This window comes from Ambystoma mexicanum, chromosome 1q (genome assembly GCF_040938575.1).
Source record: "Ambystoma mexicanum isolate Mex_15411 chromosome 1q, UKY_AmexF1_1, whole genome shotgun sequence".
Taxonomy (NCBI): domain Eukaryota; kingdom Metazoa; phylum Chordata; class Amphibia; order Caudata; family Ambystomatidae; genus Ambystoma; species Ambystoma mexicanum.
The window spans coordinates 507,828,431-507,972,609 of record NC_090922.1 but is presented as its reverse complement, the minus strand read 5'-3'; the positions used below and the strand labels follow the sequence as shown (position 1 = coordinate 507,972,609).

Sequence of the window (144,179 nt, the reverse complement as noted above, 5' to 3'; positions counted from 1 at the left end):
AGCTATTAACATATACGTTCAAAGACAACCAATTTAACCACATTAAATATGAAAATTGATAAAAAACAAAATCATGATTACCTTAGTATTACTTGCAGTTGCAATGACCATTATATAAATACTGCAAAAATCCACGTATAAAAAGGAAATGTTACCCGTAGATTACACCACACAACCAGTTCAGAACGAGTCACGAATCCATTGTCAATGGGTGATTGGCAATTAACATGCGAATATTTAACCATTAGGTAAGATTACAAATGTTATGCATAACAAGGAAATATGCTAACACCACGTTAACTTTCATTCTTAAATGAATTTACTGCCTGTTTTTCTCAAGATTGAACCTAATATTGCACCAAATATTATTTTTGTGATACAAATATTGTTTCTTTGCTTTCACATTGCTAGAGATGCACATTAGTTATATATATAATCTTTTTTCGTTTTCTTTTGGGCATGTTTATATCTAATCAATGAATTTGAATTGAATTTTCTGTTCTAAATCCCTCCTGATGGGCCAATAGATTTGGTGAAACACGTGTATAGGGCACTACTATTGAAGAATAATTTTTGGAGGATCATTTTTGGAATAAAAAAGCCTCATGATAAAACAAACATGATTTTTGGAACATCATTTAACCTATAGTTAGCGTTAACTTCAGGTGTGCTAGAAGGTGACTTGAAAATTCTGTTCTTCATAAATCTGAGATTATTGGCAAGACTCTTAGGGAATAACTCCTCCTCTGCCACGCTTTTTAGCCAATCATGAGTACCTGTGCCAGAGAATTCAGTTTCAAAATGAAGCCCTAGTCTCTTTGCTCATTCCAGCCTACAGGATTGCCAACACACGGACATGTCTGCAAGCAGTGCGACCACTAAAACTATATTTGCCTCAAACATTTCAATTGGGGAGTCTCCATGTGAATCCACATTCACCTCTGCAAGCTGGGGTACCGCACCCTTTCCTTTATTCATGGCGGTTTATGAAACAATGCGTAGTCAGCACTCACAACTTCAAGCATTTACTCACCTCCACCATCTGACATCTGGCTTTTTTCTTCTGCCACTGGCAATGGCTAGTGGCGAGTGCCAATTTTGCCCTCTGCCCTACTGTCTAATTCTACGTTCAACTAGATGTGAGGACCTAAATGCATAACACCTTTTCTACATACGCTTCCTCTGGGACTTGCTTCAGGGTACCCAAGGATTCTTGCAACACCAGGAACAATGCCCCTTTCAACCACAGTGTTTGCATTCTTAACTCTAGCACACTGTTTCCCAGTTGCCAAGTGGTAGGTGCGCCTACATTGATAACGTTACACTCAGTTTTTACACCATGTCCGCATCCTCGTCTGTCACCCCGATTCCTCTTTGCTTATCCTTTCCGACTTTGTTCTTTACTACCTGGCCTTCCTTCTTATAATCCTTGTTTTCCGCCATACTACCTGGCCTTCCTTCTTATAATCCTTGTTTTCAGCCATACACAACTATTTCAATAATTTTAATGTGCTTAGTTCTTTTGGCAATATCAACAACCTCATCTAATGTGGGATCATCCTTCTGCCATATTTCCTCTTATTCTGATGTTCCTCGCCTTCAGCATAATTTAATCACATTTAAGGTTGTTATAGGTAACTCACACAAATCCATCACACATTTCTCAATCGATTTCTCACAAATGCCATAGGAGTACCTTCGAGGATTATAATCACTTCTGATATATAGCAACCGTCCTTCTTCTGATACACATATCAAATTCATAAAGTGCTTTGTCGTCATCTTCAACTTCCCACCTTTCCTCAGCGTGACATTGAAGAAACCACCTCACTTAAAAACTTAAACAATGCAATAATAAAGATCTTTAACATTTAGGATGATGCACAGAGGCTTCCTGCAAAACACTCAGCAGGATGGGCGCCACAGGGGAGGTCAGAAATAGCGTAGGCCTGAAATATTTTACACCACCATTCTGTGTGCAAGTCTTTTTCTTTGTGTTTGGTGACTCCATTAAATTCCTTCTTCGTATGGCTAGGGCAATAAAACCCGATCAGGCAGGCCAGAATGGGTGGTAACAGCCCGGGGTCCAAGTTATAGGCCCGAGCACAGCTTCTCCCCTCCACCCCCCCAAAACCTAGCTCTACCATGTACTCCTTATGTTCCTTTCTCCTATGCTCTAAATGCCACCTCTTCCTGCCCGCTTGCTAACCCATTTGCCCAACAATCCTGACAACTATTCACCTGTATCTAGACTAAAATCCTTAAACATCTCATCTACAATAGGATCTCCTGATACCTGGACAGTAACAACCATCAGGGCCTTCTGGATTTCACAGCATTCTAATGAAACAGAACTCCTCCACACTCTACCTTATTGACTTCTGCTAACCAATGTAAACAATTCTCGATTCAAATTCTAGTGCACCACATGACCACCTTGGATATGGTGGATCCCTCCTCTCTCCTTCATATCCTTCCTGATCTTGGAATCTAGAATACTGCCTGGATTGGCTTCTACCTTTCTCATCATCCTTCCCCAGCTCCTGAAATTCTGTGATTTCTGAGCAAATCTCCATCCATGTAGGTAACCCCAATGATACCTTGCTTGTTCACTTACTATTTACACTCTATACCTGCTGCCCTGCTCAAGTGAACTCCTTCTTTGAATCTTGGCTGACGACATGAAATTCTTCCTCTCCTTCACTATCATTTCTCCTGACCTCTCCCTTTGCACTCAATGAATGTCACTTTGTTTACTTATGCTTAATTTCTCAAGGACCAAAGTAATCCACCTTCCCTTCCTTCCTCCACTGCCCTCCCTCTCTTTCCTTCACCAGTCTAATTTTTGCACCGACGTACTCCCCTCCCCCTTACCTGTGGCGTGGCGTGGCGCGTAACCATAGCAGTAATTTGAGTAAATTCCATTTATATTAGTTTCCATTCTTCATATGAACATCAATTGAAGTAGAACTACACAAGGTACTAGGAGTACTGGATAAATCCAACACTAATCTGTTAGAAAGAAATCATGAAGTTCAATTACACCATGTGACGAATCGAGGGAATTTGTCCCTTCTCCCGAAGGGGGAGCCTCCCCTTTGAGGGTCGAGAGGTGAGCCCGCAATGCCCCTCCTTAGGGGTCTGAGCACGTGGAACCTCACTGGGAGGGACTCCCCCTTAAGGGGACAAGGACTCCTGTTCCAGTGAGGAACTCCCTAAGCCATTTCCCATCATGGAATATATGGGGCTGTCAGACATGACGAGCACTGTGGAAGCCAGGTACCTGGCAGAAGACAAAACAAAAATATACCTTTGCAAACAATAAAAAGGATCAATCGCTTTAATGAGAGACCGCCATAAAACTGTGACGAGTAGACTGAAGCGGGGGCAACACATGCCGAGGAGTGATAAAGCCAAGGGAGAGCAGAGAGCCTAAGCAGGGGAAGCCCCCTTGCAGCATCACATCTGTGAGTGGTGGGGTCGAGGATAGCCGCTGAGCCCGAAACTTTCACAGGTGGCTTGAGCGTCAGAGCAAAACGCTGGAAGCCAAGCATTTACACGCAGTGAGAAGCCGAGGAAGGAGAAGGGAATCCAAATCCCGGTGGTGGCGTGACCACAACCCTTTCGTGGTGGGCAGATCATCCATCCAATGACATTGAAACCACAACACGGAGGAAACTGTGAGACATCCTCTTACCCACAGCCATACCCGATCCCGGGGAAAAAGAAACAAGTGCTAGACGCCAACGGATTTAAGAAGATGGAGAAGCCGAGTAACTGAAGAGTACCTGAGCCAGAACAAGCCCCAGTGACGTTCCCCTACAGAATCAAAGGTAACATGGAGAATGGGAGAAATGGGAGGCTGTCAGCAAATCATTATAAAGCAGGAGAAACGTGTTCCAATAGAATTGACAAGACCTTGAGTTTAAAGTTGATAAAGTTAAACTGTATTAACGGGAAAGAAAGATCTCTACGACCAGGGTACAAACACCCTGGGAAGAGAGGCAAATAGCCCATAAGTAAAGAGAATATCAGAGAGAGAATTCTATGAATGTGAAGAAAAGCTAAGTGAACCAATTATGGGAAAATATACTTAGAGTAAACCACCTGAGGAGAGAGTGAACCCTTAGAGCCAAGAAAGCATTTCACAGCCAAGAAGGTATATGTTACCGAACAGAAGGGGATAGCAATCCAAATCAGAGAACAATAAAGACACCAAAAAGAGACTATTGAAGAACTATCCCAAATGGGGAAGAAAGACTCAAAGATATTGTGAAAGAGTGGCAAGAACTGATCCAGGACGTGACAAGAGACTATTTAAGAATAGACTACGAAAAGAAAATTGTGAAGAGAAGACGAGACATTGCCATAATACAATCAGGAGAAAGCAGACATTCTCCTGATCTTATTTAAGTTGGTTGGAATGGTGGTAGGGTTAGTTACATCTTGTTTTTGGAGAGTGGACTGATTCATTTGAGACTGACGACTGACGAGAATCTTAGTTATTTAAATAGGCAGGGAACACCCAAATAGCAAGAGGGAAAGATGGGACTTATCTTTAGTATTTAATACATAAACCCGTAGAAACATCAAGTGTCTGCGTCCTTTTGACCCACCAAAACTACCAGTTTAACAACACAGCAAAAACTAAGAGTAAGTTTCCCAAAACCAGTTTGTATAGCCTGCTCATTTACAGTTCAGTTCTAATATAGAATACACTCTTTTAGGTGAGCACATGGGAATGAGTTTACCTAAATTAATACTGCTACCATTTCTTCACCTCCATTTGCACCCCCTCACTACTGGACAACCAACCATGAATGTATTACAAACCATGGCAATAAAAAGAATATGCATAATGAGGGTTATCCCCACATGAAGCATTCTCTCAAGCGAGGTGGTCCCTCTCAGGTGTGATCTTTCCAGCTTCAGTTAATCTCTTCCCCTTTCCGCCACAGTGGTGGACATCGGCTCTTGGGGTCATACATGTGAAGCACCATACTTTAATAAGAGTGGGACAAGTCAATTTCCATGTCATCTGGCCTTTTGTTAATCCAGAAAATCTGTCTCTAAGTGTGAGATCATTTTCACAACGTTCGCAGACACTCCCCTTTAGTGGGTGGTCTTGCTCTTTTCCAGCTCCAAGCTAGACAGGCCATGGCTGCCAGAAGCATATGATGTACTATATGAGGGAGGGTCCATTTACTTTCTTCTTTTGGTGGGAGACCAAACAATAGCTCACTCGCGCAAACATTCTTCATAATGTAGCTGGGGGAGTTGCCACCTATGTAGAGGTCTTATGCCATGGAGCTTACACTGATTACCCACTTAGCCTTTGTAAGCTCTTTCACAGAGTGACGCAAAGAGATCTTCCAAGAAAGCATCAACATTTTCTTTGATTTCTCTAGGCTTTTCCCTACAATCGGGTCCCTGTAAAACATTGAGATCAAGCCCTTGTTATTACAATGCAAATCTAAAAGTTGTTGAAACTAAGTCAACATTCTGGAAAGCATGGATCGCCACTTATCCTGACAAGAGAACTCTCTTGAAATGGGAGGTATAAAAACAAATAGTTTGTCTATCCCGAATCCCCCTTTAAGACTATGCAGCAATGAATTTGTCCCTCCCTCCACAGCTGCCCCTATCCCGCAACAAACTAACAACTAAAGCACCTTGCACAACTAATACTGGCTAAGAAAGGTGGCGCTGTGAGGCAGATCAACAGGGATAGCCATGTGGTTTTCGTATCTGTGATTTACAAATCTCAACTTTTATTTCCATAGAGTTTTGAGAATAGGATGTTGCTTATTCGAATTAGCGATATTTGACCTACAAAACCACAACCATTCCCCATCATGGTCATTGGCCGTAGCAGTATTTCCCAGGGCTACACAATCCTTTGATGCCCACAAGTGATCCTTTCGTACTCTTAAGTTGGGTAGCCACGTTGTACCATCCTCTATTTCTGGAAAACCCATGCCTTCCACTGCAGGTAGCCTGATACAACATTTCATAAGCGGTCCTTGGTATTTTGTTCACAGACATATTTTTAAAAGTGGACTTCATCTCCTCCAGAAACTGCTGGTGTATTATTATTGGAAGCATAGTAAATACAACTCCCTTGGCAGGACATACATTTTTAATGTTGTTAATTGTCCAATCCACAACAGGCTCAGTGTCCTCCACTTCTTTAAGGTATGGCTAATTTCTTCCCACGACAGGCGGGATTCTTTTGAAAAGGGAGACTGGACTAATATTCAGCCACCCACACCCCCCACCACCAAATATTTATTCTCATCACCACTAACCATAAAAGTAAGCTCCAACAGGTCTTTTTGGAGGGCTCCAGGATCCAGAGGGAGCAGTAGGAACGTAAACAATATAGAGCCCCAATTGTTAAAACAATAATCAGCTCCCTGGGATATGTCAGGTGTGCTAAGTTATCACAAGCAGATAACAGATTGCATACCTCTTGAGTCCACTGGTATGCCCTTTACACCATACTTCCTACTTGCCTCTGGAAGCCATTCAACAACTAGGTGATTGTAAGGGTAAACAGGGATACCTCTGTATCGTACCTCTATGCAAAGTCAGAGGGCAATATATGGCTCTAATAACCCTAACCTCAGCCGATGCAATGCAATACAGCCTAGTGACCTACTGCATTCAATGAGGCCAAAACATAAACATGCTTAAGACCTCAACCAAGAACCTCCAGTTCAATGATCAGAAGCCTATTGAGGGCAAGAGTGAGTCAGTCTGGAGCTTATCTGCTGCAAAGATGACATTAAGTGGTGTTCTAGTATTTTTTGAATGCCGTCTCTCCCAGTGCAAATGCAACCTGATCACTAGAGTTTGCTATGTCAAAGAGGGATCCGGCTAAAGGCCTGGATTTGGCTCGGGTCCATGTCCTCTGGAAATTAAGACCCAAGCTGAGGGCTTTAGTCTGATCCACTGTCTGTCCTTTATTTATTTTTTTGAAAATCCTTGCTCACCACTGAACATGATCCTGAGGTTGATCAAATGAGTACCATTAAATTGGCATTCAACATCGATTACTATAGTGCATAAAAAGGGATGAATCGAGCAATAAATGCTATGTAAAAAAGTGATATTATCCTACCACCCAAACCCCTCCCATCATATGTTGCGGCTGCTGTAAATTGTCATGTATTAAAATTAAACGAATTACTTCGACTCTCTAGATAATGAAAATGTAACCTTTATTACCTAGTGTAATGATGGAAACGACTTTTTTTATTATGTCACTTCATTTCATTGCTGGAAACCAGGCTGCCTAATTTAAACACCTTTTTTCGTCTGTCTCATGTTTCAACAGATTTTTGAAGCAGTCAAGTTGAAATTAGGATACCTGGACCAAAGCCTGCAAGTGTCTCTTTTGGTGGGCCCGTTGAGTATTCTAGATTCGTTTTTAATTTGCTTACCCTTTATTTGCCGTGACCCTCTAAAATATTCCTTCAGCCCAATGCCTACAACTGGGAATTTTGGATTGGCCTCGCTCTTATATTGTTCATATAGCGAGTGATTTCACAAAGATGAATATGTGTAATCTGGGTTGATTAATGAAAGACATTGGTCACCAATTCGCCTACCCAAAATATACAGTCTATTAAAATAAATTCAGTTTCCACAACCAGCTTCTAACAAGATTATCAAGCTACCAGGGTGATCTCAATACTTTTCAGGTGCATTTTTTTGGACGTTTAAATATCTCTGAGAAAAGTGCCTCTTCTTCCTGTGAACCAGTGATTCTGTCCAACCCTGAGCCTAGTACATGGGTGAGTTCTGAATTTGTAAACTTATGATGGTTCTGCAGTAAAAGTGTATTCAACCACACCACAGCAAATGCACGTGCCCTCCATTTATTGTACAGAGGGAGCAGAGCGTGTAAAGATAAGCGTTCCGGTAAGCTTCAATGATATTCTAGATTCAGGGGTGCATGGTAAACATGTGAACTAATCAGCTTTCTGAGACCTTGCTTATAGATAAGAAAAATGTATAACTTTTCTTCTAACATATTATGATGATGATAACTATGTTTCATTATGTCACTTCTGTTATTTATAAAACATTAGGCTGCTTAACTTCCATACTTTTCTCCCAAATGCTCAGCTCAGGGTTTGGCTCCTCTTATACATTTTACGGCTTGCCCACCTCTACTGAGCAATGTGAATTGGAGTGGCAAGCCACACAGCTGAGAGGCCAGACCCCTTCTGCAAATGTCAGGGTCCAAGTTAAGAAGTGATATTGTTTTGCATTAGGAGCATTGCATGGGGCCCTTTCCTTCTCTGAATATCATTAACAGTAGCCTTCCAAAAAGGAGGGTTGAATTCCATAATCACTCAACTATTAAATATTGTTGCTAACTTAAGGGCATAGAAGTCTACATAGCACTTATAGAAAATTACTGTAAACCCATCTACTGCTGACGCTTAACAATTTCATCCCCTTGATCACCAATTAGCATGCAGTTATAGGCACAACCAAATTGAATAAAGCCTCCTCAGAAAATGTTGGAAGCCCAATAACCATGAGACATGCGCCGGGGATTGAATATCATATGGCTCTTTTAGGAACTCTGAAAAAATTGCAAAAGTGTATGCTATACTATCTTGTTCTCCAATTTGTCCTCCTGTTTCTTGAATTTTGGAAAACAAATCTGTTCTCTGCTTTCTCGACCTTCTTGCTAATAAAGTGTCTGGAGAGATCTAATCTCTGCTGTTGGGTCCTTGATTTCGTCAATTAGCTCCAGGTTCCCTTCCTCCACTGAAACAGCTTGGATTTCAGTTTAAGCAGGTCAGCATTGGGACTAGCCTTCCTAAATGCTCCTACATGCACCCTCCCATGACTGTTGCCTTGTCGGACTCCAAAGTTTTCTTTGGTGAGAACTTGCCTCCTTCATTTTCCTCAGAATAATGCTCCATCTCGTCTCTAAGAGATTCTCTACAAATGGTGACCACTTAACTTGATTTAAGATGGGGAAAATGATGAGGGTGAGGTGGGCATGTCGGTCGTTTTTGACATCTCTGTGGTATTCGATACCATTATGCACAAGATCTTGCTTGCACGCCTCTCAGATATTGGTGTCAGAGAGCATACCCACACTTGGATTGAATCATTTCTGAATAATTGTATGCAGAGCAATATTGCTACATGCTTTTCAACATTTATCTGAAACAACAGATTAACATAATTCACAGTTAAGGTGTAGGAGTAGGCCAAAAATATGCAGTTTTAAAATGGTATGAAACCAAACGGATGCAATACAAAACCTTATGGCCTATGTGGTACAAATTGTTTCTTTTTTTTTTACTGAAGTAGAAACCATCGTGGCAGAATTGACCATAGTTGATATCACCACAATTCTACATCAGTAAAACAACCCAAAACTGGTTAAACAACCAAAATGTGGGCGTAGAGCAAATGCTAAACCCCCCCAACTTTTCGCTGGCCGCCACCGCTTCTCCTATACCCCTGCAGTGTCAGTTCCGTCCCTCTAACGCAGGGTCAGATGTGACGCTGCAGGGTGCCTTTTTCGCTAGTTTTTGTTTTGGATCCCCCGCTTCCAATGTCAAGAAAGCGAGGGACACCCCTGCAACACCCGAAACTCATAATACTTAACATGGGGAGCAGTATTTTGGGCTTTGATTAAATGGTACTGGCCGAATTCAGTCAAATACTACATCTAAGCATTCTTTTATAAACAACTTGGGCATTTCCGACAAATTGAAGTTCTAAAACATTAAATTAAAAGAAAAATAAAGTTGAATGCATGTAGTCAATTGACAAAACAAATTAGCAAGTTAAAGCAGAACATAGAAAAGTATATGTAACACAGCAAAAAGAAACATTCAAATGTAAAATATGAAAACAGATCTAGGGAAACTTTAGGAAGGGAGAGTAGCAGAATAAACAGAACATTAATACAATTCACAACTTGTAATAAAAAAGCAACATAAAATACCACTCGGTTGAAGTTGTCAGGAGTGATTCAGCACTAAAGACAAAGTCCTGGGTGAGGATAATTTCTGGTGTCCTAATCAGAAAAGTATCTGCTATGGATTAGAAGTTGCCTTTATACAATGGGATACAATGGTCTATATGTGAAAGAGTGGGTATACCATGTAGAGGAGCAGGTGGATGCTTTCTCACTAGTTCCCACCCCCTCACCACTGTCATATTGGAATAGCAGAAGAAGAGCCATAAATGGAATCTCATGTGTTGTTCTGATACTGCATCAAGTGTATGAGAGGCCATGCATTCAGACATCCATATAGAATGTACCCTGGAAAGATGTCAGCATGCTCCACTGAACATCATCCAATGCCAAATGAAATCTGAGGGCAGAATGATGTCATAAAGAAGATATTTTGTAATGATATGAAATAACTAAGAAGTGACGATGTAACTGAAGCACCAAGAGAAACATGTACCTAAAGATAAAGTAATCATGAATACAAAGAAGATGAAGTAACTTACTGACCAACATCTGTAACTATGCAGTAACACAAGGTAGAAGAGACATATGGAGGCTTTCTATAAAAGGTATATGTATCATGGGAAGGACGGTCATGATAGGAAAATGGATGATCGGCTTGTGTCAAATTCAGCCAAGGTACCTCAGACACAGAGTAAGCCTACAGAATCAGGAGATGGTGAAAACCCTGTGTGCAGAACAACAAGGAGGCTATGTTGGCCTAGGATCAAGGATGCCATTTTAAGGAATAATTGCAAGAGAAAGGGGAGTTAACCAGGATAAGCTATGAAAGAAGGGCACATTTTTCTAAAATTAAAGAAGAAGAAAACATTTGCAAGAGCCAAGTATTGGAAAAAATAAAGTGCAGAACGTTCATATACGATGGAGTGAGCAAGTCTGCAGAGGCCAAAACGAGCAACGACACCCGGCATAATTGAATCAAATAGGAGGTCAAAATTGACAATTTTGTGGTCTCCTAATGCGTGATTCAGAAGTTGAAAACAAGGGCTAATCATTAAAACGCAGACCAAGATAGTGGTGTGCTCATACTCCTTCAAATGTTCCAGGACAGTGAGCAGGCTAAAAGGTCAACTACAAAGGGAGGACTTTGGCTTATGGCAGAACCAATGAGGGATGATGGATTAATTGGGAAATATGAGGAGTAGTCTGACGTGATTCAAAGCACCTAGGTTGCGTTTCACAAACGTGCTGTAGCAAGCCGAAAGTCCAAGGTTGGTTGGTAATGCCAACCAATCAGTGGGTCTATGGGGCAACCTTCTATACAATGTTGCATACACCTATCCGCTATTTTGTCTGATATAATCAGTATTGTATGCATTTAGAGGTAGTTCAAGGCACACACTACAGATAAGGGGGTGCCAATAATCCATGTATGCGTCGTAAGTAGATATGTTCCCCTAACCTATCCCTCCAATCGATAGGTGTTATTATTTGCCACACAGGATGATGTCATAGATGATGCAGAATGAGGTATAAAACCTCTGTGTAATCAATGCTATATGTGAGTGTGCATGCATCAGTCTGGTGTTTGCCAGGTCTCCCAGCTTTATTAATTGAGAATAAAGTAGTATTTTGCCATATTCCTTGGGTCTGTCCGATTATTTGGTTTGTGATCTTTTATTGGTAATTCCATTTAGCACAAAAGAGGCTTTAAGGTGCTCGAGCACAACAGGAAGGACTGTCCTTTAATTCTGCTCGACAGTGTTAGTTGGGGAATAGAAATACATTGACGTGTTATGCAAATATGCTATGTCAAAACTAACAAGTAGGGGTGGGCATGGGTGATATTGCAAAAATAATGCAGGTTAAAGGTCTGCACTCGCCTGCAAAACCAGTGACATATGTTTATTCCCTACGGAGAGCCATCAAAGTAAAAGCTGTAGACACTGTCTGCGGTAGCCATTTGGCCATGGCATCCGATGCAAGATTCCTTTGTGTTGTACATTATGATTGGAATTATAGCCATTCTTGCACCCACTATAACCTGTGGTCGACACCCAATGTCGGAGCTTGGCTAAACTGAGCCTTGAATTTCATTGGTGGGAGGTTATTAATATTATGCCACCATCAACATGCAGGGCCAGTGACAGCCTTCAAAGTAGCAGCTTTTTACACTGGGTCTGGTTGATGTAGGCTGTGAATGGATTTTGAAATAAGCTCCTTCATAGGTTACTTAAGAACCATTGATGCACCTTCCTGGCATATTCTACAATGTATTACGTGGTCTCAAATGAATTTAAGAACCACACATTCCCTTGTTCACATAAGTTTAAAGCCTGGTACTTTTTATGTGATAGAATATTACTATTTTGAGGACACAAAAATGTATAGTATGTCTGATAATCAGCTACTCGCTATGGATGAAATTAAACTTAGAAGAACCTAACCAAGTAAAAGGTAAGTAAGCAGCATGATACAGAGGACTAGCACTAATCCGTATGCCAGCTTTTGCATAAATAGCTCTATTATTCATACTAAATAACAACCTACTTTAATTGTTATCTTTAAAAACCCATGTTGAGCGACACAAAATCTACTTCCAAAAAAAGGAGACTTACGTTAAAGTTGAGAGGTCATGTAATTTCCTTTCTATATAAGAAGCACATACCAAATCAAAATAGAGAACTTATATGAAATATAAACATGACCATCTTTTAATTACCTTATATGTGGTATGCTTTGGTTGACTTCAACAATACATTTAAGATTGTGATCGCCTATGGTACAACAATTAGTTTATTTAGAAACATGATAATCGGCCTCATTACACGGATGGCGGAGAACCATGGCGCTGTTAGCGCCATGGTTCATGCCGGTAAAATACCGGCACCGCCTTGGCGAAAAGGGGAATTACCGCCCCATTCCAAGGTTGGCGGGGCGGTAATTCCCCCTTCCACCATTGCCCTTCCCCATTCCCATTTTTGGCCCATAGAGCTCAATGGGAATGGGGAAGGCGCTAATTACGGTACCGCGAATTGCGGTACCGTAATTAGGTCCCTGGGTCCCTTTGCGGGTTGGTTTTTAACGCCTGCAAAAAGCAGGCGTTAACTCCCCCAACCCGCAAAGGGACCTCCTAGTAAGGCGGTAAGGATTTACCGGTACCGGTATTTTACCGGTACCGGTAAATCCTTAGCGGCATCCGTGTAATGAGGCCCATAGTGTCTCTATGTGTACCCTTTTACTCAGACTCAATTTCTTCATGCTGTAATGCCTTCCAACTTACTCTCAGCGAGGTGATCAAAAGGCATTACAAAAAAGCATACCAACAAGCAATGGGATCTATGCGGTTATTCTTTGTCAAATCACATGTCCGTTTATACATTAATGTATGATAGAAAATCTAATTTTTGGATAACTGAGAACCAAGCAACAAGATTCAGTTTATGCGGGTTGCGAGTAACACAATAAATTGGAAAGCAAAACACAAATATCAATGATTGAAAAAAAGTATAATTTAATGGAATATATTTAGAACAATTTTATTAAATATCTGTAATGAAAAGAACATGTGGACTGATACAGTCAAATCCAACTACAAACATAGTTTTATGTATCTGAACAAATCCAGTGTATTCACTGGAATTGCTGGGAAATTCCTCACTCATGGCTCTTAGAACACATGCAGGTACGACTATGGACTCTGATCCCATTCTTCAATAAATCCAGCCTTTACCATCTGCAAAAATAAGAGAAGGAGTTGAAATATAAATTGTACATTTTCCTATCTTTTTAAAAAGTATACTTAGCTAGAACCACCCACATATAAAAGTACTGATCAAGGGAGTACAACAAAAATAGTGCGAAAGGAAGATATATAGAATTATCGCCCAAGACCATTAAAATAGTTGCTATACAATCCCTTAAGGAATATATTGAACAGACAAAACATGTTATAGGATAGATTAGCCATGTGACAAATAACATTGTACACCTTTTCAAACCAAAACTAAGAACAATGATTGGATTACAATAAAACAATTTGGATAAATGTGACTATTGCAATATAGAGAACACATTCGATCTATGGATATCCACATTGTAGAGTAATTTCAAAGCAACGTGTGTAAAGGTTATTCCATAAAAGGGATAACCACAATACTCACTCTTTAAAAAAAAAATGTTTATTCCTTAATGTGCAATTTGGCTATTATACAAGCCTTAAACACAAGAAAATATCAAGACACAAAAACATGAATACATGGTTGAAACACATTAAAAAGGAAAAGTCAAACATTTCATATATACAAATGAGTCATTAATATGTGACAGAATCATAAAAAGGAAATAAAACATCTTAATTAATCCACTAATTTCAGAAATGCTTTCCATACATAAAAGGCTGATGAGGTAAGAACTATTGAAATTGGCTCTAAACAAAGTCTTCCAGAACTGGTCTGAATCAATCAGTCTAAAATCTGTGCAAATGTTAGAGTATCCTCTTTTTAAGTGGCTCTCCATTCTCTGGCAAGATGTTAGAACATGTCTACATGTCTCAGCAGATTCACAGCATAGTCAAAACCATCTAGCTTCACAGGGTATTGCTCGTCAAGCTCCCAAATGGTCCATGGTTTCAAGTAGATGAAGATGCAGCCTTAAAATAAAAAGCTTCACATTTTTCAAACACAATTTGGTTAGGTAAGAGAAGGGTATATCAGCCACGAAACCCTATATTATGCATATCTACTGGTCTTGGATAGTTTTTCAACGTTTCAAATCCTATCTCTCATTTTGGCTTTTTCCCCCCAATGTTATCTCTATAGAGGGGTTTGACACTGCTTGCTCTACTGTAATTTCTAGGCTAGACACAGAGTCAATGGAAAGGACCTCAGTTCCACCAGGAACACATTATTATTCGTTGAGAGGTCTGCTGCCCCCATCATAGTTAATAATTTGTTGGTGTTCAGTTTGCTAGGCAACATTGTTAGATAAAGGAATGTGAGCTGAACCGCCCAATTTGTGATGAGTAAAGTAAGGCCATATTCTAGCCTCAAAGCTTCAACTGGAGTAGATGAAGGGTGTGATGCCGGAAATGCATCTGAGGGACAGGGCCTCTGAATCCTTGTCCTTTTTCTGTTTTTACCGTGTGTTCTGTCATGTTTTCTGCCCAGGAGTCCATGAGGGACTCCTGGCAGTGCAGCTCTCTTTTGGTTTGGTGAACAGACCCATGGGATACCCTTATGGCACCCATGGGTAGGGGTACAACCCTGTGCCCCTAGTGTATGTTTTTGGGCACCTGTGGGTGGCCCACAGAGCAGGGTATGGGCTGGTGGCAGCTCCATGCTAAACTTGACAGGTGCTCTGGGTGTCCTCCATTTTGGGATACCCAGGCCCTGCCATTGGGATCAGTTGATTCCTGATAGAAACAAGATGGCCCCTGTGGCCTCTTGCTTTCTATTGCCTGTTGTCTTGTTTTTCCCAAAGTCCTGGGAAGCCCTGGCTCTGTCCCTTCCCCCTGGCTGGCTGTTGGCTGGAAGTTCCATATATGGTGTTGTTGTGAAGGCCCAGCTAGACTGACTGGAGCCTTCCCAGTGACTGTATGTTATGGGTACCTCCTGTGGGTGGGACCTGGGTGAATGGAGTGTGTGACCAATATACACTCCTTGTTGTGGTTGTCTGGTTTCTGGCATGAGAGACAAAGACTGAGACAGCCCTGCCCGAAACTGGCCTGAATGCAGTGTGTAGTGTTGAATGGCTGGGTACTTGTCCCAATCCACATTCCTTGTTGTGAGTGTCTGAAAGGGAGGAGTGTGGCCTGAATGCACTGTGTGCCTGATTGGCTGACTGACTGCATGAATGCCCTTCTGTGTGATTGGCTGCTGTGTGTGTGCCAGCAGTGTGGATGAGAGACAGAATAGTATATCTGGGGACCTCTCACCACTGGAAATTGTTCAGAAGCATTCAGAAGCTGAGTCTCCACTCAAGAGTAACTGGATTTGCTGATCCTCGACGTCCAGCTGGAAGAAGAAGACTTGCTGTGGCATTTGCTTCGACGGAACTGAAGGTTGTCGAAATCGTCGAGGACTGACCCGAGAGAGGACCTGGCTAGGCGCCCTCTTCCCGTGCTCCGAGGGACCATCGAGCACCGCTGAATCTTCGCCGAAGCTCCCTGGACGCCAGACCATCGAAAGGCTGCCGACCGGAGAAGGGGACTGCCGAGGAGACCGAAGTAAAGCACCCGGACATCGACGCTGTCGAAGTCCATTGCCGTCGACCAGGGTTCGCAGGTCTGTGCAACCGCTGGAGGCCCGTCGAAGCTGTGTTGCCCAGCCGTGGGAACCACTTGACGCCGAGCCGCCGACGACCGGAGCCGTCCGCTCCTTGCCTAAGAACATTTGACTCGAAGGACTCCCTCGTCCGCACCGTCGACCGCTTTTGCCCTGCCGGAGAAAGTCGAGGACGACCAACGCGCCGAGGAGAATCCGCCGGTGGGTTTCCCGCCACCTCACGACCCCAAAGACTCGAGCGACTCGACGCCCTTGCGGGGCTCCCGTCTCTACAATCTTTGCGGTCCAGAACTATTGTCATCGAGGTGCCCCGCACACCTCCGCCTTGCAGGACGCCGACGCCCCGACGCCGACGAGCACCGCTCGGACGAAGCTGCCGCCTCTTCGACATCGTTCTACCTCGTTTGTCGACAGACGTTCGACGCCCCGTGCCTCCCGTTTGAAAGGGAAGGCATTCAAGAAGGGCCGTCGATTCCCCGTCGCCGAACCCCGAGGTCTTCGACGTTTCTCGACGCCTCTCGACGATCCGTGACTCCTGCTTTAAAGGGGGTCATTCAAGAAGGATCTGTCGACGCCTCTTCGAAGAACTCGACTCCACCAGGTACATTGGGGGGGTAAAAACATTGTAGGAGAGAATAAGACTGTTGAACAATATATGGACTGGGCTTGTGTTATATCTCTTTATTTTACAGGTTGCCCAGGTGGGGGGATCTCCACACAGAACTGTGTCCAGTAGCAAGGGCCAGTCTTCTGCCTATTGTTTCAACCCTCTGGTATCTCTCCTCTCTCTATTGCTGGTTTCCTTCTTATTGATCCGCGTGCCATTGCTACAGTATTGTGAATGCACTGTTATGAGGTCTAATATTAGTGGTACCACTTTAGAATTGTAGATATTTATCATTATTGGTTTTCCTGAGCACAAAGTGCGTTGTTGTGATAAGTGTACATAACCCTTGAATATTAATTATATAAAGACTGTGTTTTCAGTAATACAGTGTGTGGACATTCCTTTGTGGGGGCTTGGGGATACACTGTACTTAAGAACCAGCCTGCATCACCTCCTGAGAAGCTAGGCCTTGATTGCTCGTCCATTGCTACCACAATCGAGAATCTTGGCTGGGGTCCTCTGTGCCTCTCCTCTACCATATAGAGAGCGGAAGTACAGACCCCCCACCGGTCTTGACAAAGGGAGATTCATAATACTTCTTAAGATTTTGCTTTCTATTTTGTTTAACCATTTGACATGGGTTCAGGGCGATGACACCAGACCATACATTAGACTTGGGACAATGCTTACTTTGTATATCTCCAAGAGAGCCAAAATATTAGAGCCCCCACTTTTACCAATGTATTGTTTAGCGGCAGACCATTTTTGCCAAATACGCGTAACACACATTTCTGCATGATACAACATACTCCGATTCTTTTTTATATTAAAACCCAAATAGCAGTAATGCTCAACTACCTCAAGAATATTATCATTTATAATTAATGTGTGTTTCCTTAAGGCAGTACCATTCAAAGGCATTACCTTGTTCTTTTTAGTGTTAATGGTAATATGGTTTTCTTTTGCATACAAAGATAGTGCAGTGATATATCTTTGTAATCCTATTGGGGTTAGATCAAATAAGACTGTCATCCGCATATGCAAACCAATTTATGGAAGTACTATTGATTTTATGATGGAAGTTCTGTATTTTGTCTAAGGCAACAGGGAGATCGGCCACACATAGGTTAAACAAAATGGGAGCTAGGGTACAGCCTTGTTTTAAGCCACGATTTTTGCTGCAGGGGCTAGTCATTTCACCCATTTAATTTATGCATACTGAGACTGTTGTGTTAGCATATAGCCCCTTAATATAATATAGTAAGCAGGGGTAAATTCGCCACCTCTGTAGTTTATTCCATAGCAACGGTCGAGAGACGCTATGAAAGGCCAAGCTATAATCTATGTAGCAGCAATGGAGATTTCTGTTTCTTACACCCGATTTGGAACCTGCCATAAGATAATTAATCAATAGAATATTGCTCATGGTGCCATAATTTTTGCGAAAGCCAGTTTTAAATGGTTTTAGAAGCGCTTTCTCATTTACCCATTTCGTTAATATTGAGGCAAATATTTTCTGACTAGAATCCTGCATCGCTAATAATCGAAAGTTAGCAGGGTCCAGTTTTGTGCCTTTTTTGAAAATTGGTACAAGTATGGAGTCATGCCATATATTGGGGATTATACCCAAGGCCTCTATTATCCTAAATACATTAAAGAGGATTTCCGACCAAAAATGTGGGTCTGGTCTGTAAAGTATATTAGGGATACCATTGGGTCATGGGGCACTTGAGGATTTCAGTGTAATAACGATGCTTCTTATATCATCAGTATCGTAATCCATGAATTTGGAACAACCTCTGGTGTTATTTAAGTCGTCCAAGGACGGAACGTCTTCCATGGTAAAATACAGTTTATTAAAATATTGGCCCCAAGTTAAGGAAGCAATGGAATTTAATTCCATTGAAGTGGCAGTAGACTTGCTCTCATTAAAACGTTGCCAACATTTACGCTTATTCTGGTAATCCCAGAAACAATAGCTATTTAGCACCATTCTGTGATTGTTTATGTTGGCAAAGCCAGTTCTTGTAGCGTGTTCTCAGATTCATTATTTTAAGGCTTTTCTGATCTTCTGGCAAAGGGCATCCCTGCGTACGCAGGCCTAGCTCTCCTCTAGGCTTTTTTTCCTTCGTTTATGAAAATGTCATTAGGATTTATATGTAATTATTTATATTTGTCAGATGATTTCAACCTTTCCAGACAAATACTGGATTTTTTTTGCACCAAAGTATCCATCTGCCAATCATTTTGTTTCAGTTGTAATGTCAAAGATGTACTATTCGCCAACAGCAGTTATTTAACTTTGGTAGCTGTCCATCTAATGCGGTTACCCAAACTACTCTCTTCAAACTTTCCCCGGAGATGGTTAGGCCTCGATAATACGGGAATGCAATCTGCCAGGACTGGATGCTATGGTCACTCACACCATTTTTCAGTAAACTGATAGGGTGATACTTATTCATTTCTGTTGTATTGACGAGAACAATCTATATGCAAGTGACTAGTTCCATTCAACCCGGTATAAGTCTTCACATTAAAGTCCTTTAGTTTGAAAGCCAAGTATTCCGTGTCGAAAGCTTCTAATAATAGATTCCATTTTTGTCTTCGAGTGCACAAATTGTCTTGGTGTAAGTGCAGGTCCTTTATGTTCAAATCCCCTGCAATCATTATTCCTCCCTTAGGATTAGATCAAACCACGGAAATAACAGGTCTCTAGTTACCCTTAAAATGTCATCTGTAAAAAGGCCCAAGGGAGGGTCATAGCTATTTAAAAGAAGGATTTTCAGAAGTGAGAAAGGGGTACTTTGGAATACCGCTGAGAGCACATAATGGGAGCTGCTAGGGCCTGTATAAGCATTTATTAGTAGATTAGCTGACAGCCAATAGTTAATCAACCACCAGCTCTACCGTTGGCAGAGGGGATAGGATGGCTATAAACAAAGGTATATGTCAAGTCTAATGAGGGATGAAAGGGTTTCAACCCCCTCTCCCGAACCACAGAAGCCGAATAGATCGACCCTCCCACCGTGGTTGGCACGGGCGTCTGAATGTAAATACACAGATAACCACGTGGCAGCCAATGGGGGAAGACGGAGTTAAGGAAAGGGGGTGGAATGACAAAGGGAAGGTAGGGAAGAGAGAACATGCATATATATATATATATATATATATATATATATATATATATATCACAGACACTTAATACTGCAACTACTGCAGAGCCTGTCCAACTCCCGAGTACACTCAAGTAGGAACTAGGGTTCTTAATTACCCTACACCATACCCCTGACCATGTGGGTATCACGTATAGCAGACATGAAGCAACACAAACTGTATGGTACACACAAGGGAATCTTCCCTACATTAATTCATCATGACACATTGCACCGTGGGCTGACATTTAACATGAGCAAACAGAAGCAAAAAACATAAATTGTGACTTTCCTGTCGTGGTAGGACTGGACAACCTTGCCCCCTCCCATTAGTAAAGATTCCTCTCTTTACTGCGAGTATTGCCTCATACTCCGGGTATAAACAGTGCTACTCACACAAGTTTACCTAACATCAATAACTCATGAAGTCTCTCAAAACGTAGCACATAAACATAATGCTCGCAAAATTCACATGAATACTTGAATTTACTTATCTTAGGGTCCGGGTGCCTCGAGAGTACACCCGGACATCAGGACATGCCGCCGTGAAGCGCCGTAGCCTCTGGGAGCTACTGCCGTGCATAGTCTGAAGGCAGTAGTATGAATGAGTTCGCCGCCGCGGCCTGGGGGGAAATGGGGAGGCTGCCGCGTGACTCGCGTGGCCTCCAGAGTCACCCCGCAAGGATCTGCATGTGCGGGCCAGCAACTCTCTCACTGTCGTATTGCCTGCAGCCCCCATTCGCCTCCGTGAATGTTTCTCACCAGCTCGCCATCAGATCGTCCAACGCTCCTCAGACGCCGTCATGACCGCCCGTGCTGCACAACCTCACTTATCAGCACCTGTGCACGGGCGGTCAATGGCTAAATACTCTCCTAATGGCTTCAGCGGTCTCATGGCACGAATTCCATAGACTACAGCATGCTGGGAAGGGTAGTTTTTTCCTCATTTTCTAATATACTGTCTCCTGGGCTTGCCCCAGACCCTATTCCTTACAGTATAACCATCTACAAAAAAAAGATAGTCAGCCTGGTTTCTTGAGAAAGAAGAGGTCAGCACTTGATATATAGGCAAAGCCTTCTGGTTTCCACAGAAAGGAGCCACGGCCACGAGTGTTCCAAGACACACAATTCAACATATTTTTCACAGGAAATTGTCAATTAGAACTACCCTGTACAGGCTCAGATATCCAGTGATATGATGTTTTTTTTGGTTTAAGTTAAACCTTTACAAAAACTAATTATACATTAGTACAAACAGTTTAAAAGGGCAAAGTTCATCACACATACATTAAAGTATGATGTGTGCATTCTTAAGCACTAAATCTCAAAATATCCATTACTAAAATAATCTTAATTAAATCAGGCAATTATTAGTGCTAGAAGAAGAAAAGGAAAATTAAATTGAAAATTAGAAATGATAAACTTATGAACTTTCTTCCTCCCACTTCAAATTGTAGATGAAGATACACAGAACAATAGTTACCTTCATTGATAATTTGTGCTGAGACAGATTTACTAAATATTAAGGATTTTCAAAAAGCCAGCTCAAGTCAAAACCTCATGTACATTTTGTATATTTAAATATTGTTTCCAGATAGTATCAGTACTACATTCTGCTTCGTATTTTAAGAAGGGTAACATGCATTAGTTCCTACACATTGTTAGTGCTTCACAGTCTAGTGCAAGACTGCAACATCTGCACCCCATCCAGTTATCTGTAACCTGCCCTCTCCTGAACATTATTTCTTTAGTCAAAAAAAGATTCCATCGTAGCCCAAGTAGCAGCCCCCTAAAGTAACGATTGGGAAACTGAGTTAATATTATTGAGAGAGTTCCTCAGCGTTTGTGCTCGTGAGCAAGGTGGCTCATGGATGTATAAGAGTGAAAGACATCTGTTGTCAATATCCAATCATAGTCAAACAGAGATTGTTTTACTTTCAGAGGGTTACTGATTAGAGTCTCCAGGTCAGAGTCGATTCTCATCAGGATTGCTTCACATCTACTCCGGAAAAGCAGGTAGTTGGATTTATGTTTGGGGTCTTGTACAGTGATGAAAGAACCTCCAAGAGTCTGGTATAGGGAATTGGGCCGAGGAGCCATAAGTTTAGAAAACAATGTTAATAGACGCCACTCAACCTGTGCTTTTAATGAAATGGCCCCAAGTTCATACCTAATAGCCCCCAGTGGTGCCGCATTCGGAACGCCAAGGATCCTTCTCCACAGTTTGCCCTCAAAGCGATCTAATGAGTTGGCTATTATTTCTTTTTGCAATTCCAAACCATAAATTACTCTGAGGAATATTTTCCCTTCGAAGAACATGATGGCAGTAATATGTATCATACTCTTTTACAATAAGCTGGTTGGAAAGCATAAGCACCACTTTCTCTGGGTTTTTACCATCTTTCACCAGGTCCAAGGAATACTCAGGGTGCTGCGTTTCATTTTTTGTTTCTGCAAACTGTTGGGGAAAGACCCAAAGTTTCCAGCCGTTCTATATTGGACCGAACCAGTGCCATCATCAAGGGGAGGAGAATTCACCTAAAGCCCAATTAGTTGCACTGCCAATTCTAGGTAGCTCAATGTTAGTAATGTCTCGAGTGGTAATTATATTTAAATGGCTGACTTTACTGAAGAGTAATGGCAAATAAAATTGATTCAGGAATGGGCTATATATTGATGGCTTTTTCTCATGAAACAAAACCCATCTTCCCAAAACTTTAAGGTCCTCCCAGTCAGTTGCAACACTTTTTGTCACGCTAGTCGTAGGATAGGTAACTGTCCCATTACTTGAGTTAACGGATGCTGGGTCTATATCTGATATAGGTATTGCTTGAAAAGAGGGTTTTTTTTTTTCAATCGGTTGAGTGCTGAATCCCTTTAGCATCGTTTGGATAGTTTTTGGAATGACAGAGGAATAGGTGGGATCACAGCTTTAATATGATCTTGCTTCCAATTGACAGTGGGGCCACGCAGCCGAACACTTATGTTAGTACCATCTGCCAGTTTGTTCATAATAGTAGATTTCTTCAACTGTTCCTTAGGTCGTTTAATCTTGAATGCTTCTTTCCCTTGCTCTTTATAATCAGGGCTAGTAGCATAGTTTCGTGGAGGTCGAGGGACTTCTTCTTTAAAGAATGAGGTATCCTTAGATGGAATAAAGATTTCCTCATATTCCCAGTTTGAAAGATCAATTGATGGTGGAGCAATATGGCACCAGCACTGGTAGATGGTTTTTGATAATGAATGATAAAGTTACTCACAGGGTTATTAGCTCCGGCCATTGTTCTGGATTAAACGTGGTTTCAATGGTGTTGTTCTATATGTCTGTACAGATATTTGTGTTCTATAGGATTCAGCGGTCTTCAAAACTTTGACCACTATTGTAGTGACCATTGCCTTTATGTCAGTTTGATCCTTAACTAGCTTTGAAAATATCGCCTCCATTGAAACCAGTTTGGATATAATCAAAAGCGCATTATTATTCTTACAACTTTCTTCTGCATACAAAGGTGAAACATGTTGTATCGCCTGATTTGAGGCTTCAAAGCTGTCTGTATCAGAGCAGTTGGATGAGTCGGAAGATGATGCCAAAGCCATTAGATCCAGCAAACCAGAAAGATTACTTTCCGAGACATTATTTATCCCTCGCGTACAAGGTAACACCTTCTCTCCTCCCAATGAAGCCTTCTGTAAGACGAAGCACCTTTTCAAGAGTGAATTGTTATTATCAATTGTCGGCGAAACAAATGAGGCTTAGGTATTCATGGGCACAGAGTTAGCCGCATAGTTCCTCTCTGGTGAAGCTTTAGAAGGGGAGAGATGAGGCTCAGGAGATGTTATCTTCTGTTGAATCGGGTTACTTGACATCTTTTTTTTTTTTCCACAGACAAGTAGTCTTATTTGCTTTTAGATTAGTTGAAACGTTAGCCTCCTTCTTCCCAATGCGTGCTTTAGAGCTTTGCGGCCCAGTTTTACGAGGGGCACTGCGTTTCATTGTGAATAATAGAGGCTTTACTGCACCACAAGGTAACTGACAACAGACCGTGAAATGGGCTCAAAGGGAAGCATTACGCAACCCTGCAGTCACCCAAACACATTCATGAAGTGCAGGTAGAAATGGAAAAACACTGGATCCAAAACACCACACTTATGAAACCAGTGCTGTGTTTATACAATGCTTGAATCTCTTGCTGAACACTGTATACACAGTGTCGGTAATTTCTTCCCCTCAGGTCTGATTACTGCTTCTTTGCTGCAGAGGTGTGCTGGACGCTTATGCAAAATAGGTTATTTTTGCACTTTACAAGATGCATAGTCTCGGCAGTAAGGCGACCACGCCGCCGCTGACCACCGCACACACCGCTCTCGGGTAAATGGTGCAGCTCGCAGCTCTCACTCTGCACACCTCCGGCTCCCCCACTGTGTAGGATGCTAGAGGAGCGGACCTAACAACGCCACAGACGGCATTGAGATGTGTCAAGCCACGCTGAATGGCACAAACATTCAACCACTCGTCTGCCTCAGGTCACTGGAAACACAACGGCAAACAGTGCCATAAAGTTAGTGCATGAACCTCATCAGCATTCTTAGACCACAATTTATTTATTTATTTATTGTGTTCCACAGTACAATTGTACTTTTAACACATCATAAAATTCAAATATGCATAATCATACAATTCATCAAAACACATACAGAGAAAATATCCTGCCAATAGTTAAAAAAAGTATTGCAGCGTTCTTTAAAAGTTCTAAAACATGTATGCTCAAACTTAATTCATTGCAATTTAAAATTCTCCTCCACAGATCTTCCGATGAATACCTTATCCTGGAAAAAGCTTGAATTCTGAGATTTGCCAAATTAGGGCAGCCCACACATAGGTGCTTTAAAGTCTCAATCTCAGTCTTACAATGGCGGCATAGTCTTTGTTCTCGAGGGGTATTAAGGTGCCTGCCCATAATTTCGTTGGTTGGGACCAAATGCAACCTAATTCTTAATATTTGAGATCTATAGGTCTTTGAAGGGTGTTTTTTCAAATAAGGGGCAAGCACATTAAAAGTTTTACAAGTCCACACAAAAAGGTCCCCAAAACATTTGGCATCCATGATCGTAGATCTCATGCTTGATCAAATGTACCTACACCATCTTAACTGAGCCACTTTAGGTGTAAGGCCCAGTTCAAGCGAGATTTATGCACAACGGAGCATTGATTCACAGCTTAAAACCCAGTCATTAAGGACTCTACATCCGCCCTGAAGCCTTAACAGGTTAAGTTCCTCCAAAACTGAAGCTGTTGGGGGGTTCAAGATATTTATAAAGAGCTGGAGTTTTGCCCAGTCCACCAGAGTTTGGACGGGGAGTTGTCCCAGCTCAAACAGAATCCTTACCAGAGCAACTGCCTGTGGCAATTGCAAAAGACCTCTCCACAAAACACCCTCCAATTTTGGCCAGTCTATAAACTGACTCCTAGTTTGAGCGCTATAAATTAATTTGGGAACTAGTTGCTGCTTGTATAATTTCAAAGCCGGTAGCAGTGAATATCTACCATATTTACCATCAAACACTCCGAGTTTCACAAGGGCCCCAAGAAAATTAGCCTTCAGATCCACTTGCGGCTGTGGACCTGTGACTTTATCATAAACTGTGAGGCCTAAGTAAACAAATGTATTCACTACCTCCATCTTACCATTCTCCAAGGACCAGGATAAGGTTTTACAACCTTTTCTCCCCCCTTTAAGAACAAGCACCTTTGATTTAGTAGGATTTAGTGCTAGGTCCAAACTCCCCAAGAATCCCTCTACTGCCGATAAGGCTCTCTGCAGGCCGACAGCTGTCAAGTCGCATAAAACGATGTCGTCTGCGTACAATAAGTACTTGATTACCAGAGAGCTTAGCCTAGGAGGAAAGGTGTTAAATAGTCTAAGATAACCTCCCAAACCCAGCAAATAGAAGCAAAAGAGAAATGGTGCCAATACACACCCTTGCCTTAGGGCCCTGTTGGTATAAATCCAGGGGGTATAACTACCAAAAGGGTCCAACCTGACCCTGATCCTTGTGTCGGTATGCAAGGCCTCCAGAATACCCAGTAAAGCAGCTGGGCACCCTTGATCATTTACTTTTTTCCATAAAAGAGACCCATTCACCAAGTTGAAAGCTTTACTAATATCTAGGAAAGCTATAAAGAGAGGTCGGGATTGAATCTTAGCTTGGTGTGCTAATAGATCTAGAACAAAACTATTTGTAGCAGTGCTCATACCCTGGCGAAAACCTGACTGAAAAACATCCAAACACTTGTAATCCAATGCCCATTTTTGCAAGACTTTCAATAACATTTTCGCAAAAATCTTGTTTGAAGCATCCAATAAGAATATTGGACGATGATACAATGGTAGAGACCTGTCTCCCCCCTTTAATATCCCAATTATTGTAGCCGCAGACCAGGTCCTAGGAAACTTTTTATTTGCAAGGATTCTTAGACCACAATGAGTAAGGCACGGTTATCCTGAAGTCTCTTTGTGGAGTTATGCATAGTGGCGGTGGATCTTCTTCTGATGTGTAGACCATGCAGGTGGAGTTCATGGCAACAGGCGTTTTCGATGGCAGGTACATAAAGTGGAAACCTCTTCCATTCGGCAGGTTTTGGGACCTAATGAATCTTCACCAAGCCGTCATCTCAAACATTTGTTGCTGGGTTTGCCTTGCAATCATTTCCTCATCCCTGCATTCCAGGTCATACATTAACCACTGAATACCAGCCATGATGGGCGATAAATAAAAAAAAAAAAGAGAACTGTAAAAATAAAATAAAAGGCCAATTGTATTGATAATCAAAGTAAATTTAACAATGTGCTTTAAAAAGATTCAGTGGTTAGTCAACAAACTCGTTTAAATGTATGTATTAAAAACATAACTTCAACATTGTTTTTTAAGAGAGACTGTGTGGGCTAAATAACACCACAATAGACACATAATTGCGCAGATTAAACCATTACACAAAATCTATTCAACCTGATTTACAACGCGTTTTTCAAAGGGGTTTTCCCATTGAAAAACGCTTTGTAAATCAGGTTCATTATTTTAATTGGAAGTCCATAGAGAAGAGCCCTTTACAACACAGCAAAATACTTTCACTATTGGAAAAGGCTGTTCTCTATAGGCTTCCAATTAAAATAATGAACCTTATTTAAAAAGCGTTTTTCAATGGGAAAACACCTTTGAAAAACGCTTTGTAAATCAGGTTCATTATTTTAATTGGAAGCCCAAAGAGAAGAGCCCTTTCCAATAGTGAAAATATCTTGCTCTGTTGTAGACGACGGTGGAGACTGAAGCTGTATATAACACAAAGTACAAGTCTTGAAGGCCGGAAATACATTGAGTGAACACCAAGCGAGGAAAAACAAAATTATTGTCACGAAGAAAGGGTTTGCTGATAATTATTAAACGCAGAGGCGTCTTTAAGACATGCATTGCATTCAGAGGACATTTGTCTCTGTTCTGCACAAACGTCATGACAAGTGGCACTGCACAGCTTTCGCAGCTGCTGATGTCACAGAGGGGTGCATGCTATGATTTATTGCCGCCAGCGCACTTGAACTTCGGCCGATCATGCAGCGGAGCAGGTTATCACAAGATGGCGGTTTAGGGAGTTGACAGATATTCATTTAAAAAAATGTAAGTTAAGAGCCACAGAAAGAAAACATGTAATACATCAATATATGGTGTGATGCAGATGTCTTTGCGAATGGTAGATCTTAACACATGAGCGCACCCATCCTTTAAGTACATATGGGTGAGAAGGCTGTTACTCCCATTATCTTTGGCTGGCCATGCAGCCATCATTAAAATGCTAGTGCTGCCTAAATTCCTGTACTTATTTGATGTAGTACCCATCCCGCTCACTGTAATCTTTTTTCAGAAACTCAGAAGCATTTTAAATAGGCCGATATGGGAAAACCTTTAGACTTTGTTGCCAAAGACTCACTAGAATCTATACACAAGGCGGATTAGCAATACTGAAGATTGTACCATCTACTATTGCAGGCATATTTTTCCACATATTGGTTTAGAAGGGCTCAATATCACTCAAGCGTACTGGGAGAGAGGGCTAGAGGGGGAGGCCTTAGGAGATGAGAACATCCAAAGTGTGCCCTGCAGAGTGAGTTGGGCCAGAGGGAAGAATAGAGAGTCACAGAGGTCGCAAAAGAGTCCAGGTGGATGTTGAGGTCTCTAAGGAGATGGAGTTGAGTGGTCGAGGCCAGGAGGGAGGAGGAGAGGCCAGCCCACTCAGAGGAAAGAGGTAGTCAGACCAGGTGGCCGATAGATAGCAGCAGTGGTGAGAGAAGTGCCAGGAGAGAGAGAAAACCTGCAGACTAGGCATTTGAAGGAAGATTAGGCCTGCATAGAAAACACAGAGGCAGGAATACACTCAGGAAGATCAGGGCTACACCCCCGCTGGGACAGTTGGATGTGGGGGTGAAGAGGATCTGGTAGCCATCAGGGAGGAAAGTGTTAAAGCTTGTGACAGAGCTGGCCGTGAACCAGGTCTCGGTGAGACAGAGGACATCGAGGTCAAGTTCTTCCAGAAGGCGGCAGATGTCAGAGGAGTGTTTGGCGGCAGAGCGAGAATTGAGAATGCCAACGTGGAGAAGGTTGCCGACCTTGAAAGACTTCCGGTGAGGGGTACAAATCAAAGGTACACCCTGCTGAGGTGTAGAAGGAGCTCAAGGGGGGCAGAAGAGGAAGGAGGAGAGTGCAAGGTAGCCAAGGAGGAGAGAGGTGGGAGGCAAGGAAGCAGGTGAAGAGAGAGAAGGCACAGCAGGAGACGGAAGGAAGTTGATGAGGCACAAGAAGCGTCTATCAAAGAGGAGAAGGTTGGCCTGAGGGCGTTGGACCAGGATGGCTCTACTCTGGTAGACATTAATGATGACCTTAGAGGAGTGGAAGGGAGCTAGGAGGGCCTCCCACCGGGTGCCACCATTAATGGGAGAAGAGAAAGGAGAGAGCACAGAGACCATATGAGGAGTCCATAGGTCTGGTGAAGGAACAACAAAGAGGATGTCGGTGAGGGTCTGTCTGGAGGAAGCACTGGTGTAGGTGTCAGCGATAGGGGGACCAGGGTTAGAGACCAAGATATCCTTTTTCAACTTTTTCCTGCCAGACTGAGAAGGGTAGGATAGTCAATGGAGAAACAGTTAGAGAAGATAGGAGAAACAGAGCGCGCCATGGGTGATGTGGAGGAGGGGGAAGATAAGACAGAGGGAGTGTGGGAAGGGAGTGAGAGAAGAGCAGAAAGGGGGGTGGGAACACTAGGAGAGGGCGAGGGGGGTGCAAGCAAAGAGGTGAAACATGACAGGAAAAGCAGGACAGTAGTGCAATACGGCCACTGGGCACAGCCAAAATCAAAATTAGCAACCGGGTGAAACACAGTGCAGCCAATGGGCACAGCTAGATTTGAACTTCAGCAACAGGGCGAGAGTGGGAGTCCAGGTGAGATGATTGAGGGTGGGACAGTCAGAGGCGTAGGACCATTATTAGGTAGAGGTGTCTAACCCACGGTGAAGTGTCATAAAGGTTCAAGCTTTGCAGAAGAGTGTAGGAGCACCATCCCCAATGCAAAAAGTGAGGGGTGCAGGAAGACCTCCCAGACCCAACCAGGCAGCGGACCGGGCCTTGGAGTGTGAGCCAGTTAAAGCCTGCCGGTCCACAGTAGATCCGTTTTGTATTTGCCACCAACCAATCACATGCATGTAGCAGAGGAGGCAGTCCCGGGGAACATCTCGGTCTCAGAAGAGGGCAGCAGTGGCCATTTTGAAATTGCCACAAGGCCGCAAAGAGAGAAGGCCTTGGGTGCAGATCACCCCTTAGGCAATTGTTCACTGCCCCTGACTGATGGTGGGCAACGGGGCAATGAATGCATGAGCACAGGGAAAGATGCATGCTTCTGAACATGAAAGTGAAAGTGAAGAACAAAAAAATATATATATATTTTCGTTCCGTTCTTTCTTTTTCTTTTTCCCCAATCTCAAAAACAAAAGCTCTGCAACTTAGCTCTTCATCTTCATGGAGACCACCAACCTCGAGCAAAAAAGGTGAATCAGGAAGCCATCACGAGTTGCAATGAAGTCTGTAAGCACAGAGTGCACAACACAGGCCCCAGTCAGGAAGTGAGGAGAGCGGTAGAGAGCAGGCCTTGGAGTCAAATTAAATGTACTCGTTGACGTGTAACATCTTCTTAAGCAACAGGCTATGCCTGATACATACATGAAATTCACATACCTAAACTACTTCATCACATGGATAAACACAGATCAGCTAAGCGTTTAAAGAGTATTGCCCTGCTGCTCATTTTCTTCATATGGCATGGTCCTGTGTGCATATATATGGATACTGGCAAGAGATAAGAGATTGGGTTGGATAATTAAATGATTAATATAGCTATCGCCCACACATAGGCGGGCGTACATGGCCGCTAATGGTCCACAGCCCAAGCCTAGGCAGTTACCGGCTAAGTACACCCCCCTTTCCCGATGTGGGTGTGATAGCTATAGTGACATCATAGGATGCAGAGATATGTGCATTTGGTATTTAATATCTGTGTTTGTGATAGTAATGTTATTAACTGCCACACTAATAATGGTGGATATTAAAGAATAGAGCAGCTAGTGAAAGAACGTTTGCTAATGCATGGTAAAGTAAACATAGGTTTCTAATTTTTAGGAAAGAGTGGAACAATGTTGTTGATCTTGAGACTCTAAATGAATACAGGATGATTAATGATGCAAAACACCCTCGTTAGTTTGTATGCCTACAAATCAAGATAAAAACAGTTTTTTAAAAAGTGTAGTGTCAGACAACACGAGCGTAACGTTTTTTGTTTAGGAGACAACAGACTCACAATTTGTAAAACATGACTGCTTCATTGCAGGAGTAATTATTTTAATGATAATTTCTCTCCTTCAAATTAGTTTTCAAAATAAATGAGTTGCCTGTGCATCAGTACTGTATAAGACCATACTTCAGACACGTCCGAATGAGCCACGCACAGCAAAGGCCAAGTGGGAACACGACCTGGGAGAACAGATAGACGACGAATGGTCCCGACATTGTGCACTCACTAAACAGATCTCCTGTAACTCTAGATTTCGACTAATACACTACAAGATTATACAAAGAACGCACTACACCCCTATGAAACTCAAAAGCATATACCCGGCCATGAAGGGGAACTGCCCGAGATGCCATACGGAAAATGCAAACATTTATCATATGTTGTGGGCGTGTGTTCAACTGAGGGGATACTGGGAAGAGGTATGTCTAGCATTAGACGAGATGGCAGATCAACCAGTGGAATGGTCCCCGCGCGTGTGCCTGTTGGGAGCAATTGAAAAAATTGACCCGATATGGAGGAAGCTACTAAACCTGAGTCTGCTACTGGCCGAAAGGGCAATCTTGCTCAAATGGAAGAATACAAACCCCCCAACCAAGGCAGACTGGGACAGGCACATGGTTTGGGCGAATGACATGGAGGAATTGTACATAGACACTGTACTCCCTGTTTCCCGACCTAAGAACATCTGGGAAAGATACAAACTATACCTGTTGGACAAGACAGAGTAGGAGCACTCTGACCCTGAATAGTAATTGAAACAGTACAATGTATGAATGTACCACTATAACAGCTAAGTGATTGTATTACCTGTGTGCAACAAAAATAAAAGAATTAAAAAAAAATTTAAAAAAATAAAAAATTTGTTGCCTTTAACCTGTTTTTGTACAGTTGTTAATCCAGTTTCCAAATCCCATTAGATCCTCTTCTGATCCAATCAATATCATGAAAATGTCATCAATGACTTTTCCCGTTCACCCGAATCCATACTTACCGACTCTTTTGTGCACACAATCGGCAGTGGGGATGCCGAGCTAGTCGAATATGAAAGTGGCCATTACCAAGATGTTTTAATCCATCTTGGAAAAGTGTGAGCTACTTCGATGTCTAGTGTGGTGCGTTGTGCAGAGCATGAGGTAGGGTCGACTTGGCAGATGAGCAGGGAGCGACGGACCGCGAGGGCATGGGTGAGTTGGGGATGGGACAGGGCCGAGAAGGATTTAGCACAGAGGGGCGAGGGTGCGAAACCACCCTTCAAAAATGAAGAAAAAATAATGCGGGTGGGAAGGTGTGCAGTGGGGTTTGGGGGGTTGTGGGTGAATCTCATTAAGAAGCAAAGGGAAACTACTCTGAGAGGGCACATACTTGTGAAACAGGTATTGGAAGAAAATGTTTGACAAAACTGTGCATGGAAGGAAGGATCGGCAAGTGTGTGTCTGTGGGAGGTGAGATAGGCAATCCAAGAATAGGACAGAGCACAAACCACCATCATCAATATATTAATACCACACATGGATATTTTTCTGAAATGGATTCTGGTCAGAGTGGTTCTTTGTTTGTTTTTGTTACTGTTACATATAGAAATATGCAACAATAAGGGAAAATGTTGCACCCATACATGCAACCTTCAGTTGTGTGTATATTTGCATCTATATATAAAAAAGATTTAAAAAAAAAAAACACATTCTTCGGCATCACCATTTTAGCAAGTCTGAAAATAATGTCACTAGGAGACTCGCATGTCAAGGGCCTAACTTCTAAAACATTGAAAATGTGGGTCTTTCTCTGTGGACTACTGCCTACTCTGTAGTTATTTGAACAACTATTCCCTCCACCATTGAAATCATTTGCATGGAGTCCTTACAGAATGAAGGAATCTTAAATGGCTCAGTAAAAATAATCAAACATTTACAAGCACTCCAGCTCGGATTTACTACTTGAAACTATTGGTCATCCTGGGGATCAGTATGGTCCTTTTGTATCTTTCAAAGGGTTAAGTAGGCAGGATTATCTTCATTCAGTAGAAATTCATTTGTATTCTTTCTGATCCAGACCACCGTTTTAATTCCATCAGTACTTCACAAAGGCCTTTCATTAGAGACACCAAGCGGTCCTATTAGGACAGTAAGCAATCCCCATTACGCAATTGACTGTTTATTTCCGTTTACTATTCGCAACATCCAACAGGACAATCCCTATGCCTTGGTCTTGCCTTGGTTTTATCATGAACAACAGATTCCAGCTCAATCCATTGAAAACAGTTTGTTTTTCCATGGATATATTTATACTGTCCAGGTAATCTTGATTTTCAAATGCTGCAAAGCTCTGCCACATCCTTCTTCCGGCTGCAATGATTAATACACACCGACACCAGTTGCACGGGTTTCAAAATGCACACCCTCAAATTGGAACACATGGTCAAGCCTTATACACACGGTTTGTCCTTTTCCTGCCCTCAGAACTCCTCTTATAATCTCAGACAGTGTACGAAAGCATGGTGCTGTAAATATCAAAAAGAGAAAGCACAGTACACCCCCCCTTGATGCCTCAAAAAGAGAAGTGAAAATTGTTATTAAAGTCAAGTGCTGTTCATGTTAAATTCTTGATTTGCTTGCCATTGTTCTGGACTGTTGCAATCTTTAAGCCCCTTTCACAAGAGCCATCTTAAATGAAGTCTCATCTTAGTTTGTTTATTGTTCTTGCATTTCTTGGCTTTCCTATTCTGGAAGTGTTTTGTAAAAGTCTTCCTCAGTTTGAGCTGTGACCCTAAGGTTAATACGGTCTAATTGTTTGTTGTACCTTGTTCGTTCTTCTTGCTTTTGAGCTTGCAGTTGCCAGTATGATGCAATTCCCAATACAATCCAAGCTCTTCCATCAGTGGTTTTCAGTGTCCTCCTTTACACCTCTGCTATTTCAACAGATATAATGTATCTTGAATGTGTTCGCCTGTTCTTGTGTGCAAGTCTACTTTCCACCTAATCTCCTCCTTTGAAGAGTACATTGTTGCAGCCTTCCTTTTGTCATGGATTCCCTTTGAAGTCTGTTGAGGCTGATGCAGTCATTGATCACTTTGAATGTTGAGTAATCTCATGGTGTTCTTTGAAGGATCCATATGTAGGTTCTATTTGAGTTGGTGCTTGGCTTGGATGACTCTTCTAAGAATCTATTTACAGTTCAATGCAGGTCTTTTGGTTGGTGGTAGTTTGTTCACTGCTTCATTGAAATCTAATGTACTGCCACTGCAGCTTACGCGGTTTCCTTGATGAACCTATTATCCCTTCTACCTGCCCATTTCCCCCAAGGGTGGTACAGGACTGCCCTGATGTGATTAGGGTTTTCCCTCCCCAGTCAAGCAGTTCTCAGACAGCTCTAGTCTTCCAGAAACTATATTTCTGCCTACCTTGAAATGTAGAAACAGGAATATGCAAATGCTCCTCTCCAATTTAAATAAACCCCAGTAGAAAAAGGGGCAGGATCACAACAAACAGTGAAGATTTACAAAGGAAGAATCAATAAATGGGATGGGACAGGAATAACTCTTCTTGTACTATAGGTCCAGAAAAAAACGTATGCATGTATCAGACCAAGCATCCATTCCGATTAAGTATTTTCGAAACCATAATTAATTAGAAGAGCGGTACAAAATGTATAAACTACATGGAGTGTTCTATTAGTTTCTATTAGTAAAATCCAGTAAATGGACAAAAAAGGGAGTGCTCACTTATTCATCAGCTTTGAGTCACTTGCATCCTGCATTCAATGAATCGTATCAGCAACATTGGTGATGCAAGCTTAAAGAAAGAAGGGCATGGGGGGGCCCAAGAAAAACAGTCAGTGGTAAATTCTTGTCAATTATCTCACATTTTGATCAGGTTCCATCGATTTTGGTTTAAGACAGAAAGTTCTGTTATTGCGTAGTTGTTGCTTGAGTAGTTGCCTCACCTATCCCACTGGTTCGTTATCTTTGAGCTAGCCATCATCAGGGCCCAAATAGTGAGGTGAATAACTACTATATAATTGAAAGGAGGTTCTATTTTTATGTATAAAAAAGCAAAGCTAAGCAGTTGCTGGCCATGGGCGGAGGACTTCCTCAGCTGTATCCACAAAGTGTCTGGAACAAAGAGCAAGTCTCAAGTTCCCAGGTTGAGGATGTAAAACACATCTATTGAGGCTCCATAGAATGCAAAGAAAACAGAAGACACAAATGTCATATGTTAAAAAAGGGATAGTAAGTGTAATGGGCATGCTGGCAGAAAAACAAGTTACCTGATAACAGGAGAACAATGATCCCAAAAGTACCTTTAACTACTAGGTTCACACACTCTCCTCTTCCCACCTGAGACTGGACGATCTGCTCCTGCCACCCCTGGTTTCCTACAGTTTTCTTGTAGATCCCTTGCTGAAATGTTGCCCTCCATCCCCCTGCCCACATTGTTCATTCCCTTGTATTGATCCCTCACAATCTGCTTCCCTTCCTGTGTACGTCCCCCTATGAAATGTAAAATGATCTGTTGGTTCCTGAAGCTAGGTCAGCGCTCAATAAATACCCTAATGATAAAACTACTAATAACAATACCTCTGATAATAGATGTTTGGGTTGGTGGACTAATTCTCCCACTTTTCTCTGGGGGTGTCGGATGGGGCGTTCATAGGGTAAGCAGTGTGATGCTAGGATCCAGGGGCGGTATATATGAGTGATGCCCTAGACCACCCCACCATGCTCCATCTCTGTGGCAGAGGGCTGTCACTAGAAGTGGGCCCATGCTGTGCCAGTCCATTTAGGGATGCCCAGCGTATAACTCACATTGATGCTTATTGATGCTTATTTTTGCGTTCATAATGTAAGGATGCAGAAGAAGGGGACTGACACAGTGGCATGATGACTGGCAAAGAATGTTATTCTTCTCAAAAAATAAAGAGAAATGCCTACCTGTCCCTATTTCTATGAGGGGTTTTTCCCTGCCTCAAGTAAAGGCCAACAACGATGTCAGTTTAACTTAAATGTCCACCGTCCTGTGTCAAAATCCCTTGATCTGTCCCTCACATCTCTAACTACAGTAGATAACGCTAAAGCGTTCGTTACCCAGGAGATTGGCTCCCTTCTCCTTGGTCTGTGTTCAAAGTTCACTTCAGGTACTTGGATAGTTCTCACCAGGGGGAATGCCTCCCTTCCCCAGATTGAAAGGTTCCCTTACACTGGATATCGGGAGGAGGACTGCCTCCTCCTGATGCTTCTCTTTACAATGTGCCAATAACAATAGAGCTAGGGTGAAGGACTCCCTTCCCCTGGATACTGTGTGTCTCCTCTGTTCAATTGTATAAAAGTTCCAATTGTGCTTGGTTTCCAGACCCAGGTTCTTCTTCTTAAATCGGCAGACCTGCTGTTAAGATGGATTTCTAAACTCTGACCTGGTGGGAAGAAGTTTAGGAGGTCACCCTAGTTTAGTGGAACAGGGGAACCTTCTGGACAAGCTGACCAATCAAGGTAGCTTGGCGGGCGGTCAAGACTAGGTCTCAGGAGGGGTGAGAGTGATCAGAATCCCACAATGAGCATACACAGTAATGAGCCACAGAATACTCTTAGACAGGTTTATATCAAAAATACATATACATTTATTATAGGCCTCATAATCAAACACAAATAACCACAGTAATAAAGGAACAGTTACCACACACGCATTTCACTATAGAACATATATACAATCACTTTATGCAGTAAGTGGGAAAACACATCCACAACATGTAACAGAAGAGGGGGGGGGGTAACACAATGATTGCATTGGGCAGATTTCAGGATCCAAACCCTCACTCAAGTAGTCCAGCCCTACAAAGTGGGGAGCCTTGTGCTCAAAGGTACAGCAGTCCGTTTACAATGCACGGTCGTGCATAAAGTGCGAAAACTGTACCTCTTCAAGGGGCTGTAGCAGTTCACGAAGGGGCTTGAGGTGATGAAGAATAAAGTCCCACTTTTCAAGGAGGGTCTGCCCTTACAGACAGAGCGACTTTCGATGTTTGGGAATATCTAAGGAGCGCAGTCTACCCCAGCTAAAGTGAGGATGTTTTTAGGAATCTTTGTGCGTAAAAGTACAATGGATGTGCTAGGGGCCACTGCAAATTTAAGTAAGTACTCACCGCACCTTGGCGCACTGCGGACCAAACTTCGCCAGTCTAGTCGAGGACGCTGGTAGGTTCAAATCCTGCCACTGCTAGTCATTCCAGCTCTGAGGGGCTGCGGGACAGAACGATCATCCGTGACAGGACAGTACCCTTTACTCCGCTCACCAAGGGAGGACGAAGAAATTCCGGTGCAGCAGGACTCGGGGGAACAGTTGAGCAGGCAAGCAAAATACTTGCAGCAACCGTCACCACAGCGGACTCTCCTAATTCGGGACCCAGCGGAGCTAGGCCTTTGAAAATTGGCATGAGAGGGCAGAGGACCACAAGCTAGTGAACAATTTTTGAGTCGCTGGTCAGTTCGCTTAACGGCCCAGGAACACTTCAGAGAAGGCTCTTTTGGCAGGATATCAGAAGGTGCACAGAGTTGTTTTTCCCACTACTCCAATGGGTTGAAGCACCCTTGCTGGCCTTCTAAGATCAACAACAAAGGGGTCCAACGGGACAGCAGCTGGTTCAGGGTGCTAAACCTTCCAGCGCGTCTCCGGCAGGTCCAATTGTCTGCTTCAGTTTACAGGATACTTGGCTCCTTTCGTAGTTCGGTGTGAACCATGGTAGATCGACCTGGAATGGATGCAGAGCCCCTTCTCTTATCCAAAGTTCGAGCTGTGCTCGGATTTGGACAGCCAATGGAAGATCTGCTCTCTTGCATGTATGCCAGATGTGGACCAATTACGGCCAACAGTGGTCTTAGTCATTCAGGCACATCGAACATCCTGGCACCAGTAGTGTGGATTGGGACCAGACAGTTCCAACCCTCTTCCTGGGCGCTAGCACACGTGACATACAGGAGCCCATGAAAGATGTGGTTTTCATGGGAGGCTGCATGCCCAAATAAAGACGTCTCAGGTCATCTTGACCTGGGTAAAGGCTAAGGGACAAGATGGCCAAAGGACAGAACAAAAGACTTCGTGGCATGGCCATTTTCGGCACTGGCCACTGTTGGGGACCACACATGATAAACCTGGTATGGTATGATAAAAAGTAAAAATACCAGTAAACTGCTGCCACTAGTTCTTCCTAGGCATACTTGTCTCACCACCAAAAATTCGTTGGAGGGCGTCTAGGGCCATAAAAAGAAAAGACGCCTGTGCACTGTACAGTAATTTATTTGGCGCACAGATATAAAGTTACCAAGATATGGCAACATAGTCAAAGACTAAGGGAAACAGTTTCCCAGAACTGACAGTCTGAAGGACATGTCAGTTTCCCCATAACAAATGAGCGAAAGCCCAGGGGAGCGCTACTGAAGGCTGTGCTCCATTGGAAAAATTCAAGGTAGGAAAGCCAGCCAAACAAAAGCAAAATGTTTGGGAGGTCCATAATATGGTGGGAAAATTGCACTTTGAGAAATATTTCCTAACACCAGCCAAGTATTTTCACGAGGAAGAGGACTTGCGTCTCTGTTTGGACTTGCGTCCTCGACCCCGGTTTCGCCGATTGTCAGTGGTTCTATTCCTTCCACTGACATGAGGAAGATTTCCTCTGATGCACAAATGGTCCTCTTGACTCCCGGGGTTTGTGTCCCTTCTCTCAATGTTCATGTCAAGGGATTACATACACCAGGCACCACACAGAGACTCTCTCACCTCCCTCGCATCCCCGCTGGCAGACCCGTGCCATCCATTACCTTGTAGGGATGCATGGCACGTTTCCGGACATCGCTGGGACTGGAAGCGGTATCTCATTGGATTTGCTTGTCTTTCCCATCCTCTCGCGTTCTTCCGGCAGTTCAGTGTCTTCCCGCTGATTACGTCTCAACACTTGCCAAGGACCCGCCAGTCCGATTTCTCAAGGCAGTGCTACCGTTCCTCTCGGCAGCCAGAACTGTGCGCAGTCTTTCTCCTCCCGATTGGATGGGGCGTTTTTCCCTTTTCTGACAGCTTTCTCCAGTCTCAGGATTCAAACTTCCTGCAACTCGTAACGTCTCCACTCTGTATGGCTTACCAGCTGGGCCCTTCATTTCCAAAAGTGTCCGAATGTCATTTTCTCGCAAGAGACTAGACGGCTGCTATCGGTTCTGGAGAGTGATCATCATGTCTGTATGCCTCTTCTTGGTCACAGTACTTTCAGGTTCCCTATAGTTCTCCACCTGATAGCAGTTCATAGGTTTACTCTCTACAAAAAGGTTCTTCAAGGAAGGAGAGGATTGTGTGTGTGGAGGTGTTGATTTTACAAGGGCTGCAGCATAAATGGTCATACTCATCCCTGAAGGGGGGGAAGGGAGTGGAGTTCCTCCCCATGAGATCCTCCCACATTATACCACCCGCAGCCTCACCTCCCTGACCTCGGGAAGAAGTGAAGACATCTAGAGATTCATTAGTAGATATACATCAAACAGTAAACACACCAAATTTAAGTAAAAATATTAGCAGAAACAGTTTTCAGGCCTCTGGAATGTCTTCGGCAAGTATGGTATAGGTACATGGCATAAAAAGCTGCTTTGAGGCCCAGAGTGAAGAGTATAAGACTCTTGTTTAGTTGTCTTTGTCAGTATGCACTGCAGCACAAATTGATTGTCGCATTATGTTGTGTGGGGCCGTCAACCCAGCAGAAGTCAAACAATGCATCTCCTATCCAAAATGGCAGCCATATAAGAGCTCAGTCACCCTGCATGTCTGAGACTCTGGATTGCCCCAAGGTGTGTGCAGGAAAAGCATACAGAGGGAGTGGCTATATCTCAATATGAGCAGCAAATGCCACAACTGGGTGGACAGAGTTGGTGAGGGAGACTGAAGGAGTGAGAAGGTTGTGGTGAAAAAGGAGATGGAAGGACTGAGGGGTAAGGAGATGGAAGGACTGGAGAAAGGAGGCTGGTTGGGGAAAGCAAATCGGGAGTAGTGGGAGAAAGGTTGAGAAGAATATCAGAGGGGGGGGGGGGGGTTGTAAGGTGCTGTCCTCTCCAGGTGCCTCCTCATATTAGAGATGCGGTTGGAAAGAATTGTGAGTTGAAATCTGGAGAGAATCTCAGAGAGAAGGTTGCAAGATGCTGAAGGGAGAGAGGTAGATATAAAATGATAAAGGGGACTCGAGGAAAGATTAGAGGAAGGCAGAAAGGAGTGCTAAAGAAGGGTCTGGAGGAAAAAGAGGAAAAGAGTGAATAGAGGTTATGCATTGTCTAAAGGATCCTACAATGAAGAAGATGCAGTTGGGATTTTAGGGAATAGAGCTAGGACACTGGCACAGGGAGGTAGCAAACAAGACATTGTAGAGAATGCCAGGTATACTTCTCTGGTGGAAGTATGGGAGTTATCCAGCACTTAGCAAGCCCCAGCATATGCAGACTCATGTGGACCTTGAGATTCCTGAGAAGGATCTCCGGCCGGATTGAATACGAGAAGCAGGTGGCTGGAGCCTAAATAACCAGGATACAAGAAAAGTGTTGGGGACACTACAAAACCCAGGACTCAAAGAGACTATGAACTGACAACCCTCTCTCGGAAGGGAGCCCAAATTGAAATTTGCAAACCCAAGAACTGATTACTCAAGAGTAGTTATCCTGTTGTTGTTGTACCCTTTAGGTAGAGCTCAAGCAGGAGGCATCTCGTTATTGTTGAACACCGTTAGTTTGAGCTCAATAGATGCTATCCAGCCACTGTTGAACTGGTTTAAAGAGGTGCCACCCTGTTCTTATTGTTCAATAATTTAAGATGAACCTAAGCAGAAGACCTGCTGTTGTTGTGGAACCTTGTTTTAACATTTGGCTCACAGTGACAACCAGAGGATCCAGGGCACATACAAAGAAGAGTGTACCTTCTGGATCAATCAATGGAGATGGCTTACCTCAAGGTATATTCGAGTCACAACAACAGGTATGCACTTAGAAGTGAGACCTGGTTAAATCAGAAGCGTGGGAGGCCAAAACACTGGGACAAGAGGGACACAGGCTACAAATGGCACTTACTGCATTCTAGTCAAAGTGCAACAGTGTGATCCTGCAGGAAAATAAAGTATGTGGGTGGGCCCCATTAGGTAATTCAAAATGCAAGGCTCCGACTATATAGCTTGAAAGTGAGCCAAGTGAGGAAGAAACTTACCCACATTCAAGAGGTTTAGGACAAAAGACCAGCCTAAAGAGGAACGCAGAGTCCTATGAAGTGGACCCTTACATTTTCAAGACGCTTTCAGATCATAGTGCGCTGCCCTCTTGTCACTTTCAAAGCACACACTGCAAGTGTCAAATATTAACGGCAAATCAAAATTCTATGCCTGCCAACCTGTAGTCTTTTTTTCTATCACACTTTTCCTAAATGCTCGTTGTGCGTCAGGTGATTGAGCCTGGTGTAGGTAGGCAGATCGTGGGGTCGCTATTTTGCCTGCCCTAAGCAAGATTCATTGGTTCATATGCATCGTTTGCCATGAGGTTCCTTTCTTCTCACCATCCTCAACACCCTTTGTGTGAATTTCCCATTGCCTTGTTTTGGAGAGTATCTTCCTGTGTGTATTTGCTACACTTTTCCTAGTTGATGGTACCCTTTGGTGAGCACAGATTCTCCCGTTAGATAGGTTTGCATTTGGCTGTTTTGTTAGGTGCAGTGATCATCTTATGCTTTTAGGGTTGAATGTGCGCAATACGAATGAAATAAAATAAATACATTTTGTATCATAGAATATTTTTCATTTCACTGTAAGCTTTTATTTGATTTTGACCCGACGGTGCTTATATTATCACATCCGATGTGCTCGGTTTTGTCCCTTCGACACTACTTCACATGACATATGACCAAATGGGGAGCTGGCATGGGAGGTGGAATGGTGTGTGTGTGTGTGTTGCTGCCAATGATTATGTGCATTTCGCAGCATATTTTTCATTCTTCCTATCCCTGCTTGTCAACTACAGCTAGATACATAAAAAAAAGTAAATTACCGAAAAAGTTTGCCTTATCTGACCCTCACAATGTTTGCAGAATATAGGACAAAGCCTGTGTAAGTGTCAACAATCTCGAAAATTGAAGCAGACAATTTTGAGATATCATGAGATAAAGATTTTCTTTTTCTCCATCTTTGAGAAGCCCCATACAATAACTAAATATTTTTCGGCAATCATTTTCAGCATTAGAATGTTGATGGCACTTCACTAACTTTGGCATTAGCAAAGGCCCCATCAGCTGCTTGCCAAATTCAGTGAATTTTCATGAATGCATCAAATGTGTAAAGTTTGATGTAACCTGAAGTAGACTGCAGTTGCTAAATATATTTGTTTAAATGCTTTTTTTCAGTGACACCCTAAAGCTATTTGGGCACAGCTATTAAACATATTTGCCAATTAATAAGATGCACATTTGTTTCATACTGATGGATCTAAGAGCTAGTGATGCCAAACATGGCCATCCATCTGCTTTAACGTGCAGGGGGCTCATAGCAACCACACTGAACAGTAAATGGTCAATAAAGAAAAGAGGACCCAAATTGACAACGTGATCCAATCACAAGTAGCTACACAAGCTCTGGCGCAGAGCCCTCAAGCAACTGGCAACCTTCTTCTAGGACCAGAAAAATCAAGTACCAGTGGCTCTTCCCGGCAGCGCTCCAATTCTCATTTGAAGTCCAAACATGCATAATCCACTCGCTGGATGAGGCAGGTGGGATCATGGGAGGGGAACCGGCGACCCCAGATGCCGATTCAATGAATCCGTCCCCAGAGAAGGACCAAGGAGCGACCCCAAAATCGCAACAAAACAGCTGGATCAAAGTTCCCAGGGGGGGAAAGCCCCTGCCACCTAACACTGGTCTAGCCACCCTCCCACAAGAGGGGAGAGGACCATGCAGTAACCTCTTATCCGTGCCAGAACACACACTCGGCGTTCGAGCGTCCCACGATATGCCCCTGTCGTGTGGACACACACTCTAGCCCAATGCCCATCGGGCCCAGTTTGGTTTGGGTTGCATTTTTGTTTTGGTTCTCTGTTGGTTCACTTGGTTACCGGGTCACGTTCGGATCCAGTTTAGGAAATATAAAACCCTGGTCGCAGCAGGACAAGACTGGCAGTCCAACACTAGCAGGCAGACCTTCGCAGACACTGTCCCCGCCCACCTTCTCTTCCCACACCCCCCCCGATTGCTGAGGGGGCACCGCACGAGACCACCCTGCCACACCTGAAACTGCGCTATGTCTCGGTGAACATTAGGGGCCTGAACTCCCCAGAGAAGCGAAAATCTACCTGCAAGCGCCTAATGGACCTTCATAGCTCTGTGATATTCCTCCAAGAGACACATCTGCTCCCAGCAGACTTCCCACGATTACGTCACACAGCCTTCCCAAAACAATACCTGGTATCAGGAAATAGAAAGAGGGGTAGCACAGCGATCATTCTCGCCAAAGGGATACCATTTAGAGAACGAGAGGTCGTACAATGCCCAGAAGGCAGATTCATTGCACTAAAAGGGATGCTTATTGACCAGCTGCACACCTTAATCGCAATATACGCCCTGAACGAGGGCCACAAAACCTTTTACGTGAAACTGAAAACTAAGATTCTCCCCTTCCTTGAAGGCCAAGTGGTCATCAGTGACGTCGTCCCTAACCCCCGACAGACAAATCAGGTCCCCCCTCAAAGGACTTTAAGACCGCCCTGAGTATCTGCCACCTATTTAAATCCTTGGGGCTCGTGGATACTTTGAGGGTCCTCCATCCGAGGCCTCGGACTTCTCGTTCTTGTCCCACGTTCTCCAATCCACCTCATGGATAGACCTGATACTGGCCAGCCCCCAACTTCTCTCGTTTCCAGATGAGGTGGAAATAGGCACGAGGATCCTATCGGACCACGCCCCAATACTGCGGACAGCCCGGATCTTCTACCCTGACCCCCCCACGAGACATCACTGGGCTCTCTTCTAACCAATGCTACACGATATGGCAGTTTGTGATGGCGTAACCAAGGCAAATCATAACTACCTTAAAGAGAACCCCCCGGATCTGACCTCCACAGCGACTAGATGGGAGGCTCTGAAAGCAGTGATCAGAAGAGGACTCATCGCCCAGGCTGCAGCATATAGGAGAAGACGGAGCAAAATGAAAGAGCAGCTGGAAGGGAAGGTTGAAGCGGCGGAGAAAATCCACAAGGGATGGTCACCAAAGGCAGACAAACTCTTGCGACTTGCCCGCAGTAAACTAGAGGCACACTATGCAGAAGACACAGCCCAGGCTCTGATCAAAACAAAGCAAAGCTACTATGCAAACGTTAATAAGGCCAACAGGTATCTGGTCGGCAAACTGGAAAAAATGTGACAGAGGAACATTACAGCCCTTAGGAATGCAGAGGCTACAATCCTATATGAGGAAGAGGCAAAATGGCAGCTAGCAACCTCCCACCTTGCCAATATGCTGACAGCCTCTCCTAGGAAGCAACCTCAACAAGTGCAATTCAGAACGCAAGTCAGGCTCCCTCACATCTTGGAAGCGGACGGTGCCACTTTGGAACACCCAATCACACCAAAAAAGTGATTAAAACCTTGAAACCAAGGGCATGGGCCACGATGGATATCCACCAAAATTCTTCAAACTCTTTCAACCTCTCTTACTGGGCACGATGACAGAACTTTTCAACTCATTCCGAGAGACGGCCAATATCACTCCCTCTATGCAGGAGCCCGCCACGATTATGCTCCTGAAACGTTGGAAGGACCGCAAGGTGTGTGCATCATATAGGCCCATATCCCTACCCAACGTAGATGTGAACATTTACTCTAAAGTCCCGGCGAACAGACTGGCATTGGCAGTGCCAACTATCATAGACCCAGACCACACAGGATTCATCAGAGGGAGGAACACAGGAGACAACATCCGGCGGGCCCTCAACCTCATCGAAGTGGCCGCTCGGGATCAGCAGGAACTAGCATTATTAACCTTGGATGCTAGAAAGGCCTTTGACAAGGTGGACTGGGCCTTCATACGACTCTAGTTGAAGTCTTCCGGTTAGGCCCCATGTTCCGAAAGATGCTTTTGGCCAACTACCAAGCCCCGAAGACGTCCCTTCGGATGAATCAAAAGCTTTCAGCTCCAATTTCTCTCTAATGCAGGACGAGACAGGGCTGCCCGTTCTCGCCCTAGTGATGGAACCATTTGACCAGAAAATCTGCCTTAACGAGAAGGTAACAAGGATGGACATGCAAGGGGAGCAATTTAGGATATCACTATACACAGATGATGTGATGCTCTCCCTCAATGACTGACAAACTTCCCTCCCGGCTGCCCCAGCGGAACGGGAGGTTTTTGATCAGGTGGCCGGGTTTGCGGTCAACTACACCAAATTGGAGACACTTGGGGTGAACATGATCAAAAACCTCATAAAGGCCCTCTGAACAGCTTGCCCACAAAATGCAGCACCACATCCACGCCTTAACTAGGGATATGCATAGTGGCAGACCCCAAACAATTATACACAGCAAATTCCCCCCCCCCCTGCACCCCCTCCTGTTCAAGAGAAGGGACGGCCAGGAAATCTCCCTGCTGGGCAGAGTCACAGCATGTAAGATGAACCTTTTGCCTAGATTCCTATATCTATGCTCGACTGTACCCGTTCATCTCCCTAAACAACTCCTACTGCAACTACAGAAACAGCTATTGAAATTCATCTGGAAAGGATGTAGACCGAGAATTCCATTGAAAGTAATGATGGGAGCGGCCAAATGGGGAGCTATGGGTTTACCAAACCTTTCTAACTACTGCATAGCGGCTCAACTAACGTCTGCCGCTGCCTGGGCTGAGAGGACAAACCCCCTTAAATGGATACGAATTGAACAAACTAAGTGTCCCCCCGCTAGACTCACTGCTACACATATCGGGCACGGCACGCCACCTATGGCCATCGATCTTATATTCCACCAGGACTATGCTGAACGTTTGGGCCAAGACATTGCGCATGAAGAAGCTCCCCAAAGGGTTAGGCCCTCTCTCCCTGATACTCCGTAATCCAGACTTCTCACTTGGCCTAGATGGAGCAAATGTTAGCCGATGAGCCTAGGAGGGGGTGCGTGGGGGTCTCAACACTCTCTCACAGCTGTTTGTGAAAGGACCCCCGCTCTCCTTCAAAGAATGTAAGAGTCGCTTCCACTTAGCAGAAACTGAACGGTTCACCTACGCCCAGATCAGACATTGGATCTCGCAGCCAGCGGTTCGACAGTGGCCCACAAGAGACCTTCACTCCCTGGATCACGCGTTAAAGGAAGGTCCGTGCCGGGGGCTGATCACCAAGCTCTACAAACTGCTACAAGAGGACATGCTAACAACCAAACCAACGTATATGGCCAGATGGGAAGCAGACCTGGGGCACCCTATAGAAGATCAAACGTGGCTGGACATTTGGACCAGGATCAACTCCGCCTCAAGTAGCATCACCAACAAGAATGCGCATTAAAACTCCTTCACCATTGGTATTACTCCTCAAAGCGTTTACACCACTTTCAGAAGTTCACAGACTTCTGAACTGCTAGAGGCAATGTGGTTCTCGCAGACCCTTCCTCCACATGTGGCGGGAATCCCCGAAGGCACAGACCTTCTGAGAGGAGGTCATACAGGTCACTGAAACTATAACCCGATGCAAATTGCCCATGAACCCGGAGGTGATCCTGCTGGGGGTGCCATGGCCGGAGTGCTACCCAAAAGCAGGTTGCACCGCTAAACTGCTCACGCAGCTGCTTCTGGCAGCCAAAATAACCCTGGCCGATAAATGGAAAACTCAGGAGGGCCCCTTAATACCCCTAAGGTGGGTGAAGTTGTGGAAGATCCTAGTGGCCGAAAAAAAGTCACGGCGGCAAAGGAAGGTGCATTGCATCGCTTTACGGACTGCTGGGGCCCGGTCCTGGAAAACAATAGCCAGTTTCTGGTGCTGACCTTCCATCCGCAACTGGCGAGACACTTCCTAAAAACAAACTCCCTCCCCCGACCTCATCCTACAGCCGGAGGGTCCCTAAGGCCGTGGGAAGGCCCAAAGAACCAGACAACATGGGGATCTTGGGGGAAGGAGGGACAGGCGGGGGTACTTATTGTATCATAACATATTATATATATATTTATTATTTTTTTATTATTTTTTATTTACCTTGTACATGCTGTAACCGGATATAAATAAAATTGTTAAGAAAAGGAAGAAAATAAAAATGAAGCACTGTAGTGTCCCTTTTGGAAACATATCCCGATGGTGCGGTGTTGCGCCACCTATCTAACAGGGATAGACAGAGAAATATCCCAATATCCCTCCACTAAACTCAAATACAGATCACTCATACATACACCATATTAGAATATCTCCAACCATCCTATCATATTAATTCACCCCCCTCAACAGCAGCAAGAAAAACCATATGTGTCCTCAAAAAACAAATACTCATTATACAGAGACTTTAAAAAACAATAAAAGCCAGGGCTAATGTTGTGAGACCAACCGACCCAATGCTATGTCGAAATGATATCCATTGCACAGTTTAGACACAATCACATCTCACTCGTTGGCTGATTCTGGTAGAAAAAGTATTTATTTCTGGCCGATTCGAACACAAGGAACCTCATGTAACTTTCATTGGCTGATTTAGGTAGACGTACACTTACTTTTATGTCAGTGGCCCCTTTGGACACAAAAACCCTTCACTTCCCTTGTATTAGCCAATTCTACTAAAAGGGAAATCCGTTTACAACATTAACAAAAACACAACTCAAAATTTTAAGAAAAATGAGTTTGACGCCATGATTTTAGGAATACATTGGAGTTATGTTTATTTTAAGGACACATTTAAAAAATATGTACTAAAACACAGCTATAAAAGCATCTTTGGAGACAAATAAAATATTACAGATGCAGACAACTGTGGTCCCCAAAATCCAGGAATCCAAGGGGAATATTCTATAGAGGGACTCAGCCTCCTGTATAGGAAGCATAGTACTGCACATCCAATATGGACTTCAGGCATTTGGGGAGGGAGAAGGAGGTAAAATGGTTACAACAAATTGAGGGAAACATTTGGCAGGGAAACACGTTGTGTGCCAATTGAGGCAATTTATTGCGAGCTTGGGCTCACCTCTTCAATGACTAAATGGAAGAATCAACGTAGCTCTTTTTTTAAAGATGATGAATCATAGTAATACGGATTCTCCATCCTGCATCCAATATGGACTTGAGGCATCTGGGGAGGAGGAGCTAAAATGGTTACATCAAATTGAGGGAAACATTTGGCAGGGAAATTGGGTTACCACGTTGTGTGCCAATTGAGGCAATTTGTTGCGAGCTTAGGCTCACCTCTTAACGACTCATTGGAGGATTCTACGTAGCTTTTTTTTTTAAAGATGGTGAATCATAGTAATACGAATTCTCCATACACATATTTCACTGATATGATAAATGGGGAACATACAGCTACAAAGGTATTCAGGGTTTTCATGGATGAGGTTGGCAAGTTCCATGAAACCTTCAACTTCAAAGTTGACAACCATTTAACCTGGGTGTCTTCCTTAGAATATTGAAAGAAAAGGCATTGCAGTGGGATAGAGTTATTATGCTGGGAAACCTTTCCAGAGTAAAGAAGTATAATGTATACTCTAGTTAGGGTGTCCTTTTCATATAAGTTTTTTTTTTAAATGTAGGAACTAAGGAAACTCATGAATTTAAGATTTAATTTGCTTCGTACGCAAGAAGTCTAGGGTGCTTGGAATAAAACTCCTTCTGCTTAGAGAACATGCAGAATATGCAGGCTGGAGGTCGATACTGTAAGACATACTTACAGGTTGCCCACTGCTTTTTGATAAATAATAAAGCCTTATTTTTCTTTTATGCAGGATATAGTAGCTATCATAACGATCAACTCTGGAGCAGTGTTTTTTCAGGAAAGTCATTGATGATTACTTCTGCAGCCTACATTAAATGGAAGGATTTTTATACACGGTTTTAGTGATTTGAATGAGGGTTTTAGTGATCTGTATAATGGAATTTTCGGATGTATTTTATGGTTTTGTATTATGATTGATATAACTGGTTTGAGGAGTATCAATGGTTATATTTAAATACTGTATTACTAATGTGGGAGATATCAACTGTGTTATATTAATGGTGAATAAACAGTGTTACTTATCTGTTTTGGATATTGTGTAAAGGTTTGTAATTGAACCAAATACATAAATAGATATATTCTTTTTAAATCTAGGAATATGAGAACCAAGTTACATTTAGTTCAGCCATCCCAATTGCGTGTGTATTATTTACCTGAAGGTTGGGTGCAGGTGAGCTGCCTCTTTTGCAACTATGAATTGGACTTCTAAGAATGGGCATCTGGTGGGAAGTCCTTCATACTTTAGAAAGTCACAATGAGGGACTGTCTAATAGCCAAAAACATTATCGACCCATTTAGATGCAGAACTCAACTAGCCAGGTTTCCCTAACAACCAGATTTCCCCACAACCAAACATCATGCTCTGGGTGAACATTCCTCTTGGAACACTCCATGACAAACCAAAGGAAGGATAGGGCATAACACAAAAACAGCTTTAAAATCAATTAACCTCACTCCTTCACAGTCTATCTTCAGGTCCCCTTCCCTTAGCTTCTCTACTGCCAACTAGAGGGAAATGGGAGGTGGAGCACACTGCTGTCAGAACACAGAACACACACAGTGATGCCTCCACATCACAACACAAACAAGAAAACAACTCAAGAGGCAGACTGCAGAGTAGCATGTGAGGATGCTCACGTTAGTTAGCAGGTGGTAGAAGTGAAGACGAAGGGTTGGAATCCCCAGACAAAAGGTGTGACGCAGGATTCATCATTGGTACGCACAGCAGCTGGGGAATTTAGAATCACAGCGAAGGGGTGTGAAAGGAGGCAATAGCATCTCCTAGACACAAATTGCAAACTGGGACACTGTTTTAATGATAAAAAAAGGATGACACTAAACCACAAAAATGGGTTATCACCAGGAATAATTTGATAGTGTCTAAAAATGAAGCTCCATGTCCTTTTGACCCTTATAGAATAGTGGTAGTTGTACGCTGTAATTTACGATAGGGCAACTTTAGAGGCCAACAATGTTTCTTTCCACATTCATGTGCAGAGGATTTTTCCATGCGTGGTGTTAGGCTTTATACCTTTTGTCTGTTTTAGAGTAGTTGGCTTTTTGTTAATCTTTCAGTTATAGGTTTTGCAGGATTGATGGCTTTTTCTTTTTTTGTACCCAGAAATTATGATGTACACATATAAGCTATGATCAAAAACAAGCAAAAATAATTTGTAAAAATGCTATGAATTTATCAATTTGACTTTTACGATGATTTGTTCATTGTTCAGGGTTGCAGCATCGTAACCCCTTTGGGGTACCCTATATTTCAAATAATGGTCTTCATTTTTAGACACCATCAAATTATTCTTGGTGGGAACACCTTGTGTGGTTTAGTGATATTTTCCCCCGTCCCCATTAGAGTCAGGGCTTGCCCCTCAGTTTCAGAAGGAAAAGGATGGCATGATGTGTGCATTGCCACCACCAGGGTTTGCAATTGCCAGGAGCCTGGTGCCATTTAGCTTCTAGTTATATAGCCAAGGGGAGCCTGGTTAGCTTAAAACCAATGGCTAACAGGAGCTATCTTTGACTCCCCAGACTAGTGGTTCCATACACACATTGATCGCTATACAAAAAGAACTGTTTTTGGGAAAGTTCTTAAAGAGGAATAAAGGACTGCGTAAGGGACATTTAAATCCTATTGGATAATATTTACTGAAAACATGTTAGACATTGCATCCTGCGCACATATTGGATTTGCCGTGGACTAGCTCACTGTTCTCCAAAAGTAGCTCTTGCCTAATGGCTATTTCTAATACCGAGGAGCTACATTTTGCTGGGCACCAAATCCTAATTTAGACCCCTGCCACCACAACATCAAAGTCATACTTGCATAAAGCAGGAAACACTGACGGATGTAAATACGTAAAAGAATCAAGAAAACAGAAAAAATAGGCTGCAAGCCTCACAAATTACAAGAATGGCTGTTGTGTCTATGAAAAGCACGTACCGGGCCACCTCGCAACTTGTGTACTGAAGAGTGCAACGCAAAAGGCGCTTGATTGCATCAGACCTAACCCCGAATGGAGAAACTAGAGGGGAGATGACATGCCAATACAAAGTGGCTACTGGACAGCATGTTGCACACGGTCCCAGCGAACAGAAAAAGAGTTTGGGGGACCCCTAGGTCAGGCTAACCAAAGAAATGCTACAGAAACAGGAGCCATTTGGACTACTTTGCCCATTTGAGAATTGATTGGCATGAAGGATCTGCTCGGCAGGCGCCTTCTACCTCAAATTGGAGTATTCTCAAGCTATTGCACCAAGTCAATCATAACATGTCAATAAGGAGCACAAAATATGCAGAATAAGTCCGTCAAAAATCCTGAAGGGAGGGTAGTCACCTGGAATCGGCTGGAAAACAGAACACAACAAAGATAAAGATTGTAGCAACCAAAAACATCGCCGTCATGTCTCGACAATTAAAAAAATTGTACTGGCAGGTACGACAGAGATGGGGAAAATAGGCTGTCAGTAACAAATGTCGAGGTATTGGGACAACCAATAAAATAGAGGGAGCTCACCAAAGCAGATTGTTTAATAGCTGGTTCCCTGATTTTTGGGCATGAACTAGGGAGCTCATCATTGAATATAAAAAGTCACCCTAAATCAAATGTGATGCAAAAGAGTAAAGGGAGGAGCTGTAACCAACATAATGAAGAATGAAACAACCAGTGAAATCATCATGAAAGCAGAAAGGAAGAGGGTAAGGAAAAAGAATACAGAAAATAGATGGAGTCACCCAATCCAGACCTGTGGCCTGCACTGATCGAGAGGAGCAAGGCCTACAAACCGATCAAGAAGCGCTTCTTCTAATCGAGGGAGATGGCCAGTATTTTTGTCTTAACAACACTGTAAATAATTCAAACAACCTGTCCTTAACCCCGCAAATAATTCAAACTATGTACTCCTAGTCCCTCAAAACAGCTACGAGCCCTCTGGGACAACCACCGCTAATACGCATTTATGGATTCCTTCTGTTTTGGAGACAGTGTTCTTACCCCATGGACGAAGCAGGAGTAGTGGGAAAAAACGATACCTAATCTGAAGTCCAAAGAATTGGGTTTCGATAAAGGACAATATAAAGAGAAAGGACATCATTAAATGGCACAAACATACAAGGATGTGGTAACTGCTGTTGCTTGTAATGTCAAATAAACTAATGGCAACATAAAAATAAAAGTCAAAAACACATTTGCTACTGAAGCTCCTTCTAAAATTACCATTCTGTCAGAATTAAAACTTGCCATAGCTACCCGACAAGAATAATTTCCCCTTGCGGCCTTCCCTCTGAAGAGACATGCATGGAAGAGGTGTCAACGCCTATACCCGCAAACATAGAAGTCTCTCTGCCTTTGTCTAAGGAATGTGATTTCTCATCAGATCGGAAGTGGAGAAACTTTGGTGTTAGGCTTAGTTTGAGGGAGCAGCAGGCTCAGTTGTTCAGATCAGTGAGTGCTAGCAGAAGGCTGCTTTGTGCAAGTTTGACAGCTTTTCTTGGCACTGCTCTAACAGCGGTGAGCCATCAGACACAGTAAACTGAGACAGTTGAGAAGAGACACATTCTCTAATGCATGACACCTAAAAATTAGGATACAAAAAAGGCAGCTTGAAAAATAAATTAAGAATCTCGCACGTGCCGAAACAGGGAAGCTGCTTCTTCACCTACAGCGTAAACCTCTAGCGCAGAAGCAGAGTTACAAATCCTGTCAAAGTGCAAAACCTCAGCCTGACTTCCCTTTGAAATGGCAGACTACCACTGGCTACCTCAGAAATATTTTATGCTCACATGGGAAATAAACGCTGGAATAGTAGCCATGCATGGCATGAGGCACTGGAGAGCAAATTCCAGCACTTCACAAGCATTCTCCCGTTGGACAGAGGGTCAGGTAGGCATTCTTCTACGATACCCAAGGGTTGTGGCGGGTGTTGAAGGGGGAGGATAGTATGCTGAAGGAAGTTTATTCACTTGACTAATAGAAAGAAAGGAGACTGAGCTACACAACTCAAAACTTGCAAGTGTAGGAGCAGGAACCTGTAGAACTCATTAACTATGGAGATGGGCTATCCCTATTAAGTGCTTTGGGGTACCGACTATCAATGTGTACGGAATGCTTAAGTGTGAACATCCAGCAATAGTGATACCAGGTGAACCGTATTTGAGCCAGAGCAGGGCTTTCCATTGGCTCACAGTACACCAAATCTATTTTACTCTGAGAGAAAACAAAGTCAGAATAACCCTGTCCTGCTCTCATGCTTCATCGCAGGCCCTTTACTGATAACCACCATATCACACTACTATGCTTACTCTCTCCTATACACCATCATTCAACTAGAACACAGCTATACTATGACACATTCGGCCTAGCTGTTCCCATACTAACATGACCCCACAAACACCTCATCATCCTAATAAAACACAGCTAGCTGAGCACATACCGGCTAGCTTAGGCATCTCCTTAGGCCTAACGCAGCCAGAACTCAGTCTGGGTGTCCACCCTCCAGACTGAACACATCCAACTGATTTCCTCAGCATCACACCTACCGCTAAGAAGCAGCTATCATGCATCAACCACACCAGATGCACACATATCCTGTGCGCCCACGCACTAGACAACACTCTCTCTCGCTACTGACTTGAACTGCGGTTCCCGAGGGCGTTCAACCTACCAGCGCTTTGAGGTCATACCAATGAAACATAAGGCGCTATATAAATGCAAAGTAACATAACATAGCAAAAACAAAGCAATGACGCAGAGATTAATGCATCAACTCTACTTAATCCGTGTTAGTGTTATAGTAGGACACTGACTTAGTGACTGGCATATACAGAAGACCTCATTATACTAAATCTCTCTAAACGAGGAGCAATATGTGTTGTGATCGTGTTGTCCTGAAGAAAGCTTTAAGCGACTGACAGCTGAAAAAAGTTGAGTGATAAAGCGAAGGAGCATCACAAATGAATTGGATGGCTTGAGCAGGTGAACGATTTCGCCCTTTTGTATGTTACGGAGGGACACAAGAGACAGTTTTATTAGCCATTATTGGATAGTTTTGACTCGGATCGACAGATTGGAAGCCATGGATAGCTCAAATCTGGTTTAACTGTAGTGATCGAGTAACCCTATTGTTAGTTGTACACACAAGTTAGTTGGCACAGCACCTTCTATTGTCAACTCCCCTGCATGCTCACAAGAGCTAGCTAGATGTAGTAGTTACTACACTGACAAGTTTCAAATTCTGTGGAAAAGATGTATTCAAATGCACTGAAACTAACCTCCTAAGTTTAAGCGCGTAGATACCTCAGGGTTTTGCGCGCTATTTAAATAAACAAATGCAAAATTAAGGTTGGTGGTTGGAGTGAATATGATCAATGGAGGGATTAAGCCTTTACCTTCGGCTGTGGGGTACTAGGTCCCCTACTTCCCAGAACAGGGAGAAGGTAGGTTGTATTCTCAGCAGACAAAATGTCTCCTGCTCTTCATAAGCCACCGATTTGCGTTCTTGGTGGCTGACCTACTGACACCAGACGGCAATAAATACAACATTCTACCCGACACCTGGAGAAACAACCCTTCAACTTTGTCCTGCAAATGTAGGCTCTTATGAATTGCAACACCGGAGACCAATGGGATTTCAAACTGTGATTAGACTTAATGGATGGCCGAAGGAAAGAGGGTAGGCATGAGGAACACACTGGTCACATTATTTATAGAATGAGGGTAGGCATGTGTAAACACTGGTCACCTGGCTATGCATGGAAATATGGAAGGCATGCACTTTTCTCTATCACTTCTCTGGTTTATTTCGTTTACAGTTCAAGAAGTTCTGTGACTGTAGATCTAGCTCTTGTGGATCCACTCGTGCATCCTCAGGCCCCTGCTTGCTGGGTACATGGCGCCACACTTCTCACAGCGGTACGGGCCAGCTGCCTTATCCCTGTCGTCATAAGAGTGTGAGCGCTGGTGCTTCGTTAGGGTTGACAGCAGCTTGAAGAGCCGGCCACACATGGCGCAGGGGTACAGGCCTGGCTTCCCGTGCATGGTCTTGTGAATATGCATTGCCTTTGTGCTCGGAAACTTTTTTCCACAGTCTGGGCACACAACCTGCTCCTGGTCCGGACGAGGACAAGACCGCCGCTCCTCTTGCTGGGCAGTCTGGTAGCAGAGTGGGTCACGTTGAACATGTTCAGCAAAGTCCTCAGGGTGGTGGCGCTTCATATGCCTCAGTTGAGATGCCTCATTGATGAATATTATGTGACACTTGAAGCATTGCTTCGACTCCTCGTTGCCTGAAAAAGAACAGAACCGAAAAAGATCAGATGTGGCTGGTATTACTAGGAACATTAACCAAAGTGAAAGAAAAGGCAGGGCATGAGAAGCATATGTGCAAGGTTCAAAATTCCTCGAGCCATTAAGAGCTTGGTTAGCTTGACACCAACAGCTACCTTTGGTTCCCCAGGGCAACTGATGCTACACAAATATACACATTTCACAACCATTGTGTATCTGGGAATTTGAATAAAGGTGCATTAGGGAACTTATAGAAGGCATTGAGATCATGATTTTTCCTTAATTTTGTCAACAACATTACTACTACTACTACTACTACTACTACTACTACTACTACCCCCCCCCACGGGCTCCCAATGTTTACGTATCCCAGTTTGTAATTGTCGTCCATCTGTTATCACCATGACCAGGGGGATTTGTGTGGACACTGGGTCTGTGATCCTTAGTATCTTAGATGCTCCTTGCCACAGCCGTATGTCTAGTGCCACCAGATATGCTTGTTTTCCCAAATGTAGGGTCGTTACCCAAAGGATCCCTTTTAAATAGCACCGTTTTACTACTGGTTGTAGTAGAAATGTCTCAAGTGTAGGTTCATCCGCCAGCTAGCCTGCCTGCCTGCCACAAACTGTAGTTGGCCTGCAAGGAAGTATAATTCGAATTGTGCAACCTTTATCCCTCTTTACACATGCACTCTTTGGAGTGTGTTCAAGGCCACCCTGCATCTACCATTCTGTCTGCACTCTGTATCTAGTGTACCAATAAAGCGTTTGGTTATGTTATATGTAATATTTACAAAGTAGTGTAACAGGCTGGGAAAATACGTTTTCAACAACACCGCCCTACCCATTAGCGATAGGGTCTATCGCCCCCAGAAATTCATGGATCTGGTGCTTCCCTCCAACGCTTTCTGCGTGTTGCATTTATGCTTGAGTGCAGTATCATGATATAGGTCTATCCACAAGTAACGGAACATGTCTGTGTGCCGTTTTAGCACCAAGGTGGGTAACCGGTCCCTATTGATGTGAGGACATCTAATGGGAACAAACAAGACTTTTCCCGACTGATTGTGATGACTGATGATTCAGTAAAGCTATCGAGGACGTCTAGTACCTGCTGCAGATTCTCTTCAGGCTGTTGTATATATAGTAGCATGTCATCTGCATACATGGACAGTAAATGTTGTACGCCATTTATTCATATTCCCTCCTCTCAATACTCCTTCCTACGGTGCGCCGCAATCGGCTCAATAGCAAGGATGAAAAGCATTGGGGATAACAGGCACCCTTGTCATGTGCCTTTCCCCAGTTCCCTTGTTTGGAGAAGTGATGACCCGTTCTGGCTCTGGCCATCAGTTTGTTATAAAGTAATTGTACCCACCGGATAAAGCTGTACCCAATTCCAAATTTATGTAGTACAGCATAACCATTCCCATTTGCTAGAGTCAATCGCTTTCACCGCGTCCAGAGAGGCAACCGCACAGTAATGGTCATGTGTCCTGATGCTCTCTATTACATGATGCAAGTGCCTTAAATTTCATGATGTTTTCCAGCCTAGCACATAACCAGTTTGGTGTGGGTGTATTAATTTCGCTATCACAGGTTTCAATCTGTTCGCTAGTAATGCCGTCAGTATCTTACTATCTTGGTTTAGCAAGGACAAGGGCTTTTATGAGCCGCAGTTCATCGCAGATTTATTGGGCTTGGTCAAGGGTAATATTACAGCTTCTCTCAGATTCAAGGGGAGAGAGCCTTTTTCATAAGCTTCCCTGAACACATCTAACATTACTGGTGCAAGGTCTTCCACTAATTCCTTGTAAAACTCACTTGGCAGGCCACCTGTGCCTGGGGTTTTCCCCAGTCGGTAAGGACCTAATCGTGGCTAATATTTCTTTCATAATATCCCCATCCAGACTCAGGAGGTTGATCAAATCTAAAGCTTCTTGGAGGCCTGTGCTCAGGGCTGTGTCTTCCGCTTTGTATAAGGAGCTGTAATATTCATAAAAGGTGACATTAACCTCGGCTTGCATGTTACAGGGGAGGCCCTGGCTATTATTTATGGAATAGATCACCTCCCTGTAATTATCACGCTTATACAACAATGCCAGGAGCTTAGCGGCCTTGTTCACCTCAGCATGTTGTCTCCTCTCCCAATGTGTTAAGCAGTTCTGTCTCAGCTCTATTTTTTTAAGGGGTCTTTGGCATGGTATTGTTTTTCACCATGTCTTCCAAGTCTCGTCCAGCTTTGGCCAAATCTCTAGTAATTTCCATTTGTATACCGCCTGAAGATGGCCTAGGGGGAGCAATTTGCCACGTAAGGAGCAAGGGTGCGTGTTCCAACAAAACCAGAGCTTTATATTCTGTTTCTATGAATTCACCAACTGATCCGGCGCCCACAATGAAATAGTCCCGTCTGGTATATACTGCGTGCGGGGCAGAATAGCCACGGTTTGTTGGGCGTTTGGCTCTCCAAATATCAGTTACCTTGAAGAACTTCAATAGAGCATGTAGGGGTTTTGGCTGACGGGGCGGGCTTTGTGAATTTACAACCGGATTCAGCGTGTAGTTAAGGTCCCCACCCAATATCATCACACTGCCCCTATAGAGGCTGAGTCTGCAGTATAATGAACTGAAAAAGGAGGTGGCATCCAAAAAGGGGGCATATGTGTTTATGATGCAAATTTCCTTGTTCTCTAGGAATCCATGCATAAGCACCATTCTTCCCTCCTCGTCTGTTTTTGTCTGTAGAATTCTCAAGGGTACCGTTGGTGAAACCCAAATAAATACCCCTCTAGAATATGCCGAGACCACTGTGTGTCCTCCTCATTTTTTCACCAGTGTGTCTTGTCTGCTTTTGGTAAGATGTGTCTTTTGTAGTAGCACAATGTCTATTTTATGCCTGCACAAATGTGTTAGCACTCTCTCCATTTGACATAGCTGTTGAGACCTCTAACATTCCAGGTCACCAATTTAATATTCCTAGCCATGGTTCCGGAATTGGAAGGGATAATCACTTCTCACTGATCTCTCAACCAGAGCTTCAATGTCAACATACACTATTACCTTTATGGGTAAGCTTGGAGTTTGTGTTAGGTTTTGGGGTCCAGGGCCTGAACATCACTGTGTGCAAACTTGGTACCATCTGGATGTTAAAGAAGGCTTCAAAAACAAACTGTACAACTCCTCCCACCTTCTCCCCTTATTCCCACTCCCAACCATCGCCCAGCTACATATAGCATGCTCAGGCGTGTCCACGTCTCGTATCCTGTCTACCGAGTGAACCACTAGGTGACTGGTACGAAGCGGGTGGATACTTACAACTCGTATCGCCAAATGCAACTTCGCAGGGGGCGGCAGCAGCAAGAGGTGTAGGTTGCATCTGAGTGTCCCAGCTTCCCTCCCAGTCACCCCTGCGTACTGATACATTTTACCTTAAAGCAGCAAATAAAGATTACACTACTTGCGTCCATCGTTTCTATGCCTCAAGGAATAAACCTGAGTGAAGCAATGCTGGGTATCCCATAGTCCCAGCTGTGTGAAGACTCTTCACCGCAGAGGAAGGCTTCCGCTGAGTTACGGGCAAGTCTGTCCCTGCATCTACGCTCCGCCTCCATCCGCTGTCGTGGCGAATCCCCCATTGTCCATTCTTAAACTTACTCGGGCGGTCGAAAAATAGTGATCAGCCATTTTGCAGGATTTTTAAAAGGGCTGGGTAAGCAAGCATATATTTAAGGCCAGCCTTGTGGAGCCGTTCTTTCGCACTTGGAGCATGTAGTCTGGAAAGACCGCCAGTTTGGCCGATGCTCTTTGTATGGAGCCCCGGATATTGTAAGTGCTAGTATTTTCTTCCAGTCTTTATAATTAATTGTTCTGGCAATTATTAGCCTTGGGGGGGGGGGGCGCACCTGGCAGAGGTTTCTTGGACAGAGCTCTATGTGCACCTTCACCTATGAGACCTTGTGTGAGGTTGCCTGGGCCCACCGCTTGCAGGAGTAATTTCTCCACATTTGTTGTAGGATCTGTCCCTTCCATTCCTTCCGGCAGGTCCATTATCCTGATGATGTTCCTACGGGCTCCGTCTTCGGCGTCTTCCGTTCGGTATTCCAGCATTTTCACTTTCAGTTGCAATGTTTTGACTTCCGTCTGCACTGTCAGCATGCCTGGAGTGTTATCCTTAACTTGTGCTTCAATTTTGCATATCCGATCTGCTAGTACCCGGACGTCCTGCCTCAGGAGTCCCACATCGATCATCAGTGCATCTAATTTGGATGCTAATGCTGTTTGTAGGGCAGCGATGGCTGTTACTCTCCTCTGGTTTTTTCTTGTGCCATGTCTGCGGCGGACGCTTGTGTGTTGACTGGGCCTTTGGCATATGATTCCTTTGTGGTTTGTTTGGCCTTCCCTTTGTTGGCTTTGGTAGACATCTGGAGCGGTGTGCGTCAATTCCTTGGTGTAGTCCTGATATGATTCTGTGAGCTCTCCTTTATGCAAGAGCTCACTGAGTTGGCGCAGTTAAAAGTGGGGTGGGCCTCAGTTCCTTGCTGTGTTTTAGAAGGTGTGTGCCCAGCACTAAAGGTTCTGGCTTGTGCACAGGTGATGCCCCCCAAACCACGTTGTTGGGATTCACCTACTTTGCCTACGGGACAGGGCCCACCGTCTGCATGTGTAGATGTACCACACCTCACTCAGTCCAATGTCTGACCTGGACTGGGAAATCTGACCTCCTCTGCAGCTGGTATATTTGTGTTTCTTGATGCCATGTGGAGAGCTAAGGACCTGAAATAATCAGGGTGGGCCAAGTGCTTCTCCCACTGTACATCGCAGCCTACCTCCAGAGTCTGCTCAGACTGCACCATGGGCCGACATCAGGAAAGCTCTCGTGCTAGGGCGTATTAGTGGGCTCACAGTTCAGGTCTCTATGGCGCACCAGGAGTCTGGGTGACCAGTTCAGTGGGTTATGCCTCAGTCCGCAACGCAGATTATCTTAGTGCCACTGATCAGCCACTTGTTATCTGCCTTCTCCTGCACAGGATCCACAATCCGCTAGGAATGTAGTTTAGTTGCTTTCCCAACGTATCAGTCCCTGTATGTGCCCGCTCACGCTTGTAATATTCCATATCTAAAAATCAGGATCTAACAAGTGATCAATGCTACAGTGGGGATCTCCTCTGCATGGAGCTTGCTGATCTGACCTTCACCTACCCGCTCTCGCCGCCTGTAGTTTAAGGGAGGTGGCCAGTGTCTTTTCTGTGCGCAAACCGGTTCAGGACGCCAACTGAAGGCGTCTCCTCCTGCTCCGGAGCGCACATGTCTGCAAGATCTTTCTGGGCTTGGCTTGAGCTGGCGCAGCTCGTCCACCGCCTCCCTGCTCAGTAACTCCCAGGCACCAGGCTCGGACGCCACCCCAGGCGGTGCGTTCACCGGCAGTCCCTCAAGTTCGATCCAGCACACAGCGCCTAAAAGAACAACATGGTTAAAAGATATTGCATACTGTTACGATCTTGATGATGGGTTTATTCGCAATATGCCTTTACATGCACGTCCCCCTGATGTTTGGGGGCTGTATCTGCAAAACCTGTTGCCTATACCATGTACAGTATCTTCTTGTGTAACAATGTATTTGCTGGCAATGTGCCTCTGAGCACCCTGGTGTTTTCATTTGTTGAACGTTAAAAGGAAAATCAAATAAATAAAAATAAAAGAAAATAAAAGCTCCTGGGTCGTGATAATCAACTTCTGGTCAGAGGAAAGTCTGAGTCTTCCAGGAGTTACTTGAAGCTCCTGCTCCTTGAGTTTTCATGTTGACCTGTGCATATGGGAGTATTACAAAGTAAATTAACTAAAGGGAGAACAGACAATGGGGTCTGGCATTACAGGCTTCATCAAATACAAGGGAATACATAGAAGGGGAGGACAGGGAAGTACAAAGGGTATGTACTAATTATTTTAGATTTCGGGGAGAGAACACGAGGCTGGGTACTGCACAGGATGGAATGTCTGGAATACAAAAAGGGAGGTAAGAGGGGGCAGAAGGGTTCACGGATATAATTATAAAAGTGATTCAATCATTAATAAAGAATGGGAAGAAGAAGGCACTGATGACACAGAGTTTGGTATTACAGGGTATAAAAATAAAATGGGGAAACAGGACCAGGCACGGTTGGCATATGGATTTGCACCAACGGATGCATTATTCTGAGGGTGAAGAGATGACAGCAGGAGTAGCCCAGGAGGCCTGTATTAGATGCTAATGATGGGCACATTAATCAATGGAAGGAGAGGGCTGACACAGGGTCATGCAGGGCTCCAGATGAGAGTTTGGTGAAAATATTGTATTCTTTTTATTTTTTGCTTATAGCATCAGCTTAGTTTGAGAGCAGCAGAATGCTTTACAACAGGAGGATGCGAGCATTGCAAGAAGGGAGAAGGATTTGTGTTGGTCTAGCAGGCATTGGTGAAAGAGCCACTTTTTTTTGTTTGGCAGAACTGGAGGGTGGGGAAGGTGGGGTTCAGGCCTCTGCCGGGATGGAATTCCAGAAGGTCTGGCAAGGTAGAAATACTGCTTGTGAGTCTTCACTTTAAAGGCAAGCTTGGACACCAACCTTTTGATAGTTTTGCTAGGTGGGGCTTAAGAGCCTGGAGAGCTGTGGAGTTTAGCCAGCAAGTACGTTGGTGCTACATTTAAGACTGCTTTGTAGGGGATGCATGCAGTTTTGAATATTATCCTGGCTGAGAGGGGAAGCCAGTGAAGCTCATGCAGCGTAGCAGAGGTATGGTCGAATTTGCGAGTGGCTGTAATGAGGCAGGGTGCGGAGTGGTGGGCTGCCTTGAGGGGGGCCAGGTGTGCTTTTTTGACTCGTGGGATTTGACCGAGTTCGACAGCTGCGTGATGTATCCTTCCAAGCATTCACAGAGACATGCAATATTGTGGGGGCCGTGCCCTTAGGGTAAAGATAAGTGTAATCAGTGACCGATGGATAGCTATGTGATGGTAGTTTAGGAGAGTCACCAAAGGTTCCATGTAAAGACTGAAGACTACCGGGGAGACGATAGAACCTTGAGGTGCCCCATATGTGAGGGCAAGTCAGTTGGATCTTAAGGAGCCCATCTGTATGGCCTGGTTTATGTGGGATAGGAAGAATGCAAACCCTTTTTGAACAGTTCTTGAGTGGCCTTTTTGAATGGTTCCAGAGTAGCCCATCATGTCGGCATGGCGGGAGCGGAATGTTAGGTGGTCGACTGGGTCGAAGGCAGCCTAAAGATGTGTGACTAATCCTTGGATGTCGTCCCTTTTCCCATGGGGAGAACCCTTCGTATGTGGTCAGGGCAGTGCGGCCACAGTCCAATAATCCACCTAGGGGCAGTGTGCCACAGGAGGATCACATGGGAGGGGGCATCCCTTATGCGGTATGCAGATACCCCTTTGGAGTCTCCCATATCCTCAGTCCTAGTCCCTGCCTCCCGTGTGTGCTAATGCAGCATAAACAAACTTAATCCGGTTCCATACACAGACGAGGGAAGAGTAGGAAGTCCTGAGTGAAGATCAGACCTTGGCTGCTGGGATGAAGAAGAAGCGCAGAGAAATGGTGAGCAATGCGCAAATCCCGAGAGCACAATCTAGTCGATTCGGAAAATTAAGACTGCAGAGAATTATAAAGATGGAAGGACGCGAGAAGGGTCGACCCTGTAGGAGAAAATGACGCAAAGGGGATTGGGGTATACTCTGGAGTGAAACAAGGGGAAGGGACGCATACCCCTCGAGTTGTGTGTGTGGTAGAGACATTTTGCTGAGGAAAAGACAGTGGAGAAGCCCAGAAGAAGGGAGACAAATACCATGGGCTCAAGTAAGAACATTGCAGAAAGTCAGGAGAAGAGGAAGCCTCTGTTGGTGTTGTAAGAAGCTGACAACCTGTCGGACTAAGGTTGACCCTCTGTTTTAGAAGTTGTTTTGTGCACCATTTTTGGGAACTTTACTTCGAGAACTGAAGCAGAACTTCTGAAACCGCTGAGAGGAAACAGATCCCCCCGTGCACCGTATTAGTATAAGGGCTAGAAGTAGGGTTTTTGATACAACAGTGGACTTATTTTTGGTTGACATCCTGACTGACCCATTAGTTTCCTTGGAGGCAGAGAAATCCGTCTGAGTTTTAGGTACCTTTATTCCTTTAATAAAGGTTTGTAGCAATAAACATGCCACCACTGTCTCAGTCTCCTAGAACAGGTCATTTAGCCGGGTTCGTTCTCAGCAGAGGGGCATCTATGACTCATTCCTGATTGTTTAGGGGCCTTCGGTTTAGTCACCCTAGGTTTCCTAGGGTCATCCAGACATGGACCCTTTGCTCACTGTGCTCAGAGAGGCACAACTCCAACTCATTGATGAGGCCCAACAAGGCTGAAACACGTGTCTGGGGTTTCTGTTGGTTCTCCTGTTCAGAAGCGTCTGCAATCCATAGCTTTTTGTTGCTGGACTGCCCATGTGGGCGGGACGAAGACTAATATGCAAATGGTTATTTCCCTTCTGTGAAAGGTACAGTGAGCTAAAGTGTGGCTGCGGACTCTCAAGTGGGTACCTTCCCAAAGAAGAGGTAGTTTAGTTGTGTTTGTTCTCGCATAGGGTCACCTATGACTTATTTTTGATATCTTCAAATAGTCTCTTGCCACATTCTGGACAAGATCTGGTAACTTTTACAATGCACTCCGATTTTGTCTCCCCTTTAGGGACAGTTGTTCCACAGTCCTTTGTAGCACTCTTTCTTACACTTGGATCCAGGCTTATATGCCTATCTGACTCTTGAAACCTAGGCCTTTTTGGGTTGGTTATCCTTTGTAATGACTTCACCCTCCCCCTGCCCCCTCTCCTGGGGTTGCTCAGTTTGATCATTTTTTATCTGCTTCACTTGCTTTCCCATTCATATTTATAAACTTCTCTCTGGTTTCCTCCACTCTATTTCTTAAACCTTAGGGTACTTTTCCCTCTTCCCGGGTTGTTTGTGCCCAGTTCTAAATACTTTCTCTTTCAGGCTTATTCGTTAATGTTTTGCTCACATTAACACAGTTCCGCTTTAATGGATCTATATGAAGTATCCAGTCAATTCGACTCTGCTCGGAAATGCCATGCCTTCATCATTTCCTTAAATGCTCAGGATTCCTCCGAAAGTCACAAACTCCTTGACTCTGCCTCCTCCAGGCTCTTCTCAGTCTGTGTTTCGCTTCTGCTCGGTGTGCTCTACTTTTTGAGCCTACTCATCTCAGTTAAATGTACATCTCTCCTTAAAGAGACAGATCCTCCTCCTAGTGCATAATGGGATATTTTAGTTTATTCTTCGGCCAAGTACCTGTATCTTGTAATGTTCTTCATACCCAATAGTCCCATATATTCTTGTCCTCTAACTGGGGAGTATCTCCCAGTGAGGTCCCACTTGCCCAGACCTTCTAGGCAGGGTCTCGCGGAGTGTGCTCACCTCCCAAGCCTCAACGGCTCCCCAGTAGGGAGAAGGGAAGAATACCTTCGATTTGTCATAGTATCTTCGATGAGGGAGGCATTCACAATATTGAGGCATGTGTTGAATGCTGGGCCGGTGAGTTGTTTAATGAGGGAGACCGGAAGGAAGTGGTTTGTGTAAAGAGGTGCGTTTAAGGGAAGTGAGTGTGAGAGACCTCTGTAGGAGAGAGTAGGGAAAAGCCAGTCCAGAGAGAAAGAGCCCAGGGGCGAGGGGTATGGATAGTTTGACCTGTGTGGTTTTGAGGTGAAGCGACATCTGATCTTACCAATTTTGTTAATGAAAACGGTATCAATTCCATTGCATTTGTCTTGTGAAACCGGTACCCAGGGAACAGGTGTGAGCTTGGCACAGTACTGAACTACTTCAAATAAGGCTTTGCTCCCAATAGAGGCTGTTTCAATGGTGGATGTGTAGTAAGCCACCTTGGCCTTGGAGATCATGTGTCTGTTGGGTGTGAAGGGATTTTCCGGATGAGAGATACTCAGGGGTGTGGTCCTTTCACCATGGCTTTTCAAGGGATCTGATCAAGCATTTGTGGGTTGCGAGCTCAGGTGTGTACCAGGGAGCAGATTGATCAACTTTGGCGTGGCTAGACTTCAGGGGGTGTGTGGGCAACCATAGTTCTTTGGCTAAGCATTTAAATGTATCCAGATAGACTGAGGCACTCCATGTAGTGGAGAACGGTTGCCTCTGGTGTGTCTAGCTGGAAATCAAGGAGCAGTGCCCAATTATAGGCCATTTAGCCCGGCCTTTGTGGGCAGCTTTGTGTGCCATATAATTGGGTGCATTGTGACATGGTCAGTCCAGTTGAGGGAAGTGGGGTTCAAGCACGGGAGGGTCAGGGAGCAGGTGAAGATTCAGTCAAACGTGTGGCATTTGACACACGTGCGTAGGAAGATTATATGTTTATTGTCACTGAAAAACTGCATGGACCTTAGAGTCGTGTAGGTGTTTTAATGGTTGGATTGAAGGATGTTGAAGTCTCCAAGGAGGAAGATAGACTATAACTACAATAGGAGACGTTTTCTGAGGAAAGAAGGTTTGACAGATCTTTGATGAAGTTCGCAATCCCCAGGGGAAGCCTGTAAATAAGGAATGTAATTGAGCTGTTTGATGTTTCGTCCGCCCTTAGCCCTAGTGGCGAGTTAAGAGATGCTCTGTGATCTAATAGTTAAGAAAGGGAAGGAAAGGCAGGGTCTAAAAGCAGGTGGGTGAGCAAAGGTCAAGCGACCAAGATCCAGTTGAACCAACTGATGCAAGTGGTCTGCCTATTTTTTGAAGAATGATTTATAAGGAGTAAAAAAAGGTATTCTTTACTTTCGGGGGTATTTTTCACACAAGTAAAAATATATGTTGACTCTAAAAACAGCTACTTTGGTAATGTTTTGAACCCTGCACCTAATTATTCATGCAAACAGATTCCTTTTCGGAAACGGTGGTAATAACATTGGAGCGCCTTACTGTGACCATGCGCTGTTGGCCACTTTCCGAACATCTGTGGAGCCATGGTGTTTGAAACGGAGCAGGTTCTTATGTGTCAGTGGTTTTCTTATTTGTAGGAATTCTTTTTGCTGTTCCCAATTTTTTTGCTGGGAGTTTTGCTCGGTTTTTTTTGGTTTTTTTTAGGGGCCAGTACACCACTCATGGCTAGGGCTGGCGGCATGTGTTACAGGGATCGGTATTACTGGCTACATTAAGAAACTGCAAAAGAAAGAAGGGAAGGCTGGGCACAGGTGCCTCGATTTCAGAAGCCGGTTTACTTTCCAGATTAATAAAAGGTGGAGAAGAGGAAAGGACAGCGATGGCACACAGATAAATACTTGGCACATTCATAAAAAGAAAAGGAGCAAATTACAGCACATTGCAGCATTTGCTCAGTACATTAGTGAAAACCGTCTTCTTTCAAATAGTTCATTTTTGGAACTGCTCAACTTTGCTGATAAACATGCCGAGAACATTATTTCAAGTTTGGCCTACATGCTAATGTTAAAAGAATGTCACAATGACAACATATTAATATTATGCTTTAGGTTGTTTTAGCAGATGTTATATGTAACATTAAAAAGAGGGCCTGCCAAACGTTCAGTGAGAATAGATGGGTCAGAGACCTTACTGCATTTCACTAAACAGAATGCAAAGGAATTAGGTAGGATAACTACAAAGTCAAACGAAAATACATACACGCATGATGAATTTCAAAACATGGAAGGGAAAAGGTCTACGCTGTGGCATATAGGCATAGTCCCCGTGTCATCAGAGCTAAATTCCTGGTCCCTGCAGCAAAGTTTGATCAAAGGGTTGCTCCAGTTTAAACCATGAACGCCCCAGAGCTTCAGCTGCAGACACGTCAATGGCCTCAATGCAACAAAAATACATCTGTACCAAAATTACTACATAAAATACGCAATGCACTAGAAAGCATCTGGATATGTCAAACAGGGGGTCTTTTACATCACGGGTTTAAAGACTATAAAAGAATGCATTCCCCCCAAGTATCATTGGGAACTGTGATGTCACATGAGAGAAGTTACAGGATGGAGAAAGGTGGTCCTGACAAGATGAAGACTTCCACACGCTCTGTGATGGAAGCCCCACTATCGCGAGTCTACCTTCCTGCCGACTGTGGAATACGTGGCGACTCCACTGCCATTAGGTCATGTCACTTTTCTTCTGTCCATTTCCTGGCATTTCGCTCTAGTCTTTCTGCTGTCTGTCGCCCGTTTTCCTACTTAGCCACGCCTATTTTCCAGCTCTGCACGTTGCAACCCTTTCGCATTTCGTTTCCGGGTTTAGGCACTAGTGTTGTGCTTTTTTCTTGCTTTGTCTCCTCCTCAGCAGTCCTTACCGGTCTCGTCCTGTTACTGTATCCACTGCAGTTCCGTTTTGGGTCTCGCTCTGTGCTTCTCCGCAGCCATGGTTCTGTCTCCTTTCGGGTCTCTGCCCTTTAGTCTACCTTTTTGTCTGTTTACCTAAACTTTCCCATTCTGCTCTAGTTTCTTACCTTCCTTCGTTCTTTCCTTTGTATTTCTTTACGTCCTCTACTGTTTCCTTTCCGTGTTCCTGGGCCTCGCTCTCTCTCCTTGCCTCTGGGGCAGCGGACCTCTCCTAACTTTCTGCTGCGGTCTCTCCTGCAGCGGGCTACTCCTGTTCCGCGGGTGGGGGGGTGGTGGGTAGTGTGAGATAACAGAGATCCTTATGTTCTCTCTGCTGGGTAGTTCCTGCTACAGTGCCATATTTACTGCTTCCCCTCCCATGGACTCCTGGCTGCAACCACCTACCAGAAGAACTACTTCTCCTGCCTGCTATCATCCGGCGAGGCTTCATCCAGAACTGTACACACAAGAGGTTTTTTCTGCCATCGTCTTTTTTCCTCTAGCTGGCGCTGTTGGGAGGGGGTCCTTTGCCCATCTTTAACATAAGGGCGGCAGAGTGGCTTCTACCAGAGGGAGGCCGTACCTCTTCAGAAAAAAGCAAAGGGACCTGAAAGAGAAGGGCCGTCTACAATATTCTTCATCCGAAGACTCAGGTGAGGAGGAGGCGGATCTTCAATTTAGTGATGACCTGGAAGTTACAGACAAACCTGACACCCACATGGAGTATTTACAGGGAGCAGGGACGGTCAACACAGGTTCGCCATACCATCAGTAACCTGGTTTGTAGGCAGTGTGACGAATGGCAGGTGATAATCTCTTCTACCCACGGGGGACCTCACAGGGAGAGACTACTCCTTTGGGGGCAAGGACTCCTGTTAGCTTTGAGGAACTCCCTGGACCATCTACCATAGCCGCATGCATGGGACTACCTGTTGGAACGAATAATGTGGCATCTTTACTATTGGCCGAAGGCCATGCAAAAAGAACCCATTTGAGAAAAAAAAGGAAGACGTCTCTAACTGGGACAAGTAGGAGAGAAGAAGAGCCTGGTGCGCAGGCGGAGCCCCCGACATTACGCCTTGCAGAGGTGGAATGAAGGCAAGTCGCGGAGCCGTGACTTTCAACGAGGCAGAGAACGCCAGTACTAGACGCTGACAGCCCGGCAGGTGCAGATGCAGGAAAGGCATTGTGAGGAAGGAAAGAGGAACAAGCTATCCGGTGATGGCGTGACCACAAGTACAGTGTAGTGGGAAGGATGCCCCAAGAACAACGCAGAGATCACTGGTAGAGAAGCGCAGAAAGCTTCCGATTGCCAGCACGAGTGCAGAGCAGTAACCCAACGAGGAACCAGGTTTGAGAACTCAGGGAAGATGATAATTATACAACGGGAGAAATCCAGTCAGAAGGACGAGAAACCAACCAAAGACTTTGTAATTGGAGTTGTAAGCCAGTAACGAATAACCCGAACAGGGAAGAGGATTATTATATGAAGAGAGGAACACATCCCAGTCCTAACGAGATACCAAAAGAGAAATCAGTTAAGAGACGAAGTGAGAAGCCTGTAACAGAGGGGTTTAAGCAACCTAGGTGGGGTACACGTAGAGACTGGAAACAAGTTCCCTGGGAGGAAGGGAAAAAAATTATGACCTCAGAATTGAAGACTAAAGCAAGTCTAAGTGAAGAATAAGTAATCAGAAAAAGGGTATACAAATCTTGAATGAAGATAAAAGAAGAGACATTCTAAGACAGAGCAGCTATGACGAAGAAAGCCTAAAAAGGGTCCAAGATAAACCCACCTCAGGAAAGAAGCCTGAATGTAAAGCGAGGAAAGAGTCTACAAGCGATGGAGAGTGTGAGAAAGTACATGCAGGGGAGTTACTGTAACTATAGAACCACAGAAAATACGAGACCCAGGACTATTCTTGAAGAACTACAAGAATTGATCTCAGACTATCGAAGGCGATTATGCAAATGAAAATCTCTACCACAGAGAAAGAATTTCAATAAAAAGCCTACTGGAGGATAAAGAAAAGACCAGTTGAAAATAGGACATTCTCTTTGCCTATTTAAGTTAGTTAAATATAGTGGTAGGAGCCGATGGAGATAGTTTGGACGGAGGACGTTTTTACTTTGAGGTTCCTAACAAGCACCTTCAGTTATCTTAGATAGGTAGGGTATTCCCTTTAGTGATAGGGTAATTTAAGCCCTTTACTTTCAATCATGTCCTCAGAGCTCCTTGTTCCGACCCACCACATCAGTTTGTAAAAACACCATTGCCGAAAACACATGGAGCCCACCGCTCGCAATCCCACTAAGGCCTGTCAGTCTGTGGGACTCATAATTATGGAGGTGAATATTTTCACAGGCATTGTGCTGTGCGCTCAGGGTATTTCCCCAACCCTGCTCACCAATGGTGTTGACATGAAGTTCAGGAACAAGATGCATCAGGGAGACCCTCCAGGTACCACCGCGTGCGTGCATACGTACGTACACACACACACACACACACACACACACACACACGTACACACGTACACACGTACACACGTACACACGTACACACACAAAACAATCAGGAGCCCTGTTCCCGTGTCAGTATAAAAGAGCCACAAGAAAATGAAAAAGGATAAGCAGAGCACATGGAAGTGAAAAAGGAAGGAAAGGACGAGCGGAGGAAGAGGGGGAGAAAAGCGGAGAAGAGGTGAGACGGAAGAAAGAGCTGAGGAACAAAGTGGCGAGCGTACAAGAGAAAAGGTGCATTAAGCAAGGGAAACAGCGTGAAGGACCACCTCCAGAACCTCGGCCTTGAGAAGGAACATAGTCATGGAGAAGCCGAAGAGTATGACCAACTATCATGGGGCCAAAAGGCAAGGTTACTCATTGCCAAGGCAGGTCCGTTAACCCCTGGGGTCCAGTCATCTTTCCAGTTGCCCATTCCCCGCTGGAAGACCTAAACGAACATGGAAGTAGAGTCCAGGTCGACTAACCAGTGACCATGTCTTTCTCAGCTATGACATACAAAGACAACAGAGAAGGCCAAGGAAGAAGTGTGGGAGGGACCGATTGCTGCCAAGAAGGCAGACCTGAACTAAGAGAGAGATAGACCGAGGTCCACGCTATTAAAGAAAGGTCGACAAATTTGTGAACCCCGGGCCTAAAGCGATCCCATGGGCTCAGTCAAACCCAATCCTATTTTGATGGTACAAAATAAAAAGAACAGTGGTTTAAATGTGTCTGTTGATCCCAGATCAGTGTGGGAACCCAAGTGATCACTTAAAAGAGATCACCACATCAATGTGACGTATTTCAGCTACGAAGTGGAAGATGATTTACAACTAGACATGTGAATCTTGGATCAAAGGACAGAACGTTGATGCGATTAGACTATTACTGTTCTGGCACCGTCTACGGCCTAGATTTTCTTTTCTGATGCGATTCAAACCAGCAGCTCTCTAGCCTTTACAATGCCCGCAAGGGTCAAATGCTGCTGATCTCTGAGCAGTTTTAAAGTATTGTTTGAGGAACCCTTTAAGTGGTACAGCGAACCCAATCACCAGTCTGTAACATTTAACACCTTGGTAAGGCCAAGGAAGAAGAATGGTAAGGAACCCTAGTCACTGTCCCAATTAACAAGGTAAAAGTGCTATATATGTGATCCTTTCACATAGGCAGAAGCATCACTGCACCAGTATTAGTTCGAGATCCTACTGCTACAAAAGGATGAATGCATAATACAAACAAATGCTGCAGACTTGTAATCTCTAGAAGGCGAAAAGACATACACATCATAACCTTTGACTCTGGGCAATAAATACATAGGAAGGAAATGTTTTGAAATACCCACTCCAGCAAGAACATTCCAGGAACATACACACGGATCAGAAGCACAGACTGGAATGATTGAACGCTACTGCAGTCATAAAAAAAGAAAGCAAATGATGCACTGTGGGTGCTGTCTTACAGCTTGTGTTGGCTTTGGAAGTCATTGTGCTGGTTTCCACGTGCTTGGCACTGTCATTACTGGATGCTTTCCCATCTGTGCTGGGTTGAGAGGTTGTCACTCTGTTCTTGACTTGTGACTGGAAAGTGTCCTTGGCCAGCTTATTGGAGCAGGCATACTTTGAGCTGTTCGGGGGCCCCTGATAGCTAATACCCATGTGGTCAATGTAGACAATGTCCTCACTCGCTGTGGATTCTTCCTTCGAGGCGCCTTGCTCATCCTCTCCAACTTGTGGTGCAGACTTTCCATTCATAGTCCTTAGCTTTCCCACCATTCTTCGCCCCCTTCTCTGCTGGGACATGCTGACGGGTGACAGAAGAGCTGCACCTGATGCGGCAAGAAAAAACATTTTAATAACATGAAACTGGTTGCAACGAACACATGGACAACTTTTAAAAGCTACAGAGGCAAAAAGGATTTCTATGGTGGGCAAGTCTTTGTGTTTGTAACAAATTGCAGATTAGTGGACATTCATTTTTGGGGTAGGACACACATACTTCTTTAGCAATTGTGAATGTAACTACATTGGGACATGGTTAAGAATATTAGGGAGATGTGCTCACATATCAGCATTAGTGGCCCACTGTGATTAAGATTTTAAACAGTCACTACAATGTATTGTGCTACCTAAACAGGGATGGAAATAAGAAACGGACAACCCCATCCTGATTCCTAATACATACACACCCTCCCAGTGATCTGCCAAGACCTCTGACTGCAGGCTTCAGTACTGCAGTCCTGTTCTCTTTCAATGTCCTACATCTGTTGCTTGATGCCAGTGCCCAGCACTGCCCCGGGTTTGGACAAGGAAAGCAGCAGCCCCAGTATCCCGCTGCGACTTTCACCTGGAGTTGGAAGGCAGTTTTCATAGTACCCAGCAATGTGCTTTGCCTCGAGCCGGAGGGCTTTTAATGCCAACTGCATTTGACCTTGTGGACCACAAAACACTCTGCCATCACCTTACCTCAGCAGCCAATTGGTCAGCAGATGCCGCAAACTGGATTTCCTCCTTCCGAGAAGGGAGAACAATGAAAGTTTTCTCCAAAAAAGCAAATGCAGGGCCCATCCCTATCCCATGCGGTGTACCCCGGGGATCCTGCGTTTCACAATCATTAAACAATATCCTTACAAAATCCCTAACTGACCTACTGGATGACTTGGGGATTTCATATACCAATTATGCAGACGACATGCAAGTTCTCCCTCTGACATCTGACAGGATCCTATGACAATGACTACATCCTGTTCAATAAAGTTTACACCACCATACAGGCATGAATGGCCGCTAACCACCTATGCCTCAATGACGAAAAGACACATCCTGCTACTAGGTTCACCGTCAGTGCTAAAAAACTTTAGCCCACACTTTCCAGCTATCACAATAGATGGAATACAGATCAGTCTCCAAATCAATCAAAACCCTAGACATATACTTGGATGCGTCCCTATCTCTCAACAGGCAAGTGAGTGCCATTGCAACCTCGTCGGCCTATACCGCCATACTGATCAATGCAGCAAGACAATTCCTCCCCACAGATAACTGCTTAAACATTGCCAGAGCAATCACGGGCGCCAGACTAGTCTATTGCAATGACCTATTTACAGAACCTTTATACGGAACTTAACTTTAAATCGTACAGAACAATGCCTTGAGAGCAGCACTCAGCCTCCCCTAAAGGGAGCACATCCCAGCCGTAAGGAAGCAATCTCAATGGCTACCGATCAGATAAAGAATCATCTTCAAAAACCTCACAATCATCGCACACAAATGCCTGAGCCAAAACTGCGCCACCATTTTTAGCACACACACAAAAAAAAAGATTTAAAAAAAATAATATATATCACAAACTCAAATCAGGTCGGCAAGATCCCTCCACATGTGCAAACTAAACACTCCAAAAGGGGATGGAGTAAGCTTCCCCAGTCACAGCACACCACTGGAACTCCCTGCCAATTGAGCTCAGAACCCAGGAATCTCACTGGGCCTTAGGCAGAGCCTGGAAAACACTTCTGAGCATCTGGCTTTTCCTTATACCCCTGGGGACTACTGTCTGTCGTTTGTGTCTTTGATTATGTTTTTAAGCTCTGTACAAATGTAACTGGTATGCAACAGCGCCCTGATGCCCGAGGGCTTAGGCGCTTTACAAATGAAAAATAAAATAATAATAAATAAACCTAACCGATGTCCGTGCCTCAGATCCTTACCGATGAGCATTTATGCCCTTTTAGGAAAGTTGAAAAAACTGAAAGCAGAGGTAAATTCGAGATCAGTCACATTTCGTGTCACGTCGTAAAGTGTTGATTCTCCCTACTACCCCTTCCCTGCTGAACAACTCATGCCCCCATACCCACAAGCAACCATGCAATGCTGGCGTACAAGTTAAAAATATACGTGGATTCCATCTACCCCTTTTCAATGATAAATGCAGAGCGAGCGTCCATGGAGGCCTCACACAACCCAATATTAAGACTGCTGGATAATTGTTCCTGCACGTGCGTCTAGGAAGACAACCAGGTTCAGTGTAAGAATGAAACTGTTATTTTCTGTGTGTTTCGGGGACGGATTGAGAGGGGAGCACTCAGGTGCTGCTGATTTTTGGTACGTATTGCTCATTTTATGTTGAAACATGTCGCCCGGCAAAGGATTTCAAAAGTTTTTTAAAATGGGCCCACACACTCGATTTTCAGACCCAATGACTGGCCAGGCACATTCGGGCATTGGCCGAACCCCCGACGGGCCCATCCATGCCTGGTAAACGGGAGATGTTGGTACCAGAAGGAGGTTTGCCAGGTTTTCAAAATGTAGGAATTTGGCTACCTACTTGCAAGTACAAAATAGACTACTGCCGATAGGTACCCAACAGGTTGCTAGCTATTTTATTTAATATTGCATTTAAAGCAAAGCATAAAGCCCTGAGGCATCAAGGCGCTAGTTTCACTGGATTTGAAATTACAATATGTAGTCAGATGTTACAGGAAAGTTCCATGTACAGTACAGGGCTGATAAGTCATAACCAGTTAGATTGCCGGTGGGTTACATATGCAGCACAAGGCTGAAAGTCAAAATTAGGTATGTTGCACGTAGGTTGCATAAGCAGCACAATGCTGATTATTCAGTGAGGCTAAAAACCCAACTGCTAGATCAGTATTAAGCAGGTCGTCAAGCGGGATCACAGCAAGGAAGCAGTAGGCCACAGGGGCCATTTCGAAAGTATTGCAAGAGGTGCGAGACATTCAAGAAGTATGGGATCAACAGGGAAAGCTAGTTACTGACACCTGAAGCGATCACAACATCCATAAAGGGTATAAACTCCCCACTTGCTGGTTCATGGTGCAGCAACATGGTCAGGCAAGCCATGGGAACGGTGAACCGCAAAGGTTATAGTTGTGGCAAATACAAGTGAAGGGATTTCAGCACCACAGAGATGTGGTCCCTGGGCTTGAGGCCAAGAAAAAGACTTGCGGTTCTGTTCTGGATGAGTTGCAGAGGGCGCAGCGCAGAAGCAGGGAGGTAGAGGAAGAGGCTGTTGCAGTAGTCCAGCCTTGAGAGAACCAGTGGAACTGGAGACAGCAAGCTGCTGGGGGAAAGTGAGAAAAGGTAGAGTACCTCTGAAGAGGCGTAGCTGATAGGTGGAATTCTTTTGGGCGGGACTATTTTTTTTTTTTTTTAAGAGATGTCCGAAATATGGGAGGAGAGAGTGTAGTCGAAGATGACCCCAGCCTTGCAGGCGGGCACGGGCCCAGAGCCAATGGAGGCCAGCAAGTGCAAGTGGGAAAGTGGGAGCAGGGGTCCCAATGCGAACAATATCAGTCTTACTGGCGTTGAGGCAGAGGTTGTTTGCAGCACACTATGACTGAGTAGTGGACAATCATATATGAGCGTGGAGGGTAGCCTGAAGGATAGTTGTGTGTCGTCTGCATAGCACTGGAAGTTACAGGTGAAAATGGCAATCACACTTGCCAAGGCAGCCATATAGATATTGAAGAACCAAGGAGATAGGTATGATCCCTGGGGGAAGGCCACAGGTTGCGAGAGCGATCATCGAGAGGAAGGCTCCTGGGATGGGCAGTCGGAGAGAAAGGAGGTTAACCATGACAGAGCCTGACCTGTGATTCCCAGGGTATCATGGAGATGTGCAATCAGGATGTTGTGGTTAACCGTGTCAAAGGCGAAGGAGAGGTCAGGGAGAATGAGGACAGAGGGAGTGTTGGTGTCAAGGTTTGAGAGCAGGTCTTCACAGGTGTTCAGGAGAGCAGTTCCTGTGCCTCTGGATGCTCTAAATCCAGTCTGATGGTTGTGGAAGCAACCAATAGATTCAGTGTGGAGGGTCAGCTGAGAAATATCCAACTTCTCAAGGAGTTTGTCCAGGAAAGGAGCGATAGAGGTAGGGCGGTAGTTTGCCAGACTGGAAGGGTTGGCAGAGAATTTCTTGAGCAGAGGGTGCACAAGGGAGTTTTTAAGAGCAGTTGGGAAAACACCAATCGAAAAGGAGAGACTGAAAAGATCAGCCAAGGCTGGAACGAGGGAGTCAATACTGTCCTTAATGGTTTTGGAGGGGCAGGGGTCCACCCATTTGGATAAAGCCTTCATAGACCAGACTTGTCTGGAGACCTCATCGGGTGTGACGGGTGTGGCAGAAGAGAGGGAGAGGGGAAAGGGTGGGCTATGGGAGGCTCCGGTGTTTGTGTGTGCTGTGGAGAGCAAGAGAGGGAGGAAAGGATTTCTTGGGTTTTTGTGATGAAATGTGCAGAGAGGGCCATGTCAGGTCCTGGGTGTGAGTGATAGAAGAGGCTGCTGTAGGAGTGGCCAATTCATTGCAGACTTTGAAGAGTTTGGCTGTGTTGCTTGCTGCTGCAGAGATGTGGGCTTGAATAAAGGCTCTTTTTTTGGAGTCAGTATTGGCTTTGAAGGAGGCGGCAGGCCAGTTTGTCATACGGTTCATCTGACAAATTCCATTTCTGTTCATCAGCCCTACAATTGCGTTTAAGGGCAGCCAGATCAGAGTCGTACCAAGAGTTGCACTTTTTGGAAGGCTTCAGTCAGACCCTCATGACAGGGGCAAGAGTGTCGAGAATATTAGAGAGAAAGATTGAGGTTAGCAAGGGCTGTGTCAGGGTGGGAGTCAGCCACAGGAGGGGTAGGAAGGCAGCCACTGTCTCTTTTTTCATGGGTCTGGTGACTTTGAAGCCGAATGGCCGTGCAGGGTGTGCCTCTGCAAGAGGAGACGAGAGCTTCAGGTATGTTGAGAGAAGAGAGTGGCCAGTCCAAAAGAGAGATTTAGTGAGAGGGATATAGAGAGGGATGTCAATGGAAATGAGAGCATCCAAAGTGTGGCCATCGGTGTGCGTGGAGCCAGAGGGTAGGATGGTGAGGGAGTTCGAGAGTTGCAAAGGTTGCGGAAAGGACCTGAGGAGTCAGAAGAGTCCAGTAGGATGTTCAGATCACCCTTCAAGAGGAGTTGAGAGCAGGAGAGTAGGGAGGAGGCCAGGTCAGCCCATTTCGAGAGGAAGAGAGTGGACTGTCCAGGTGGTCGATGGAAGGTGGCCAAAAGGAAAGAAGATTTAGGGGAGCGGGGGAGTCTGCAAATTTGGCACTTGAAGGAGGAGTAGGCCTTAGTAGGGATGATAGACACAGGTATCCATTCTGGGAAGATAAGTGCCACTCTTCCACTGGTCTCCTTAGGCCTGGGCACAGAGAGGATTTTGTAGCCTTCAGGGAGGAGCGTGTCTAAGCTTGTGACAGAGCTATCCTTGAACCATGTCTCTATGATGGCGAGCACATCAAGATCCAGGATTTCGAGGACGTTGCTATGTCAGACGAGTGTTTGACGACAGAGCAAGTGTTGAGAGTAGCAATGTGGAGCAGCTTGCCATCTTTGAAGGTCTTTCTCGGACGGGGTGCACAGGGGACAGTGGTCCCCCCCAAGCCCCCTCCCCCGAGGTTGGCAAGAGGGACAGAGGGATAGTGAAGGATGGCGAAGGAGCCAAGCCCGACAAAGGCAGGGGTGCCTGTACCGAGGAGGAGGAAGGCACAGAAGGCAAGGGAGCCTGTGCAGAGAGGCGGAAGGCACAGAAGGCATAAAAACTGGTTTAATGTTTTTTCTACTCTAGAAGTATTGTCTATTTAATTAGCTTGCCGATACCCCCCGCGTCCCCCTGTGCCATTTGTTGGGAAACACCCCCTCTCTCATTCTCAGGTTGTCCACTGTTTGTCGTTACCTTTTCATTCCTGATCTCAATGTTGTTTTCTGGTTAGATAGAGGTGCATCTTGGCCGACAGGCTTTTCAACTTGTATCTGTCAGACGTGGGGAGGTTTCTTGGAGAAGCCTCATTTATTTCTCCGGGGATGGGGGGGGGGTGATCGCTGCTTTTGGGGTGCATACGCAGATTACCTGTTGCTCCTAGATAGGACTCTGATAGGCCTGCAAAGCCTACTCAATTGTTTCTCAGAGTATTGTGAGAAACACATGGTGACAAGTAAGACTGACAAAAAAAGATCAGAGTTAAAGGGTGTTTATTGAACATGAAAAGTGAATGCAGGTTGGAAAAACGCCTAATCTAAAGCTAAAATGGAGACGGGTGTTGACCATCAAATGAAAATAAGGCAGTCCTTGTGGCGTCAAAGTCAAATAAAAAGGGCCTATACTAGGAAAACCTATTGCCAATTCCTTATGCTAAATAAGAAGGGTGTGGGGGTTGAGTTTCAAGAAAGAAAGAAGTGTTCTCAAATGATAAGTCAGGAGGCGGTAGCCTGGGTCTCCCTTCCCCACATTTTGGACACAGGATACGGTTGGAGCTTGGAGCACAGTACTGTCCCGGGCTTCTCAAGTACGAGACGACAGTTCCAATTGTAGTTCTCATGACCGTCAATGGACAAATCTCGTTTGCTCTGAAAATCTCTTGCCTTCGGGGCCTGATGTGTTTCAACAACCAGAACAAAAGTTCCTTTAACAAATGAAAGTTTGTTAGGGTGATAACGGTTCACCCCTGGGTCCCCCTCTTCTGGATTGACCCTTCACATTAGGGATGTAACGGTATTACGGTATACCGTTAAAGATACCGTGAACCACATAATTGAACAATAATAACCGTCACATTGTTTATACCAGTATACCGTTCATACCGTTAAGTATGCTTTTCAATCTGATTTGGAAAGGCTGCAGTAAGCAACTGCTGCGCAGTCTTGGTCTTGCACTGTTGGATGTGCCGTCTGCCAAGTAGTTTCAGTTTGAGCAGTTTTTAATGTCATTCCATAAACCACACGTGCCTGACACAAAATCAATATGTTAGCAATAGGAAGAATACATACAGTGCCAAGAAGGAAAAGGGTTTACTTTTTTTTTTTAAAGCACTCACACCGCCCGCAGTCATCGAGGCACTGTTAAAGAAATTGGTTTTGTTTATTTAGTTGCGTAATTGTTTTTGTCTTAGTTGCACAGAGGTTTCTAAGCGCGGACCCAAGGATCGAACCTGTGTTGCTTCGTGTCGTCTTGCTTCCAAGGCACGCATGTTGCCACTGAGCTATCCTCCCGGGACTTTGGGTTGGCGGCTTTGGGGTTTATATATTTATACTGGATAATGTTTTCTAAACATATGACAATGGTGGATTTCCCTGGTTCTATCATTGAATTTACATATAATAAGTCACACTGTGAAATTTTATCATCTCTGTTGGTATTCCCTGCTGCCATACCAAAGGGTAACATGTCCGTGATTACTGAACATCTTTTGGCCCGGAAGTAAACTAAAGGCTGTAACGTAAAGAGAGAGAGTGTGTGGTCTCCAACGCTCTACATACTGGCCCTGGAACCTCTAGCAATATATCTGAGGCAGCAATATGACACCATAGGCATTGAGGTGAAAGGGGAGTGGCATCTGATCTCCCTATATGCAGACGATATGCTGCTGTACTTGCGATTCCCAGAAGAAAATCTCCAGTACATCCTAGAAGTGCTGGAGAGATACGCTGTGCTGTCCGGTATAGCAGTGAACCCACAGAAATCCAGCTTGTTCCCATTAGGGAGGTACATGGGGATTCCAGCGGAGCGGCTACCTGTATTGCAAGTACTGTGGGCGGTTAGCACATTTCGGTACCTGGGGATAGATATATACCACACCGAGGAGGAAGAGCATAGGTGCAATACAGAAGTAGCCACTAAACAAAATTGAGAAGTGCATGCAATTTTGGGAAAAGCTGCCTTTGGCGATGATGTGGCAGGGAGCAATGCTAAAGATGGTGGTCCTGCCAAGGCTCCTACACTACTTCGGGAACATACCGTACCCGATTCCTAAGAAGTTCTCACCAAATTGAATACCATGTGTAGGGACTTTTTGTGGCATGGCATGCGAAATAGAGTGGCGCTATGGAAGCTACAGAACTTCCATGACAAAGGAGGGATAAAGCTGCCCAACTATGAGGCGTACTATGTGGCAAGCCAGTTACAGTATGTTGCCAAATGGCTCTCTGACGAAGAGACCTCGGAATTTAGGCTATTTGGGCGTGATTGTGCACCTTTTTATTTGAAAGAGATGATGTGGCTACCCAGGGCGGAAATGGTGGGGCTCCCTAAAATGATGCTTCTGGGGTGGAAGGTGTGGCGCAGGGCATGTCAAATGATGGAGAACTCGCCCCCATGCTCACCGCAGATACCACTGGTTGCATTGACGGGGCAGAGGCGCAGCTACGAATGGTACTCAGGAACCACTCGGAACCGGCTGGGGTGGCAACAATGGGTGATATTTGGCGGGGGGCTCTAGTATTACTTTTGAGGGGCTGCGGGAAGAAACTGGGTTGCACGAGGGCCAGTATATTACGTATCATAGAGTGGTACAGAGGATTAAGAGAACATGGCCTGAAACAGTGTTGGAGGAAGAATCAGATACCACCATAGACGTGATATATGACATAGCTGAGGGGGGTCATGAGATTTCCAGATTCTATGAAATGCTGTTGCCTAAAGTGGGGAAGGAGGTCACGCAGTTGAGACTTGACTGGGAAATGGAGGTTGGAGCCCCGATGGGAGACGGGATGTGGGAACGGGTGCAGGGGTATCATAAGAAGGTGTCTAGAAACGCGAGGCTGAAACAGATTTAGCGGTACATAACGCATAGGGCATATATGACGCCTTGGAGGATATCGAGGTTTGAAAGTGTGATGAGGAGAACACGGGCATGGTGCATATGTTCTGGTCATGCCCGATCATAGAGCATTTCTGGAGGGCAGTGAAAGAGAAACTGGAAGAAAAAGGGGTCAAGATGGTAGTGGACACAGTGTGGGCATGTCTGCTGGGGGGTCCCCAGACCACAGAAGCTCAGGCACGTGAGTAAGCTGAGGGATCTGGCTTATGTGATTGCAAAGAGGAGGATTGCCATGGGATGGAAGTCATGCCATGTGCCAAAGGTAGAGGTGTGGTGGAGAGATTTGCAAAAAAGGGGCGGAAGCCGAAACCATGGCATGGCAAGAAGCGAGTAGGACAGGGGGGGAGGAGGAGACGGAGTCCCTGATGGCCTGGAAATCACTGATAGCCGAACTATTTGGGTCATTAGATGACCCGGCGGAGCTTGTAGAAGAGGAGACCGAACCACAGGATGCGGAAACTGAAGGTTTAATGCAATAGACTCGTAGAGGGGGGTGGGTTAAGGGAAGTAGTGGTTAGAAGTTAAGAAAGTGTAATGAAACTGTTGGAACATTAACTGTTTGTTTGGTTTGTATTGTTTGGTTGTTTTTATAATTCAATAAAATGTTTTTTTTAAAAAAAGTGTGTGTGCGTGTGTCTATGCACACACGCGTATACTACCATCAGACTCCATTGATCTGTGGCATGCAGATTATCAAGATGGCAACATGTTCATCTTCACCAGTAGCCAGTGGGGGAGCTAAAAACCTAAATGACCACTTAAGAAAAGCTATTCAGTTTGCTTTGCCAGTCGCAGCCGGGCCCTCCCCTCCTCTCCACACGTGTGTTGGTGTTTGGTGGAAACAATGGGTGGCATTTCAGTCGAAAGTATGTTGAAAAGCCCAATTCTGGCCCTGGGTGCCTGGTTTTGTTTGTGATGATAAATCTGACAATTTATGACCTTTGAGAAAATATTTGTTAAGATTAGTTAACTCCACTTGCTATACCGCGATAACCATGATATACCGTCATTTGGCAAGAAGGTTATTGTACCGTCATAAAACTAATACTGTGACACCCCTATTATATATTTATAATGTTTTCTAAACATATGACAATGGGGGATTTCCCTGGTTCTATCATTGAATTTACATATAATAAGTCACACTACGAAATGTACACATCTCTGTGGGTATTCCCTGCTGCCATACCATAGGGTAACATGTCCATGATTACTGAACACCTTTTGGCCCGGAAGTAAACTAAAGGCTGCAACGTAAAGAGAGAGTGCGTGTGCATGTGTGCTTGTGTATGTGTGTGTCTATGTGCACAAGTGTATACTACCATCAGACTCCATGGATCTGTGGCATGCAGGTTATCAAGATGGCACCATGTTCATCTTCACCAGTAGCCAGTGGGGGAGCTAAAAGCCTAAAAATGATAACCTAAGAAAAGCTATTCAGTTCGCTTTGCCAGTCGCAGCAGGGCTCTGCTCCCCCCCCCCCCCCTCCTCTCCACACGTGTGTTTGTGTTTGGTGGAAGCAAGGGGTGGCATTTCAGTGGAAAGTATGTTGAAAAAGCCCAATTCTGGCCCTAGGTGCCTGGTTTTGTTTGTGATGATAAATCTGACAATTTATGACCTTTTAGAAAATATTTGTTAAGATTAGTTAACTCTACTTGCTATACCACGATAACCATGATATACCGTCATTTGGCAAGAAGGTTATTGTACCGTCATAAAACTAATACCGTGTCACCCCTACTTCACATATCATATTTCACAATTTCCGATAGGGTGACTGCTTCACCCCCGGCTCCCCCTCTTCTGGGCTGACCCTTCTCAATTATAATCCAGATTAGATAGGGTATGGATTTCACCCTCTGGCCCCCCTCTTCTGGGCTGACCCCTCAATAATATTTCTTTATAGCAGTTCTTATTCAACTTTGGGTGATAGCTTAACTCCTTGCGACTGCTAGCCTTTCTATTTTGTTTCATCTGTTATCGGGATTCACGTTCCTTTTCTTGTTTACCATACGGGATTCACTTCCCTTGCTTTCTTGCCAAATCATAAATCAAAGTCTTTCGAATGTATGGGGCTTTTGACACTCAGGTATGACCACTTTGCATTCCTTTGGCGGCCTTCCTATGGCCTTCTGGTTTCTGTAGTTTCTCAATATGGGGCTCTACCAGGGTCTCTTCAGTTAGCCCCCAAGTGGTGTCTGTTTAACTCTCGCTGCTGCTCTCCCCATCACGCTTTTTACAGTTCAATTATAGTTCATGTGCTTTGTTTTACAACTTGCTACTTTGCGATTCTCTCTCAACACAGCCCGTGTCTCATTGGTACTCCCCTCGACTCACCGGCTGTGATGAACCGCTGGGCCTTTAGCTTCTCTTCAAGGCCGGCACCCGGGCGGGGGAAGCTTCTCTCGCCCCTGCTCTCCTGCTTTTCGACATATGCTTGCCCAGTGTACCATTGACATCTGCTGCAGGACACTTGTGCTATTGTTTGCGGTTTTAGGCTCTTGTCAATGAAGGTTCCGCTGATCTAAAGCGAAAAGGGCAAGGTTACTTCTCTCCTCACCACCCTCTCAATTCCTGCAGCCTTTCTCCTTCTCTTGAACTGCTGCGTGGTAGCCGTCTCGATGTGCTGTCTGCCATGTTCGCCTCCCTCGCTTGCTCGTCCTATGCTCACTTGCTCCACCTTTTATCCCTGTGGGGAAAAGGAAGGGCCCTCAGGTGTGTGTGTGTGTGGTTCAAATTAATTGCCTGACTTTGCCTGACCCTTCTGCCTGGACACGTCAAGTAAACAGGTGTATTACAAAACTGTAGTTTTCTACATTGGGGAAAAGGATGAGTGTTGGAAAAGGGAAGAGATGGAGGTTGTACATGTCCTACAGGATAAAAGTGGGATTAAGAAGGTTTGTGAGTTTGGAAAATGGTAAGGTTTCCGGGGAAACAGGAGTAACTGGGATTGTAACAGAGACAAAGGGAATTGTGGGAATTGTAGTGTTTTGTCTGGTCAGGTTGGAAGTGAGGAAAATAATAATCGGGGATAACAGAAAAAGAAGGATGGGGAGTATTCCGATGGAGACCGGTAAAACAAGGATTCTGGGAGTTATGCTTTTTGGATGCAACTGGGTGCTGGTTCGGTACAGAGGGATCATTGGATTTGGGACGGAGAGATTGAATGGAAGGAAGCGGGGCAGATGTATGATCGCCTATAAAGATATTAGGGAGTTTGTTCTTCTCTCCTTCTCCCTGGCTTGTGCACTACAGCGTCTCCCATGGGTTATTCCCCTCGAGTATAACCCCAAGCTACCCCATCCTGGTAAGCCTTTCTAACTCTATTACCTTTAGGGTTGAGAATCGGAGCAGATCCGGCCTTCATTGGCCACCTGAATGAGAGTCTCGAGGTTCGCGAGTGAGATACCCTCAGGTATTTCACAGTATGTACAAACAAATAGACTCACAATCAATCCAACCAAGTTTAGTATTCCTTATTTTTTTTTTTTAAATGGAAGAACATTTAAGCAAACACAATTTAGTAATAACGGTAGCCCTGCGTATAAAATACCCGGGGGTCACCTTATTAAGACCAAAGGATAACAAAATAGGAAAATTGGCACTGTGGGCTCGAGGGAATCAGTATGCTGGCCAAATGAATTTAAACTATTGCCGATATACACTTCAGCCCTTGGTATCATTTTATACAGGTAACATTATACCTTTATTAACATAGGGTCTAGAAATATTTAGCCAGTGGGGGAAAAAAAGAAAATGGATCTAAACAAACTTGAAGCAATGATAGGGAGGAAGGTTCTCCCTGTCCGAGTGTGTACCACTTTCTATTCTCCACTTTGATTTGGGCTTAAATTCCTTATCCTCGTTAGTTCAGCTGAAAATACTGTTATTATTTGGTAAACTAATTGTATACTCCAGGATTCCTTGTTTGAAATAATGGGAGCCCAAATGGGGAAAGGGACAGGAAAACCATACTTCACGAACAATGTCAACAAATAATGAGAGATTTTGATATTTCCTTGGAGATGCTGCTATCTAATTGTCACGCCTCGGCGAAATTGGAAACTGCCTTGGCGATTGTCTGAGCGCTATCCGGCACGTAAACACCTTGAAACTACAACTCTTGCTATTATAGCCACGTGACGTACATGCATGACGTTGCTGTGTTTTCATTTGTTGGGAACTTCATTTAACTCCCATCTATCCGGAGATCGAGTGCTCCTAAACTGCTGTTAGTTACGAGCTCTGTTCCCGGACTCCCGTTTGAATACTTGACTACCCGGCGCTTGAATCAAGTTATTGTCTTTGCCTTGTCCTTGTCTGCCTCCCGACGCCTGCCTCGCTCGATTGCTCCCCTTGGATTATATGAACCCGGCTTACCCATTATTGACCTCCCACTTCTAAATCCTTAAGTTTTTGGTGACCCGATAACCCGAACATTTCCGGAAGGGAATAACCCGAACATGTCCGTAAGGGAAATAGCGTGAGATGAACGCTCGCTTCCCTGATCATTTTTATTTCTTTCCTTGTCCACTCCTGTTGCTTTGAACCTTTTTGGGACGCTCTGGTGTTTACACTTTGGATTGCTTTGAACCTTTTTGGGACGCTCTGCTGTTTACACTTTGGATTGCTTTGAACCAATTTGGGACTCTCTGCTGTTTACACTTTGGATTGCTTTGAACCTAATTGGGACGCTCTGCTGCATTGACACTGGATTACTTTGAACATTAATTTGAACACTCTGCTGCCTTCACCGTGGTGTTCCTAGGATACTGGCACGCCTTCCCTTCACCCTTCATCCTCCTTGTTTTCTGCACTTCGATACTAGTAGGTTACTGGTATATCGTTCCTACGGAGCAGGTAAGAGTGGGTAATTGTGGGAGGTGTCGGCTGTTTATTCTCCGGCACTACTTGGCTGTATTTCCTGAACAACTGTTTTGTTCTTTGTCCCTCTAGCTCTGACGATTCTGCTCCGGCCTTTTCACTCAAGCCCTCGACCTGCCAGGTGTATTGATTCCTGTAGGCTGAGCTCTTGGGAGGGAAGTCTTTGGCACAACACCATAAAGACCCCAGATTCCTTGAGTGAAAGGAACTTCCCTAGAAGAGTGGGGAAGGATTATCTGCAACGACCAGAAAACAACCTCTGAGTTGTGACAGATTTAGGAGCCTTACAATAACGCCTATTTGTCATGGAGGCTGCATCAGACCCTATGGCAGCTCTCATGCAGGCTTTTTCTGCCTTGCGTACCGATATGGCATCCGCCCATGTGACCTTACATCAACGCATGGATGTATTACAGAGCTTCGTGCAGCCATTACCCCATGATGAGGAATTCGGTGATGCCGCTGCAGCAACACCTCCTCCTGTATCCCCTCCGGCTCCAGCTCCGGTTGTTCTTCCTGGGCCTTTTCCTTTGGCCCCACCCGAACGCTTTTTGGGGGATCCCAAGGCGTATCGGATTTTCGTGAATCAATGTCGCCTTCACTTTCTTTGTCGTCCCTTGGCGTTCCCAGACGCTACCACTAAGGCGGCCTTCGTTCTCTCCCATCTAGGTGGCACTGCCGCAGCATGGGCTAATCCGTTGCTGGAAGCTAATGATCCGGCTCTTTATGACTTCGATATGCTAATTCATTCCATGAACAGCGTTTTTGATATGCGATACAAAGCACAAACCTCGGATTTGGAATTTTTGGCTATTAATCAAGGCAAGACGGATCTCTTGACCTACCTGGCTCGTTTCAACCAGTTGGCGGCTGAGACCACGTGGCCAGAACAGAAAAAAGCAGCTGTTTTCTACAAAGGTTTGTCGGATGATCTAAAAGATGCCTTATCATTGGTGCCCGCCCTTCCACCTGGTTTTCCTGAGTTACTCGACCTGGTTCTTCAAGTCGATGCTCGGATTCGGCAAAGACAGTGCGAACGTCGGTATCCTGATATTCGTACCTCTTCCCGATCAGATGGCACTACTCCTGTTTCTCAAGGCGAAGCCGAACCCATGCAAATTGGGGCCATCAGGGGTCCGTTGTCCAAGGCTGAACGAGAGAAACGGGTACTGAATAACCTATGTTTCTATTGTGGCCAGTCAGGACATTATATTCGTTTATGTCCTAAAAGACCCGCCAAACCGGCGGGAAACGCCAGGACTCGTCCGTAAACCGGGCCTTTAGGATGAGTCAGATGTACCCGGGCTCGGATGTGTGTTTTCCGTCTTCACATGTGTATCTTACTATGTGTTTCAAGGCCCCTGGCATCAAATCTTTTTCCAAACCTGTAATGATAGACTCCGGGGCTAGTGGGAATTATATGGATTCTAGGTTGGCCGAACATTACGGACTACCCATAATTCCCACAATACGACCTGAGGACATACATGCTGTAGACGGTTCCCGTTTGATATCCGGACAAGTTACGGAGCAAACGACTTCACTACAAATGTCCAGCTTACAAGGTCATTCAGAAACTATCACATTTGACCTGATAACGGCCCCGCAGTTCGGTATGATTCTGGGACTATCTTGGCTGCAAAACCATAATCCTGTAATTGATTGGGTTGAACAAACCGTGCAGTTCTCTTCCTCTTTTTGCATACAGAAATGCCTTGGGTCTCACGAGGCAGCAGTCTACTCTCCTTGCCTGGCCCTGGTGACTAGTATTCCTTCCATCAGTGCCTTATCCTCTATCCCAGTCCCTGTACTTCCATTGGAATACCGAGAATACTCAGATGTGTTCGATAAAGGCTTGTCAGAAAAACTGCCTCCACACAGAGACTATGACTGCCCCATTGATCTCATACCTGGGGCAGTCATTCCACACGGTCGTATCTACTCACTTACTCAAAAGGAAGAAGAACATCTGCGAGACTATGTGGACAATGCTTTGTGCTTGGGACACATACGTCCATCCCGTTCCCCAGCGGCCTCCCCGATATTCTTCGTACCTAAAAAGGAAGGGGATTTACGCCCATGTGTGGATTATCGTGCCCTCAATAATGTCACGATCAAAAACCAGTATCCACTACCACTTATCACGGAACTCCTTGATAAAATGACCTCTTCTACCGTCTTCACCAAGTTGGACTTACGGGGAGCATACAACTTGGTGAGGATACGTAAGGGGGATGAATGGAAAACCGCATTCAAGACGAAGTTCGGGCTTTATGAATATTGTGTAATGCCCTTCGGGCTTTGCAATGCCCCAGCGACGTTCCAAAACTTTGTTAATGATATTTTCAGGGACCTGTTGGATTGTTACGTCGTAATATATTTGGACGACATCCTGATATATTCAGAATCTTTATCTCAACACATACAACATGTACGCTCTGTCCTACTTCGTCTAAGAGAGCACTCTCTCTTTGCAAAACTGGAGAAGTGTGTGTTCCATGCATCGTCTCTAGAGTTCCTGGGATTTCAAATATCACAAAAGGGAGTGCTTATGTGCACCTCCAAGGTCCGGGCAGTACTGGATTGGCCTGTCCCGACTTCAGTAAAAGCACTTCAATCATTCTTGGGTTTTTCTAACTTCTACAGACGTTTCATCGCTTCCTTTTCCGAAATAGTTGCGCCACTAACTCGGTTGACTAGTCCGAACATCCCTTTCCTTTGGGATGAACAAGCGCAGTCTGCATTTCACAAATTGAAGGAGGCTTTTACCACTGCTCCCGTCTTGCAGCACCCTAATCCGGCCCTTCCATTTATCGTGGAAGCCGATGCCTCTGCGATTGCCGTGGGGGCCATCCTGTCGCAAATTTGTCCGGCTACCCACCGATTACATCCGGTGGCTTTCCATTCTCGGAAACTAACGCCAGCCGAACGTAATTATACGATCATGGAGAGAGAATTACTGGCGATTAAGGTGGCATTCAATGAGTGGAGACATCATCTATTAGGTGCTAAGCATCCCATTACTGTGTATACGGATCATCGGAATCTCCAAGCATTGTCCCATGTGAAATGCACCAATGCTAGGCAAATACGGTGGCATTTGTTTTTTACCATGTTTGATTTCACGGTGACATATCGCTCCGGTCCGTTACATGGAAAGGCGGACGCATTATCACGTATTGGTACAGATATGGAAACTATGAAACAGTCAACCCCAGTGTAATCCTCAGGGACTGTAGTGTGCGTTTGTTCGGTTTCTCCGTCCATCCTAGATGGGTTAAGGAGATGGGCTAAGGATCATGCTCCTATTCTTAAGGAGTTGGACGCCGAACTCATCACCGGTCTTCCATATGTTAAAGGCCTACTATACCTGCCTGATAATCAAACCCGGCGAAAAGCTCTCGAATGGTCCCATGATCTCCCGTTGGCAGCTCACCCTGGTTGGGCTAAAACCTATGATCTTCTCCACTGATGGTGCTGGTGGCCTGGTATGAAGAAGGACACCGAACAATACGTCTCCAAGTGTGCCGTATGTACACAGTGCAAAAGACCACCAGGCAAACCCGTAGGTCTTCTAATGAGCATGCCATTACCCCCGTATCCGTGGCATACGGTCACCCTTGATTTTGTGGTGGAACTCCCTTGTATCGGGGGCATGTCCACCATTCTTGTGGTTGTGGATGTTTTCACCAAAATGGCAGAATTTATACCGTGCTCAGGAATACCTACTGCTTCTATGTTAGCGAGTCTGTTTTTTGACCATGTGGTATGTTTTTTTGGACTTCCTACGGTTCTGATATCTGACCGGGGGTCTCAATTTACCTCGCGCTTTTGGCGCTCCCTTACTTCCTCTTTGGGTATCGATGCCCACTTGTCCTCGGCCTACCATCCTCAGACGGATGGCCAGACTGAACGTACCAATGGCACTATGGAACAGTTTCTTCGCTGTCTGTGTCTGCAACATCAGTCTAACTGGTTCTCGCTACTAGGTGCAGCAGAATTTGCCTATAACAATTCTATACATTCATCAATTGGCTGCTCTCCATTTTATGCTTTATATGGTCTGCACCCAAGGACTCTGCCGCCTGTCTTGCCTTCTTTAAAGCAGTTTCCCGCAGCTAATGCCGTGAAGGATTCCTTGCTTGCCATCCGTAAATCAGTGTTATCTCATTTACAAACTGCGCAACGTCGTACCAAAATGCAGGCTGACAAGCGACGCGCACCGGCTCCTTCGTATTCTTGTGGTGACCGTGTGTGGCTCTCTTCAAAACATCTGGCCATTAAAAGGTAAAAGGAAACTGTTGCCATGTTACCTGGGTCCTTATACGGTTCTACGGTGCCTTAACCCTGTCACTGTTTGTCTGAAGATTCCATCTCATTGGCGGGTGCACCCGGTATTCCATGTCTCCTTGCTTCGCCCTTTTGTTCCTGGTACACGGTTACCTGCTGTCCCCACCCCAGTTAACGTCCATGGAGAGGACGAGTATGAGGTGCGTGCTATCATGGACACTCGCCTATGTCGTGGGGTTCGGTCTTACCTGATTGATTGGAAGGGGTATGGTCCAGAGGACAGGTCCTGGGAACCGGCCTCTAATTTGAACGCACCCCGTTTGTTACGTGCCTTTTGGTCTCAACGCTTGCGAAGACTCAGGAGAGAGCGCTCTTTGTGGAGGGGTACTGTCAGGCCTCGGCGAAATTGGAAACTGCCTTGGCGATTGTCTGAGCGCTATCCGGCACGTAAACACCTTGAAACTACAACTCCCACAACTCTTGCTATTATAGCCACATGACGTTGCTGTGTTTTCATTTGTTGGGAACTTCATTTAACTCCCATCTATCCGGAGATCGAGTGCTCCTAAACTGCTGTTAGTTACGAGCTCTGTTCCCGGACTCCCGTTTGAATACTTGACTACCCGGCGCTTGAATCAAGTTATTGTCTTTGCCTTGTCCTTGTCTGCCTCCCGACGCCTGCCTCCCTCGATTGCTCCCCTTGGATTATATGAACCCGGCTTACCCATTATTGACCTCCCACTTCTAAATCCTTAAGTTTTTGGTGACCCGATAACCCGAACATTTCCGGAAGGGAATAACCCGAACATTTCCGTAAGGGAAATAGCGTGAGATGAACGCTCGCTTCCCTGATCATTTTCATTTCTTTCCTTGTCCACTCCTGTTGCTTTGAACCTTTTTGGGACGCTCTGCTGTTTACACTTTGGATTGCTTTGAACCTTTTTGGGACGCTCTGCTGTTTACACTTTGGATTGCTTTGAACCAATTTGGGACGCTCTGCTGTTTACACTTTGGATTGCTTTGAAACTAATTGGGACGCTCTGCTGCATTGACACTGGATTACTTTGAACATTAATTTCATCACTCTGCTGCCTTCACCGTGGTGTTCCTAGGATACTGGCACGCCTTCCCTTCACCCTTCATCCTCCTTGTTTTCTGCACTTCGATACTAGTAGGTTACTGGTATATCGTTCCTACGGAGCAGGCAAGAGTGGGTAATTGTGGGCGGTGTCGGCTGTTTATTCTCCGGCACTACTTGGCTGTATTTCCTGAACAACTGTTTTGTTCTTTGTCCCTCTAGCTCCAACGATTCTGCTCCGGCCTTTTCACTCAAGCCCTCGACCTGCCAGGTGTATTGATCCCTGTAGGCTGAGCTCTTGGGAGGGAAGTCTTTGGCACATCACCATAAAGACCCCAGATTCCTTGAGTGAAAGGAACTTCCCTAGAAGAGTGGGGAAGGATTATCTGCAACGACCAGAAAACAACCTCTGAGTTGTGATACTAATCCCGAAAAGGCAAAAAGAAAAATGTTAGACATAGATTGAGCAATCCCCTTTTGGTAAGAGAGGAAATTATAGATAGTCTAAAGAGATAAGTTTGGATTTTTAAAAAAGGGGGAAACCTTCCGTCCTATTTGAAACAATGTTCAGATGAGATTTAGTTTCAACCTGTTATATACGGGAGAAGTTCTGCTTGAGAGGCCAACAAGAAATTGCAATATGTAGGTTCTGTCAAGATCCTATGGAGTCTTCAAAATATCTAATGGTAATGTGCCCTGCTCTATGTGATTTCCGAGAGGAACATTTCAGCTGTTTTATACATTGCACTGAGCACTTGATTATTGAGTATGTATGGCTGTATATATTGCAGAGTAGACCGACATTGCTACTAATACGAATCGTGCAATATCTTAAAAAACTTGATTATAGAATTAAATGTTTTTAAGAGGGTTTTACTGAATGACACGCATTTTAATCAACTGATGTCATTTTATTGAATTGTGAATAATTTTGTAAATGAATGAGAGTTTGTTGTATCCACGTTTTAAAAAATAACTGCCATTGCGTGCGGGTTCTCCTTAGGGGTTGTTCTCTGGCAGATATTCAGTCTGCTACAAACCATTAATGGTCTGGTATATCTCTCAGAGTGTAAGAGAGAGCGCGAGAGAGAGAGAGGGAGCGTGAGAGCGAGCAAGCACGAGAGAGCGAGCGAGACTAAACAGCATTAGGCAAAACCCAAGATCACAGGCACTGAACCCACCAGTGAGGGTTATGGTCAGCACCCAGGGGAATCTGTATGCCGGAAGTGAGAAGCATTGGGTGGCTTGCTGCTGACCCACTTGCAAACTTACTATCTGGCACCCATGTGACAACCTTCATATCACAGATGAGATTTGTCTTAAAGAAAAAAGGTATGAGATTTTTACATTTACTACTTTTCTACTGTGGTCTCTGTACAGGGAGACTTGATGGCCCAGTGCCTCTCTTCGGATTACTCGAACATAGAGTACGAAGACTGAACGCAAAGGACATTTTTAAATAGAGTTTTAAGATATTTGGGACACCCACTCTCTTGGACAGACCCTGATAACATTACAGACTCCTATAATAAGGTTTTAAAGGAAATATAACTATGTCTTGACCAGAAATACAAACATAAGAAGAAACCAAGGCTATTAATACAATCTTTATGGCAAGTTATTAACCATGCATCTGCTGACAAACATAACGGCATCTAAAAACGTTAAAAGCCAATTGCGACTGGCAGAATGCAGGTGCACTCAATTAAACAACAACTTGAGGGGCAGGACTATTGCGGAAACTGGAGGGGAAAAATATAAAAATAAATGAATAAATAATCACAAAACTGGTAGTGAAGTGTAATAGTCTAAAAGAATATTTTGACTACTATAAAATACACTAATTTAACTGGGCAATCACACTTGTACCGCAATATGCATAGAATGACCGCTCCTCCACCACCATTTACAGATCAACGCTAGACACCATAGAATGGACAACTGAAGATCCTAAATTATGGGCCAAAACTGCATGGGCCAGAAGCTGGACCATGATGTAACTGACATTGCAAAACAAACAGCTATTGTTAAAATGGCAGCGAGCATGCATGATGAGCATGACAAAACTATCCAAGAAAAATGCCATAGCATTTCAAATTGCAGAAGGCAAATAGGAGGACATCTTTAGAGCAAATGAGAAATTAAAACAGGACTGTAGAACATTGCAGAAATAGTTACGAGAGGGGGCAGAGGATGCTAGCACTAGTTTCTGCTTACTCTGCTGCGCCACATAATACACCAAAAAAGGACATGGACAGTACAATTGATTGAAACGGGCAAGGTCAGAGGTAAATAATTCAAATTGCAAGCTACTAGCCAAAAGTCATTCACAACCTCAATTCTAAACATACAAACAGCACACCATTTCTCACTCGGCAAATATCAATTATCACTAGCGAGTGAATTGGAACCCGGACGAGGTTCCAATTCACTAAACTAAACGCAGTCACTAAACGTATGAGACAGGACTAGAATGGCTTTCTGCATCATTTAGATGACACCTGTAAGGTGTTGTGTAAAGCATCTTTGAGTGACACAAATGTAAGATAGTAACCAAAGGTGCAAGATTTTCCGAATGAGTCCTGTGTCTTTCCTAAATAGATTGCATTGTCCATATTACCCCATTGACTGTACTAGCTGGATTAATATTGGACTAACTTATACTGCCATTCATATTAGCCTGTATTTGCCTGTATTGACTGTATTGACTGTATTTGCCTATACTTATGGGATCATCCCGCGCCAATGCTGGATTAGCCCGTCCTATTGACTGTACTAATCGGATTAATATTGGACTACTCTACCCCACCAGTATACCAGCCCATGACTAGCTCATTGAGTGTACTTGCCCAGGCGCACAGTGGGATTAGCCTACACCAACAACGGTTTAGCCCTCTCCTCTGATCATACTTGTATATGCTAACGTCAACCAGACCTCCTGCTAACGTTGACTAGACCTCTTGCTGAGTATATGGTGACTAGTCTACTCAACTGATCACATCAACAGCCTTCTGACCAGCACCCCTGTCGATTAGTTAACCACTCATCATCATTGCTACTAGTGTTAAATTATGTACACTTTTGAGACTTTGTTGATCCCCAGACTGCTGATCCTTCCTATTATCTACATAATAAAGTAAAATACTCGCCATACTCACCCTGTCCCTTACATGATGGAAACATAAGACTTCCAGCTAGATCACCCAGTCTCTACGAGCCCACATCCAAAAACAATTCCAACCTAAACCCCCACAGTAACTACAATACCACTGCCTGGGTCTTAAACTGCTACCTAGATTAGACCATGAGGGCCTACCTAAAACACAGAACTTCACCCACCACCAACTGAAACCCCACACAACTAACCAATACCTGAGCCCTTAAACAGGACTACTATTTCTGGAGCGCTTATCAACGCAAGATCTCTAGTGGCACATGCTACTGAAATAGCAGCCCTATCATCCAACGACCTGGATATCCTAGCAGTCACAGAATCATGGTTGCATGACGCAACAGGCCCTGCCCTCATGCCAGCAATACCAAGCAACTACCAGATACTTAGAGTGGACAGACCTAACGCTAGAGGGGGAGGTTTAGCCATTATATCTAAAACTAACCTTGCCCTAAGATTTGCGACTCCACCACAACTTAAATCTTGCGAAATACTCACGGCCAAACTCCCTATATCCAGCTACGGCACCTTAACTATCTATCTAATATATAGACCACCAGGACCGATCGGGACCTTTGAGGAGGACCTATCCAGTCTTTTGACCAATAACACCAAAGAATCCTCGCGGATATTAATACTGGGCGACTTTAACTTGGGATTTAATGGCCCTCAGGACAAACAGGCCCAGATAATAGCGACCATCCTTTCAGATCATGTCTTACCCAAACACTTCTTGACCCTACCCATGTCAAAGGAAGAGCCCTTGACTGCGTAGCTGACCTAAACTGCACTACATCCATCGCGAAAGAAATAACCCTGCAATTGTGGACTGACCACCACTTAATTGATTTCTCTACAGCAAAAGACAAACAAACACCAAAAGTCTTAGTTATGGCTCCTGCCCTCCCTACCAGATGCACAAAAAAAAAAAAATAAATTAAAAAAAAACAAAAAAACACAGGACAAATTACTGCCTCACCTCCTCCCATGTCTCAACAGTTTACCAAGCAACTTGGACCCCAACTTCCTTGTTGAAGCGTTTAACAATACTATGATTAAGGCCCTAGACTACTGCGCCAGCCAAACTACGTAAATGTAAACAAAAAGCTCACCTTAACACCTGGTTTACACCCCACCTCAAAGAACTTAGACTGCAAAAAAGAAAATTACAAGCCATTTGGCAACACACCCCAATGGTTGAAAACAAGTTACATCTAACCCAGTTTTCAAACAGCAACAAAAAAAAATAATTTGCACCAAAAAAGACCATTTTAAAGAAAGAATATCGAAAGCTAGTTCCAGCACAAAGGAACCCTTTGCAATCCTCCGAGAACTAGAACCCCCCCATCACACCACTAGACAATGTACCCAAAAACAAACAATGGTGCACTAGCATTCAGAATGCCTTGACCAACAAAATAACCACTTGCCAAACCAAAACTGCAAATAAGAAAGCCTCCCTGCTCTCCACAGAGACGCAACCTACCACCCCTACTGAAACTACCGACAGCCTAGCACCATTCAGTTTCACTAAAGTCACCATCCAGGAAACTGAGAAAATCATCTCATCTCTAAAGCCTTCCAATTATCAGGGCAACAACTGCATGGGCCAAATAATAAAAGATCCCGCAAGAGACCTAGCGCCCTTTATTTCCAAATGAATCAACGTTTCCATCATGACCAATACCGTCCCAAGTAACCTAAAAGAATCTTGGGTTCTACCACTGCTTAAGAAACAAACTCTAGATCCAGCCATCCCCACCAACTACAGACCCATCACTACGGTACCGTTTCTCAGAATAATTGACAGAGTAGCCTACTTGGAAATCCCGAATTGCCTCGAAAAAAACCACATTCTAGGCTCCCGCCAATCCGGATTTAGGCCACAACACGGAATGAAAACGTCATTAAATCGACCTAAAAACGCAAATAGACTTGTTTAAGGACAAAGGCAAAAAAGCCAGGCTGCTCCTCCTTGATTTGTCGGCGGCATTCAACTTGGTGGACCATGCAATCTTATGCAAACACTTTGCATCGGCCGCACACTTCTCGAGTGATGCAATAGCCTGGGTCCAGTCCTTCCTAGAAAACAGAACAATGCAAGTCTTCTCCCCCATGGCCTCGGCAGATCTGATCCAGACGACATGCAGCGTTCCACAGGGATCATGTGTTTCGCCTACTATGTACAACATAATTACAAAGCCCCGATTCGACAAATTGGACAGACTGGGTGTCACCTACACAAACTACACGGATGACACCCAGATCTGCATACCCCTTTTGGGTAACTTTGACTCGGATACAGCCCTGGTAAATAAAATATACCTCCTCATTCAGGCATGGATTGCAGACCATGGACTCTGCTTGAATGACGACAAAACTGAGATCCTGATCCTTGGCTCAGACGCCAACCTAAAAAACTGAACTCTAACTATTCAGCTTTTAATATAGGCAGCAACACAATCAAAGTAGTGAGTGAGGTAAAAACCTTAGGTTTCTACCTCGACTCCACACTAACCCTAAAGAAAATAAGTCAACTCCCTGGCATCCTCCACTGCCTACACCTGAAAGCTCATTAGAGCTTGCAGACCATTTCTCACCGCAGTTAGTTGCATTACCCTCACTAATGCCCTAATATTATCAAAATTGGATTATTGCAACGCCCGCTTCATAGGAGCTAGTACATATATCCTTCATAAACTCCAAACGTTACAAAATAATGCCCTCAGATCAGCCCTTAACATACCAATCAGCGAACACATATCCAACACCAGAAGAGAACACCACTGGCTAAAAATAAGTGACATAATCCTACTTAAATCTGTATCTTTGGCATCTAAGTGCCTTAACAATGCTGCTCCTCCATATCTTACTCAGAGGATGGTTAGGAGAACCTCGTACCGCCCCTCAAGGGCAGCCAACTCCAATTGTCTAGAGATACCTAGATTTAAACTGTCTAAAGCTGGTGGAAGTAGCTTTCTGGTGAAAGCAGCTCAGACTTGGAGCACGCTACCACCAGCACTCAGAGCCAACCAGTCCTACCTTAGCTTTAGGCGTAATACCCTCAACTGGCTCTGCTTGAATGACTTATGATCCTGGAAACCTCAGTTTCCTTCCGTGCTGCATCATGTATGTAGATATGTATGTAACCTACTGTACATTTTTTACTGCACCTGCTTGTATTACTGTTCTATTTACTTCCCTGTGCAACTAAGCTGTAATTTACCTTCTATTATCTGTGCCCAGTTACATAAGGGTTCGGTGTGCATCACCAAACAAACAAAGTCTTTCCGCTTTATTCATTAGCCACGATCGTTGGATTTGGAGCTTGACTGGATTATTTATTTCTGTCTCTTTGACCAAACATTTTGACATTAACTCTGCTAGCTGCCACATTCTTGCAGGCGGGTGGCATGGCAGAATTTTTCACATGTTTTTCCTGTTTTAGACGGCACAACCTACCAGTTTTATCCACGTTTGCTTGTTTTTGCACATAATTGCGCATATTTGCACACATTCATTTAATTGACCTCACTTGCATTGAACATTGCTTGATTTTGCACGGCCCGATCATATTTACGAGAGACTGTGGAACTTGGCACAGACTGTTTAGACTGGTCCTGACCCATAGTTGTATGGACTTTGCCTAGTCTTATATAGGAAAGCTTTCATAGATAAACAGCTTCACTTATCAAGTGTCGAGGGCCATTGTGTTAACCAAAAACGTTTCTATTTTCACATCCTGTAAATTCTGTACTAAATATGGGGAAAAGGAAAGCAGCTAAACCTTTGTCCCCCAGCAGAGAGCCAAAGAAAACTGTTAAAATAATTTGAGCCGATAGATGAAGTGAATGTTCTTATCACAGAGATAAAAGATTTCCTGGGAGATATAGTAGCCATTGATCCAAATACGGATTGAGACAGTGGGAAAAAAGATGCAAGAATGGGCACCAACCTCCATTTAACTTGCGCTTTGACGAAGTTCCCGTTGACTACTAACCGTAGCGTTAATTCTAATGACACGCAATTGCTAACAATTCAGGCTGACTGAGGATATAGGAACTGCTGCTTCACCTGCTCCCCGGGTGCTTCCATGTGGGCCCATTTCAAGGAGGGATGAGAGAAATATGGCCCCCCTGCCCCGAAGCATTTAAAGACCTGAACTCCCCCATCTCAAACTGATGGTAGAACATAGACAATCCCTGTTCAGTGTTTAGTGAGTCAGCAAGGGAGTGGGAATATTGAATGTCACGTAACCAGTAACCTCAGCAAACGCCTGTAGTATCTGCAACATCGGCAATAAATGGGATGTTGTATGGTTTGGAAATAACGGTTATCGCCGACCCTCTAATAGGCCAGGGGCATTGGTAGTAGGGATGGAGAAGGGTGCCAGACATTATGTGGTAGGGCCCCATGTAAACCCTGTATCGAGCTTAAATGTGACGGTTGATGTACAGGCGACTGGCCTAGCCCAATCGGTTGCACCGGGTAGGTTGGCGCAGCCTGGAGCAACTCATGATAAACTCTTAGTGACTGATGTTCCCCTTTTTAATCGCTTTGAAGGTCTAAATAGGGAAGTGGACTTTTTGGATGGTTTATCTTCCTAGTCCAAAGGAGGGAAAAAGCTTGGTGGAAAAAATGTACCTAAAACAAAAATAAAGTAAAGTATCCCAGCAGTAAGAGGGGGTACATCTCTGAGGAAGCAGAAACGGGGGGGTATAGCTACTAGTGGTGAGCCTGCTGTAAGAACCTGTAACGCTCAGTCATGTTATGTCCAACATGACCTAAGAAGTAAAACATTTGAAAAGTGTGGTTGAAAGATTGTACCCGATTATTGGGGGGGGGGGCACAAAGAGCTGCAGCACTGGCAAATAGTACTGAACATCATCTACCTGTCCCTTGGTGTAGAGCGATGGAAAATAAGAACTTGCATAAATCCTGTTCGGGGGGAGGGAGGGAGACACCCCTAGTGACCCCGGACCGAATTGACTGGTAGTTCAGGGGTGCCTTATGGGGGGCCCTTGTTCTGTAAAGAGTAAAAGTGGGAATTCCACTCAAGGAGGACCAATTAGTGGACTGCTATTACCTGTGCTAGCAATCTCCAGTGACCTTATTTATATAGGAATACAAAGCCAGTGTATGTCCTGGACTGTCCTACAGGCCTACCTAAGCACCATCATCATGCACAGGGTAGGACTGAGTGCTCTAATGTCCGGGCGGCAGCCCAAGAATGAAAGGTTGGGACGTCCTGAAGTTAAGGGAAGGTAATTTTGAAGTGCAAGCTACATTGGTTAATACATGTATAAATTGGCTGCGTCATGTGAGGGGATGCAAATCCCTAATTTGTGAAGACATACTGTACTGTGAACGGGGTAGGATGCCCAAAGGGGATAGGGACTTTATTCAAATTATATTGAAAGACTTAGCCCTCGTGGAGGGCCTTCCATCTATTGACAGACCCCACCTGCCCATTAATAGTCTTGTTTCTATCCGCTCAGGAGCCCCACTACAAAACAATCCAGCAGCAGGCCTGACTAATTGGTGCAGTGTAGCACATGCCCCAGAAACAGTAATTGCGGACTGGATGGATGGGGTTGAATGACTTGCTAGCTTTGATAGAGAACCACCAGCCCCAACGTCCTATGTTGGTCAACGACCTGATGGAAATGAGGGCTACCCAACATCAAAGTACTTTCCAGGAATGTGGCTGGGGTTAATATATTGCGGCCAGACTGAGAGTGCGTTTTTTACACTGTTATGATCTTGTCTGCCTAAAGGAAACCTGGGCAATGGATTCTTCTGAGGTAGTGGGGTTTTGGCCAAGGAAAGGTGGGGGGGGGGCTGGCAATCCTCATAAGCCCCGCATTGGACATGTCTCTCAGGTTGGTACCCACAGGCTCAGACCATTTAACGTGGCTTGACCAGTGGAAAAGAGGAACGCCTGTTGTCACTCAACAACATCTACCACAGAGTTGGTAGAAAGGATAGTGTAGAAAGCCATGAGCCTACTGGCTTAAAAGATACAGTCATCGTCTAATAATACCCCAACTATGCTGGTAATGGGGGATTTTAATGTCCAATTTGAACCTTTGGAAGTACTAGATGGCCTTTATGATAATGTTAAAGGATATTTGTACCGCGCACTATCACCACCGGAGTGCTCCCCTGGCGCTCTGGCGGCTCTGAAAGAGGGAGGTCGAGTTAGTGGGAGGAGGCTGGAAAAGTGCAAGAGTGCAGTGATGTGCTGTTGGCGGCCTCAGCCCGGTGGGTCTGTTGGCTGGGCCTGGGGCGTTTGCAGCCGGTAGTCGTCATGCACTGTTGTGTGAGTCTATGTGTGTTTTTTGTTTAGATGTTGCAGTGTAGTGAAGTTTGTGCGGTCTGTTGTGCTGTAGATTTGTGGTTGTGTTTAGTTTGAGTTTGAAAGGTGTATGCAGAGGAGGAAATTGTTAGTGGAATTGATTAGATGGGGTGTTGGGCACCCTGTGCCTCTGGTTAGGTCTGGGCCTGTTCTGCATTCGAGGGCACTTTCACATCTCGCTGCCACCTCCACCAGCTTCCCTAACAACCCCTCATGTTCTTCCCTCCCACTTATACGGCCAGTGCACCTGCCATTGTCCACAACTCAGTGTGGCGATTGGTAGTATCTCGACAATTCCACAACCCGGTGGTACCTAGAAGCAGCTAAGGGGCAGTTGAAGATGTTGGTTAGGATTGGTTGGGGTTGTTGACTCCGTCTCCATGGGTGTCGCCTGTGTTCCACTCTGCCCGGTGTCACCCGTTCAGGTGCCATGGGTGCTTCTCAGTGGGTTCTGGGAGCTTATTAGTGTCCTTTCCGGTTTAGTCATTCTTTTTCCTTTCTGTTTCGGTTTTCAGTTTTAGTCTGTGGTATTGAAGAGCCAGGTTTTTAGTCATTTTCTGAATTTTAGGTGATCTTTGGTGTTTCTTATTTCCTTTTGAGATGTTGTTCCAGGTTTTTGCGGCTAAGTGGTAGAAGGCAGAGTTTTTTTCTTAATGTATGGCTTTAGTTCCAGGCGGATTTCGTTGCTTGACCCGAGGGGTCTCATTGGCTTGTAGATTGTTATTTTCTTTTGTAGGCGTAGGAATTCGGCTCCTTGCCCGCAGATTGCCCTGTGCGTTATGCACATTGTTTTGAAGATGATGCAATGTTTTACTGGGAGCAGTGTAGTGTTTTTAGGACAGGGGTGATGTGGTCTCTTCTGGACAGTTTGAGGAGTAGTCTGGCTGCTGTATTTTGGATCCGTTGTAGTTTCTTCAGGAGGTATTCTGGTATTCCGAGGTAGCGGCTGTTTGCATAGTCGATTCTTGACATGATGAGGGCAACGATACTGAGTTTTTTGTGTGTGGAGGAGAGGAAAGGTAGGATTCTTCTTGCCGTGTGGAGGAGGAAGAAGCATCTCTTGACTGTTGCATTTATTTGCGGTTCTAAGGTTAGGGTGTTGTCCATCAGGTCTCCTAGATTTTTTACTACCTTAGACAGTGATGGTGCGGTTCCCATTTCAGTTGGCCACGGGATGGCGGTTTCGTTCTCTTGGTCTTTGGATATGATCATGATTTCTGTTTTTCCTGGGTTGATTTGCAGGTTGTTGCCATTCATCCAGTTGAAGACTTCTTTTAGACAGTCGGTTACGTTTGAATGATCGGCTTGGGTGTCTTTAATTTTGTAGATGATTTGAGTATCACCTGCGTAGTTGTAGCATGTAATGTTGTATTTCTTGAAGAGTCTGATAACTGGGGTCTAGTAGATGTTGAAGTACACGGGTGATAATGAGGATCCTTGTTGCACTCCACAGTCGTTAACTTGTGGAGTGGATCTGAAGGGTTTAAACCATACAGTTTGTTATGTCTGCTAGGAATAATTTAGTCTAGCATAGTGCTGTGTCTGTTATGCCCATGTCTTCTAGTCTTTTGGTTAGGGTGTCATGTCTAACGGTGTTGAAGGCTGCGGAGAGGTCGCGCAGAAAAAGGGCCGAGGTTGTGTTGGGATCCCGCCATTAGTGACAGTTAAACCGGCTAGGTGTCACCCTGTAGCCGTGGAAGTGGCTAGATGCACAGGTTTGGGTTTAAGAGCATGTGTGGGAAAGTGCTCCCTGACAAACCTGGAAATTGTACCTTTGTAAATCATCAGGGCAGCTCCCGGATTGATTGTACAGCAATAAGGATGGAAGACTGGGCTAGGGTTGAAGGCATGGAAGTGAGCACACGTAGCGATAGTAACGATTATCCCGAGTTGTACAGGGACTACGGCTGAAAATGTTGAAAGCTGCCCAAGAGGATTAAGGAACAGGATTTCTAGCATGGTCTCGGGGCACTCCAAAAAGGTTATAAAATGGTCATCTCTCGATCTGTGCCTAATTAAACCCAGGATCTATGCCACTATTGAACAACACATTGCTGGCATCTGCTTAAATTGTGAAAATATTGTAGATATTGAAAATCTGTCATGATTCCTGCCCCTCATGTCCCCAGCCCTCCAAGATGTCAGGCAGGAGCCAGGCCACGATCACCTACATGGCCCTCAAGGGCCTCTCCATCCCTCCAAAGACCCACTTGGAGTCAGACTTGGCGCTTGAGGCACCAGACTCACTCACTCCCATAGGTAACATTGGGGATTGGACTTGTAGTGCATTGAAGGGGACAAGATGGATGCCCCCATATTATCGGTTCCCAGAACTGCATGTGCAGTCTTTTCTTTTGGGTGTGATTCAGCCCAAAGAAACCTGGGATACCCAGAGACTATTTAAGCCACGCACAGGCTGAGAAACATGCTTTGTGTTTTCTTCACCTCCAGCGTGACACTCACCGTGTTCGGATCGGTCTCCAGAAGGCCTGCATCTTTCTTCTGCGCTCAGCTCCTGCAAGAACAAGAACACCGTTAGGAACAGCCTTACCTTGGGGCGCTTCTGCCCATCATTCATCGCTTCTTCTGTTCTGCGGGCATCTTCGGCGATGTCATTCCCATCCCGGCATGCCGCTTCCTAAGGAAAAGGGAAAAGAACAGAAAAAAAAGCCATTAGTAAGCATTCAGCAAATCTTCGCTTATTTTTAAAGACTGTACAAGCTTCAAACACTTACCTGAATCCCAGCTGCTCTGGGGGAACTCTGTCTCCAGACCTTCTCATCCATCTGCAAGAGGGAAAAGACACTCCAGGTTAGCGTGGAAACATCTAGAGGCGCTGCATACCGCGCTTACTCACTGCATTTCTTCTTCATAACCGGCATCTACGCTGAAAACGTTGCGGCACCTAAAAGACACAGAAAAAGAACTCAGTTCAATACAAATACGAAAGGGTTGCATCGCGCATCGTGCTCTCACTCATCTTCAGCGCTACTCATCTCAGCAGCACGTCGCCATCACCGGGCGCCGGCCATCATCTAAGGAAGGAAAGGAATGAAGTTAGAGAACTGTTCAAAAGACTCATTATACTTACCTATCGGACACTTGTCAGTGAAGTAACTAGGCAGCAACGAGCCTGCATCAATCAACGCGCCCTTGCGCTGAAAGCAGGACGGAGAGCACACTTTCAAGAAACAAGGTGAGCTGTGGATCAAAGGGAAGGGTTGGACCCCGGGGAAGAAGGGGTTCAAGCACACAGAGACAATAGGGAGTTAAACTCTACCAATCCTGTGTTTCAGGCCCAGTTTCCAGTCGAGTAGACTCCAGGGAAGGGTTCGAGGTCGTAAGAGGTCAGAACAGGCTGAGTGACGTCCCCGTGGATACCAGGTGAGCATTACAAAATCATTGCATGAACATGACTAAGGTTTTGTATCCCTTTTTCAATAAACCGGTTGAGAAATTAAGGAAATTGGCACTGGGTAACGTTTGACAGCAAAGGTCACAAAGCCAAGAATGATCTGCTAATCTACCTAAAGAACGCAACCCAGATTGACAAGTCACACTTAAGGAAATAACGGGCCATGTACAATATGATGGTAAATACAAACAAGGCCCAGTTAAGTGGAGGAAAAGAAATGGGATGACCTAAATTATTATAAGAAAAGTGAGGAGGTCAAATTTTGGAGGTGCGTCGCAGGGGAAGATAAGAAATTGGGTAACCAGCGGTTATACATATCCCGCGGACTGATTGGGTCCAGTATTTTAGTTCCTTGTATGGACATGAAACATCTCTAGTTCCAAGTGAGTGTAGTGTATTCAGGGGAGAAGGAGGGATGTATATTACCTTTACTGTATCTGAAGTAAAATTAATTAATAATAGCAATAATTAATAGCCTGGGTGGGGGGAAAGCCAATGGGCCAGATGGATTGCCAATTGATCTGTTAGGGATGGGCTTTCTGTTTGGGCTCCTTTACTCAAGCGGGTGTTTGATTGCAACGCTGAAACACGGAACGTGCCTCAATCCTGGAGAAGTACAATAATTGTGCCCATTTTTTTTAAAAAGGGGGACCACAAGAGGCCACCCAATTATAGACCACTCATTTTTGGATGCCCCGCGAAAGGCCTATGCGAACGTATTAACAAATCGCCTTCAAAAATGGGCAACAGAGAACAGTAAACTTAATCACCTCCAGGCAGGATTTCGTCCCGGTATTAGTACCCTGGATCAACATCTCCGGTTCAATGTCTTTTTGTCAAAATACGTTAAATGTTCATCACACCAGGGTTCATGTTGTGTTCGTGGACCTCAGCACAGTATTTTACAGTGTTTACCGCAGCAAATTATGGTTGATACTGAGAGGAAAGGGCATCCCAGAGTCTCTCTTGGTAAACATCCAATCCCTATATAGTAATGACAGGGCCACTGCGAGGTAGGGACTGGATGGGGAACGATGACTATTTTGCTGAGAAGAGGCAGGGTGGGGGGGGGGGTCACTAGGCTTGTCCTGTCCCCCGCTCACCTTGCTTTGCTTGTAAATAAATGTCATCATAGAGGAATTGCAGGTCTGTCTCAACCCACCTAGGCTTGGTCGGCACAGATTCTGAGCACTCTTCTATGCTGAGGATGCCACATTATTATCCATAACCCTGATGAGGCTGAAACATTAAACATTTTTATGGAGGAATGTCAAGAATTGTCAATGACACTGAACCTAGAGAAAACAAAAGGTGCTAGTATTTTGTAAAAAGGGCCAGAAGAAAATCAAACGGAAAGTGTTGGTAGGTGATTATGTGTTAGAACAAGATTCTCGGAGGAGTTAACTTGGTCAGGGCATCTTACCAAAGCTTCAGCAACCCTGGAAAAATAGAGTGGTGGAATACGTTGTTTATACAACAGGCTAGGAAGCGGCGCAATTTCACCTGATATTAAACTGCATCAAGAACATGGCATGGCAGCGGCATTGTAAGGTGCAGCATTGTGGGGTCATTGCTGCTCTCCTGAGCCAAGCGTGGCAGACAATGGCTTCTAGCAGAACTTGCTAATGCAACCTAAGGGAGCGCCAAAGGCAAGCTTGCACTGGGAATGCTGCCTTAAGTCCATAAACAAAGTTACTGCTACCAAACCGTTGCTGTACTGGATAATGCTTTGGAGCACACCTTAATAGGCTACATACAGAGAATCAAGGATATGCCTAAAAAATATTTCGGGATCTAGCTTTCTGGCTTGGCTTCATTTTGTTCGAAAAGGTTTTGAGAATCTGGATATGGGTACCTTGTGGGAAGAACCAGAGGATTTAACTCGGAGTTCAAACGCCTGGTTTAAAATCAAGTGCCACAAAGCTATAATAAGTTAGATGAAAAATGCCTGTGCTGTACTGAAGACGGGTGCCGCGTATATAATGCTGAAACGGGTAGAGGGATTCGAATTGTATTTGGACTGTGTAGGGCCAGTATATGCCCAAAGCTTATATGGGATACATTACTCACTGTAATCATATTTCTGGTGCTTGCATCTGCTTAGATTCACATGTGCCGCATAGTCCGACATTTAGTGGAAGTCGCAGAGTATTACAAGATTTGTTTTCGAAACTTGAAAACGGATGTCGACAGGGCGTGTTAGTAATACTATCCCGAGTGTGACGTGTACTGTACCCATGGTCCTTCACGCGTCAAGGTCCCTCAGATTGTTTGTTTCTGACATGCGGTTGCATGAAGTGTAGCCTAGTACAGATGTGATCAAGCAGAAACAGCGATAACCCACAAACCATCTATGCGCCTTCTACTCCGGAAGGGTGGGGGGGGTACATGAGAATCTAAGCAGATACAAGCACCAGAAAAAAGATTACGGTGGGTAATGTATCCCTTCTGGAGCTTGTGGATATACTTAGATCACATGCTCGGCATACATTAGCAAGCAGTACCTGGAGAAGGAGGTGGAAAACGAGAAGGTACAGCAGCAAAGAGATGTTTTAGGGCCGCTTGCCCCACCCGTGAATCTGCTTTAGAGTGTGTCGATGCAATAATGCTGTGTGAACGCATGGATTGAACTCCATGTAGCATCTTTGCAAATGGCATCTAGAGGGACCAGTGCTCCAGATAAGATGTGGAAGGGCGAGTATTTTACTCCCTATTTTTTTTAAAGTTGGAAGTAAAATGATTTTTAGGGTGTAAAAAAGGTCCGTCCAATTTCCCATGAAAGTATTTTATAAACAAGTAAAACATGTATGGAAAACAGAAATGTTTTTGTAATTATTATTTCTCTTCCCCCATTTACTCATGTACATTAAAAGATACATGTTTACAGTTCTTCTGATCAGGAAGTTACAATAGTGTATTTCTGTGGCACTATGTGCATTACTGGTCCAAACGTATCCATGGAGCTGTGTAGGTGAAAGCAGGAGCACAAGGTTCTATGTGTCCTTATTTTGGGATGCATTTTTACTCTCAGATTTTATTTTTTTGGCAGGATTTGCCTCTTTTTAGGGAGTAAAAGTGGCCGATACACCCCATATCTGTAGGACTGGATTTAAGGGTCGATACTGTCTGTATGTGTCTTGACTCTTCCTTGTTGGTCTCTTGTCCCTGTCGCCTACTGTGACGGGGAACTTCTGCCTGAGTATCAATCCCTGCTGTCCGAAAAACGCTAGTTTGTTTCAGTGGCTTCCACTGTTGGCCAGAGGAGAGCCGGGACTCATTCCTCCCCAACGTCCACAAAAGAGGAACTTTGCTGTTGTGCTGCAAAGCAGAAGCTCCTGTGGCCCACGACTGCTAAGCCATTCCTACTTTTTTGTCTGAATTCCTTTATTGGGGTGCATTTTTTTTCAAACGCAAGTCCCCAAAAGGTTTTGCCAGCTTACTCAGTTCCATGAATTTTTGTTGATGGAGAGATTTTCATTGAAATCCTCCTGCTGCAACTCCTTTTTTGTGTGATGCGCTTGGTAGCCTGTGTGTTACTAGGATAGGGTGTTCCCATTTTTGTCCCAGTGTATGCTTTCTAACCCAGAAAGTGTGTTAAGAAGAGTGTGGCAGCTGTGTATTTTTGGTTTTGGCTACACCATTCTGTAATCTTTTTACTGTGTTGGTAGCCCCTGCTCTCTTGAAACAAAAAAGCAAAACTGCTTCCAATTCATTTTAAAAGTCTGAAGCCCTGGGCATTTTGTTTGGAGAGCGAGGAGTGACCAAAATGGCCAGTCTGTTCTCTTTGCTGAGCCCACAAAGGTGCATTTAGTTTACTGGTATCTGCTTTAAACTAGATTATGGTCTCCCCGACGCCTCGCTCCAATCTGCAGGTGTGCTTAAATTAATGGCGTTTGGCTGAACCAGCATTGTAGGATCACTGGCAAACAGTGTGCATGGTTGAAGAATGGGTTGTGGGGGGGGGGGGGCAGGGTTACCTCCTACCAAACCCGCACTCACCGACCCCTGGGTGTGTAGATCTAGGGAGGCCCTCCGCCATTCTATTTTTTGTTGTCAAATGCATTGTCAGAAACACTGCTATCGCAAATACCTAAACCTGTTTGTGCAGAATGGTTGATCGGAATTGCAACAGTATCTAATTAAACATGGCCTCAATATCTATGCTTTACAAAAATGCAACTACTCTTCAGAACGCAAGTCATAGTGGTGTTCTTGGGTACATTCAGCAACATTTGTGGTCGAGCATACACTGCCTACAGTCCCATACAATTCTAGAGATTATTTTTCTGAAAACATATTGGGAAGACTGGTGCAGCTGTGCTGGATCAAGTCCTAATTCTTCTGCTACTGAAGCCTTGCCTCTCTCCACCTGGACTTGTGATGAAACTTCTTCTGCTACCAAGCCAGTTAACTCTAAAGGAATCCGAGATGTTGCATTGCAGATTGTTAATGATTCAGCCTGCAGTGCCATCTAGTGGAGGACAGAGGAAGCTTTTTGTAAATTAATTAATACAGTGAAAACTTTGTGTACAATATATGCAGTGAAAAAATATGGTTCCTAGTGACTTTTGTGTCGGAACATTTGACATTCGAAACTAATGTTTCGAAACTTTGACTCGACACCAAAAAAATTCTGTATTTATTATAATTGCATGCGTAAAAATGCAGATACGACCCTTATCTGAAGGGCTGAGAGGGACTTTTGCAATGAAAGCTAAGGTAGCTCCTATACCTCTGGTAGAGTGAGCCCTGGGGGCGAAAGGTAAGACTTTATTGAATAGGTAATAGCAGAGCTGTATGCACGTGAATATCCATCTTGAGATGGCGTTCTTTGATTATGTGATTGCCTTCTCTTCTAGGTGCTATGGAAACAGAGTTGGTCTGTTTTCCTTAGAGGTTTAGTTTTGTTCACGTAATACAAGACCACCCTCCGTACATCAAGTGTATGGAGGCTTCTTTCTGAAGGTGGGGAGTTCTATGGATTGATCAACATGGAACTTGGAAACAAACTTAGGTGAGAACCTAGGATGCGTTCTGAGGACAACCTTGACCTTGTGTATTATGAAAAAAGGGTCTTGTACGGACAAAGCCTGTAGCTCACTGACTGATTTTATAGACGTGATAGCTACTAGGAATGCAGTCTTGTAAATCAGATGTTTTAGGCTGTCCTTGTGCAAAGGCTCAAAAGGGGGGGGGCATGAGCTTGGAGAGCGCAACATGGAGATCGCAACCCGGGTGAGGGTTGCCAATTGGGGGGTTGGGAGGTGGCATAGCCTCATTACCCCTTCCATGAATGCCTTAATGACAGGAACTTTCCACCAGGACAGCTTGTCCTGTGAAGTGGTTTAAGCCGACAGATGCACTTTGATGGAGTTAAATACTAGGCCGGAGTCTAGTAGGTAAACCATGTAGTGTACAATGTTAGCTGGGGAACATTCTGTTGGGTTTAGTATATGTGACGCGCACCACATCATAAAACTCTTCCACTTATTGAAATAGCAGTGTCTGGTGTTGGGTTTCTGTTCCTCTTGTAGGATATCCTACACCTTTGTGGAAGATTCAGGTGGCCAAATTCTATGACTTCAGTAGCCAGGCTGCCAAGTTCATATACTGAGAGCACAGGAACTTGATTAGGTTGCACATCGCCAGTTTGAGCAGATGTGGAAACCAAGGTGGTCTTGCCCACATTGGAGCAACCAGGATTAGAGTTACTTGTTCCTGGTGCCTCTTGGGCACTATTATGCTCAGGAGTCGTGCCGGCAGGTTGGGGGTTGCGTAAGCAAATTTCCCTGACCAGTTCATCCACAGAGCGTTCCCCTTGGACCTTGGTTGGGGAAACCTGGACGCAAAGTCTGGGCATTGTGAGTTTAGTCTTGTGGCAAACAATTCTAATGGGGAGTGACCCCATTGTGAGAATATTCTGTCTAGGATATCTCTGAGTTGCCACTAATGTTCTTCTGGTAGAGGGTATTTGCTTAGAGTGTCTGCCAGAGAACTGAGTCCACTGGAGCATATTAAGAGGTTAGGAACATGTTCTGCTTGTGTGCCGACTTCCATATTATTTTGGGATAGCTTGGACAGACTTTGAGAGCGTGTGCCTCCTTGCCTGTTCAGGTAGAACATGACAATGGTGCTGTCTGAGAGGTCCTGCACTGTTTGACCTGTAAGATGTTGCTGAAAAACCTGAAGAGCCGGGAGGACTGCCAAGAGTTCTAGGAAGTTGATATATGTCTTTGGGCAGTCGCATGTGTCCACTGGCCGTGGGCTGTGTGGTGAAGCAGGTGAGCCAACCATTCGGCGAATGAGGCGTCTGTAGTTAGGATCGCTTTTGATGGTGGAACGCAAAAGGGTTTTCCCCTTGGCAGGTTGTCCCTGGACCACCAGAGAAGAGCCCGTACTAGGGTTAGCGAAACAACCACTAGATCGTCCCAATGACTGCTTGCCTGAGGCCATTGTTTTGCTAACCATTCCTGCATTGGGAGCATGCGCAGATGCACATGTGGAACCAAGTGAATGCATGAGGCCATCATCCCGAGTAAGCGCATTGCTTTGCGTACAGTTATCTGGCGACCGACCTTGTAGTGAGGGTACTTGCAAAAGCATGTTTTGTACTCTTTTGTTTGAGGGGAAAGCCAGCTCCTCCTTTGTCTTTAGAATAGCCCCTAGAAATTGTATTTGGCTTGGAACTAGGCTCGATTTCTTTTCGTTGATGGAGAACCCCAGATTGAAAAGAAAGTCTATTGTCTTGAGTATTTTGTTTGCAAATTTGAAGAGACTTCCCGGTAATTAGCCAGTCGTCCAGATAAGGGTGTACTGGGACGGACCTTCTGCACATGTGGGATGCCACTACTGCAAGTACCTTTGTGAATACTCTTGGTTCCGAGTCGATGCCGAAGGGGAGTACCTTCAACTTGTAGTAAACTCCCACTATCTTGAAACACAGATATTTTCTGTGCGCCGGGAGCTTTGAAATATGAAAGTATGAATCTTTCAGATCCAATATTGCCATGTAGTCCCCCCCCGTTTTAGGAGCAGGATTTCTGCTTGGAGTGTGGTCATGCAAAACTTTTGTGGTTTGACATATTTATTCACAGGGTGAAGATCTGGTACTGGGTGCATGGAAAGGTCTTTCTTTGTTTGGCACAATGAAGTACATTGAATAAATACCCTTGTTTACCGGATTTGCTGGGACGATCTCTATGGAGTCCTTCTCCAGCAGTGGCTTTACTTCTTCCAACAATATGAGTTTTTCTTCAATTGACATTTTCTTTTGTCTTGGCGGGCGGTAGGGTGGTTTTTGTAACAACTCAATATGATGCCCGCCTGCCCCAGTGGACAACAACCACGTGTCTGATGTTATCCTCTCCCATGCGTGGGTGAAGTGCGATATTCAGCCTCCTACTGGAGTTGCATGGGAGGGGACCTGAAGCGGTGCATCATTGTTTGGCAAGGGTGGAGCCTCTCCCAGATGAGGTTCTGGCCCTTCCTCTGCCCCTTTTATTTCCTCTTTGAAAATTGGAAGAGAAACTTCGTCCCTGCGATTGGCCCCAAGATTGTATCGTATTGTATTATATTTATATAGCGCACCAAGCCCGGAGGCATCTGGGCGCATTTCTTGCAGTTACATATAATAGGGAATTTACAAATACATTAGGGAGCATATATACAAATGACGTAGAATGAGTTGTTACATGGTAAAGGTACATTTGAACAGGTATCAAGTGAGACGTTTACGAGATTTACAAAGGGCAAGAAATGCAAGTTGCTTTACAGGTTAGACAGAATATGCCGCTGATTGCTGGCTAATTTACAAGTTGTGTCAGGTGTGCAGTTCTGTAATGAGAGGTGGTTGAGGGAAGGTGGTGGTACTTTAGTACTGGTTTTTAAGGTTCATTCAGGACAAGCCAGGTTTTTACATTGTTTCTGGATTTGCAGAAGAAGGGTTCAGCTCTAAGGGGTGCCCGTAGGGAGGTCCACATTTTGGCTACTAGGACCGGGAAGCTTCTACCTCCTGCCTTTTGGAGCTTGAAGCTAGGAATGAGGAGGCTATTGGACAGTGAGAATCTGACAGGTCGATCAGGTAAGTATTGTGTGAATTTTTCGCACAAGTACTTGGGTGCTAGATCGTCAAGGCATTTGAAAGCAAGTGATAAGGTTTTAAATCTGAATCTTTGATTGACTGATAGCCAGTGTACACTGCGTCTCATCTCCGAGATGTGATCTGGGAAAATTAGTTGCTGATCTGAGTGCGTTGTTCTGAAAGGTTTGTTACTTTTTAAAGTTGGATTGGTTGGTGCCAAGATAGAGGGCATTGCAGTAGTTATCTTGAATAGGACTAGTGCCCTGGCTAGGGTGATGCAGTTACTTGTGGTCAGAAATGGTCTACAGCCGTTAATTAGCTTGCAAGTGTATAAGGTGGTGGAGGAACTCACGTTAATTTGTCTTGTCTATGAGATGGAGGCGTCAATATAGATACTTAAGGTTTTTACATCTTTAGAGACCTTGATATTATTGCAGTCAATGTTGAATTCATTGAAGTGTGAGTCCAGTCTGTTAAGTTTAGCTATTGTGCCTACAAGGAGCAGCTCAGTCTTGTCGTTTAGACATAGTCCATGTTTGGCCATCCAGGCTTGAATGATTAAGTAGATGTCGTTTAGGCGTTTGGAGTCTGTGTTGTAGTCGCCAGTAATCGGGATAAGGATTTGGGTGTCGTCCATGTAGTTTGTGTAGGAGACACCCAAGAGATCTAAGTCGTTGAAGAGTGGCTTCGTGAAAATGTTATAGAGTGTGGGGGATACACATGATCCCTGGGGGACTCCGCAGGTGACTGGGACTGGTGTGGTGAATGCGGTAGGTGAAATACTATGGTTGTTCTGTTGTTTAGGAAGGATTGAATCCAAGTAGTGGCTTCGATAGAGAAATGGGCTGCGGATGAGAGGTGGTTGCATGGGATTTTGTGGTTCACCAGGTCAAAGGCTGCTGATAGATCTAGTAACAATAGGAGTGCATGGTTGCCTTTGTCCTTTATGATCTCCGTTTGGGTTTCTAGGTCTATCAGAGCTGTCTCAGTGCTGTCTCTAGATCGGGAGCCCGATTGTCGGAGTCCTAGTATATTTTTGCTTTCCAGGTGATGCTGGATCTTTAAGTAGGTGGCCCGGTCAAGAGTTCTAAGGAGGAAGCCCGCGGTAGTGATAGGTCTGTAGTTTGTCGTGATGTTAGGGTCAAAGGATGGTATCTTAATAGTGGCAGGACCCAGGCGTGCTTCAGATCGGTCAGTACTGTGCTAGTTGGAAAGGAGACATGAATTAATACTGTAATGAAAGGCGCCAGATCCTTCGCTGCCTCTTTGATGATTGTTGCTGGGCATGGAGCTCCCAGACATCTGTATGCTTTCAAACTATTGATTATGTTCTCGACATCCTTGATGGCGAGAGGGGAGAACTTGAACAGGTCATGTTTGTCATGTGGGGGTGCTTGAGTTACGGGCTGGGTTATGTTGGTGACAAGATATTTTTTTTTGTCTCCATTTTAGATTGTAGGAGCTCAATTCTGTCAGAAAGAGCTTTCTGGATATTGGTGCACCAGGTGGTGTCTTTAGCGCAAGTTACAGAGGGTGCAGTAGGGGATTCAAGCGCTCTAAGGATGCTGAATAATTCTTTTGTATTAGACTTAGCTTTTGTGATCCGGTCATTGTAGGAGTCACTTTTGGCTTGGATAATTGCAGTTTTATAGTTGGAGGAGGCTGTTGAGAAGTTGTCTTTGTTAGAGGTAGAAGGGAGGCTTTTCCACAAGGCTTCTGCAGCTCTTTTGTTCTGACGTATGGTCCTGAGGTGTGGAGTGAACAAAGTGTTCAGATGCAAGCGTGGTTTAGCTTTCCACGTTTCTAAAGGGAGCGATCTGGTTGATGACGTTAAGTATAGTGGTGTTGTAAGAGTCTACGAGAGAGGTTGGATCCACATTCGAGGTGGAGGATTTAATGAGAGGTTGAAGAAGCAGGAGTAACCTTTGAACAATTTCTTGAGAGTCTGGGAGGTGCCATAGGCTTATCTAGGTTGGAGTGGTTGCCGTCCTGTAAGGTAAAGAGAATAGTATGATGGTCGGACCAGGCACATGGGTGGTTGGAGAGGATGTTGATGTCGTAATTAATGTCCGTGGTCCAATCTAGGAGTCTTCCTTTATTATGAGTGGGTTGGGAGATACGTTGTTTGAAGCCTAGCTATGAGATACAGTTAGCAATGGCTAATGCATTGGCATCTTCAGGGTCATATAGGACTACGTTGAGGTCTCCTAGGATCATCAACTGGGATCCTGGTTTATCATTAGCTGGGAGTAGTAGAGTTGCATCTTCCTCGAAGGAGGATAGGGGACCTGGTGGTCTGTACATAAGGTGAATGGTTATGGTAAGTGTTGGTGACATGGGTACCTTAATCGAGAGGAGTTCACCGGAGGGGAATGTATGGTTGGGGGAAGGGCCTTAGTCCAAGCGCTATTTTAGCAATAAAGGCGACGCCTCTGCCTTTTGCAGACGTCCTTGCCTGCCTGATAATGGTGTATTTGTCTGGGAAAGTGAGTGAGAGCAAGGGACCAGATTTAGTCTGGAGCCAGTTTTCGGTAATAGCTAGGAAGTCAAGGTCAGTTGATGTTATGAGGTCACAGATGTCCAGACCATGGGCTGTTAGTGATCTGGCATTGATGAGTCCACCTTTAATGGTGGCCTCGATAGCTGTTTTAGTAATCGGGATATTGTTGCAAGGTGAGGGAGTCTTGTTAGTTTTGTTTAATGGTTTCTGGCAAGTAGGTGGGGCTTTGATACAAGTTTTATTAGGTCTTTTGGCTAATGAGGCGTTGAGTCTGGCGAGTCTATACCAAAGTCTGGAGTTTCTGATTTTTGTGGGACAGGGTTAGTTAGGCGTAGGTCTGGAAGCATAGAGTTTAATCCATTGGTCTGGGGTAGGCAGCAGGGCATAAGTGGGCGTAAGCGGGGAAATGTTGAGTTTGATAGTTGTTCCGTCTAACTGGTTGTCTAAAATGAGGACTGTCTGCCCGGAGTATAGCCTGAGGAAAGTTGAGCACCCTGATCCCGAAACCTTTTAGAGTTTGAGGAGCCCTGTTGAGTATAGGGTTTGTTTGTTAACTGGCCAAGGGATTTGAGAGGGTCGTATTCCTACTTAGCACTCTTAAGTGCGTCTTCGACAGCCTTCCTGAATAATACATTGGGCTCCACTGGCATGTCTAGGGGGGGTTGCCCGAGTTTCTAACTTAAACCCCGATTGTCTGAGCCAGGCGTGGCGCTTGAGAAGCATGCCCTTTGCTATGATGCGTGCTGCATCAAGGTTATTTTTCAGGATGCAGTTTGATATCTGCTTGCCTTCTACAATAGTCTTTAACAATGGAGCCTTTAGGGGATCAAGTATGGCTGAGATTTGGCATTGCAGGTCATCCCATTTGTGGCAGCCGTAACTAGCTAGAAGCGTAGTGTTGTTGGCGATTCTTTTTGGTATGCTGTAGCGGAGGCAACCTTTCTCCCGGAAATATAGATTTGCTTTCCTTGTCTGGTTTGAACCTTTCTCGTGAAAGTATAGATTTGCTTTCCTTGTCTGATTTCGACCTTTCTCCCGAAAGTATAGATTTACTTTCCTTGTCTGGCTTGGCCTCTGCTGGCGCCAGGGGAGTGCCTGCCCGCTTTCTGGTAGTGGTGACCACTAACGAATCAGGTTTAAGCGGACTCCTAATATACAGGGGGTCAGTGGGCGCCCGTCTGAAACGTTTTTGTATTCTGGGGATGACCGCCCTTCTGAGACTAGGCGCCAGTAGGTATGGCTGGATGTGTCTTTGTACAGACTGCAGGAGCGGAATAAACTGAGTGGCAGATTTATTTTCCCCCCAGGATGTCTTCCACTAAGTCTATGTTAACCTGTGCTTCCCGAGTGTCGATGGTAAAGGGTTGTGCAGCCTTTAGTAGCAGTTCATTGTATTGTAGTTGGTTATCAACGGGAGAATATGCGACCGGATTACGTAAATGGCATCATAGAATTTGTCTCGACTATAAAGGTCCCCTTGAGACACAGGTCTTGTGACCCTGTAGGGTCATCAGAGTACATGTCTTGAGAGGGGTCTTGGTAGGTCGAGGCAGGGGTGCTAGGCTGTGGCTCAAGATAAGTCTTTTTGCCAGGGGGCTGCTGTGCACATGCTTTTCCAGAGTCACAATACTTCTTAATTTGAACACAACAATGCATAGCCAGCACACGCTGTAAAGAATGCGCCATTCAAATAACAAAATGGTTAGAGTTTCACATAACACAACAGCTGTTATATCATTTATAAGAGCAGCACAGAGAGAGGACAGTGAATTGACAAAATGATTGCTGGACAATAGATTTAAATGAACAAAGGTTATGAATATTGTTTAATTGCCTATGACATATTGTAAAGAAACTGATCACATCGTCAAAGAAAGATTGTACTTTCCTCCATGAAAAGACCATGCACACATATTCCAGTTATAGCCAACGTTCAGGATGGCATCATGGTATGTGGACTCACCCGAAAGGTAAAAAATGCACTTCATGATTTAAAAAGAATGGGCAGGTGAAAAACGATGTAATCATGCACATTGACAAACATCACATGTTGGTGACATGAAAAACCAGGGATACGTCGAGGGGAACTATTACCAAGGCATAAATCAGTTTTCAAAAATGGATTAGTTGAGCTTGCTAATTAAAGTGTTCTTGATTACCAAAATTATTTGATTAGCAATTTTGTAGTAATATTTTTTATATCACCAGAAGTTACCCAAGACACAAAATGTTCTACAATACAGTATTTTTGTGTACTGCCCTTAGTGAGATTGTCTGTAAAAATGTAAAGGTTTGCTGCATTCAGTGCTGCAGATAAGATTTGTAGGTGGGAGTATTTTACACTCTATTTTTAAAAGTTGGGAGTACATTGATTTTTAGGGAGTAGACATAAGTCCAATCTCCAATAGTAGTTTTTTTAAGTGGGTAAAAATATGTTTTAAATGGAAAACGAAAAGGTTTTGGAATAATTATTTCTTTCACCCAGCTATTCATGTACATCAAAATATACACGTTTACTTATCTGGCATTAATGATAGTCCCACAGGAAGAAACTAATATGTGCACCACTATAGGTGAAAACAGGGGGACAACATTCTACTTGGCTGTTTACTGTTTTTGGGTTGGGGGTATTTTTGCTGAGTAAAAGTGGCTGATGCACCCCTTATCTGCAGGGCTGGCTGCATGAGTACTCAAGTAGATATGAAGAAAAAAAGTCTACATAAACAGTGCAAAGCTCTGTAATGACCCATCATTTGCTCTGTAGGGAGACGTTAAGAAGTGTCATAAAATCAAAAAGTTCCCAATATTAAAGGAAAGTCATAGCATGAGACCAAACAAATAGTATGGTGTTGTGGCAGGCAGGGTAACTGTCAACTTCAGGTGGGCTAGATGGACCTGGCCTGTCATTTTGCCTGCCTGCCCAATGCCAGACAACTGTTTTAATATAGTATTAAATACCACTTTTGGGGGAGGGGAGGGCAGCTAACGGTACTCAAGCCTGAGCCAGGGAGGGCCAAGTGCAGCATTCCTGCCCTGCGCACCCATGAAAGCAGTATTTCTCGCTATAAAGCACTCCAAGCTCCCATCTGGGGTGCTGATACTTTTGTTTGTTTGTTTTTAAAGTAACTAGGCTTTGCACAATTCATGCTTCCCTTTAAAAGAAATTGCACGTATAGTTGCAATTGGAAATAACCATTTCCAGAACCTAGAGATGAGCCAGGAGGTGCGCAGATGAGTGGGCAGCCCTCAGTGTAGACTTAGTCTGGGGCACCACCTCCAAGGACATAGTGACGGATGGTCAGAGGCGCAGTAGAACTGGCATGAAATGTGGGCAGCTACTTGCTGATTCTGCTTGTGTTCCCGGCCTTCAGATTAGCCAGCTCTCTGCCACAGGTCCTGAAATATAATGCAATCAAATCGTACAGCAAAGGGAGCTCTGGAGGCTAACTAGAGTGTATGGTATTACAGTAGATCTGTAGATAGACAGATAGCACTATTAATCACTACTTTGTGCTAACATCTAGTTAACTTTGTGAATTAATTATGTAAGAGGAAAGAAAGTAAGAGACTAAGCAGAGAGCTGTAAAAACTAGTTGGAATATTGTAATTTGCAGCCATCTCACTTTCAGGGTATCTAGTATAAAGCAACAAGGTGATGAGTGTCAAGGAGTTTGGGATCAGCTCATGTATTGAGCACCATTTGCACAGATGTATGTAACAAGAAAAACACAGAAGTACGTTTTACATCAAAGGCATTTGGCCTGGTGATCATGTACATTTTCAAAATGTTCAATCGTCAATATGATGCACTTTCCCCAATAAAATGAGATATAGTTGACACTATGAGATTTAGATACACTAACCTAAACTTTACTACAAAACGTCGAGAGAATGTAGTGTTTTACCATAGAAAAACTGCAATTATGCATTATGTAACAAATTACATTTGTAAGAATGCAATTGCCGAACTGTCTTCGCAAAAAATTAAGTTACCACATACTGGTATTTGCCAAACAGGATATAGTTGGCCTCATAAAAGTATCATCCTATTACTTCTGGGTTGCAATTATTTGAAAAAGAAAGAGCTTGTCTTGCCTAGCACTCGCCCACAGGCCTTTGGCACTTTTAATAGTGGAGGAGAAGATCACTGCTGCACGCCGTCTCCATTTGCGACTTTGCATTTGCAGTGCATAGAGAGAAGAGGGTGGGGACAGCCCAGGGGGCAAGAGGAATGCAGGGTGAGCTGAGCCTTCATTGACCCATCTCATTTAAATAGCTAGCTCTGCTACGTAAGTGTCAATTTAATTAGCAAACCTACAGAATTGCTTATTTTATGCCTGGATTACAATTCCCCCCCAAAAGGACCAGTTGATACAGCACACCTAGATTATACAGGCCCATTGGCACGCACAGCGACAGGTTACAAAATTGTACTAGTAATAATTGATGGCTTTACTTGATAGCCGGAGACATTCCAAACGAAATAAAGCACTGCATTGACAACTTGTTAGTTCCTGCTAAGGGATATTTTTTATAAGATATGGCAATCCCAGAGTACTCCAGTCTGACAATGGACATTCTATGGCCGACATAAACAAACAGCTGTATCACATGCTTGGCATTCAACAGCATTATCACATCCATTACAGACCTCAAACTGCAGGTCTAGTTGAAAAGAGGAATTCAGAACTCAAAACAGGAATGAGGAAAATTATGGATTCTTAGGGACAGTCCTGGGACAAACATCTACCATTTGTGCTACAGCACATGGGAGCTCAAATAAACAGTGCAACAGTCTCAACCTATACCAAATTGTGTTTGGATAAACATGTGCGGTGGGAAAAATACCTGATGCTACCACACAGAGATGCCCAATGAGGTAAAGTGGCAAATTCTGAGTTTCTAAATGAACAAACTAAGGTAACTCAGAATGTAGGCATGACTATCGCATCACATGGAGTACAGGTTAAATAACACAAAAAACTTTTTTTTTTAAAAAAAAACAATCTGACAGAATTTCTGATTGAAGGTAAATTAAAGTCAGATAAGAATGCGTGGTGAACTTTAGCATAAAACGCAATCGATTTACTATGAAAAGATGGGCAGGCACTTACACTATTGACAACATTTCTCCAGTAGTTAATCAAATATACTTCCCTGAAACGCAAGAGAAGAAATGAGTACATATTACACAACGCATGAGTGTGTCTAGGTCAAAGGACAAAGCAATCCAATCAAAATAAATGACAACAGTTCATGAACTGATGTCTGTCCATTTATCTGTGTTCTGTATGTCCAATTGTCTTTTTAGGTACATGGTGCACTAAAGATGGAACTTCTATGCCAACATCGACATGATGGAAACACACATACATGCATATTTCGTGCACATTTCCAGAATAATTCCTACTGTTTACTGACTGGATCATGTATGTTTGTTTAAAGTGATAGCGAGAGTGTGACATACATAAAAATAACTGATACACAAAGGACTGTTGAGAATGTGTTTCAAATTTGGAAACCATCAAGTGATACTAAATACTCCAATCTGAAGGCTTTGTTCTCTTTTCCCCTGGGGTTGGGGGGGGCCACCCCCTTTGAGGTTAGCGGGGGTGTGCCCCCTGAACCAAATCCTCCCTAGGGGGTTTGGAAAGCAGGGCCTCACTGCGAGTGACTCCAACAGGGAAAATGACTTCCATTCCTGTGAGGAACTCTCTATAACTAAAGCAGTTTCTGCATACACAAGAATCTGAGAAACTGATGTTACATTCAGTTGTGGGACTCAAAATAATACTGAAAGGGCCTTTGGATGTTTTGCTCAAGACAATGCTGGTCTTTCTGTGGGCTTGACAGCAGAACATAAACACACACCTTTTCAGCCATAAAGCGAGAATAAAAAGGCACAATCACCCGTGAATGGCGGAGAAGAAGAAATACACAGAGGAGAGCCTCCAACATGATCAGGTCACTGAGAGGCGGAGACACGCTGCCAAGCAGAGCCGTCTTGTGGCACGGAGGTAAGCTGGAGGAGAGAGATTCCACCGACCCAGCACAGAGCCGTGTGTAGGCGACAAGACCAAGGCTGAGCAGAGGCAGTGGCGTAACCACGCAGAGGATGTGCTGGGACCAGGGGCTGAGAAACAACACCTCACCCAAACCACAACGAATGAATGAATCCTCCACTCACTGCAGAGGATGGATAGGACCTGAGAAACACTGAGATGAGCGGACAGCAAAACTCACTTGTATCTAGATGGGAATGCCAGAAAGCAATTGGGGAACACCACTGCTATCAAGCAGACTGCACCTCATTGGAGCCCGCCCAGTGACATAAAAGGCCCCCAGGTTGCTCATAGTGGAGGGGGCAGAGAGAGCAAGTGGGAAAAAGGATGCATTACCCTAACCTCTTACCAGGGGCACAAAAGCCCAAAGAGAGAGAAAGAATAAAGTAACAATAAGGGTTGCGGGAGCCCGAGAAACCTGAATAATTGTAATCAGCCAAACGGTTCACAGAGACTCCAGAGAACCAGGAGAGGCATGTGGACAAAGCAGTTACCAACACCCCAGGGAGATAAATGAGACATTGGGAAAAAGAAACCCAAGTGATGGCAAGAGGAGTCACCTATATCACAGAGAAATAAGTGGAACAGTAAAACCCAAGGGAGTTCAAAAAACCTGATTGTGGTAGACTTCCAGACTGCTCACAGAACTCCCTCAAGAGTTGAGACACATAGGAAAAGAGGTTATCCATACTCAAGAGAGCCTAGTGAGACATTGGAACTCCAGGTTTACAGGAGCAAGAAAAACCCGAAGTGTAATCAGCCAAACAGCTCACAGAAACGATTGAGAAACAAAAAAAAAGGAGGCATATGGAAAGAGGGGGTTACAAAAAACCCTGGGAGATTAATGAGACATTGTGACAGACACAACCAAGTGAGCCAGAGGGGCCCACTAAGAAAAGTGAAGAACCAGTTCAAGGGGAACACAGAGGCAAACAATAAGTAAACCTAGTGGAGAGAAACCCACCCAAGAGGTGGAGAGGGATCAAGGAGGTATCCCTCCACCTAAGACAACTTGGACATTGGATCTTTTCCATGAACTTGAGACTTTATTTTGCAAACTTGAGAAACTTTTGGAACTCTGACAGGCTGTCAAGAACTGTTAAACCAGGGAGAATTGGAAGCCCTGAGAGAGATCAGGGTACACAACTCCGAAGGCAGGACACTCTGCCTAGTTTTTCCTTTATATGTTTTCTAAGTGGTAGGGCCAAGGTAGAGGATAGGTTTTGGTTTTGGACAGAGGACCATTTGTGTTAATTTGACTATTGACGAGCACCTTACTAGAGCTTGTTAGGAAGGCAACTCTCCTTTTAGCAACAGGGCTAGACAGACGTTTTGTTTGAAGTTAAATAAAACCCTTTGATAGCTCTGGCCTGAGCCCTTGTACTGGCTTGCCACAAGCAAGAATTGACATGACTGAAGCAGCATAGACAGATGGTATTCACAATGGAACATTACAGAGAAAGATGAAGGCACATATTGCACATTATAATAAGCATACATCATGGACGTGAGCATGTATACTACCCATATCAACCGTTGCATTAACCACTGAAAACAGAAACACCGGCAGCTGCTATATGTGGTGATGATAGTTGGCCTATAAATGGTATAATTTTCATCAAAGACAATACCCATGCAGTGTTTGATGTTTCACACATATTGCCTGTACATATACAAGGGTGCAAAATGTGCACTCGCCACTCGCCATTGGCTAGTGATATTTGACTCTTGACGAGAAATAGTGTTCTGTGTGCATGCATATAATTGAGGTGGTGAGTGACGTTTATGGCTGGCTATTAGCTTGCCACTTGCATTGTTGCCACCTGCTTATACGTTGGAGGGGGGGGGGGGCAATCTTATCAGATGAAAATGGAGAAATGTCTGCCACTTTTGAAACGGAAATGAAAATGATGGCTAAATAGGTCTGGCTCAACATAGGCTACAGCCTTGGGGTCTTCAGACAGAGACCTTCGACTGCACTGTTCATTTCAGCCACTGGCAGATGCAGGTCAATCTGAGACAAAACTGCTTATTCCTCACTCACCAATAGGCTACTTGCATGATGCGCATCCACCTATACACATCACTGCCACGTTGGTCGGCTCTCAATGCAAAATTGCCCTCTCTTTCAACTCCTTTTCTTCTAATTGATCTGTGACCTCCCTCACCTTGCTGGTGGCATCTCCCTGTACTTTTCCTCTCTCACCCCGTGTGCCATTGTCTCTCCCTTACCGCTCTCTCTAGAAGTTCCCTAGCCACAACCTTAATGATGGAGTCCTATGTGAAGACAAAGAGTAAAATCTGAGATTACTGTCTAACTAATGCAACAGAGGGTGTACGTGACGAGGTGGTGTGGGACGCGTTTAAGGCTACATTGATGGGGGAGCTCATTGAGATGAAGTGCCAGAGGGACAAACAACTATGTCTCTTCCAGAAGGAATTGGAAGCTAAACTAAAACAAATAATGGCTCAAATGGCAAATAACGCGGGAGTGTGCTGCAATGGGACTATCGGCTGATTAGGGGACAATTAGATGTTTTGCAGACTAGAGCTGCAGAGCGTTCATTGCTCTACCTCCAACAGAGATATTATGGCAAAGCCAATAAGGGGGAATCGCCCGTCAGCGAGGTGGATTATGAAAAAAGAAGCATCAAGGAAAATCCTTAAAATAAAGGTGGGGGGGGGGGAGAAAGCACTGCTCTACCTGACATAATTTTGGTCTTTACGGAATATTATTCATCCCTGTACACATCAGATTCCCCTGAGGAGGGAGCCCAAAGGGAATAACTGTCCCGGTGCCCTCTCCCCAAGATCACTCCTCAAGAACGCGAAGAACTTGAGGGAGACATTACTCCCGAAGAAATAAGGGCGGCTATAGCTGCTTTGCCATCAGGAAAGGCCTGGGCGGCGTTCCAGCATGTTTCTAAAAAACCTTTAGAGAGGCACTGATACTACACTTATTCCAGCTCTTTAACTCTTTTGCGGGAGTGCGGGGCAGAGGGTAGCACCCCGACAATGGAAGAAGCTTAGGTTATGCTGCTCCCAAAGCCAGGTAAGGATTTTACTCTATGTGGTTCGAACCGGCTGATTGACCTTATTAATCTAGATGTAAAGATCTACACCAAGGGTCTGGCGTCATGCCTGGATAAGCTCCTCCCCAAACTGATTGATCCCAAACAGTCGGGATTTATTATGCATAGGCAGACCTCGGATAACATTCGGCAGGTCTGGCAACTGATTGAAAAAATATATATATATATAGAAACCCTGCACTTATACTAGCATTGGCTGCTGAAAAGTAATTTGACTGGGTCGAATGGCCATTCCTCTTTCATACCACGGAGATTAAGGGATTTGGTTAGAAATTCCTTTCAATGGTAAGAGCCAACTACCAAACTCCCTCCTTGTGCCTGGCAATCAACGGGCAACTTTCCCAGAGGATCACAGTGTCATGAGGCCCTAAGCAGGGTTGCCCACTCTTATACACCATCCACCTGGAGCCTCTCTTGGCCAGCATTAGGGCCTCCCTGAATATTAGGATAATTACCTTTGTGGGTGAGGAGCATAGTGTTGCAGCGTTTGCTGATGACATATTCCTCTTGATCACAGAACCAGAAACCTAATTCCCAGGGATCTCGCAGGAACTTCTTCTCTTTGGGGAGGTGGCGGGGTTAAAAATAAATGCCCACAATTCAAAGTTACTGAACTTGACCGCTCCCTCAGAAAAGGTTCAGGAATTGGGGGTATAGTACCCTATAGATGGGCAGAAAAGTGCATTAGATATAAGGGGGTCCACATTACTGGTTCTCTGGGTGCTCTTTACCGTGCTAACTACCGACCTGTAGCGGAAAAGCTGCACCGGCTGCTGGCGGAATGGGTGCCCTTATCACTATCCTGGATGGGGAGGATAAATGCCCTTAAAATTATGATTTTACCAAAAATCCTGTACTATTTCACGGGCCTGCCAGTGGAGGTTCCTCAAGGTTTCTTCAGGGCCCTTCAAAAGTGGGGTCATTTATTTGGAACCGCAAGAGATCCAGGGTAGCTGTGCATATGCTAATGTCTCCCAGAAGCAAGGGAGGGCTGTGAGCGACAAACCTCTATCTTTATTTCCTTGCGGCTCAAATCAGAGTGATCCAGGATTGGGTCAGCGGGAAGGTATGGTGTCGAATGGGCAAGCAGTGGTGGGGTCGCCGAGGTGTTGTGGCGACCCAAGGGGGATAGACCTGCAAATATGTACCATAGCAGGATAGGGGCCCTAGTGGGGGACTCGTGGGATGAGCTGGTGCGGAGGGCAAACTTTACCACCTTCCCCTCCTCGCTGACGTCGCTGTTCAGGAATCCCCAATTCACACCGCGCACAGAAAGGGGTGCCTTTCATGGGTGGGAGGCGGCAGGCTGCCGCAAACTATGTGGCATGTACTCGGGTCAGGACATTAAATCCTTTGCACAGTGCAAGCAGGACTTCAGGCTAGATGAAGGGGAGAGGTATTGCTAATCTCAACAGAGGCACTGGCTTACAAACCCAATGGTCAGGTCAGAGGCCACCCAGCATCTCACACCCTTTGAGCGGTTTGTAACGAAGTACATGGGGACAGGCATTTGGTAGTAGCGTTATATGGGATTATAGCAGAAGGGGCAAGGAGTCGGGCATAGCACTTTATGCAGCAGTGGGGCAGTCGCTGGAGAACTTTGGACTCAGTTATGGGCAGATATCCCCAAGCTCCTGCAGGCCACCCCGATTCAGGAGATGTGGGTTAAGGTAATAGTCCAATGGCATCTCACCCTAGAAAAACCACAAACATTCTACCCATCTGTGCCAGCGCTCTGCTGGAGGGGATGTGGGGAACTGTGATTTTGGAAGCATATCAGGTGGAAATGCCCAGTCAAAGAGCCTTATTAGAACATGATCCGTGCAGCAATGAATGGTATTTTTGAGAGTCAGATGCCAGACAACATAGGGATGGCCACCCTGGGAATGGGCGGGGTTCCCCTTGAAAGCTCAAAGTAAGACATACGTGATTCTGATAGTGGCAGCAACGCTTGTGGTGGCACACAAATGGAAACAAAAAGCTGCACCCACATAACTCGAATGGGTTGGGTGACCCGTTTCTATTCAAGGGGATCACCAAAGGTTTCTCTCGGACTGGGACATTGTCCTGCATCACCTGCAGCAGGACTTGCGGGCCGCATGGTGCCCGAGGAAAATGTGAACCTCCTTTCCACCCCCTGCCTTGCGCAGTTGTGCATTCTGAGGGAAAATAGCACTGCAATGATGCACATATTTAAATGTCCTTTGTGCATGGTTCACCACCTTTTTGGCGCAAGTGAAGTGAATGAGCATCCCATCAGTTGCACCAAACACGTTTTGAAACTCGTGGCACGATGGTTTATCCCTACTGATCACTTCTTTGCGCTGTACGTTCATTTCAGATTGTAGGGTTCGAGGTGTCAGAGGGGATTTAAGAATGGGAAAGGACACACGAGAAGGAAAATGTGCATGGGCTTTTCACTGTTTCTACAGTCATTAACACCAGATTTGCTCATGAGCAGGTATTGTGTTGAATACCATTAGCTCCAGAGCAGATACTGTGACTTGAATCATTAGCCCAGAGTACACACTGTGGATGCCATCATTCAGGTATTTTGTCATGTGTTATGGATTAGCAGGTACTATATCAAACATCATTAGTTTCAGGGCAGCTATGGTGTCTCGAATCGCTATTCCAGATACAGTACTGGGTCTGTAATTATTTGCCCCAGGGCAGCTATTGTCAGATGCAGATGATGAGCAGGTACGTACTGTATCGGAAGTAATTAACTCCAGAGCAGATACTACTGTGTCTACAACACGAACAATAACAGGCTGCCCTGTGTAATTTCAAAACCAGATATTTAGAAATGCACGTACTTACCATTTTTAATTTCAACATGTGATAAGTACAATAAATAGAACGAATTATAGCTTTAGCTGCAGCCTCTGATTTACCATGCATTACCAGAGGTTGCAGAAGGGCTCTATTTACAACAGGGGTGAGAACGATCTAAGTTAATGGATGCTAAAATAAATGCATATACATTTCGCTACAAGAGCTGGCTCGCATGCACTCACCCGATGCAGCCTGGAAACTGAAAAGAAGTGTTTGTTAAACGGAGGCCGTATGTTGCGGTAGTATCTATTTCCTATCCGAGAAACGGACCCTAAAAACGCCCCGCCTACTCCTCTTCACGTGACTTTGGATACGTTCCCGTGCATTCACTTAGCGTCTGACGTCATCATTGTGTTTTCATTGAGTTTGATGGAAGGGTTCAGGAACAGTGTTGTGTGTTTAATATGGGTTTGACGGCATGGGAGGCACAGGGCACATTGGTCTACAGACGGGGATGGGGGTTCGTAGGTGTGGGTTTGGGGCAGCAATGGGGGCATACTGGTGTAGGTCTAAAAGGAGGTTTGGGGGCATCTTGCTGTGGGCAGGGAGTGATGGTGGCATCTTGGGGGTCTGCAATGAATGGGGCACATTGGTGTCAGTCTGGAACAGGTATGGGGAATCTGTTCTGGAGGGTGGCATGGGTCATCTAGGTGTGGAATGGGGCATCTTTGTGTGGGTGGGATGAGAACATTTGTGTGCATCTGGAAGGTGGCATGGGGAATCTAGGTGTGGGTTGGGAGGCTGGTATGGGGCATCTTGGTTTAGGTCTGGCTGGAGGGAATGGATAGGGTCACATTTGTGGGTTTGATGAGAGGGATGGGGCACATTGCCCTGGGTAAGGCTTGGGGCACATTGGTGTGGGTCTGGAGGGAGGTATGGGGGCACGGTGTAGGTCTGGAGGGAGGTATGGGGCAGTGTTGGTATGGATGGATCATCTAGGTGTGGTTCTGGAGGACAGTGGGGCATATTGCTGTGTGGAGGGAGTGATGGTGGCATTTGTGTGGGTCTTCAATGGATAGGGGCAGGTTGGTGTTGGTTGGAACAGGTATGAGACATCTGTTCTGGAGGGTGGCATGGGTCATCTAGGTGTTGGTTTGGAGGGTGGGATGGGGTATCTTGGTGTGAGTGGGATGGGGGCTTCATGGTGTGGGTCTGGAGGGAGAGGATAGGGCCACATTGGTGTGGGTATGGAGGGAGGGATGGGGGCATCTTGGTGTGGGTTTGGGAGGGATGGTGCACATTGGTCTGGAGGGAGGGATGGGGCACATTTGTCTGGGTCTGAAGGGTGGGCTAATGCATCTTGGTGTGTGGCGATGGATAACTTGGTTTCAGTCTGGAGGGCAGGATGGGGGCATCTTCCTGTGTGGAGGGAGGATGGGTTAACATGGTATGGGTTTTGATGGGGGCGTTGGTGGCATCCTGGTGGGCTCTGAAATGGAGGAATAGGGGCATGTTGGTGCGGGTCTAGAGGCATGGTGGCATCTTGGTACGGGTCTGTGAGGGAGGGGTGGGGCATATTGGTGTGGGTCTGGAGGGAGGGACAGGGCACATTGGTGGGTCTGGAGGGAGGAATGGGGCACATTAGTGTGGGTCTGGAGGGATGGGGGCTCATTGGTCGGGGTGAGGGATGGGCTATCTTGTGTGGAGGAAGGATGGGGCATCATGGTTTGGGTCTAGAGGGAGGGATGGGGCATATTGGCTCTGGCTTCCAGGGTTGGTGGTATCTGGGATAGGGGCATCTTGGTGTGGGTCTGGAACGGAGCGATGGGGTATTTTAGTGGGGTCTGGAATGTAGGTATGGGGGCATCCTGATGTGTGTCTGTAGGGAGGGACAGGCACATTGGTCTGGGTCTGGAGGGTGGGATGGGACATCTTGGGGTCTGGAACAGAGGGGGGGCATCTGGGTCTGAAGGGAAGGATGGGGCACGCGTGTGGATAGAGGGCGAGTCTCTCTGGTGGTATGGTGCTGTGGGTCTAGAGGGATGGGTCGGGGGTTCTGTGTGTGGGGAACCAAACATTGTTGAAGTTCTCCCCATTTTACTCCACTCATGGAGGCCTTCAAACAAAACTATTCCTTTCTCTGCACTTTTGATGCTAGGTCTAAGCCACATATGGTGGTCTGCCATCTTGGTGTGGGTCTGGAGGGAGGGCTGGGGCACATTGGTTTGTGTCTGGGGGAGAGATGGGACATCATGATGTGGGTCTGGAGGGAGGGATGGGGCATCTTGGTGGAGTTTGGATCGGAGGGGGTCGTTGTGGACATGGAATGGAGCGATGGCATATAATGGGGACATGTCAGGGAATGATGGAGCATGGGAGTTTGAGTGAGGGCTGGAACACTGGTGGGAGGGATGGGGCTTCTGGGTGTGAATGATGGGGTATGTATGTCTGAAGAGAAGGATGTTGGTCTATTGGAGGGGTGGGAGCATGTGGGTGTCGAGGAAGGGATGGGGTAATCCAGGTGTCGGTCTAGGATGGTGCCATCTGTGTGAGTCTGGGGTAGAGGTGAAGCATCTGGGTGTGGCTCTGGAAAGAGGGATGGGGCATCTTGGTGTAGTAATGGAGGGACTGATGTTGGCGTCTTTGTGTGGGTTGGGATGGAGGGATGTGGGTACAGAGGGTGGGGGTGGCATTTGAATCTGGAACATGTGTTTGGAAGGAGAGATGGGGCATCTGAGTGTGAATGTAGGGCTGGGGTATCTGCTTGTCAGTGGGGGCATGGAGGGGTCGGGCATGCAAGTTCGGAGGGACAGATGGTGGTGGCTGCGCTTGGAGGGACAGATTTAACACTTGGGCCTGGTGGGATGATTGGTGGCATGTGACTGTGCAGCATGTGTGTAAAGGGAAAGGAGGGATGGGCATCTGGGTTTGAATGAAGTGATGGGGCATCTGGGTATGGATGGACATGGTGGGGAAGTATGCGGCGTGCAAGTCTGAATGTAGGATGGGGCATCTGGGTGTGAATGTGTGGTTGGGCATCTGTGAATGTGGGATTGGGCATCTGGGTGTAGATAGGAGCATGTAGGGCGGGGGCCTCTGCATGAAGGGAGGGATGGGGCATGTAGGTCTAGAGAGAGGGATTGGGACATCTGCATGTGAATCGAGGGAGGAGGGTATCTGTTAATGGAAGAATCGCCTGTAGGTTGGGAGAAAGGGGACAGCATATGAGTGTGAATGGAGGGATTGGGGATGTAGGGCAGGGATCATCTGCATGTGTAGGGAGGGCTGAGGACTAGGGGTCTGGAGGGAGAGCCAGTGAACCTGTGCACTGGTCTGGAGGAAAGAGTGGGGCATGTAGGTGTGAATGGAGGGAATGGGGCATGTAGATCTGGAGGGAGCAATGGGGGCATCTAGGTGTGTATGGAATGGTGGGGCATGTGAGCCTAGAGGGAAGGTTGGTTGCATTTGGGTCTGAAGGGAAGGATGGGGCACGCGTGTGGATAGAGGGCGAGTCTGTCTGGTGGTATGGTGCTGTGGGTCTAGAGGGATGGGTCGGGGGTTCTGTGTGTGGGGAACCAAACATTGTTGAAGTTCTCCCCATTTTACTCCACTCATGGAGGCCTTCAAACAAAACTATTCCTTTCTCTGCACTTTTGATGCTAGGTCTAAGCCACATATGGTGGTCTGCCATCACTCAGCACACTTTCCTGCTGGCTCAGGTTCACGATACGCAGGAACGAACTGCACTTAATTTTGCACTTTCGTATTTCACATTGCTGGCAAAGGGGAGCACTGCGGGCAAAGCACTATGCATTGTCAGTTCTCCCCCGAGGGGGAGCCCCTTCCTGTGAGACTACTAGCCAATAGTCCCACTGGGGGTGGTATAATGCAGGAGGATATCATGGGGAGGTATTCCTCCCTCTGGGGATAAGGATGACCATCTAGGTCACAGCCCTTATGAACACATCTCACCCCCACATACTCCAGCTCATCTTTCCTCTTCTTTCTATGTAGACAGTAGACCTATGTACTGTGGTAAGGCAGAATATCTTGAGATCCTTGAAAGTACTGGGACATAGAAGAACCACAGGAACCCATGTAATATAAATGGTGGGACGAGTGGGCCCCGTGGAGTTATAAAGATAGGTCCAGCAATAGAAACAATGGGCTAATGAGCCTAGGGACAGCTGGCAACATCGTATAAAGATCAACAATGGACAGGAAGACTGTCACGGGCAGCCGCACAGGGTTGCAGGTGTGCTGATCAGCAAACGTGGGAGATTCAAAACTGCGTTAGCAATCCAGAAGGAGAGCGCTTCAAGGACGCTGGCGGTCAGCTGCATCTTAGGGTTTGAGGGTTTGCAGGAGCAGACCTTTGCTCAGGCCTGCCGAAAGGAGGAAGGAACACAGACGGCAACCGAGAACGCTGTCACAAAGCTGTTGAGGAAACGAGACGCGGCAGAAGCAGAATTGAATGCCCGCCAGCCCAGGAAGCCCTGGTGACATGCCGAGACCCCAGACAGGGTAAGAGGTGGTCCAGAGGATCTGGAGGGAACGCTGGGCAGATCAATAAGAGGGTGCAAGTAGTTGTCCCACAGCCTCTGGGTACAATGCTTGGGTGGCATGTCAGGGGCAGGAGGCATACAAATCCCATTTACATCGACACTGTGGCAGAATAAATCCTGCTGACCTACAGAGAAGGGGCGAAGACCCGGAGTATATTAAAGAGACCCAGGGAGGGAGAATCCCTCACAACAGTGGCAGAGAGGAGCCAACTGATAACCAAAGGGGGCTAGACACCCTCCCTAAAATACAAGTAATCTTCCTCGTGGCAGTACTTGGCAGGAGAGTGAGCCAAGTCGGCTAGAGCAAAGAAAAGGAGACGCCAGAGTCCGGAACCCAAAATAAGAGAGAAACGCGAGTCCTCTTCCTTGTTGTTCTTGGTAGGAAAGTGTACCAAGAAAGGCAGACCAAAGAAGGAGAGTAGCAAGGGTTGTGGACCCCTCCAAAAGCTTAGAGATTAAGAGTGAAGTTGAAGAAAAAGAAGACCGAGGGAACTGAATCATTCCCCTTGGTTGTAACTGATACCAGGAGAATGGAGCCATTCTCTTGGTAAACCAGACCAGTAGGAAAGTCCAGACGTCTGGGGAAGGTAGCCATTCCCCAAGACTTTGTGTGAAACCGAACACCAGGAGAAAGGAGACATTTTTGTGGTCCATCCAGAAGTGGTATAAAAGTTTGTGTTGAGAACTTTACCAAGCCTGGGGAAGTGGGACATTCCCTCTGATAACGTCTGAGACACAAGACTGGAAACTGGTTTTGACAAGCCATGGACCCTAAACCCAGGAGAAGGGAGCCATTCTCCTGGGACAAGACCACAGATGCTTTATTTTATAGTTTGTGGTGTAAGGGATAGGAGTAAGGTTTTCTTGGCACAGGATGGTGGACACTTTTGATTTGACAGACACGCTGACAGTCACCTTATCTCTTTAGTTGAGGTAGGGAGTCCCCCACCCCAAATATAGGCATATTCAGGTTTTCTCGTTTCTTTTACTTGAATGAAAGTCTTTAACCCCACTCACGCCACCTTCTGTCCGTCTCCTTCTTCTGCACCCTTACACCTAGCATCTCCCAACCCCCTATCCAACGGTAGCACTTTTCAAGAATTGTGTCTCAGTTTGACTGCGTACCTGTTTTAAGTCTTTGGTCTGTCACTTTTTTTATGCTGTTCCAGAAGTGAGCTGGTGACAAGGGAAGATGGGACAGCATCCCCAAGAACTTGGCTACCTGGTGATAACGGACCAACTGCCCACACAACGTGGTTGCGTCCCCTGATTACCGTGATGCAAGGGCAGTGCGAACACTGACTGGGGAAGCAGAATGTTTTTGCCAGATGATGGAGTTGGAGGCGTTGAGGGATGGTAGAAGGAATCCAACTGAAGCAGCAGCACACATGCAACAATACGAATGTGGAAATTAACTAGTATCTACAGGAAGCAGGGAAGGATCCAGGACAAGGAAGGGGCAAGATCCAAGTGCAAGCAGGGTATCGGGATAGGAGGGAGACTAGTCAAGGCAAACAGGAAAGGACAAAAAGTAAGGCTGGAATTCAAAAAGGGGAAGTTAGGACACTGCAATCAGGGAACTGTCTGAACGCATTAAGACACACTCAGCAGAGGGAAAGAGGGTTTTAAATACCCCTTCCTCTCTGAAAATGAGGCCTGCAGCACAGTGTTGCTGTGGAGACCCATGAGGTTGGCATACACCATGCATGCATGGAACCTGCGAGCTGGGCCACCTCTCATGTGCAGTGAAATGATCATGGCTGCACTCAGGAGAGGTCTGCGTCCGTGGGCAGCCAACCTCCTGGGCCTTGCCGGGTGCAGAAGCCTACAAGGATAAAGATGTTAGGGCGGGCGCCACAGGTAAAGTTTCTGAAGATGTGTGTGTGCGTGCGTCACTGTGTGAGAGGGCTGAATTGAAAGTGGATGTGCATGTGCTAGCATGACCGGGTGCGTGTAGATCTGAATGGATATGTGTGGGAGTGTGTGATAGTACTGCCCTTCAGCTGCCTCCGTACATCACATGGAAATCACATAATAATCACATACAGAGCTTCGGCTTCCAGTGGCTACCTTGCAGCGCTTTTGACACAACCACCACTCCTGGCAACTTCATTGTCAGTCGAGTCACTACGTATTTGTGAATCCGCTCCTATGACTTTAGGAAGTTAAAGGAATGGTTCGATCAAAATTTTTTATTGCCCCTATGGGTCGGCCATGTGTTTTTAAGCCTAAGTTGCTCGACTTTAGAAAAATTTCCTATGGACCTTACCCGAGTTTTCATCCATTAAACGCATGCGAAAACAGGCACCAGGGAGCTGCCATTTTGTGATAATCCTATCATTTCCCCCATCACCCTGGCTGACCTGCTTTTGCGGCACTAAATCATATCCCCCGCCCCTGAGCCTGACATTATCAAAACATTCATATTCCCCGCCTCTCTCTGTGACGTTACTGTGCTGCGTAGGCAAACGCGCCCAGTCGTCTTCTACGCGACTTCACACAGAACCCGGAAACCAACACAGATCAGCTCACAACACAGCGCGCCACAATTCGGAATATGAAGCTGTACTTTAAAATCAAACAGCAACACAGTAAATTTGGTAAAGTACATTTATTTGACATTAAATGTTTATAGAATATTCTGCAATTGCCATATGAACTCTGAAAGTCATTTATTTTCTTTTATCTCTATCCGCAAAGCCTTAAAATTTTATCGTGAGTCACGCGCTGTTCATTCAGGGTGTTGGTATTTGTTCAAAGAGGCACTTTTGTCGCACGTTGAACCTCAAGGCTGTTCCATCAAGTAGGCACTAGGCCAGCGTAAAGGTTGATATGTTGCTTCTAGCCGCTAGTACCGCGTAAGGGCATATGGGCCCTTGGCGATCGTCCCATAAGATCATCAGAATGGTGCAGTTGGTTACATTAAGCTGCAGCTGGCGGCTGAAGAAACCGTCTGCCGGTGTCTGAAACTGGTGGCAGGTGCAAAATGGAAGAACGTACCTATTTTGAAAACATCAAATTTATAATTAGTCTCCCCAGCCGATCATTATTAATATTATTCATTTTATTTATTACGGCCGAGCTGAAACTATTTGCTTTCAAGGATAGTGCAATGGAGTATGTTCGGCTCTAAAATCAAAGCGAAAACTAACAAAATAAATTGAGGTTGGTAGACAATGAGAAACGACTTTTTGTCTACATGCGTGTGGAATGTGGACCTGCATGCCCATGTGCCCGCTACAAGGACGATCCCACAAACCTTTTCAAAGCTCTTCATTTATTCATGCATCCATTCTTTAATTTCTTCATTCCGGTATAAAAGCGTATACAAGCGTCTAAAGAGTTACTTGCATTATATTTGCAATTTCCATTGTGTCTCTGCTTAATGCAGTCCGTAAATTCCACTGTGCTCTTGACAACGATTTTTCGTATACTGAACTAACATGAAACTCGGTCTAGTTTCAGAATTTTCTGCCTTATCGTCTCAAACGTTATTGCACCCCCCAACCCTCCCTTCAAATGAAGTTCTTTCTGCATGGTCCCTGTCTCTCAAGATCAAAAAACAATAGAACCTTATACTGCCAGTGCGAGTTGTGGGCCTCTCCAGGGCGCGAGCTGAAAATCAAAGCCGCTGACCTTCACTAGAAATTAGCATACATTCTTTCTTTGCAACATCCCCTAGTAAAGCCATCTGTGAGAACTTGAAGTTTCGAATCCATCTATGTAGTGCGCCTCAATGGACAAATGCGAACTGGCTTCTCTCCCATATGCAACGGCCCGCTTGGCGCGTGCTAAGGTCCCAATTTTGTCCTCGTTGTCTGCGAGCTTTGAAGCCCCAAAGAACCATAACTATTGAGACTTTTAATTTTTTGGGGAAGGTCAGGGAAAGTATAAAGTACCCGAGGAGTTGAGTTGAAAGTAAGATTTATTGTTTGTTTGTTTTATTATTTGCAATATGCAAGCCTCCCCTCGGTTAACAGTGCCCAGCATTTATAAGAGATTGCGAAAATTAGTTACATCAACAAAAATATATACATACACATACAGACAAGGTCAGCAATATGAAGTGAATAGAGAGAGAATTCAAAGATGACACCCAGGAAGTTCGGCACCCAGGATGGTGGAGGTAGGGGTTAGGGTTAGCGTACTTTGTATGCACACTGTAAAATAAAATTTATTTACAAAAAGACAATCGTATTACAATTATTTAAACCGGGATTTGTGCTTCACAACCAGCTCTCCTTTGGGTGGACATGGCACAGTGGCAATGTTGGGTGGCAATGGATCAGTGCTCTGCACAGAAACGTTCAAAATTCCATATCTGTGCTTCTCTAATACAGCAACAATAAGGCTTTTGACAAAGTCGAACTCCATTTCCTCATAGACTGGTTTGATCACCCATTGCTTACTTCTTTTTGAAAAGGCCTTAGTGTAGCGAGGCATCCTTACATTACCCTTAGTCCTAGATTGTTCACGGCCGAGATTCTTGTTATGGGCCAAGACGGCAAGTAGAGTCCTATGTCTCATGCCCTGTATGCTGAAATGCAAGCGCTTTGGCCTGTACTTTAGGCACATATTGTGGAACACCTCCAAACCTCCGGTGTGACAGAATTCTGTCAGTCCCGTCAAATCTCTTGATAGAGTTTTATCGAACACAATCTTGTCAATGGCTTTGTGTGTCGGTGAAAATGGATTCAACCACTTCTTCTTCCGTGCCTCCACTCGGGATAAAGGGCCATGTTCACATTGGTGGAAATGTAGGTTTTCTGACCAGCGGTGCACGTTGGTACAGTGGTGCATCAGTGACCGCCATTTTTCAAGTAGAATTTCCACTGACCCTTCACAAGTTTTGGAGCTCCACCAAAGATGGTTGCTGATAGACTGGGACCACTCTGAAATACTTTCCAAACCTTTTTTCTTTCCCTGCAGCCGAGAATTTCTTATTGATTGATTTAGCAAGATTCCATACGTCAAATTGATGTTTAATATGTGGGAACTGCTCTCTCATTGTCTTGGCAATTGAAACGAGTCTGTCCGTGGCTATGAAGTCAATGTGCATTCCCTTCGATTGTAGATATTCCACTGATTTTATAAATCCTAGTTTCTCCATGGCCACTGAGGATGTACATTGTGTTACCTGCACGACCACCGAACTCACAATTTAATTAGTATCCATGTCCTGAAAGTGGTAGGTGCAGTACTTGGCAGAAAATCCAGGGCTGTCGCACTGTCCATCGCAAGCTAGCCTGAATCGTTTGCCTTCGAATGTACTTGCTAGAGACAATTGTTCAATTTTCCAAGCATCACTAATGGCCGGAAACAGATAATCATGTTGGTATTTGTAGTACTGCGTTTTTGAAATGAAATGGAGTCCCACAAACTGAAAGAAAGACTCTAACTTTCTAAAACTGGAGCCACTAAAAAGTGATGCAGCTGCACACAGTAGATTGCCTGCTGGCAGTTTCCCCAGCATTGGTTGTGCAGACCATGAGAACGTATGATGTAATCTACAGGCGGCATGTATTGTGACGTTACTGCCTTGTTTTTGACGAGTCACATGAATCAATGGCTTCCCACATACTTTCCCTCTGACGGAATGCCCACATTTCAGCATACTTATAATATCCATCAAACAACTGTCGAACACTATGTATTTGCCCTCTTTCATTAGACTGTCATCCTGCGTCAAAGTTGTTTCGGCCTGTGACGTTGAGGACATATCACCACATTTGAAAGAAATATCACTGCTATCAAGTTCTGATGCGTCGGTGAATGCTGCTCCTGGTTCATTCTCTGTCATTTCAACATCTGCTACCTCAATATTGATGGGAGAACACAACAATGTCGACAGCTTTTTTGGTGGCAATTTTTTGGCAGGTGTAGATTGTGTGAATTGATCTGCGACTACTTCAGAGCTATCTTCAATACTTCCAGTATCATGTTGTTGCGGCAGTGCGGTCGTACTGTAGCAATGGTCCAATAAAACTTTGCTGGATTCTCCCGACACATTCATTTCATGTTCTGGCCATTGGACATGAGCATCCCGAGTCTCAACATGCCGCGTCTGAATTAATAGTTCCTCCATAGTGTAAATGGTCTGGCAAGCAACATCTCTCATTCGCTTCACAGTCTGTGAATGTATAGTTCGTAGACCCACGGGTAACTAGAGGACGGATTGGAAAAGGGATGTTCAGTTTAAACACAAGATAAAGTATAGTACAATTGACTGGGAAAAACATAAAATAGTCCCCAGCACAAAAAAATTTCTAAAGTTATGAACTGTTTGTAACTAACCTTATTTTGGTTTCTTTTCTTTACAACTTTTTTGACTCGACCTTCAACATCTGCACGCTGTTGCTCTGATATGTATCCGCATGTCTCCCCTTCCTCTTGCGCTGCAACGAGTATATTTTTTGTATCCGCATAGACAGCACGGAATGAGGCTCCATCGACTCCCAGAAACATAGTATTTTCATTACTGTGTATCAAAATATTGTTAGCGTAAAACGCACGTGAGGACGAACACACATGTACATCTCAATAGCCAAACATGATTCAAACGACAAGTATTTGAGCTCTGATGACCTAGTTCGATGGAGATATCAGTATCCATACCTCTGGCTCTACATGGACTGCCACAAATGATTGTATTGAAGAGGAGGCATCAGAAACTCCCTGAAACACAGTACTTGCGTTAGTATGGTTTTCAATATCGTAAACATAACACACACTTGGGGTCGACGGCACAAGTACATATAAAGAGATAACCACAAATGTTGCATTGTCTAAAAGAATCAAGGAATATTTAAAAATGATCAGATTTAATCGACTTATTTCTCTGATTTCTTTACATCTGCATCATCTAAACGGGATCTTGTGATTGTAGTGGAAGCTCCATCATCTCCCTGAAACACAGTACTTGCGTTAATAGGGAAGAAAGTATAGCAAATGGAATCACGTTATATGATCACGCTCGATGGAGCTGTCAGTATCCATGCCTCATGCTGCTGACGAATATCTAGGGCTGTTGTCAATGTGGTGCGCACTTCCGAAAGCTGTTGCGCCGATTCGTATCCGCATGGTCCCGCTTCCACCGGAATTACTTGAATGTCAGGCTCCGCATCAAGTGCGTGGGTTGACGATTCAACAACTGCCTGAAACATAGTATTTGCATTAGTAAGGATTACAATATTGAAAACACAACACACGCTTGGGGTCGACCGCACAGGTACATATCAACGGCTAACCACAAATGAAACATGGTGTAGAACAATCAAACGACAAGTGTTCCAGTCCTGATGATCACGGTCAGTTGAGCTGTCAGTATCCATACCTCGGGCTTCTGAAGAACATCTAGGGCTGTTGTCAATGTGGTGGATGCTTCAGCATCTCCCTGAAAGACAGTACTTGCATTAGTATGGATAACACCAATTATAACTGAAAACAAAAACCAGGGGACGGCAACTAAGGTGTATATCAATTGGAAAGCACTAACCAAACAATTGGTAAAATAATCACACGATACATACAAACTATTACTTGACATGCATAAAACAAGCCTGTAGCGGAATAGCCAAGTATGATTACCTGATACGCGTTAGAAGTGGTTGAGAACTGCGAGCACGTGACGGAAGTAGAATGTTCTTGCTTCAGATTCAAGGGATAGTCAAGAAGTTGTTAAGGTAAATTATTGTTTGATAATGAAATGCCAATATTTAAAATTGCCATGTAAGGAGATAGAATACTTGAGTAATGCACAATATAGCACAGTTCCCTGTGCCCATATATAGATTTCGTTTGTGGGTTATGAAATCTAAAAATAATATATTGATAAATGTCATTATTCAAAAAGCTATACACTCATATCAATGTCGAAAGTATTACAAATTGGAAACAACACCTAAAATATCAATGAATCCATTCGGCTACCTACACACTACCGCAAGGCCTAAAGCTAAAAACGGACACTTGACTCACCATTGGCGGATTGTGGACAAATAGAGTGGGAATAGCGTTTGCGAGCAATTTTCGTGTCGATCACCGTTTATTCTTCTTTGTTACCCAAGATATGCTGTACATGTTCGAGGGAAAGTGCCGGCTGCAGATGCGGTATCGATCGCCCCTCTTGTCTTCAAAGACTTGTTGGACTCTACTTTCCAGCTCATCCAGTGGATATCCGCAATGTCTGACCCATTTTCTTATTCGATCAACAGTTTTCGGGAACACATGCATTGTAGTGCCTTCAGATTTAGCATGGGTCTTCGAAGGGCAACCGCTAATCGAACAGGCAGGCATTGTTGAAAATTCTGAAAAGTAAATATCAAGATTATTATAAAACCTTGATGAATAAAAATGTCATAAAAAAGTAAATGAACCATACTATGCTCAATGCAAGGTTTGTTTTGGTCGCCGGAACTATATCAGTTCATCATGTGCGGCTTAGTATTTGCATAAATTAGAGACATTTTTTAAATTATGTGACTAAACTCTGAACATGTGACTCGTCCCTTGGATGTTCTGTCTTGCACGAAAAGGAACCATGCTTACATTATAGACTGGACCCCGAAGGATGCAATTCGATGACAATTGACACAGATGAAAATAAATAGATCTATTGATAGCATAACAATTGAAACTCAAGTCAAAAGCAATGAGACCAATGACCATAGCTCTATTGGGTGCTGTAATAGCAAATATATTGAAATGTAAAAATGACCGAAATATGACTAGGATACATGGCCTTATCTTGACCAACAAACAGTTGGATTCAGCAGGCTGAGCAGTATGTTGCAGGAGAACAGGTAGATGGCCACAAGCACACTGACGAGTTTGCTCGAAGCGGTCACAGATAGCACAGCGACGAGCAGATTAGCATAGATCTCAGTGCTTCTCAGGTAGAAGGTTCAGGAGTTGACTTGCAAAGCACAAAGATGTTCTCATGAGACATATCAAGTGGTTTATTAAGTATTAGAAACACGGGTGTGTTTGTGAATGAATGACATGTATATGTCGTGGTATTATGTTTATTGCAGGGGGGCGGCCTGCCTCTGGGGAGGCCTGCCTGGAGACATAGGGTCTGAGGAGGCCATGTGAGCGATAGCCCCTGGGCGTGGGATACCTTTTGAAGTGTACATGCTGTTTGGCACCTTGGCTGTTTTCGCCTGTCACAGCCCCCCATGCCAGCGCTCATCCCCGGGTGCGAACCGCCTTTGATAGAGGGGGTGGGATGGATGGGCCTGGGGCGTGCAAATAAGGCACAGGAAGACTGCTGAATGGAGACACACTTATGTGGATTGCAGGGGGGCAGCCTGCCTCAGTGGAGGCCTGCCTGGAGACACTGGGTCTGAGGAGGCCATGTGAGCGATGGCCCCTGGGCGTGGGATACCTTTTGAAGTGTACATGCTGTTTGGCACCTTGGCCGTTTGCGCCCGTCCCTTGCCCTTATGTGATGTTAACTTTGAATGCCATTCGCGTAGATGGGAACACTGAGCAGGACACGGGGCATCCATTTTTGTACCCCCTTTCTACTCCATTTTGGTGACCAGGCCTCACTGCGATAGTACAGCACGCAGAGCACATGGCCTACAGCCCCGTTCCCACTCTGACTGGAAAACTCAAGAGGTATTTGCAACAGCTAATAAATGTAACACATCACTCTCTGAGATCACGGTCCTGCATGTGCACCGGCCTGAACCAAGCACATGGCTCGTTCATCTCCACAAACGTGTCCTTGCCCACGCACCCTCGCAAGTGGAAAGTTACTGCCATTCTGACCCTGTGTCCCTGCAAGGTATTCTCTTCATGTGCCAGACCACTGACCACGCCATGATGGCCACCTAGCAGATCCCCAACTAACATTAGACCCCTACTGCAGTATATCGTTGCCTATCAATAACAAATGCCACATATCGGAGATTCTTTTGAGCACAGACCTACACTTCAAACAGTGTATTATAGTGGTCAAGACCCTTGACCTAGGGCCTGTATAATCCAATGTTAATTGATAGTATTGATATATGTGTGACTTTTATAGAGACATAACCGACTGAAAGACTTTGAACAAGTGTAATTTAGTGCATGCATTATTGATAATATATTATGTTAGCTTAGATAGTGACCACCCCGCTTCACAGCGACCTGAACTTCACCCATTCCGAGCACAGGTGTCTGACGTCCATCCTTGAATGGAGACACGATTGATTTAAAAAATCGAAACAACCGTTGTTAAAATATATGTGGTGTTTTATTTTGTAGCTTTGATGACACAAAAATACAACACTTTACACATTGTACAGTTCAGGTTGCAGCACAGCGAGAGAAAATCCCCTGTACTGACCGCTGTCACTCGGGAACGTTTCTCTTATGGCACGAACGGCACAGGCGGGTATCACTCTTCGAACGCGGTGTCCAAGCCTCCCGTGAAGCCACCATTTAAAGGAACGATAGGCCACCAGCCTGTACCACCTGTGAAAAGGAATGAAACAAACTATTTTTAAATGACCAAGATAAGTTTAATAAACATTTGTTGTCAATGACAATTCTTGTAACTAATGGCATTCTGCTCGGACAAATGCTATCTAGACACTGCACACTATTGAACGACTTTCATGCGTTACAATGATATGTATATGTAATTTTGGATATAGTAGAAGACCATGAAATAGGAGTGGCATGACAAGCAGAGTATACTTACTCGTTACTCGGATTACGAGGACGAACAGTTGCACGAAGTTCGTGCATAAGCACCATCATTATCCTCAACACGGACCGTGTGAGGCAGGCTGCCCTGAAGTCTGGCTGCTCGGTGATGCATTGCGGTCGTGGCTCGCCTTCCGAAATGTAGGCCACGCATCCCGAGTTTTCACAGCAGCAGCAGTTCTCCTCCTCGGTCGGCATTAGCTTGCACTGTTTGCATGTGCACCAGGTGGAAACACCGTCCATGTGACTAGGTCCAGTGTCTTCATCCGTTGATTCGTCCTGCCAACTGCTGTCCGAAGCCCCATTGTTTTCGCATGTTCCCCTTTCTAGTAGTTCCTCCTCGGTATACTCGGGCTCGTACATGTAGGGCATTATTGTATCCATTGTGTGTTGCACAAACTAAAATAATTGATAGCGGTGGTACTGGTATCTGTCCACACGGGCTACAAGCAACGAAGGTAGCTGACCAGAGCAAAGAAACGAGTCACAGAATACTCAAAGTAACACAGAGAGAGGAATGGAATCGAAAATCTGCTGCTGTGTGTTGTGAAACGGTCTGTTTATACTTATTGAGGAAAGAGGCGTCCTGCCATTTCCATGGCGACACGTCATTAGCTGAAGCGCAGCGAATGTTGACACGAGACGTGCTTTGGCGTTGTGAAATGGGCGGTACGCGTCTGCTGATGACAGGGTCGGGGGCGGGGGATATGATTTAGTGCCACAAAAGCAGGTCAGCCAGGGCGATTGGGGAAATGATAGGATTATCACAAAATGGCAGCTCGCTGGTGCCTATTTTCGCGTGCGTTTAATGGACGAAAACTCGGGTAAGGTCCATAGGAAATTTTTCTAAAATCGAGCGACTTAGGCTTAAAAACACATGGCCGACCCATAGGGGCAATACAAATTTTTGACCGAACCATTCCTTTAACTTATTGAATGCTACGTAAAGAAAAGTTACATAAGCATGTCATCAAATAATAAATAATATCTATTCCCAGTGTACAGGTGGACATTACATCCACAGTTTATCACGTGAAAAAGCTCATTTTTATCATGGCACTTCCATTCTATTATGTAGTGATCTATGTGTTTGTTGGTCACAAATGGCTCCATTGCCATTTAGTAGATGTGGTGTGGCACCCACCACAAATAACCACTCCAACACTGTCAGACAGTCCAATGGTGTTGATTGCTGATTTGTGCAACACACAAGTTGTTGAAGGTTCTTAAAAATGCTCTTTAGGGTCGACTGGGTTCTTAGGATATGTTTGGCGCTAGGGCCATCCCTTTCTCGTTATTGCTTCTCTAGCTTTCTATACACCATCCTAATCCAGGCGTCATCAAATGAATGTTTGTTGCTGGCCAAAGGTGGCCCCTATCTGTCTGATGTTCTGACTTAGGCTGATGGTGGTTTCCCTAATTTGATGGCTAACTGACACCCTAGGGGCCTTCTGGCCATCCCCTGGCCTATCCTGCTCAGTGTTCTGGGGAGATGGGGATGGTACCTTCTTCTGTGCAGTGCTACTTGCTCTCCTTGCACGCACAGTCTCACCTGACCCCCTCTACAGTGGGACATGATGTCCTCCTCACCATGTTCCAATACCCCTGATCTCTCACTCCCCTTTCCACCTCCAACCTTTGTGATCTTACTTCTCTTATTATTCCTGTTCTATCGATCTTCACCTCAAACTTTCCCTCTACGTCTACCTCTGCTGTTATCTTCTCTTTCCGCCTTCCTCTGACTCTACTTCCTTGTCTCTTGCTATTCTTCTGTTTAATCACTCTCTCTCTGCTCCTACCACCACTTATATTCTCCCACTCCATGTTGCTCTTACTATTCTCCCTTTTCTATTATTCCTACTCTGTTATTTACACTATCACTCTACTACTTGTCTTCCCTCTAGTCTTATTCTTCATGGCTGTTACAGCTACTTCTGTCTTCACTCCCAACTACTACAAAATAAAATCCTTGCCCATCAACAGGCACCTAGCCATCTAATATCCAACCGCCATTAGTAGCACTCAGTGATTCACCCCTTTTCACCTTCAAGGGTATTAGCGAAATTGAAGTCTTTGCCCTCCTTAAATCTATGAAACCATCCTATTGCAAAGGGGATGCCTGTCCGGCACAACTTATTAAAGATTGTGCCCCCACCTGTGCCCCCTTCCTTGCAGCCTTCATCAATGCCTCCTTCACAACAGGCCATGCCCCAATTGGCCTTAAGGAAGCATGGGTACGCCTCTCCTTAAGAAACCTACCCTGGTACCAACTGTCCCAGGGAACTACAGACCTATTACCACAGTCCC

The 144,179-nt window shown here is 44.9% G+C and overlaps 1 protein-coding gene across 3 annotated transcripts; it reads right to left on the bottom strand.

Annotated features, from left to right (window-relative positions):
* Positions 1-47,511: 47,511 nt before the first annotated feature.
* Positions 47,512-126,979, bottom strand: LOC138530102 (zinc finger protein 260-like). 3 transcript variants are annotated; one of them, XM_069640884.1, is made up of 4 exons: positions 126,852-126,979; positions 71,723-72,088; positions 60,588-60,841; positions 47,512-55,388 (listed from the first exon to the last, which is right to left on the bottom strand). In XM_069640884.1, the coding sequence occupies exons 2-4, from the start codon at positions 72,060-72,062 to the stop codon at positions 55,350-55,352; spliced, it is 633 nt and encodes a 210-aa protein (XP_069496985.1). In that variant the 5' UTR covers positions 72,063-72,088; positions 126,852-126,979; the 3' UTR covers positions 47,512-55,349. The 3 variants fall into 3 exon arrangements, with proteins under 3 accessions (XP_069496985.1, XP_069496983.1, XP_069496984.1); XM_069640882.1 differs by lacking the exon at positions 60,588-60,841; XM_069640883.1 differs by lacking the exons at positions 60,588-60,841; positions 126,852-126,979 and adding an exon at positions 119,792-119,838.
* Positions 126,980-144,179: the final 17,200 nt, after the last annotated feature.

What these genes read in the sequence shown, in the direction of transcription:
- LOC138530102 (XM_069640882.1), bottom strand. Translation starts at nt 72,062, where the DNA reads ATGTCCCAGCAGAGAAGGGGGCGAAGAATGGTGGGAAAGCTAAGGACT. An exon ending in TTCCAAAGCCAACACAAGCT is followed by an intron (nt 55,389 to 71,722) that starts GTAAGACAGCAC and finishes GTTCTTTTTCAG; the next exon opens with GCAACGAGGAGTCGAAGCAA.